General features: G+C 58.1%; 12 protein-coding genes across 22 annotated transcripts; 7 read left to right on the top strand and 5 right to left on the bottom strand.

The window, feature by feature from the left end:
• Positions 1-334: 334 nt before the first annotated feature.
• On the top strand, positions 335-4,463 carry LOC308228855 (CYFIP-related Rac1 interactor A-like; the record flags this gene model as incomplete). Of its 3 annotated transcripts, XM_080632461.1 has the most annotated exons (11): positions 335-423; positions 1,604-1,683; positions 2,177-2,298; positions 2,375-2,480; positions 3,008-3,144; positions 3,287-3,364; positions 3,440-3,556; positions 3,683-3,762; positions 3,857-3,983; positions 4,252-4,322; positions 4,400-4,463. In XM_080632461.1, 10 exons carry the CDS (start codon positions 1,611-1,613, stop codon positions 4,461-4,463), a joined length of 975 nt encoding a protein of 324 aa, XP_080488587.1. The 3 variants fall into 3 exon arrangements, with proteins under 3 accessions (XP_080488587.1, XP_080488586.1, XP_080488585.1); XM_080632460.1 differs by lacking the exon at positions 1,604-1,683 and having other exon boundaries at positions 354-423; XM_080632459.1 differs by lacking the exon at positions 335-423 and having other exon boundaries at positions 1,572-1,683.
• Positions 4,464-8,325: 3,862 nt separating this feature from the next.
• Positions 8,326-23,033, bottom strand: TRIT1 (tRNA isopentenyltransferase 1). Its single transcript, XM_080632414.1, has 11 exons — positions 22,859-23,033; positions 17,517-17,656; positions 16,971-17,070; positions 16,613-16,761; positions 15,624-15,766; positions 15,262-15,373; positions 14,588-14,700; positions 13,039-13,116; positions 11,717-11,826; positions 11,277-11,394; positions 8,326-8,917 (listed from the first exon to the last, which is right to left on the bottom strand). The coding sequence occupies exons 1-11, from the start codon at positions 23,006-23,008 to the stop codon at positions 8,778-8,780; spliced, it is 1,353 nt and encodes a 450-aa protein (XP_080488540.1). The 5' UTR covers positions 23,009-23,033; the 3' UTR covers positions 8,326-8,777.
• Positions 23,034-25,823: 2,790 nt separating this feature from the next.
• Positions 25,824-29,399, bottom strand: MYCL (MYCL proto-oncogene, bHLH transcription factor; the record flags this gene model as incomplete). The annotated part of the gene is made up of 2 exons (XM_080632404.1): positions 25,824-26,762; positions 28,895-29,399. 2 exons carry the CDS (start codon positions 29,397-29,399, stop codon positions 26,203-26,205), a joined length of 1,065 nt encoding a protein of 354 aa, XP_080488530.1. The 3' UTR covers positions 25,824-26,202.
• A 5,529-nt stretch (positions 29,400-34,928) lies between these two features.
• Positions 34,929-43,531, top strand: MFSD2A (MFSD2 lysolipid transporter A, lysophospholipid; the record flags this gene model as incomplete). The annotated part of the gene is made up of 14 exons (XM_080632233.1): positions 34,929-35,238; positions 35,327-35,449; positions 35,941-36,065; positions 38,884-39,007; positions 39,159-39,237; positions 39,475-39,647; positions 39,746-39,836; positions 40,401-40,522; positions 40,705-40,788; positions 42,102-42,185; positions 42,338-42,450; positions 42,634-42,777; positions 42,984-43,160; positions 43,474-43,531. The coding sequence occupies exons 1-14, from the start codon at positions 34,981-34,983 to the stop codon at positions 43,529-43,531; spliced, it is 1,755 nt and encodes a 584-aa protein (XP_080488359.1). The 5' UTR covers positions 34,929-34,980.
• Positions 43,532-48,794: 5,263 nt separating this feature from the next.
• Positions 48,795-62,280, top strand: CAP1 (cyclase associated actin cytoskeleton regulatory protein 1). Of its 4 annotated transcripts, none has more exons than XM_080632449.1 (13): positions 48,795-48,912; positions 53,976-54,088; positions 54,706-54,806; positions 55,259-55,336; positions 57,680-57,823; positions 57,920-58,005; positions 58,284-58,389; positions 58,492-58,669; positions 59,326-59,513; positions 59,634-59,757; positions 59,840-59,922; positions 60,388-60,531; positions 60,907-62,280. In XM_080632449.1, the coding sequence occupies exons 2-13, from the start codon at positions 53,995-53,997 to the stop codon at positions 60,988-60,990; spliced, it is 1,410 nt and encodes a 469-aa protein (XP_080488575.1). In that variant the 5' UTR covers positions 48,795-48,912; positions 53,976-53,994; the 3' UTR covers positions 60,991-62,280. The 4 variants fall into 4 exon arrangements, with proteins under 4 accessions (XP_080488575.1, XP_080488573.1, XP_080488576.1 ...); XM_080632447.1 differs by having other exon boundaries at positions 48,889-48,912; positions 49,485-54,088; XM_080632450.1 differs by lacking the exon at positions 48,795-48,912 and adding an exon at positions 48,925-49,579.
• A 145-nt stretch (positions 62,281-62,425) lies between these two features.
• PPT1 (palmitoyl-protein thioesterase 1) lies at positions 62,426-66,976 on the bottom strand. Its single transcript, XM_080632452.1, has 9 exons — positions 66,688-66,976; positions 66,345-66,454; positions 65,442-65,569; positions 65,070-65,140; positions 64,173-64,275; positions 63,997-64,087; positions 63,795-63,893; positions 63,527-63,598; positions 62,426-63,103 (listed from the first exon to the last, which is right to left on the bottom strand). Exons 1-9 carry the CDS (start codon positions 66,794-66,796, stop codon positions 62,981-62,983), a joined length of 906 nt encoding a protein of 301 aa, XP_080488578.1. The 5' UTR covers positions 66,797-66,976; the 3' UTR covers positions 62,426-62,980.
• A 233-nt stretch (positions 66,977-67,209) lies between these two features.
• Positions 67,210-70,484, top strand: RPL11 (ribosomal protein L11). Of its 2 annotated transcripts, XM_080632454.1 has the most exons (6): positions 67,210-67,330; positions 67,626-67,776; positions 68,127-68,233; positions 68,618-68,749; positions 69,444-69,554; positions 70,410-70,484. In XM_080632454.1, the coding sequence occupies exons 1-6, from the start codon at positions 67,325-67,327 to the stop codon at positions 70,437-70,439; spliced, it is 537 nt and encodes a 178-aa protein (XP_080488580.1). In that variant the 5' UTR covers positions 67,210-67,324; the 3' UTR covers positions 70,440-70,484. The 2 variants fall into 2 exon arrangements, with proteins under 2 accessions (XP_080488580.1, XP_080488579.1); XM_080632453.1 differs by lacking the exon at positions 67,210-67,330 and having other exon boundaries at positions 67,417-67,776.
• A 263-nt stretch (positions 70,485-70,747) lies between these two features.
• On the bottom strand, positions 70,748-77,368 carry LOC308228920 (kelch-like protein 31). The gene is made up of 3 exons (XM_080632550.1): positions 77,225-77,368; positions 73,802-75,013; positions 70,748-72,851 (listed from the first exon to the last, which is right to left on the bottom strand). Exons 2-3 carry the CDS (start codon positions 74,989-74,991, stop codon positions 72,119-72,121), a joined length of 1,923 nt encoding a protein of 640 aa, XP_080488676.1. The 5' UTR covers positions 74,992-75,013; positions 77,225-77,368; the 3' UTR covers positions 70,748-72,118.
• Positions 77,369-77,939: 571 nt separating this feature from the next.
• Positions 77,940-91,944, top strand: ELOA (elongin A). Of its 5 annotated transcripts, none has more exons than XM_080632148.1 (11): positions 77,940-78,077; positions 81,968-82,024; positions 83,212-83,330; positions 84,157-85,369; positions 86,371-86,485; positions 86,856-87,008; positions 87,414-87,511; positions 87,776-87,956; positions 88,476-88,587; positions 88,853-89,004; positions 89,480-91,944. In XM_080632148.1, exons 1-11 carry the CDS (start codon positions 78,006-78,008, stop codon positions 89,539-89,541), a joined length of 2,334 nt encoding a protein of 777 aa, XP_080488274.1. In that variant the 5' UTR covers positions 77,940-78,005; the 3' UTR covers positions 89,542-91,944. The 5 variants fall into 5 exon arrangements, with proteins under 5 accessions (XP_080488274.1, XP_080488273.1, XP_080488276.1 ...); XM_080632147.1 differs by having other exon boundaries at positions 86,853-87,008; XM_080632150.1 differs by lacking the exons at positions 88,476-88,587; positions 88,853-89,004; positions 89,480-91,944 and having other exon boundaries at positions 86,853-87,008; positions 87,414-87,584; positions 87,776-87,912.
• A 209-nt stretch (positions 91,945-92,153) lies between these two features.
• On the top strand, positions 92,154-94,489 carry PITHD1 (PITH domain containing 1). Its single transcript, XM_080632643.1, has 6 exons — positions 92,154-92,362; positions 92,478-92,521; positions 92,638-92,715; positions 93,377-93,481; positions 93,851-93,959; positions 94,172-94,489. Exons 1-6 carry the CDS (start codon positions 92,177-92,179, stop codon positions 94,271-94,273), a joined length of 624 nt encoding a protein of 207 aa, XP_080488769.1. The 5' UTR covers positions 92,154-92,176; the 3' UTR covers positions 94,274-94,489.
• Positions 94,490-94,619: 130 nt separating this feature from the next.
• Positions 94,620-101,823, top strand: LYPLA2 (lysophospholipase 2). The gene is made up of 10 exons (XM_080632641.1): positions 94,620-94,766; positions 96,519-96,624; positions 97,291-97,322; positions 97,907-97,972; positions 98,433-98,480; positions 98,680-98,750; positions 98,885-98,958; positions 99,096-99,197; positions 99,361-99,537; positions 99,723-101,823. The coding sequence occupies exons 2-10, from the start codon at positions 96,547-96,549 to the stop codon at positions 99,771-99,773; spliced, it is 699 nt and encodes a 232-aa protein (XP_080488767.1). The 5' UTR covers positions 94,620-94,766; positions 96,519-96,546; the 3' UTR covers positions 99,774-101,823.
• Positions 101,824-102,722: 899 nt separating this feature from the next.
• On the bottom strand, positions 102,723-105,533 carry GALE (UDP-galactose-4-epimerase). Its single transcript, XM_080632394.1, has 11 exons — positions 105,518-105,533; positions 105,199-105,366; positions 104,977-105,092; positions 104,656-104,769; positions 103,976-104,152; positions 103,723-103,836; positions 103,559-103,625; positions 103,357-103,442; positions 103,170-103,247; positions 102,919-103,033; positions 102,723-102,830 (listed from the first exon to the last, which is right to left on the bottom strand). Exons 2-11 carry the CDS (start codon positions 105,317-105,319, stop codon positions 102,775-102,777), a joined length of 1,044 nt encoding a protein of 347 aa, XP_080488520.1. The 5' UTR covers positions 105,320-105,366; positions 105,518-105,533; the 3' UTR covers positions 102,723-102,774.
• Positions 105,534-106,491: the final 958 nt, after the last annotated feature.

The raw sequence follows: 106,491 nt of genomic DNA, 5'->3' as shown, positions 1-106,491 counted from the left end.
CGGGTGGGATGCTCTAGCGCGGGCTCTAGAGCCCCAAACCGGGTCTGTGGGGCTGAAATCCCAATTGGAGCCTTACCCTGCCCATGGGGGATGCCCAGCCCCGTCAGTGGGGGAATTGACCTGACCCCATGAGGGGAACTGGGGCGCCTTGGGGGGAGCGGTGGGAACGGAGCACCCATTCGCAACCCGCACCCAGCTCCCCCTTCCCTCCACTCCGCTCACACCGGGGCTGGGGACCGCGGGGCCGGGCGCAGTGGGTGCCGCAGTGGCATTGGGGGTTCCGGGGGGGTCAGGCCGGTGGCTGCCGCTGCTGTCGCCCTGAGCTGTGTTTCTCTCGCTCAGGTCCGCTGGCCATGGGCAACCTCATAAAGGTACTGGGCAAAGACTTAGAAAACTGCCCTCATTTTTTCCTGGATTTTGAAAGTAAGTCCCGGGAGCGGGGCGGGAGCTGGGGGGGGGCCGGGGCCACCGGTGCTGCTGCTCTCCGCAACACGGGGATAGGCACCGGTGTGTCCCCGAGCAGCCCCGTGTCCGCAGGCGCCTCGGGGCAGCCCCACAAAGCGCTGAGTGGAGCAGCGGAGCAGGACCCGTCCCTGCTCCATCCCTGAACGTGCGGGGAGACGGCCCTGGCTGAGCCTCTGTGTCCTGGCAGCGGGACCTGGCCCATGAGGACCTCAGCCACACGCGCACCGCTGTTAGCTGATGGCACCGGGTGGCCGTGTGGGACAGGCGGGAGGCCGGGAATGCCGGGGAAGGAGGAGGGAAGGATGCGTGCCCCTGTGCTGCAGGACGGGCGGTGCTGTGGTCGCAGCCTGCATCCGAGGAACACGGGTCAGGGACTCCAGTTCAGCCCAGGGGACCTGCCCCAGCTTCCCACTGGCCTGGGCTAACTGGGACATGGCTCAGACCTCCCCGCTGGACACGGGTGTACGGGAAATGGAGGCCACCACGGCAGAATCGGGACCCGGCGCAGCCCCGGGGCCCCCCCTTTGCTTCCTCTCCCCACCTTCCTCCCGGGGCATAGCTCAGAGCAAGAGCAAGGGGGGATAAAACCAATGCAGCATCAGCCGCTCCCCTCGGCCCTGGCTCGTCACAGCTCCACCGGCACCGGCACGTCCCAAAGCAGCCGGGCTGGGGTCACGCAGCCGCCCCGCTCACACGGTGAGGGACCTTCCTGGCTCCTCCTGCGGCCTTTGAGCCTTCGCCCACCTCCAGCTCCCTCCGCGGCCCCTTCAAAGGAATGGGGCTGGGGGGGCTCCCCACGACCCCCGTGTCAGGGCTGGCTCTGCAGCTGGAGGCGGGGACACTCCTGTAGCCAAGACTTGAGGGACTTGCTCCCCGCATCGCCCGGCGGCTCTCGGCCCTCTCCTCCCTCTGCTCCTTCCTCTCCATCACCCCATCCGCCAGCGCTCATCACCATCGGGGGGGAAGAGGCTGCAGCCGGGGCCGGGAGCAGCCGCGGGGTCACCCCGAGCCCCGGGGAGCCGTTGGTGGGGGGGGACGGGGGCTCTGGCCGCCGCCGGCCGCTTCCCGCAGCCCAGCACCTCTTCCCCGAGCACCACCTCACCATCATGCTTTTTGCCTCTTGTTTCTTCTCTTGCAGGTTTCACATGGGGAACCTTCTAAAAGTGTTGACTTATAACGAACTTGACCAAGGCCCTAATTTTTTCCTTGACTTTGAAAGTGAGATGGGATTTTTATTTCCCTTTTTCGTTCCGTACTGCTCCTGAGTTCCACATCCTCACCATTTTGAGTTCTTGTCCCCATCGCCCATCGCATCGCGCCCATCCCAGACGTCCTCCCCCCACCTTTGCTGTCCAGGGGTCTCCCCGGGGAGGGGGGGGCCGCGGCCGCAGACCCATGGCCGGGGGCTATCGCTCCCCACCTCTTCCCCGGGGCAGTTTGCAGCCCGTTGGGGCTGGGGGCTGCTCGAGGACCCCCCCGTGAGCAGGACCACGGTCGCAGGGCAGCCAGGACTCACCCCCACCCTCCCCAACCTCTGGCTTGGCTCAGGCTTGAGCAAGGAGATGGACGAGGGGGAAGAAACCCGCCAGGAAGGGCTTTGGGCCGGCGGGGGAGCCGTGGGACCGGGGCGCTGCTCCCCACCGCGGCTCTCGCCTCCCGGGGCCCCGCTCAGAGCCCTCCGGGTTTCTCTCCCCGGGGCGCTGCCCTGCAGATGCGCAGCCGACGGCGGCCGAGACGGCGGTGTGGAACCAGGTGAACGCGGTGCTGGAGGAGGCGCAGGCCGTGCTGGCCGAGCTCCAGTCCTACACGGGCGCGGGGCAGGAGATCCGGGAGGTGGGTGCAGCCCCGGCCCCCGCGGCCGCGCTCCCGCCGTGCCCTGGGGCAACCGCGGGTGCTCCCCCCTCCGCAGGCCATCCAGAACCCCACGGACCCGCGGCTGCAGGAGCGCGCCTGGGGCGCCGTCTGCCCGCTCGTCGCGAAGCTGAAGCGCTTCTATGAGTTCTCCCTGCGCCTGGGTGAGGGCCCCCAGCCCCGGCCCCTTCCCCACATCCCCCCGTGGCGTCCCACATCCCTCCATGGTGGAGGGAGCCCACATAGAATCCCAGAGTGGTTTGGGTTGGAAGGGACCTTAAGATCATCCAGTTTCTCACGTTAGATCGTGATGTCCAAGGCTCTGTCCAGCCTGGCCTTGAGCACTGCCAGGGATGGAGCATTCAGCACTTCTCTGGGCATCCTGTGCCAATGCCTCACCACTCTCACAGCCTCTGTGTCTGACCTGAACTCCCCCTGTTCCAGTTTGAACCCATCACCCCTTGTCCTGTCGCTACAGTCCCTAATGAAGAGTCCCTCTCCAGCATCCTTATAGCCCCCTTCAGACACTGGAACATCCCCCCATTGCATCCCGCATCCCTCTGTGGATGCAGGAGCAGGGCAGGGTATGGGCAACCCTGGCCATGGGGTGGATGCCACACTGCCCCGTGCCTCAGTTTCCCCCACTGGGGTTGGGGACATGCAGGGGGGACCAGCGGTGCTTTGTCCCCAGAGAATGCACTGCGGAGCCTGCTGGAGGCCCTCACCAGCCCCCCGTACGCCCCGACCCAGCACCTCGAGCGGGAGCAAGCCTTGGCCAAGCAGTTCGCAGAGATCCTGCACTTCACCCTCAGCTTCGATGAGCTCAAGGTACCTCCCCATGGGACCGGCGCTTGGGATGGCTTCGAGCTCTGCACGCTGGGACCCCCATGAGCCCAAACAGCCTCTTGGGATCCCCGAGGCTCCCCCTGCACTCTGGCCGTGGCCCCTCACACAGGGCTCTCCTCCACAGATGACCAACCCTGCCATCCAGAATGACTTCAGCTACTACAGGAGGACCATCAGCCGAAACCGCATCAACAACCTGCAGGTGAGGGGGGGTCCCAGGGCAGGGGATGGCTGGGGGGGTTCTGCCACCCCAACACTGCCCTCATCTCCCCCGCAGCTTGACGCAGAGAGCGAGGTGAACAACGAGATGGCCAACAGGATGTCCCTTTTCTACGCCGAGGCCACCCCCATGCTCAAAACACTCAGCAATGCCACCACCAAGTTCGTTTCTGAGGTGAGGGGGACCCTCGGGGTGGTGGAAGCCCCTTCCAGCCCCAGCACCACACGGGCATCAGATGGGGCTGGAGGTCCCATGGAGGGCCAGGAGGGGAAACAGCATCCGGGACCTGTTGGGTTTCAGAACAAGACGCTGCCAATCGAGGACACAACCGACTGCCTGAGCACCATGGCCTGTGTCTGCAGGGTGATGCTGGAGACCCCGTGAGTACCCCACAGGGGCTGGGGGGCACATCTGGGTGCTGGGGTCCCTTCTGCCACCCCCTCCCTGGCTCAGTCGACCCCTCTCCTGGCACAGAGAATACCGGAGCCGCTTCACCAACACCGAGACCCTCCTGTTCTGCATGCGGGTGATGGTTGGTGTCATCATCCTCTACGACCACGTCCACCCCGTGGGGGCTTTTGCAAAGACCTCCAAGATCGATGTGAGTGGCAATGGGCTGCACCAGGGGGGTCACTGCCATAGCATCATGGAATGGTTTGGGTTGGAAAGGACCTTAAGATCATCCAGTTCCAACCCCCCTGCAATGGGCATCCCAATGTAGATGTGATGCCAGGGTGATGATCCCTATGGGAATGTCTCTGTCTGACCTGGTCCGGAGGGGAGCTCAGCGAGGAGAAGGATGGGGAGGAAGGGACGAGCCCCTCGCAGCACAGCCGGGCTCTCACAGCCTCTCTCGCTCCCCCCGCCAGATGAAAGGCTGCATTAAAATCTTGAAGGACCAACCCTCAACAAGCACCGAGGGGCTCCTGAACGCTCTGAGGTGAGGCCGGGGATGCAGGGGGGCAGCGGCAGAGCGGGCTGGGGGTGTCGTGGGGTGACTGTGCCCTCTCTGCCCAGGTACACCACGCGGCACCTCAACGACGACACCACTTCCAAACAGATCCGGGCGCTGCTGCAGTGAGCGACCCCGCGCACGTCCCTGTGTCACCGACGCCATGACCATAGCGCTCATCTTGTACAGAGGGGCAAGGGACAACGAGGGATGCACCAAAACGCACAAAGATAAAAGCAGCCCGAGGCCGTGCCCAGGGAACCCCTCCTCCCAAATCAGCACCCGCTGGACACGATGTGCGGGTGGCACCATGGGGACACCGCAATCAGGGGCTGGGGCTGGGCAGTGTCACCCCTAACCCCATCCTCATCCCGAGGAGGAGGAGCAAACACCCCTGCAGACCTGCGCTGAGCGGTGGCAACGGCTCGGTCTCCCCTCGTAGACTTTTAATGAGAGCAATTAAATCTCCACTCACCTTTTCTTTTCGACATGGATTTATTTGGGTGTGAAATAAAACGACATTTACTCTGCCGGTGGCCGGAGCGGGGCCGTCTCTGTCCCAGCACCCTGCGCCACGCTGGATCCCCGTGTCCCATCCATGACACCACTGGGATCACATCCCCCTTCCATGGGACTTATCCCTGCTGGGACAAACCCCATCGCCAGCCGTGTCTCAATCCTACAGTGACGCTGCCAGGAGCTCCTGGAGGGACAAGGAACAGGGGCTGGTCCCAGGGGCTCCCCCCCATGGCTGACCCCAACCCAGCCCATCCAGGGCAGGCACCCTCCTTCCGCAGCGCTCCATCAGCTCCAGACTGGGAGCACTGGGATGCTGCCGCTTGCCTTTGCCGGCAGATGGCCCCGTGACACCGCGACAAAGCAGCCCCGTGCGTTCCCCCCCTCCTTGTGCTAGCTCCATTGTGGGGGGGGACTCGCTCAGCCTGAGCCCCCCACCCGCAGCACAGGGCCCAGTGCCAGCGCTCGGTGGGGCTGTGTCACCGCCATGGGGACACCCATGGGACGCTCTGCCCAGCATCCCTGCGGTCACTGGGGTTGGTGTCCCAGCACCGCACCGTGCTCTGCTTCCTGAGGTCCTTCCCACCGGGAAGCTGCCCGCGCGGCTGCCCCATAGCTCCCTGCACCGCCAGGGTCCGTGAGCACCCCGCGTGTGGCACCCGGACCCCACAGCCCTCATGCACGGTGCCCGTGCCTCAGTTTCCCCACCTGTGCAATGGCTGCAGGGGCAGGGTCCCCCTGAGCGCTGGACACCCCCCTGCATCGCTCAGGGTGCCAACACGGGGACAGCATCGTGCCCATTGCAACCGGGCTCAGCCCCGTGTCCCCCAGCACGGCAGCCCCAGGGGACAACGAGGGGACCAGGAGGTGAGGGGAGACCTGGCGGCCCTCATCCCTCTGGATCCCGGTGTTTTCCAGGCCCAGTGCCAGGATCTTTGCCGCCAAAGCCGCTGAGCTCCCGCGCGGCACCACCTCAGCAAACAGCTCCTTTTATTGCCAGGCTCTTGCAGCACACGTTCCGTGCATCCCGCCTGGAACGCTGCCGAGGCGCTGGGAGATGTGCCACAGGATCCAAAGCGCCCTGCCCTGCTCCCAGCCCTGGCAGCGGGCACAGCACCTCCATGCACCAGCCGTGCCTCAGTTTCCCCACCCATGAGTTACCTTTGCCCTGGTGACCCCGAGGGCTCGCTCCCACTGAGCCCATGCCCAGGGGCTCCGCAGCACCATGATCCCACCTGGGAACCGGGGAGGAGGCCAGGCCACGGCTGGGTTCAGCGGCTGGATCTGATGTGTGTCTGCGGGAGCTGAGCACATCCTGCACCAGCGAGGGGTGAAATTCCCTGTGGGATGAGCAGATCGGAGCATTCCACAGCCAAAGCATGGCAAGGAAAGGGAACCAAAAGGTGAAGGAAACGGAAGCAAGCACAAGTCCTGGAACATCACAGCCAGACGTTGGATCTGGGACTAGCAATAGGGCTTTGAGCGCTTTTTACTCCAGGGATGGTGGCCACAAGTGAGAGCCAGCCCCAACTTCAGTGCGTGATGTGGAGCTGTGGAAGGGGCTGCTGAAGGCTGGAAGCAGTAGGTGATGGGGAGGCGGATGGTGGGATGCTGCCCCTGTATCCCTGGCTCTGGACACAAGGATTCGGACTGCGTGGGCAGCCCTGGTGCCAGTCCATGGGGACAATACCCTGCCACAGGGCTCCTCCAGCCCAAGCTCTCCAGCTGCGGTGCTCGGCCGGGGCAGGACACCAAGGACTTTAACCGATGGAGAGCCAAGCCCTGCCAGGCCTGTGCTGTTTTCCTAATCCCAGTGGAATTAATGACCTTATCTTTGGCCAAAGCCATTTAGATTAAGTGGCTGGTGTGATGGGCTCGGCGGCTCCGGCTGCACAGATGGAAGAGCTGCGTTTGTCTGGGGATTAGCCAGGGCAGATGGAGGGAAGTGCCATTGCCCACCCCTAAAGCTCCCGGCACTGCCAGCAGCCTGAAACCAGAGACCACAACAACTTTCTCAGTGACTCCTGCCTGGGTCTGCAGAGTGATTCGATCGGAGGCCACTGCCTCTCAGAAAGCAAACTCCCCTGCTTCCTGCTGCTGGCAGCACCCGAGCACGACCACCTTCCACGTCCCGGACCACACAGCATGAACAAGCAAGAATGACAGGGTCCCATCCTGCTGGGACACCCAGGAGCTGCTGCCCTCAGACCACGGCACTGCAGCAGTGGCAGAGACCTGGAACACCCTGTCCATGCTGGACTGCAGCACAGCCTCTGTGAGCGGCTCTGGACCACAACAGGCAGGCTAGCTGCTAGGGCGGTAGAGGAATCACATTTATCAGTGGGGATAACAAAGTTCAAATTAAATCGATTAAGGACATTAAATCTGTTTCTAACAGTGCAGTCATCTGACTGCACCCAGGTGACAGCAGATAATCCCACCCCTCATTCACAGAGCTGCCTGAGGATCCCAGCTTGGCCTGGGGACATGACTGAGCACATCCACTCTCAGCACACGGGCAGGGAATGGGGCTTCACACCTGGCCTCACCTCGTCCATCAGAGCCAGCAGAACCCCTTGGCCGCATGCTCCAGCGCTGGGCTGAGCCCACATCCACGTACACTGAGTCACTGTGGATGGCAAACAAGTCTGGGCTGGAGAAGAGGTTCAGCTGCTGCTGCACAGACCCAGGAACACAAACGCGGTGCCTGGCATCTCAGAAGGCTGACGCCCAGCTCTGCCCCAGCGCTGGCAGAGAAAAGCCAATGTGAATTCCCAGCTCTTCCCTGCAGCCTCCCCACACCCCTCTCAAACAGCCCAAAGCTGCTGCCCCAAGCAGTTACAGAAATCACCCCAGTGCTGAAGAGCACAGACTGGAGGTTAATGTGATCCCACCGGAGCAGCACCGCCAGAGCCTGCACCCATACAGCCCTGTGAGATGGTTCTTGCCTCATGGTGTATCACAAGCAGCTGAAGGAAAACTGTGTTCCACCATCCAAAAACCCTCCCAGGAGGAACCAACCGTCTTGACTGCATTTGCCAGGAGAGTCCCAAACGCCCATCAAGGCCCTCCCTGTTCCACCTGGCAGGAATGATGCTGCAGAGACCAACTGCCTGGAGAATGAGGCACAAGGAATTTGCTGCTCAGCAGCTCGGATTCAAATGCAGGGCTGGTTCCCACTACCAAACCACAGCGTAAACCCCCGGGAATTCAGCTCTAACTAGGACAGACTCATCTGCTGCAAACTGGATGAGATCACTTCCAAGTTCCTGTTTAACAGGTGCCAGCTCCTTCTGCACCTGCTCCGTGCACTGGGATCAGACGGCCTCCACAAGCCAGGAACATCTGCTCAGCTCCTTTGGAAGCTGCAGGAAAGGCGGCTGGAAGAAGGGACCAGGCCTGACCATCCTGCCCCATGCCCAGAGCAGGGAACCTGGGCCAGGTGGAAACAGAGTGCAAGAAAACTGCACTTGGCAATGGGGAAAGGAACCCACAATCATCCTGCAACTTTATTTCCATATAAAAGAAGAAAATAATCCTCTCCACAATAAAGGCAGCAAGAGCTCGCTCAGCTCCGGAGCTGCGCTCCTGGCCAAGCTGGAGGAGGGCAGGGTATTCCTGTCTCCAAGCAGGACACGTTCACACGTCAGCTCTACCATTCCAAGGATAATGCTGCGTCTCTGGCAGGAATTAACACTTGGCACGGGAGGATGCTCCCAGCAGCCTTGCCCCAGGGCCCAGCCCTTTCCAGGCAGGGCTGGGGAAGCATGGGAACACGGCACAATGACGCCACATGAAGAGGATCCGATGCAGCCTTTGGCCATCACTTACACACCTGCCTCAGCCCCACAAAACTGACTCAGCTCGCTCAGTCCAAGGCCACCCAGGACCAAGTCGCCTCCTCCCCTTCAGAGGCAGGTTGGAGCCCTACAGTGAAGGCTGGCTGCTGTCCTCATCCGAGGTCGCTGCACCCGCGCTGTCCCCCTCAGCCTCTGCAGCACGGCCGGCGGCCTCCAGCTTCCTTCTCCTCTTCAGATGGTGCAGGTGGGATTTGGATCGTGTGTGAGCTGGAGGGAGAGGCAAACAGAGCCTTTAATTCCGAGGAACACCCAACCCCATCTCCCTGAGCAGAGTGGGGAACCGTCCCTTCCCGTCCTCCCACACAATTCATTCCTGCAGAGAAGTGAATTCCCAAGCCCTGCCCTGGCCATTTCCCAGGAATCTATCGGAGCTCAGAGGGGGTCAACCCTCCCAAGCCTCCTCCTGATCACAGGGAGGATGGCGGAGGGACAAATCCCGGTTTTGTATACACGGAAGTCTCCAGATTGTCAGGACTCACTCAACTCTCCCAGCAAATCTGCTCCCAACCAAGACAACACCGGGAGCCTGGGAGAAAGGGAAGTGTTATCAAAGAGGCAGCACACTGAAAGATGCAGCAAGGTTGTGCAACTCTCCACCACCCCATGGAGCCCTGCCAGGATCATTTATAGGCCCAGATGCCTGCACCACAGCACTGGGATCTCCTGTAAATCTGCAGAGCAGCTCAGGATGGAGCCCGGAGCATAATTAAGCTTTTGCATAACTCCAGGGCAAGGCCCCCAGCCATGAGAGCACTTAGCAGGAGGCAGGGGGAACAGAGGCATAATCCCTGGGGTGCAGCTTGTCCTGACACAGCACGGCAGCAGGAGCTGCACTTGTTTGAAATCACGGAGTTAAGGGCAGTAAAACCTCCTGTATCAGTGGTGTTATCTAAGTAGAAGGTGCTTTGTCTAACCAGAGCCATGAACCATCTTAGCAGGGTGGTTTTGCTATTTCCAAGAGATCAGAGCAGCAATTAAAGCAGCAAACTTTCCAAGCAGGGCCTTCATGAAACGAGGGGATGTGCTCATTGAATCAAGGCCCTCAGGGGTTTTCCAGACATCCTTTCCTGCCAAGGGATGCAGTAACATGCAAAGCTGCTGCTTTATCACAATTGCTGTAGGGTCACCTCAGCCTGAAATCAAGTCTCACCTCTTACAACTTGTCATAAGCAACACCGAAGCTCCCAGTGGCTGGAGGAGGCGCTGCCTGGGAGCAGCAATCCACACAAAATCCACACAAATAGAACTTCTCCATCTCCCAGACCCAGGGGGGTACTGGGAAACAGCTCCCAGCACTGTGTAACTTGCATACAGAAACCAGAGCAGATTGCACATCAGCTCAGCCCCCACTGCTGGCTTCACTTCTCTTTGAGCTTTTCCATTTTGCATTCACAAGTAACACCCAGTTTGGGATCGTTTTTCTCCCACCATCCCAGGGTGTGAGCCAAATTCAGGTGGATGCAGGGAACCACAGCTGGTCTTGGCTGAGGAAGGCGCTGTCATCATCTAGCAGAACTTGGGATGTCATCCCTGGAGGACGTACAGTTGCAGCTGTAGTGTCTGCGGGGGGGTGGTGGTGTGTGGAGTTCCCACCCAGCCACAAAACCTGCTGGACCCTGATAGCTTTCAGAGCCCTCTAGTTCTGGGGGAGGCAGAGCTCCTTCAAAGCACCTCTGAGCTGAGACTGGCTAAAATAACAATGGCACTTCCAAACTGATCTCATTACAATGAGCTTCCTCTTCTGAGACTCCTTCCATCTTTGCTTTCAGCAGTCCCCTGGATCAATAGGAGTAAGTGACTCGTTCAAATCCAATGACCAAGGACCTGCAGAACTTATCTCTGCATTGTGCCTGCACACACTGTGTTTGGGCAACACATGGAGATTTACCAGTTCTGTTCCTGCAGCCAGTTTCTCTGCTACTTTTTGTTCCTGGTTCTCAGCATGAGCCTCGCAGCACAGATAAATTCACAGAGTTAATCTGATTCCAGCTGAGCTCTTTTAAAGTCAGTCTATTGAAAACAGAAAATCCTTTTCTATTACCATTGCAGCTAGCAATACTCTTTTTTAAAAGACTAAACACACAAATAGGCGATACTGGAGCAAACCTGAGCTATTAAAAACCATTCCAAAAGTTTCATTTTACACAATATTTTAGAAGAAACAAATCTGTTCTCTGCTTTATGACAAAGCACCTGAAGTGCTGAAAAGGGCCAGCAGCTCTCACTAAACAGCTCTGAGGCTCGATGGTAGCTATAGATCCCCACGCCTGGCGGGGCAGTGACTGGGTGCAGGGAAGGGGGAAGCCTGACAGATGGCTGCTGTGGCACAGCTCCTGCACCCCCTTGGGCTTGCAAATGGCTCCTTTCATCCTGGGCTGTAAACAACCCCTGAAAGCCCTCGATGATGTGCTGAGATGATGTGCTCAGGGTCATCCGGCCACGCAGCCAGGCAAGGAAAGCTGCTCTGCTTCGGAGAACTGCCTCGCTGCATCCCTCTGTGTGAGTGCACTCACTGGGCCCCCTCCCAGGGCCTGTTTCCCCCTTCCATCCCCACCCCAGGTCTTACCTGCCCACTCCCTGTCCCCAATGATGAGTCTGTCGCAGAGCTCACACACGCGGTGACTCCGCTTGTTCTCATTTACATCGTGCTCCATCTTCACAGGCTCTGCCGGGGGCTCCCGGCCCTGTAGGTTAAATAATATCTCCAGTTGGGTTCTGCTGTGAAATCCGCCTGGCTGTGTTCACTTTGGGATGTGAACCTGCCATCCGCAGACACTAAGGTTAGCAGGACAGACGCTGCCGTTGCACCATGCAAGACAAGTGCAGTACTGGCCATTAGGAGAAATTTTCAGCTTAGACACAGCTCTCTGCCACTGTGAGGGAAGCCCAAGGCTGGACACATAAGCAGACAGCACAGAGACTAAGTGCCAAGTTAATGGGCCTGGAGACTGCCAAGAAGTTGGCTTCTTGGTCATGGCTCACGTGTTAACTCCAGTTAGCCAGTACCTGGATGAAGCTTTCCACAATCTCCAGAGCAGGTTTCAGCACATTCTCTTCCCACTGCAAGAGATCAGACACCTCCAAGCCATACACTGGGGGCACATTGGGCCCGGGACCTACAGAGACACAGGAAGGCAAGTCAGCACACCAGAACACCCCCAGCATCATGTCACAGTGCCCATGGGGCTACACTATGAGCAGTGTCCTGCTTTTTCCTATCTAGTTGTTCTTTAGCATTCAGAAGCAAACAGCACCAGCCTTTCCAGAGCCCAAATTACCAAAGACCTCAGCCTGGGGGGGTACCACCCTCGCAAAGAGCATGAGCACCTAAGAACACAGGCAAGAATCTCCATGGTTGTCTGTTTGGGACAGCATTGTGAAATCTAAGCATGCCAACAGCCCAGCCCAACAACAAAAAATACCACTGCCATGGTACACAGGAGGCCACAGGAGATCAAGAAGCTAGGTCTGGACACAAAGCCATCACACAAAGCTTACAAGGAGATGCAGGCACGGAGTCTGGATGAGGAATATGTGGGTGCAGCTCCTCACCCAGGAGCTGTAATGGCTTGTGTGGCTGCATTGGCCATACAGTGCTCCCAGCTCCCAGCAGCAGACCACAGTGGGAGATGCTTTGTTAATGCCTCAGACAAGGCCCAAGTTTCAAAGCCACCCCACTGGCCTCCCCCAGCCCAACGTGAGGGCACAGGGCACAGGCGGCAGCAATCAGAGCACCCGCTCGGACAAAGCCATCGCAGGCTGCTGTGTGCCAAGCTCCAGCAGCTGCTGCTCCTTAGTGCTGTAACCACAAACAACCTCCTCACAAAGCTGGTCTGCAGCACACCTGCCACCAGAAAGGTGAGCCACAGCCACCGAGCACATGGCTGCGGGACAGCTCTTGCACCTCGTTCAAAGCCCATCTTTTGAGGCCAGTTTCTCCCTGCCTGGGCTTTTTCTCTTTATTTTATTGTTGTTTTGCCCCTACCGAGCACCTTTCAACAAGTGCCCGGCTCCCAGCTGCTGCTGCTGGCCCTGCTCCAAGGCTGGGGCTGGGATGGGGAAGTCCTGCTGGCTCCCGGCCACTGCAGCCAGTACAGCCCTTGCTCAGAGCAGCCAACAGGCTCATGCTCCTAATCTGGAGGGCAGCATCAACTGGGCACCATGTGTGACACCGTGAGGAGAGGGATCATGTTGGGCACCCCCTGCCTGAGCCCCGAAGCAGTGGAGCCTCTCCTGCGCTCTCCTGAGCTAGGAGCAAGGGATGTGCTGAGGAAAGATGAGAGATGAAGAACAGTGGTGGTGAGGTAGGGGAGGAACAGAGGACTCACGTTTCAGGAAGCGGTTTCGGACCCATTTGTTCTGCCTCCGGGCGTATCTCTTGGTCACCTGCTTCAGGGCCTGGATCCCTTTGAAACAGAGGGATTAAAACAAAGGTGAGTGTAAGGCTGCAAGCTGAGCTCAGAGCCCAAAACCTCTGCCCTGAAGCTTTTAGCAGGTAGAACAATCTGTTCAAGGGCCACCCTGCTCTCACAATACCCGCGTCTCAATCTGCACAAATGGAGCTCAGGACTCCTCATCCTCCCCACAGGTGTCCCACAGGATGGTTGACCACTGTACAACCTGTCAATATGCAGTACCAGACTTATCTATCCCTCTGTAATTGTCTCCTGAGCACACATAACAAGCCCCTTCTGTTTTCAAGCCTTTTATCATTGCTGTGGTTTCCTCAGACTCGCATCTCCACTTTGCACTGAACCCTCCCCAGCCCAGATCAACTCTGCCTGGAACCTCTGCTGTGCTGAGGAGCAGAGCAGCTCTGTCATAGAATCATAGAATAGTTAGGGTTGGAAAGGACCTTAAGATCATCCAGTTCCAACCCCCTGCCATGGGCAGGGACACCTCACACTAAACCAGGTCACCCAAGGCTCTCTCCAGCCTGGCCTTGAACACCGCCAAGGATGGAGCATTCACAACTTCCCTGGGCAACCCATTCCAGTGCCTCACCACCCTCTCAGTAAAGAATTTCTTCCTTAGATCCAATCTAAACTTCCCCTGTTTCAGTTTGAACCCATTATCCCTTGTCCTGTCACTACAGTCCCTAATGAAGAGTCCATCCCCAGCATCCTTATAGGCCCCCTTCAGACACTGGAAGCTGCTCTGAGGTCTCCACGCAGCTTCTCTTCTCCAGGCTGAACAGCCCCAACTTTCTCAGCCTCTCTTCATACAGGAGGTGCTCCAGCCCCTGATCATCCTCATGGCCTCCTCTGGACTTGTTCCAACAGTTCCATGTCCTTTTTATGTTGAGGACACCACAACTGCACACAATGCTCCAAGTGAGGTCTCACAAGAGCAGAGGGGCAGGGTCACCTCCTTTGACCTGTCCTCTAACAACAGTCCAGAACTCCAGAACAGAACATGCCATCAAAGAGTGCATCACTATTGACTCATGCTGTGATCTGCTAGATCCCCAGGTTCCTTCCCACCATAATGCTGCTGAACGAGATGCTGAGTTCTGCTTCATTCCCTCTTTCTAGCTCAGCCCCCCACAGCATTCACACCCCAGCTGGGATCTCATCACCCAGGTCACTGGTGGACCAGCTCCAGATCCCAAGACACACTGTGCCCAGTACAACTTGCAGGGAGGCCAGGGGGAAGGGAGGGAGGAATTGCTCTGGCTGTGCTCAGCAATGCTCCAAGCACTGAAAAAGGAGTCCCTGTCCCCCTGAGCTGGCGAATATGGAAAATGCAGAGAGAAAGGTGCAGCTCAACCCCAGCAAGACCTGAGCTAAGGTCTGAGCTTGGTTCAGCCCATCAGGCAGTGTCACCTGGAGCTGCATGGGGCTGAGGGATGTAGGGCATGCAGGGTGCTCCTCCCACCTTTTTGCAGCAGCAGGGCACTGGTTTCTGGTGAGCAATTCCCTTCACTGATGAGGTACTCATGGAACTCCTTGAAGCCAATGGACTGGAAGATGCCGTGCTGGTAATCCTGCCTGGAGAGGAAGACAAGAGGCAGGGGTCAAAGCCGTCTCCTGCAGAACAGTGGGAGACCTCAACCCTCCTGTGAATAGCTGAGGTCTCTGCATCCCATCCTGCAAGAACATCCCCAGATGACACAAGCCCATGGGCTCAGGGGACAAGCCAAATGAAGCACACAGGAAGACAGACCAGTGCCTTCAGTGCCACCCCATGTCAGCTTCCCTGTGTGAATGCTTAGGCAGCACTAAGTCATTTTTACTGAGGGAAAATGGCAGGTATGGTCCAGGCAGAATTAATTCTCAACACTAAGACCCACAGGGACTCTGCTGTTTGACCAAATCTGCTCTAAGGGTTCTGGCAGGAAGGGAAGAAGGCCACGAAGTGCTGGAGGATCCGGCTGGTCCACACCTCTTCGTGATGGTGCCCCTGCAGAGGCAGGAACCCAGAGCAGGCGCTGCCAGGGGAGGGCTGGGAGCAGCAATGCACCAGAGGTACTGCAAGCAGAGTTGTTTTGGGGCCTGCATGGCTCTGGCAGGGGGGAGCAGGAGCAGGAAGGGAGCTGGCTCCTCACCCACCGGTTCTCAGCCACCTTCTGTTGGTTGTAGCGGCGGTGGAAGTCACGCAGCTCCTCCAGCAGCCCCGCAGCCAGCATGTCATCCACCCGCTTCTCCAGCCGCTGGTCCAGAGCTGGGAGGAGGAGAGCAGGACATGCCCTCAGGAGGCCCACAGCTGGACCACGTGCCAGAACATGCCTCAGCACTGCCACCCTCCCCATCCCACTGAGGAAGGCAGAACCCAGCAGGCGAGGGCAACAAGTCCTTTGTCACGCTCACTGATGCCAAAGGAATTGCTGCCTTGTTCAGGGAGGAGGCTGGGGCAGGAGAAGGGAATCAGCCCTCATCTGCATCACCTTACTCAGCCATGAGCTCACTCTCACCTGCCTGGTCTGCATGGAGCCACAAGATGCAGGAATGTGGGTATTTCAGGGGCCCACCTAAGGGCCCCCCACCTTCCTCCTCCTGCTGCTGCTGCAAGATTTCACTATGGGGGATCCCCGTCTCTTCAAACACTTGGAGGCTCCTGCAAGCAGAAACAGACAGAGCTCAGAGGCTGGGTGAGGATGAGCTTTTCCATTTCCCCGGCAGCCCTGGGGGCTCCAGCAAAGGGAACCACAGACACTCACTGAGACCCATCCCTCTCATGTGGGGGGAGGGCAGGTTTCTACCCCTCCCGTGCCCGGCATCCTGAGCACACCCAGGTCCTGGGGGTACAAGGCAGTGCAGAGCACAGTGATGGCACCCAAGGAGCCTAGAGAATAGCCACCCACTCCTGCCTGGCACTGGGACAAGTCCTGCAGGTGACAGGGTTCTGGCTCCAGCCCTGCCCTTTCCAGCCAGGTAGGGCTGCAGGGAAGGGGCCAGCACTGCCGATGCTCAGCCCAGCCCAGGCAGGGAGGTGGAGGAAGCTGCTGGGGGGGCCCAACCCCCTGTCCCCCCGCACCGTGCGAATGGGGTGGGTGGTGTTCTGCTCCCCCCAGGCCAGGGCTCAGCTGGGATGGGCCCGCCAAAGCAGCAAGCCTGGTCTTGCTGCTGTGCTGTTCCCACAGAGCTCAGCTATGTTACTCAGCCAGCACAGCAGCTTGCTCTTTAAATAGCTTCAGATAAACCCTGCTGCTGGGGCACCGCAGTGGGAGCAGCCCCGGTGCACACAAGCCAGGAGCCATGCACCCAAAGGCTGGGGTGCTGCATGGCCAAAGGTCTCTGATCCCAGAATGCTCCCCAACACCAGTGCTCCAAGGTCCCCGAGCGCCTTGCGAAGAGGCTGGGAGCACCCAGCTGGGATGGGAGAGCCTGTCTTGCTGTGTTCCCTGGCACACCATTCCCTCAGGAAGGAGTGCAGGGCACACCAAGCTCACCCCAAGCTCACCTGGCTACTTTGCGCTTGTCATGGGGGTGCAGCTTGGCTGCCATCTCGGGGTCCACCCTGCTCAGGCGGCGATAGAGCTCACCACCATCCAGCTGCTCCAGCTCCACCTTCCTGTCCCTGATTGGCCCCGGGGCTGTGCTGGCCCTCTCCTGCGGGCACAAGGCACCCCTCAATGGAGACACTCATCCACGTGCAAGGCCAGCGCAAGCAAGAACATCCCCCAGACCCACGGGGTGAATGAGGAGCTTTTGGTTCTCCTTGCCCCACTAGCAGGGGGAACACCATGCCCAGTTGGAGAAGGCTGCTCTGAGCATGGGCTCACCCTTTCCCAGTGGGATACGTAGCCCCCCAGATGTACCTTGGTGTTGATGAGGACCTTCCAGAGCAAGGACTCAATGTAGTAGTTGGTTCCTCCCACAACAATCGGGATCTTATCTCGGGCAAAGATATCTTCAATGTGCTATAGTCAAGGAGCATAAGCAGAGATGCACAGCAGAGAGGAAGTGCTGTGGGAGCAGCAGCCTGCTGGCCCAAACCTCATTCTCCCAGCCCCATGGAGCTGGTAAGGCTGTAGGACAGGGTTACAGGCATCCCTCATCTGTCACTATCTTCTGCTGCCTGTGTCAGCTACCATCAAAACTCAGGGACACCCAGAGACTGCCAGGGAAGGCAATATCTGGCTCAGATCTTCCCCAACCAGCCCTGAGGATGGGCTGCCCTCAGCATTAGCTGGGTAAAAGCAGCTCCAAGTTCCCCTCACCAGCAGTATCCCCTGAAACCCAGTGTTATTTGCAATGTGGAGAGCCCAAGTCTGAGGCAAACCCTGATCCCTCTTGCGGGCCTGGCTGTGGAGGGGGAAGTCCATATGTGCTCAGCCAGGCAGGCTGCAGAGTGAAGGGATATGAGAGGCACAGCTTTGTCTCTGAAATCCACCACTGTGTAGTTGGAGACAAGGGGATCCACAAAGCTGATCATGTGGTGCCTGCACAGACGCTGCTCCTGTGGAGAAACCTTGTTTGTGATGATGTCCAAGCCCTTGTACACCTGCGGAAGAGAAGAACCCATCATTTACTTCTATGTCCCATGAGACCCCTCCTGACCACTGCCCCTTTCCCCCACAGCTTGTGACTGCTCTCCTGGCCTGGTGGAACCCTGCAGCTAGGGATGGATCAAGCCACCAGAGCCCGGTCAGTGTAACCAGCCAAGCCCAGCTCTGAAGCACAGAGCTCCACAACGATGAGGACGGCTTTCTCCAAGATGCCATCTCCTCATCTACTGCTTTTGAAGCTAAAAGCTCAGGTCTGCCCCTCTCCAAACACCCCCCTCCAGCACAGCACTGAGTCTTGTTTGAGGACAAGGATCACTGCTTCCCATAATGCACAAATGTCTCTCTGGATGCAACGTGCAACTCCATGGAGCCTCCTGAACATGCAAATAGTCCCAGTTCATGCCTGAGAGACACCAGGGAGTGCAACCAGGAGCATCTCACTTCTTCGAGGTGCGTTTTCAATCCCAAGTTTGGGACATAGAACCTGGGAGCACTGCTGGGAGATGCTCACCCTCAGTTAGACAGCCAAGAGCAGTGCAGAAAGAAAAGCCACCCAAACGAACCCCTTGGGAGCATCCTTGGTGAAGAGCCAAAGCAACCTGCGATCCCAGCAGCACGCACCTGAGCCACAGCCCAAATCCACCCTCCAGGCTGCATAAAGCAGCAGCCAAAGCCTAAGCCCACAGACCCTGCAAGTACCGGAGCTGCCTCAGCCTGGCATCCCTTCCCCGCAGCTCGGCTGGGTCCTGGGGGGAATGAGACCATGTTTCACCCAGAAGAGAGGAAGGCTCCTTGCCCTGCTCCCTGTGACATGCAAACACAACCCCCTTCAGCACAGGGAGCACTGCTGGTCAGTGGGTGCTGCAGACAAGCAGGTATCAGAGTGGGGACCTGCACCCCAAGGGTGCTGGCAGCAGACACATGGTCACAGTGGGCACTTTCTGTCCAGCCTGGCTCTGCACTGTGTGACACAGTGGCTCAGGCTCTGCTTTGTGCCGCTGCTCCTGCTTGGAACTGTCTCCCAGCTTGGAATAAACCAGGGAGAAAGGGCTGGAAATGGCTGTGCCCTTCCTCCCCCACTACCCAGAAACCACCCCAGCCACAGGGCCAGACTTCCAGAAACACATTTCCCCTTAATCCCCTCTGAGAAGCTGCCAAAGCAGCGCAGCCTCCACCCACTGCCTGCCCTCATCAGACACAAGGCCAAGGTGACACGGAGGTGACCTGCGGGCACAGGGCGGCAGCAAGGGACGAACCGAGGTCAGTGGAGCAGGGAAGCCCGGAGCTGCCGGGGCGGCTGAACCGGCTGCGGCTCCGCACACCTTTCCCATCCTGCCAAGCTCTTGGAACTCGCTGCTCAGCGGGCAAGGGCCAGCTCCTGCTCCAGTCCCTCGGTAGGGAAAGGCTGCCTGGGGGCAGGAAGCGAGAGGGGAGCAGGAGGGCAACCAAATGCTCTTCCTTTTAGCCCTGCAGAAACCCAGCTGGCTCCAGGGGATGGGGAGCAGACGGGAGGAGAGGCACAAGAGGCAGCTCTGTGACAACACGCCCCGTGGCTGGCTGCAGCCTATTGATCCCCTTCCATCATCCAGCCCCGGGCTGAGCAGCACTATTCAAGGCAGGTCTCCAGTCGGCACTGAAAGCCTTTGAATGCAGGGAGCGTTGCCTTAGTGCCTCCTCTCCCCCGGCAAGGGCCAGCCCAGCCCTGCAGCTCCTCGACTCCCACTCGTCTGCCTGAGATCACAGTTAATACCGAGGGCTGACGGTGAGGAGGGGGCTTGGAGGCAGCCGGGAGCTCCCAGTGCCCTGCACAGGCACAAACAGGATTTACCATTCAGGCTCCGATCCCCCAAGGTTCTCCTGGAGATTAAACACCGAGAGCCTCCCCGAACATCGAGCAACAAGGGGAGGAATGCGGTGTCAGTGTGTGGGCTGGGAGGAAACAAAGGCAGCCTTTTACATCCAGGCAGCAAAGCCCGGCAAAGGTTTCCACCAGCTGGCTGAGGCACCCAGACGTCCTCCTGACACTCATGGCTATTTTCAGCAAGCAGCTCAGATAAGCCTTTGTTGCTTTCTAAGGCTCCCAAAACAGATTAGCAGCGAGCAGCCTGGAGCAGCAGCCCTCCGACACACCGAGCACAAGCTGGGGACTGAAGATGCTCGGCCTTGGCAGCATCCTCCCACCCTGCACTGAAGGCCCCGCACAGGTCGGCCCCGCAGCTCCCAGCTCTTTGCTGGGAGGACAGGGCCATCTCCCCTCCTAAGTGATCCTCAGGAAACGGTGCCGTGAGGATCCTCAGCCTGGGAAGGGCTCTCCCACACCCTCACTCTGGCACCAGTTTCCTGCACAGCCCCAAACTCCATCCCTTTGTCACCATCTGCACCAGCGGGGTAAAGGCACAGCACACCCGGCTGTGCAGCTCAGGGACCCCAGACACAGCCGAGCCACCTGCAGCTGGGAGAGTGTGAATATTCCACAGCAACCAAGGGATCTCCCAGCTGGAGAGGGGCATGGAGGGCCCGCACCAAGCTAGGATGCAAGGAGAGCACAACTCACTCCCCACTCTGATCCCTGCCATAAGAAGGATGTTAACAAAGGCTCTTAAGATGTCCTGACTTGGGCACACTAAATGGCAAATGTACCCAGTGTGCTACAACGGGCTCCAGAGAAGGATGACATCCAGAAGGGACAGTGAGATGGGGAGTGGATGGGGCTCTCCAGCAAGCTGGGATCAGGAAGAACAAAGAAACAGGACTGGCTTCACCCCATCTGGGTTTCCCAGGAACGACTTACTCCTAAAGGAAAGTCTCTGGGATGACAAACAGCAACAGAAAGGACAAAAAAAACCCCAAGATTAAGAGGCCATCGGATTAAGCAGAGCTCCTGAGCTGCACACAGGCAGCAGCTAAGTCTGTAACATGACCACAGCGACCCACAGCCATGACGAAACGCCCTGCACATAGAGGGGTGCCTGTGTGGGAACAGGTGGGTTTGGGGCTCCCGGCCCCTTCCTGAGCCTGGCTCCAGCTCCAGCAGCTGCCCAGGACACTGCCAGCATTCGTCAGAGCCCACCGGGGCCGCAGCGATGAATGGACACAGGCACTGCCAGCTGCCAGTTGGGAATGAGCAACAAGAGCTTTAAAACCCATGGCAAGGACACCGGAGCCAGTGCTGCGTGGCAGAGGGATCTGCAGCGGGCAGGCAATATCCCATGGGAACAAAGCCAGTGAGCAAGCAAAGAGCTGGCTGCGGCCACCAGAGCAGGGCACAGGGGTTAGTGGGACACGGGCTGCTGGAGGCTGCGCCTTCAGGCGGCCTGAGGCCATGCTCAGAGCACGCTGTGCTGCGGAATAAAGGCAACAGAGCTGCTCTGGTTCCACAGTCATGCTAGAATGGGATTAAAAGGAAAGGAGGACAAGAGCCACTCAAGCTCAGATGCCATTGGGTGCCTGCAGCCAGCATCCTCCCAGCCCCTGCATTTCCATAGTGGGACCTGAAATAACCAGAGCACAAAATACATGCCTCAAATCATCCACCAGCATGAACCGAGAATTCGCAGCGCACCAGTGGGTTTCAGCCACGTCTGCAGAGCTTGGGAGGCAGCAGGAGCCTCCTGTTTGCAGCACTGCTCAAGTCCACAGACACGTTTCCCCACACTAAAGCCTGCTCCATGCTGGGCTGGCAGTCACTGCGAGGTCTGAGAACCTCAGCGTTACCAGCACGCAACCAGGCACAAATGACTGAACAAAAGCTCTGGGTTTGTCTGAATCAGGAAGGTCAGCACCAGTAAAACCCCAGCAGCCAAGATCTGCTCAGAGACACTTCTGGTGCAGACACTAGAGCAGAATAACTCGCCTTGCAAAGGTAACAGCAGCCACCTAAAAGCCACCCCAGCCCAGAAGAGGACTGCAGAGCAAACCAGCTCACAGGCAGTCGCACCCTGTGCTCGAGGAGAGCGGGATGGACACCGAGGTCCTGCATTACAGAGCACACAGTGAGGGCTCAAAGCACTGGCATGGCTGGGCCAGGCAGCCCCAGACAAAGCTCCTGCATCTACATGAATGCTTTGTCCCTGCAGGACTCAATTCAGCTCAGACCTCAAACACTCTTTGCCCAAGAGCTTAAGGAAAACATCCCTCAAAATAAAGCCTCCAATTGCTCCAGATTCAGGAGAGGAAAGTTTAAAGTTTGGCTCTCCAGGACACGAACAGTGACCAGCATCAGCAGGAGGCACACCTGAAAGCAGGAGGTGGCTGCAGGACAGCGCGAGTCCATCTCTGGGCAGCAGGAAGGGTGCTGTTGGCAGCAAACACCTTTAAAACAGCACGATAAATACGTAAGCATTGAAGGCTGGGGAGCTCAGGTGCTACAGAACCAGAGCAGTCAAAGCGGTGATTACGAAGGAAACATTTTGCTAACCAATAACAAGCCCCCCGTGGTGGCTGAAATCCGCATCTGGTGATGAAGCTCCCATAACTGGATGCAATCAGGACCAAAAAAGAGGCTCAGCTCCTCCGGAACCCAACACAGAATCAGAGAAAAGGACCTTAAGATCATCTATATCTGCTATGTTCCACACGGCTAGGAATGGAGCGTGGAAGGAGAGGAAACCACAAACATGGTCAGGACTCCCACCATGTCCTGTGCAGCTCCCACAGGACCGAGCCCGAGCACCACTTACAACCGGTTAACTCCAGCCGCTGCCCTCTCTCACTCAACTGCTCCTCAAACCTCCGCGTACCTTCTGCGGGTCTAAATTAAAGCCCCTCACTCGGGTTTCCTCCCAAAGGGTGCCCTCACCCGGGAGGGGCTGTGGAGCAAACCCAGCTCCGCAGCGCTGCTTGTGCCACCTTGTTCATTGCTGACCGGCGAGCAGGGCACGGCAGGAGGGGCTGCTCCCCACAGACACCGCTCAGGGGGCCCGGGGGAGCCCAGCCCGCACCCCGCGGGGCTCTGCGGGCCCAGAGCAGGGCCCGCCCGGCCCCAGGCCAGGCCGCCTCCCAGCACCCTCCGCCAGGCGCAGGGCCCCGCCGCGGCCTCCCTCAGGCCCAGCCCCGGCTCTCCGTTGCTCGCAGGCCCGGCCGCGGCGTCCCCTGCGCCCGAGGCCTGACTGCGGCCTCCTCAGGCGCAGCTGCGGCCTCCCCCGGTCCTCAGGCCCCGCCGCGCTGTCTCCCCGCACGCAGGCCGTGCCCGGCCGTACCTGCATGGAGTCGGCGTTGACGATCTCCCCGCCGAGGCGCAGCCCCAGCTGCAGCGCCAGCGCCGACTTCCCGGTGCCGGTAGCGCCGAGGATCACCACGAGCGGCCGCGGCGGCGGAGCCCGGCCGAGGCACAGCGCGGCCGCCGCCATGGCCCGGCCCGGCGGCTGCCAGGGGGACGGGAGGCAGGGACGGGGGCGGGACGGGGCCGGGGCCAGCGGCGGGGAGGCCGCGGCCGGGCCCTGTGCCCCGTGGCCCTCATCCCGGCGGGGCTCCGGTCACCGACCCTATCCCTACCGCTGCTCTGGACCCTCTTCGGGACCCCCGGGACCCCCCGGCCTCCCCGGCCCCTTTATCGGTCCCCCCCGGCCCCTCACACCCGGCCATGCCCACGAGTGGGGTCCTGCCCCCTGGTACCCGTTTATTTTTGGGGTGCGGTGGGAAGGATGTTGTTGCCGTAGCAACAGGGCAGGAGGGTGAGGAGCGGGGCTGTTGCCATAGCAACAAGATAGGGGCGCGTTGCCGTGGCAACCGCAGCCTCCACTCAGGCTCGTCCTCCCCATCGCCACGGCAACACGGGAAGATGGGGAGCGGGCGGCTGTCTCCGTGGCAACAGAGAAGGAGGGAAGGCAGGGAGACGGTTGCTATGGAGACAGCGGGAGGAGGGTATCTCCCTGGCAACACACATCCTCTGCCATAGCAACAGGGAGCGGGGAGGCTGCGGGGGATTATCACCGCTTCGGGAAACTGCCCTAAAAATTTGCCAGCCCAGGCGTGAAGGCGGCTCCGCGGCCGAGAACCCCGAGTACAGCGAGCGGGGGGAGGAGAAAAGGTGGTATGGAGGGGGGGTCACAAGGAGCAGGGGGTGAGCAGGGCAATGGCAATAGGACATAACTGTTAGGGCTGGAAATGCTGCATTGGGATGGTCCCAGCCGACACTGGCACATCACAGCACTGAGAAGCCCTGTGTGCTTACTTGGTTCACTTACTGGTGCCGTCAGTCATGGCAATACGAGAGGAGACATCTCCGTTATTAACCAGGGAAGTTCCACGTCTATATATATTTAGGTATGTGGGCTTTCAGCAGGAGAAATCAAAGGTACGTTGTAGTTAAAACCAACCACATTTTCCCCTGGTGATGGCCCCTGCTTGGGCCACGGATCTGCACATCATGTCCAAGAGAGAAAAGTGTTTTAAACATCCTACATGCCGTCAGCATGGAGAATAAAGGCACACCCTGCTAAAAACCTTACCAGGAGGCTCACCTTGAGCTCAAAAGAGGCAGCGGCATGCAAGTGTCAGCAATAAGCAATTGAGGGACTCATGCATCTGGGCTTTGTTCCCTGCACACGGGCAATGTGTCAGATTTAGGTCACCCTGCTCCGTGTTTAAGCTGTGGTTCCTGCAAGCATCTTTTAATGCAGCCCTAAAAGGCTTTAACACAGCATGATGCAACATGCAGGCAGTATGAGATGGTGCCGGAGCTGAAGGGAATGGGAGCACAGGATTCCTGCAGGGAGGAGTTGCTGCTTTTTAAGGCTGCTTCCCCCAGGTGACTGCATCTCCTGCAGCAGCTCTTCTGCCTGCTCAGCAGTAACAGAACCCCGTGTCCCTCTTGCATTTAAAGCAAGACTTTCACTGCCAGCACGAAGGGAACCCAAACACATCGAGTTTGGGGCAGCAGGGAGAGCACACACGTGTATATAATTTCATCCACTTGGCAGATCTGGGGAGATGAAGATCTCCAATGCCCCTTGAAGTGAGAGACTGAATTCCCCCCCTCCCTATAGAGTTACTGCCAACCCCAGCCCCACAGGGCAGCGATCACCCCACACTGACTGCCCTGAGCCCCATTAGGGGGGTTTATAGTTACACGCAAGCCTTCTCAGAGCTCAGCATGGGCTCCCTGCCCCTCCTTGCCAATAAAGCCACTTAAAAGGAGGAAAAATAATCCAGGTGATTTGTTTCCCCAGCCCCACTTCTCTTTCAACCACCAGGAGAAAGTCAGGACAAAGGCCTCGGTCTCGCTGGCAGCCAAGCCCTGGTGCAAATGGATTCATTTCTGTGTCAGGGACACCCCAAAACACAGAACCCCACAGCCACCCGCATGGAAAAAGCCAACCCAGGTTGTTGCAAACGTATTTATTTATGAAGTGTGAGGTAATGAAGAAAGTGCTAAATCCAACCACAGTGTTAACTCTAACAGTTCTCAGCAGGTCAGCAGGGACCCAAGGGTGCTGCCCTGTTGGGCCACCCCTGCCAACACCCCAGGAGGGGACAAGGGACCCTGCCACCACATACCCCACTGCAAGACAGCACAGGCAGGGGGAAGCCTCAAAGGCAGCACAGATGCCCCATGCCCCCAACCTGCCCCCTTCAGCCATGCTCATGCAAAGCCCAAAGCTTCGCAGGGGATGCTCAGTGGCTGTTGGTGAGGGAGCAGTTGCAAGGGTGGGAAAGGAGGACACAAGGATGGGAAAGGGGAAAAACCCCGTTATTGCAAATGGGTGGTTTGGAGGGGGGGAACCAGCCTCAGGAAGGACGCAGGTCAAGGGTCCAGCAGGAGCCAGCCCCTTCCTGATCTCCCTAAAGTGCAGCAGGACTGAGCCCTCCCCGCAGCAGGAACCCCCCTCCCAAACAAGAGGTTTTTATATATATATAAAAAAAGCAAACTCTTTACCAATACTTCTCAAAAAGTGGTACAAAAATACAGTATAAAAACACAGCCTCCAGTATAAGACTTGCAGTTACAGCAGCAGTTTCTAGAACATCAAATCCAAGACAAGCTACTGCATGATGTGGTAAGAAAGTGAGGTACGGTCCAGCCGAGGAAGGGGATTGCCCACAGGGTGCTGTAAACCCCGGCGAGAGACATCCTGCCATCAGCATCTCCATCAGGATGCATCCAGAGATGAGCCCTGGGCTGGGATGTCCGTGTCTGCCTCTGCCTGCTTCCATGAGCCAAAGGTTACTTGGCATTTTCAGAAGCGAGGTGGATGCCCTAAGAACTCCCAGCAACTCTATAGTGACAAACAGCAGAGAGGGGAGCAGGGGCTGCCGGGGAGGGGGAATGGAGCTGAGCCCATGAATGGAAGCAGTCACTTAAGAAAGCTTCACGGGGGACAGGAGAAACCTTGCAACACCCGGTGCCAAGGCAGGCAATGCCACAGAGGGGGACCTCTGGCTGTGGCCCCATTCCCACAGCCAGGAACAGCACCGCATCCACCACCTCACGCTGCAGCCCCCTGGGGCCAACAGTTCAACAACTGAACCAAACAACAACATGAAGAAATGTGCAAATTGTGAGGGATCAGGGGTTCTGGGGAGCCGGGGGTGCAGCCGGGCGCTAGTGCCCCTTGAGGTGAGCAATCCGTTTGAGCAGCTGGGTCTGCCGCAGCCGGAGCTGCCGCTTCTCGGCCACCATCCTCCTCTCCACAGCCAGGAGCGACTGCAGGTACTCGGAGGACTTGCTCAGGATCACCACTTTGGGGGTCTTGGGGCAGCTGGCGAGCCCGGGCACCTGGTCCCGCAGCGCCAGGAAGCGCGAGCGCAGGTCATTGCGCCGCTTGCGCTCCAGGTAGTTGTGGTTTTTCCTCTTGGCCACGTCCTCGCTGTCGGAGCCGGGGCTGCTGCTGGCTTTGGGCAAGCTGGGCTCAGGCAGCGCGGTGGCAGGGGCCGGCTCTGAGGTGCCTGGGGGCTTGTCCTCGTGCTGCTGGGGCGGCTCCGGCAGGGGACACGTATCCGGAGGGGAGCGGGCGGCGTAGTTGTGCTGCTGCTGGTGGACGGAGATGTGGAAGCGTTTCATGCAGGGGTCCAAGGGGTCGGCGCGCAGCGTGATGGTGACCGGCTTCCTCAGGCCGAGCGATTGCCTCTTCTCCACTGTCACCACATCGATCTCTTCACCTTCTATCCAAAATGGACATGGAAAAAGACCTCATCAGCTGGAGGCCCTGGGAACCCCCTCACCCTGCCAGACCTCCCCACAGCCCCGGCACAATGGCCCCACTGCCGTCCCACAAAAGCTTGCTCGCACACTGCAAAGCCACTCTGCAGCCTCAAGAAGAGGTTGTGATTTAAGGGCTCTGCCAGCATCATCCCATGGGAATCCTTCCCTCCACATTCAAGTGCCTGACCTCCCAGAATTGAATGGGGCTTTACTTCTGCCTCACTTCAGCACCAGGAGCAGCATGTGTCCAGGATAAAGGATCATCAGGCAAGAAACACCCAAGCCTACCTACCCAGGGGTGGGGATAGGAGCAGCAGGATGCTGCGGACCTGGGACAGCCTAACTCCAAAGTTCATCCTGGTCAGGTGCTCTCCTGGTCCATTGGAATTGTAAATGAGGGACTGGGGTGGGCAGAGCTGCCTTTTGTTCCCCTCAGCAGCAGCTTCCCACTCCAGTGACTCGTTACTTCTCACAAGTGATAAGCCCCATTCAGCCCAGGCTTCTCAGGGACAGCCCCCCGCAGTGCAGGGGGGCAGGGAGAGGCAATGGGATCCCTCCAACGGACTTGGTGAACCCCGAAGGCAGCCCAAGCCCAGGAGGCAGCGGGTGCGGGTGTGCGTACATCAGAGCTGTGAATGGCAAGACCCAAATAAAGTATAACCGGACCCAAAGCACCCTGCCTGTTGTCATCGAGCTTGCCCCGCTCCAGCAAGGCCCAGAGGCACGAAGCTGGCCCCTGGGGGCAGTGTGATCACCTGGCTCCAGGCACAACTTCAATCACTCTTGTTTTAGGGATGCACTTCCACCTTATTCCTTAGGTTTTTGGGGGGGAAATAGAGCCTCTTGCTAAAGGTGCCCCGAGATGCTCAACATTACGGGCAGAGGATGGCCCCCAGCGCTCTGTGACAGGGCCAGCGGTGGCCACAAGAGCCAGGCCCCGGGGGCACCCTCCTGTTTGTGACCCCCAACCCACACCGCGGTCCCCCACATCCCAATCCGAGGGGGTTCTGCCCAGTAAACCCCGGATACTGGAGGTACTGGGGACACCCTTACGGGTCATCAGTGTCACAACACGGCCGGCCTCAGCCACGTGTGCACACAACATAGCCCCCCCCCATACACCGCCGCTCATTAATAAAAGTCGGGCCCCTAAGCCCCGCCCACCCGAGCCGCTCATTGGCTGTCTGGCGGGGCCGGCCGGCTGCCGCGCGATCCCATTGGCCCTCGCCCCTGCCCGTCAGCGCGGCCGCTCTCATTGTTTGCAATCTGTTGCTTTTTGTTCGGCGCCCACGTGGCGCCACCGGAGCCGGACCGGGACCCCCCCACCGGGCCGGTCCCACCGGTTGGGTTTAAGCCTCTTAACGCTCTCCACCCGCTTACCGACAGCGGGCCCCTAATGGCATTAAGTGCCCGTTTCGCACCATGACTCACCGGCGCGGCACCGGGGGATTTATTAACGGGGTCAAGGCACCGCGGGGCCGCAGCCGAGTGAGCCCGGCTTCAGTGGGTGCGGGGGAAACACGCACGACCCCGGGCGGGTGGGTTTGGGGGGGACCCAAGCGTGTGTTTGTAAACAGGGTGATGAGGGTCCGAGAAGCGAGAAGCGGGTGGCACCACACTGCCCCGGGGTCACAGGCACCCATCTGCTCCACAGCCCGACCCCCGTGTAAACGCCATCGCACCCCACACGGGACACGCTGCAGGGGATGCGCCATGTCCCCGCCCGTTCCGCCGAGCCCCGGGGGGTAACTTTGCTTTTTGTCCCCGGGAAAGCGCGTCCCGGGGCGGGAAAACCGCGGCGGTTACGAGCTGGGACTCCCAAAGCTTCCCCGGTGACCGGGTGTCCCCTCACCAACCTGCCCGCGAGGGTCCCGCGGGGACCGGACGAGCGAGGGGGGCCCCCCGAGCTCCACGCACCCCGTTGCGGAAGGGGGGAAGGGGAGCAGCCGAGCCCGCTTTGTTCGTGGGGCCGGGACCGGGGCCCGCAACAAAGGCGCTGCCCGGCCGGAGACACGCGTGTCCGACCCGAGGGAGCATCACGGACAGAAGGCGGCTGGGCCAGGGGGAACCCACCCCGCGATCCCTTCCTTACCGGAATCGCTTTGACCCTCGGATCCCGAGGACGCCGGGATCTTGCTCTCGGCCAGCGGGCAAAGGAAGACGGCGGCGGGATCCACGCACTCGCTGACGGAGCTGCTGAACCCCAAATCCTGCGCGAAGGAGGGCTTGTGGGGGACGGCCCTCTGCGTGCCCGTGGAAAGTTTCTCGGTCATCGCCTTCTCCAGCCGCTCCCGGGCTGAAAACCCGCTCCACATGCAGTCCTTGAGAATGAAAGCGCTCAGATTCCCGAAGATCTCGCTCGTGCCTATGAGATACTCCGGCTCTTCCCCGGGCCGGTAGTACCGGGACAGCCCGCTCGAGCGCTCCTCCGCCCCGGAGCAGCAGCCTTTCTCCCCGGGGGCACCCAAGGGAGACATGGGGGGAGTGGGGACCAGCTCGAACTTCTTCCAGATGTCCTCGCTGGGCGCCGTAGAGCGGTGGAAATCCTCCTGGGCGTCGTGGTCGTAGAAGTAGTGTTGGTACGAGTCAAACTCCATCTCTGCATGGGGATGGGGGAACAGCAAGAAAAGGAGGCACTCCCCCCGCTCGACCTGCAGCCCCGCTCAGCAAAAGGGCACTCCCAGCCCCATGGATGAGGGGGAAACCCCCACCCCAGTGCACACACCCAGCCCGGCACCAGCCCCCGACCCGGGACGGCGGGGGCATTGTTTCCCCCCAGCTCTTATAGCCTGTGTAGGGCACCGGCCCCGCCTGCCCGCCAATCGCCGGGATAAGATTTGCATAGAGGGCGGGATTCTGCCCTTTTCCCGCCCTCTTGAGGGGGGGCACGGTGTGAGTGATGTCGCGGTTCTCCCCTAACTAACGGTGATGCTAACGGGGACGGTAACGGGGCTGTTAACCAGTGGCCAACCCGTGCGCCGGGCTGGGAGACCCTCGCTGCCCTCTGAGCATCTTTTCAGCCCCTCAGCCCATTGGGAAGGTCACGGTTTGGTGTCCCCCCTCTGTGAGCACTGCAGGAAGAGGAAGGCTTTGGCGGAGGACACCCAGGCCAAGCACAGCGATGCCACCAGCCTGGGACATCCAGCTCAGTGTGACAGCAAAGCAAGCTGGACAAACGGGGACAAGTCACAGGGAGCCATCGTCCATTGCCAGGGGCCACCCCGAGTGCCCTTTCCCATCACTCCCCCCACCAGCCTGGCCAACCCCTACTTCCCATTGGGGTCCCAAGCCCTGACCAAGCCATGGCCACCACCCTTCCCTGCAGCCACTGTCACTGTGTGGCCATTCCCCGCATGGCTCCAGCCCTGGGCAGCAGTGGGGTCCCTTAGTGTTTGTGTCCTGCCCAGGGTGCCACCCTGGGTGCCACCTGGAGCCACATCCTCCTAAAAGCCCTCACAGGCCTGGTTGGGAGCTTTGCCGGGACACCAAGAAACCAGCACTGGAGGATGCGGCATTTTATTCTCCACATGCCCATGAGGAACGTTGTCTGTGTATGGAGAAAGGGCCGGGATGTGATGCTGGCAGCACAGCGGCTGCAGGGTTGTGACCCCACAGGGGTGTCTGGGAGCTGCTGGTGAAGCCAGGGCTGGTCTGAGATGCAGCAGAGCCCATCTCACACGTGCAATTCCTACGTCATTGCTGCCCAAACTCAGCGTTGCCCATGCAGTGCCCAGCACATCCAGCCTCAGCGTCCTGGGGCACCCGGACGAGCCCAGCAGGATGCTCCACGCCAAGGTCCTTCTAGTAAAGCCAACAAATGTTGTGAAAACACAGCGAGGCTTCCCCCGGCCGCCCCACGTTACACACACACACACACACACACACACACACACACACGTGCTGCTACAAAGTCCACCCGGCTCCCCGCAGCGTGCGCTCACCGGCTTCAGCCCCAGCGCCCTCCCTTTGACACCCGCTGCAGTCAGCGCCACGGGATCTGCCCTGCCCGGCGGTGCTGGGACCTGGAGGGGCTGGGGGCAAGCCCAGCCACCAGCACGGCCCAGTGCGGCCCAGTGCAGCTCAGCAAAGCACAGCCCAGCACCACCCAGGGCAGCCCAGCGGGAACCAGCGCATCCCAGCGCTGCCCAGCACGGCCCCGCCCCCGGCTGTCCCCAGCTTCCCCCGTGCCCCCCCGGTCCTTACCGGTTCCCGCCACCGGCGGGCGCAGGGCGCCACCTGCTGGTCCCGGGTGGAACCGAGGGCCCGGGAGGGAGGCACCGTCCAAGGGGCGGCGGGGCCGGGGCTACAGCACCCCACGGGCGCTCCTGGGTTGTCCCGAGCAGCCCTGAGCATCCCAATCCCGCCCTGGAACCCAGGATCATCCGGATCCCCTTCTCATGTCCCTTTTGTGCTCCTGTCTCATCCGAAGCCCGGTTGGGAGCCCTGGGCATGTCCCACGGTGTCCGCAGCCAGGCTGCTCCTGGCCCGGGGCTGCTCCCAGCCCTTTGCTGCGCTGGGAAGCATGGGTGAAGCCGTCACTTTCCTTTAGGAGCCAAATTGCTCTCTCGGCACTAAGGGCAGAGGCTGAGCTGCTGCAGGGGCTCATCCTGCCCCAGCACCTGCAGGGACAAGAGATCAGAGCTGGGGACAGAGCCAGCACTGCCCCTGCCCGCCTGCTCCAACATCAACACGTCCGCAGGCACAGGAGCAAAGGCTCCTACAACCGGTAGCTCTCAGCCACGTCTCCTTCCCCTCGCTGCTGGCCTCAAAGACCTCTCCGGCTTTTCCCAGTGAGAGGCAGGAACTTGTCCCGGCTTCAAGGGGCTCCGGATGCTTTGAAGGTGCAAAAGCAGCACTGGAGAGGGCTGGCGGGGCCGCGCACCCCTTTCATCCGGCCTCTCCAGGCCCTCTGCAAACAGGAACCCAGCGCCTCTTGTGCCAGCGCCAGCTGCACAAACAACGGTGGGCGGTGGGTGGGAGCCCCACGGGCTGGGAGGGCACCCACGGGCCGGGCCAGCCCTTGCCGTGCCCCCCCCAGCCGCAGGGCTTTGGCACGGCTCCACCGCCAGCACCGAGCGTGTGCCCACGGCCCTGGCCCGGCTGCGGCTGGCGTGGCTCCGGCACATGATGCAAGGCAGTTCCCGGGTCCCCCGCGCCCTTTGGATCCCCACTGACAGCAGGGATGGACTTTGAGGCTCCAGTCCCAAGGAGCTTCCCCACGGGGGACACTCACCCTGATGGGTGTCCGGGATGCCCTGAGCTGGGCTTTGTGTCTGTGTCCCCATCCCGCTGCAGCAACAGCCACCTTCGAGCCACCCTGCTGTGCCCATGGCGGTCCCCAGGGACAGCACAGGCTGTAAGCCCTGGTGTTGACACATCCCAGCCCCATGTCGTCCCCCTCATCCTCATGACACGCTCCCCAGGGTCTCACATGGGAGCAATGTGGGCAGTGCAGGGTGTCTGCTGCGTGCTGCCGTGCAATGTGTCCCCTTTGTCCCCATGTAGCTGCTGGGTAACAGCCACAGCTGGTTGGACCCTTGTGAAACACCAGCCTGAGCCCCTGTGGGGTATGGAAGCACCATGAAATCCTGCCCGGCCATATGGGGCAGGGGATGTGCTGCCAGCACTGAGATCGCGCTGGCTGCAGCTCCCTGGAGTGCTCTGGATACAGCAGGCATTGAAATCCAGAGAAGGGGGAGGCGAAAGCATCATCAGCTCCAGTTCTGCTGCCTCCTCACCCCCCCTAGGACCCATTTGCACACCCTGCCTGGTGCTAGGAGATGCTCCAAGCCCTGAAGAAGCTCTGCAGCCCCAAGCTGAGGAGCTTGGCTGCACCTCACAGCCCCTCACCAGCTCCGTGTGTCCCCAGGCTGGTGTTCCCGGTCCTGGCAGGGCTGTCTGGTTTCGGGTGCGCTCACGCTTGCTCAGCTCCGGGCTGTGACGGATCCATGGCAGCAGGAGGTGTGGGTGGGAGGTGGGGTGGCAGAGCCATTATCTTCCGGAGCAGCTCCCATCCCTATCCCTATCCCCAGCTCTCAACCATGTCCCCAGGGGCAAGCGCCTGGGTCCCAGCCCCTAAAGGGTCACCCCAGGACCGTGGTGGTGTTCCCAGTTCTGGGATCACGACAGCATCACTGTCAGAGGGGTGTTTGCGTTCCGGTCCTGCCTGTGAGACCATCACCGTGGTCCTGGGGCCAAGGGTGAGCCTGCGAGTGGTGCAGTCCCACCCACCTGTGGGCTGCTGAGGACACCAAGCTTGGTGGGAGCTGCTGCAGCAGCATCCCCCCTGGGATCAGCCCTTGGCGGTTCATTTATTGCCATGAGGATCTCCCCAAGCATCTGCCTGGGAGGGAGATCAAAAATCCCCCACCGGAAATGGTGCAATACCAGGTTTGTGGGCGAAAATCCTCCTAATCTGAGGAAATCCTGGTCTTCCGATTTCTCCCACTCCACTTGTAAGCCAGGGCTATACCTATCTGCAGTCTCTCAGCACAACCTCTGGCACAAAGCACGGCTCATTGTTCCCCTAAAGCTCCGTTTGCCCAAGAGGCAATTCCTCAGTGTTTCTCTCAAGGACAGGAATGCCAAAAGCTTGGAACAAAGGGAGCAGAGCAATAGCGCTGGGATCAAACACGATGGGGTTTGAAGCCTGATCCCTTCAGGAGGCAAGTGCCACCATAGGCACAAGCCCATCCCCAACACAATGTTCCTTTCTCCTGGGGGACCTGGGGGCTCCCGGCTCACACTGGGTGTCCTGAGGCTGTGGGTGCCTGATGCACTGGAGCCAGCTCAGCACAGAGCAAGGAGCCCAAGGCAGGTCTCTGCTGAACTGGCCAGGCCGGTGGTGTTGCCCACACCTCATCTTGCTTCAGGGTATTTTGTGTCACTGAGCAAATTCAGACATCCTGAAGCCTCCCATGGCCCCATCCCTGGTGGTAGCATGCCTGAGCACTCAGCATGGCCGGGTGCAGGGCTGTGATGAGCCCTGTGAGCAGGGGAACCCCCTGCACGTGTTGGAGGGGCTGGAAACCCTGAGACAACAGTGACACCGCTCAGCTCGGCACCCTGAGGAGTGCAGCTCACACTGGGGAGTGCTCGGAGCTCCATGGCAGCAGCCACTCATCCCGCTCATCCCCAGCGCGAGGTCTGCTGCATCCCAGGTCCCAGCTGCCTGCCCCTGTCCCCAGCTCCGTGCAGCTCCAAGTCCAGCTCCAAGTGGCAGTCAGGCAGTGGCCCCGGTTGCCACGCTGGCCCTGCTGGCTCAGCCCCACGCCGCAGCCCCGTCTCACAGCACATCCCAGGGCGATCTTTGGACCTGGTGGCCTGAGCCGGGCGGAGCTGGTGGCTGTCACTGTGGTAACACAGCGCTGGCACAGGCCTACGTGCACCCGACAGCGGGCAAACAGCACCCGGCACAGCAGAGAGGTGCCAGGATCCATGTCCACGTGGCCGTCTGGCGTGGAGGACACCGCGGTGACCCAGGGCAAAGCGCTGGGGACCAGGAGCCACTATCACCTGCTGAAGCGGTTGTGCAGAGCCAGCGGCCATGTGTGCTGCTGCTGGGGGGGGGCTCCTGCTTCACATCAGCCCCTTCCATGGGCCCACACAGAGCGGGGTTAAGTGTGGGGCTATGCTGGGGCTGGTGCTGAGGGTCTGCAGCCCCCAGCCCTCACTGGTTGGTGCCACAGTGAGTGCAGGGGCAGGAAAATGATGATGCCTCTTCCAGTCCTGTCCCTTTGTGCGCCAGCGCAGCCTCTGCCATCAGTGAGGGTACCTGGGCAGAGGAGGATGAAGGGAATGGGGGCTGTTCAGCCTGGAGAAGAGAAGCTGTGCAGAGACCTCATAGCAGCTTCCAGTGTCTGAAGGGGGCTACAAAGATGCTGGAGAGGGATTCTTCATTAGGGACTGGAGTGATAGGACAAGGGGTGATGGGTTTAAACTGAAACATGGGAAGTTCAGGTTAGATAAAGGCAGAAGTCCTTCTCTGTGAGGGTGCTGAGGCGCTGGCACAGGGTGCGCAGGAAAGTGATAAATACCCCATCCCTGGCAGTGTTCAAGGCCAGGTTGGAGGGGGCTTGGGTGCCATGGTTTAGTGTGAGGAGTCCCTGCCCATGGCAGGGGGCTGGAACTGGATGATCCTGAGGTCCTTCCCAACCCAGACCACTCTGTGACTCTGTGATGAGAAGGGCTGGGATGGAGGGAAGGGATGGAGGGGGGGGGATGAGGATGAGGGTGGGCCGGGGGGTGGAGGAAGGGCCGGGCCGGAGCAGGAGGAGGAGGCGGAGCCGTTCCGGGGCGGGGCGCTGCCGGTACAAGGCCCGCGCGGGCGGCGGCGCGGCCCCATTCATCGCGCACGGCATGGCCGGGGGCGGCGGCGCGGAGCGGGCCCGGGCCGGGGGGCTCCTGCCGCCCGCCTGCCGCCAGCCTCGCCGCAGGGTGAGCACCGGGACCGGGCTGGGGAGGACGGGACGGGACAGGGGGGTTGGGGGGGTCCCGGTCGCGCTAACGCCGATCCCGGTTGCAGGAGAGCCGCGAGCGGCTGTCGGTGTGCAGCAAACTGTGCTACGCCGTCGGGGGGGCCCCTTACCAGATCACGGGCTGTGCGCTCGGCTTCTTCCTCCAGATCTACCTCCTGGACGTGGCGCAGGTACGGCCGGGGGGGCCGGGGCCGGGCTTTGCTGGTTCTCCCGCCCCGCTCGGGTTGGGGGGGATCGGTCACGGTCGCGGTGCTGCGGGTTTCTGCCCCACGCGTGGAGCCGAGCGGCCGCTCCGCGCCTCGGCTTCCCCAGGCGGTAAAACACGGGGTCGTGGTGTGTGTCCCGTGGGACCGGGATCCCTCCCACAAAGCCGCAGCGTTTGGTGTGGAACAGGGAGGGAGAAGCACCCGTGGGGCACCTCGTGGTGGCTGTGGGTGGGTTTGAGGGAGCTCGGCTCTGAGATGTGGGAGTTTGGTGTGGAAGGAGCGTGATTGGGCAATGCTGACAGGGACTGGGTCACCGTGCCTCAAATCCCCCTGGAAGTGAGCAGAGGATGGGGCCGTGGGGTCCCTGTGCAGTTGGGGGGTTCCTGAGGAGCTCAGGGAGGGCAGCCAGGGCCATGGGGTTTTGTGTGTCCTGACACGAGGTCTTCTTCCTGCAGCTGGACCCTTTCTCCGCTTCCATCATCCTGTTTGTGGGGCGAGCCTGGGATGCTGTCACAGACCCCATGGTGGGCTTCTTCATCAGCAAGACATCATGGACCCGCTTTGGCCGCCTGATGCCCTGGTAAGAGCCGCCTGCAGCACCCGCATCCTTGCCTGGTGTGTCATAGCGCTTCCAGTCAGCTTTGGGTGTCCCCTGGCACGAGGCTTGTGGGGCCGGACGTGCTGATGCCCTATTTCACCCAGGTCAGGTGCCAAGTGCCCCAAAATGTCCCAAAGTGCTGCCAACAACTTGGGCTTCCGGTCTGTGCCTGTGACTCTGACTGGTCCCAAGCTGCCCTGTACAGGCTGGGCCCGGCTGTCCCCTGTGTCACTGCACCTGCAGCAGCTCCTGCTGCCCCGAGACCTGCCCTGGTGCCACGTTCTGATGCTGGACTTTGTTCCTGGGGTGGCTGCTGAGCCCTGGCTGGTGCCAGCCGAGCAGATGGCATCGCACGCCTGGGCAGGAGGGCCTGGGGGTGCGTGGCCGATGTGCCGTGGTGGGAATGCCGGCTGACAGTCACGAGGATGCTCTTCAGGCAGGAAAACAGCTGTTGGGGATCGGGAAGTCTGCACACGAGCACTTCTGCCGCCCTTGGGAGCAGGGTGATGCCAAAGGGAGTCAGAGCAGACGGGATGGGGTTTGCAAAGCCCCAGAAGGGTTCGTGTCTGTGCCCAGGGCAGACGTAGGATGTCTGTAAGCACCTGCTCCTGTAGAGGACATGACGTGTTGCAGGGTGCTAATGCCGAAGTGTGGACATGGTGTGTCCTGTGCTAAAATAACCCACGTCCTGGGCGCCTGTGGGATTGCTGAAATACAATGCAGCCAAGAGGGTGGGCATGGGGGGAGTGGAATTAGAGGGACACGGCCCTTTCCCCCACAGATTATACCCTCCGCTTCCAGGCTTTCCTGGAATAGCTCTGGGCAGCGGCACTCGGCTTCATGCGTGGCCTGAAATAGCTCCTCTGCAGCCGCGCGTGCGGCAGGGTCTGGGGTCTGGAGATTAGAGCCGGGCTCTGTAATCTCGTGTCCTCGGGGCCGGGGTGGGGATGGAGCGGCTGCATTCCTCAAACGGCTCCCGCTTCCTTAGACTTAGCCAGAGCTTTGTGCTGCTGCTGGGCCCCTCCGCAGGGCCGGGGCAGCGCCTGCGAGGAGCTCGCTGCTGTTGAACGTGGCTCAAGGGCAACCTCCTGAGTCCGGTCTGGATGGAGCTGAGCTGAGTCCAAACCTCCTGAGCCTGGGGTTTGTCCTGCGGAGCTGCTGCCTCGGTCTCCCCATGGGAAACCGAGCCAGGAGCTGCAGCCTGACCCCATGTAACCCCCCCATGTGTGAGGGTTTATTGCTCTGAAGGGTCTGACCTGTGAGGCCAAGCCCCAGCCGGCGGCTGTAGCTCAAAGCCTGGGGCTCCTCCAGCTCTTTGAATGGGAGAGGAGACCTCCCCCGAGGGCCGCCACCTCTTTCCCTTTCGGTTCTTCCCTTTGGAAAGCCGTTTTGGCGCCGTTTGCCCCGGCCTCGCCTCCGCATCCCCTCGACCTCCGCCGCGCTGCTCCCGACACTGTTCCTTGACGCGGCGGTGACCAAAGAGCCCCGGCTTTGACCTCCCTGCTCCTGCCCCGGCCGCTTGCACACCGTGAACCGCGGGGCTGGGCAGGGGTGTGCGAGCGCGGCACAAAGGAACACACCATCGCGCCGCGGCCAATGAGCGCCTGCCCGCGTCACCGCGGCCTCCATCCCCTCGCCCCGCTCGGGGTAACTCGCAGTCACTGCTCTGCCGCGGGCCCCGGCACTGGGGGGGCCATCGCGGTGCGTGCCGGGCCCTGCAGTGATTCATTCACAACTCCCCCCGCTGCGATGGGCGCGGGACAGGAGTGGCTGGAGCCCAACACGCCTCGTTCCCCCCCCCGCCATCCCCATCCCATCGGGTGACGTGTGCGTGGAGGAATGTGCATGTGTTGGGTGCTCCCCGACTGTAGGGATTCGGGTTCTGCCTCTCCCTTGCTCCTCCTCTTCTTCTTCTTCCTCCTCCTCCCCCCAAACTTGAAGCCGTGCGTCCTGTACGTCAGCCCCGGTGGAAAGATCTCCCTGTCCCCAGGCAGCCGAGGGGAAGCCCTGACTGCGCAGGGCTCTGTCCCGTGTCCGGTTGTGCCGACTTTGTTCCTCATCCCCAGTCTGTAGAGTGTAGGGGGCTTGTAAATCCCCAAGCAAAATCCATCCCTAAACAGACGTGGATGCAACCTCAACGTCTGGCTCGCTTCCCTGTAGGAGGAGGAGGAGTTCCTCCTGTGCCCCACAAGTGATGGGGGGGACCTGGGTGTTTGTGGGTGTCCTGGTGCTGGGTAGAGCTGCAGCAGGGCAAGGGTTATGATGAAGCAAAGAGATGCTCTGGGTGGCTTCCTGCTGCCATCACCCTCATTGGCCAGTGCCGGGACTGTTGCCAAAGCCCAGCCCTTGAGCAATCCCCCCTTTCCGATCCTCTGTTGCACTTCACATCCCGTGTCCCTGTACCCGCAGCTCCGGGAAGCCGGGCAAGGGTGGAAAAGGGAGCCAGGCTGCTGTTGGCTGGTGCCTTGCCCCATCCCTGCCCGAACAGAGGTGACCCCAGGCTTGGGGAGGGCCATGGCAGCAAAGCCAAGCTGGCGAGAGGCATTTGGCTGCCAGGAGCTGGGCTGTGCTGCCTGGCTGCTCCCCAGCCCTTGCTGGGACAAGGGAGGTGATTACACCCCGCTGGACACATGGCAGGGCTGCCTGGGGGAGAGAACGGGGCTGGGGATGGGAGCCATCCTAGAAGCCCCCAAAATCAGATGCCTGAACCCCAGTGGATGTGCTGCAGTGGGGAGAGCTGGGCTGGTGGGGTTACCCGGGTGCTGTGTGCCCATAGGGCTAACACTGTGTCCTCCCAAAGGATCATCTTCTCCACCCCATTCGCTGTCATCTCCTACTTCCTCATCTGGTTTGTGCCGGACATCTCCAGAGGCCAAGTGATGTGGTACCTTGTCTTCTACTGCATCTTCCAGACCCTTGTGACGGTGAGTTGGGCTCTGCACACACCAGGGCCAGTGGGTGAGGGATGGAGAGGACGAATCCTTCACCTTGCAGAGCAGGGGGCAGGTTCCCCCTGCCCCAGGTCCCATTGGCTGTTGCAGCACCTCGGAGCTAATTCTCCTCGTGCTGTTGCAGTGCTTCCACGTGCCTTACTCAGCGCTGACCATGTTCATCAGCAGGGAGCAGAGCGAGCGGGACTCGGCCACTGCCTACCGTAAGTGCTTGCTTCCCTCCTTCTCCGTGCCATGCAGGAGCAGCGTGACCAAGCCTTGGCCTCTCTCCTTGCCTCAGTTTCCCCATCAAACACTCTCCTTCCCTGTGGCTTCATCACTTGGTGATCTGGGGGGAGCTGCAGGAGAGCTGGGCTGGCTCCTTTCTCCTGGGGAAGGGCAGTGAACGGCAGCTCTGGGTGCTCAGGGCTGGGCTGAGTCCTGCTGGCTTCTCCTTCCAGGTATGACAGTGGAAGTGCTGGGCACTGTGCTGGGCACCGCCATCCAGGGCCAGATCGTGGGCAAGGCGGTTACTCCCTGCATCGAGAGCCCCCTCTTCATTGGCAAAGCCAACTCCTCGGTGGCCATGGAGGAGCTGAACATGACCCACGACACCGGCTCACTCACAGACACGGTAATCTGGGGGGGGGGAACCACGCTGCGCTGGCCTTCTCAACCCGTCCTGGCTCCTGGGACATCCCTATCCCTCACGATTCCCTCCTCTCTCCCCAGAGGAACGCCTACATGATCGCTGCGGGGGTCATCGGGGGGCTCTACATCCTCTGCGCCGTGGTGCTGTCGGTGGGCGTGCGGGAGAAGAGAGGTGAGGCTGGAGATGCGCTGCGATGCTCCGCACTGCTGCGAACGCGGTGGCTGCTGCCAGGGGCTCCCCTGGCTCCGCTTGTGGTCCCTCGTTCATGGCTCGAGCCCTGGGGAATTAGGGCAGGAGGAGCTGAGGTCTGGGTATGGGGCCTGGGGAAGGCGCTGCAGGAGCCAGAGCATCCTCAGGGTACGTTACAGCACAGCCATGAGGACTTAGCTCTCTGCTCTGCACCATCAGAGATAAACATTATCATGCACAGCTCTGCCTGGCTAAGGTTTGCCAGTGCCAATTAGGGCATCCCGGGGTGACGCGATAGCCAAAGTCCAGGACCTTCTGTTCTTCCTTTGCTCTGCTTTGCAACCAGCTCCGCTTACCCTGGCTGAATCACCAGGTCATCATCTCCTCCGTGGGGCTGATGGACCCCTGCGTGAGGCATTGCCCTGGGATGCTGGAGGTGGGCAGGGGCTCGTGCAGGGTGCTCAGCAGCAGGCAAGAGGCACTGCAGGCCTTGCACCCAAGGGTCCTGTTTCTGTGGGTCTAACGATGGGCTCATTTGCTCCCCAGAGTCCTCTGAGCTGCAGTCGGACGAGCCTGTCTCCTTCTTCCGGGGGCTGAAGCTGGTGATGAACCACGGTGCCTACATCAAGCTCATTGCCGGCTTCCTCTTCACCTCCCTGGCCTTCATGGTAAGCACAGCCGGGGCAGGGAATGGCAGCAGCACAGCTTGGGGATGGCTGCGGGGACCCGAACTGGATCCGGGTGGGTTGGGAGCTGCCTCGGGCAGAGAGGATGGATGTGGCTTCTTGCCCTCAGATGGGTGGGATGTTGGGGTCCCGTCCCCCCTGACCATCGTCTGCTTCCTCCACAGCTGCTGGAGGGCAACTTTGCCCTCTTCTGCACCTACACCCTGGGCTTCCGCAACGAGTTCCAGAACGTCCTCCTGGCCATCATGGTGTGTATGGCCCCATCCTGGGGCAAGTGCTGTGGGTGCTCATAGGAGCAATGTGGGCTGAGGAGGGGGAGGCCGTGGGGCTGCAATGGGCTGATGTGGGGACAGTGACTGCAGGTCCCCCAGGAGAAGGGGAGAGGGAGAAGTGGCTGCCAAGCGTCCTGCAAGGGCCGGGCGGGTTGGTAGGAACAGGGGAGCCTTTGTTCCCGTGTGAAGGCGGCCAGAGACAGGGCAGAGCAGGAGCCATGGGGGCCTTTTGTGCAAATCCTGCCACTTATCTCCCTTCCCCCCGCCTCCAGAAGAGGATCTCAGTGTTTACTGCCAGGAAGATGGAGCAAAACAACTCCTTGAGAGCCCTTTCCAGCTTCTCATCTGTGGGAGCCCTTCCCATGCTCCCTGCTCAGAGGGGTGGAGAGGTCCACGGTGCCACGGGCCCAGGAGCCTGGCTCTTGGCCATGGGGTGTGCAGGCAGCGGTGACAAGATCAGGTCCCTTCCCAGCGCTGAGGATGGAGCTGGGTCCTCCCTGGTGTAGGCTGGTACCTGCTGAGCCCCGAGGGTTTCTGTGGCAGGAGGTGGCCCCATGCTCCTGCTCCAATTGCAGCTCCCCTTCCTGGGAGTGGAGGCAGGTGAGGAATGGGGTGAGGGCAGGGGCAGGAGCACGGCCGTGTGCCAGCCATGGAGCATGTGGAAAAGCTGGAAATAGACCCCCCCTGTGGTGCTGATCCAGCTCTGGGGCAACGGCACTAGAGGGATGTGGAGCTGCTGGAGCGAGTGCAGAGGAGGCCGCGGAGATGCTGTGAGGGCTGGAGCAGCTCTGCTCTGGAGCCAGGCTGGGAGAGCTGGGCTGGGGCAGCCTGGAGAAGAGAAGGCTCCTGAAGGGGAGACCTGAGAGCAGCTCCAGTGCCTAAAGGGGCTGCAGGAAACCTGGAGAGGGGCTTGGGACAAGGGCCTGTAGGGACAGGACAAGGGGAATGGCTTTAACCTGCCCGAGGGGAGACTGAGATGAGCTCTTAGGCAGAAGCTCTTCCCTGTGAGGGTGCTGAGGCGCTGGCACAGGGTGCCCAGAGAAGCTGTGGCTGCCCCATCCCTGGCAGTGCTCAAGGCCAGGTTGGACACAGGGGCTTGGAGCAAGCTGCTCCAGTGGAAGGGGTCCCTGCCCGTGGCAGGGGTTGGAGCTGGAGGAGCTTTAAGGTCCCTTCAACCCAAACCATCCCATGAGTTTATGTGATGAGGGAGGCTGTGCCCTGGGGCTGCTCCTTGCAGGGAAGAGCTTTTCCCCAGTGAATGACACCATCACCTCCTTCTCTTCCCATAGCTCTCGGCCACCTTGACCATTCCCCTCTGGCAGTGGTTCCTTACCCGCTTTGGGAAGAAGATGGCTGTCTACGTGGGCATCTCGGTGAGTGGATCCCCGTCAGCAATGAGGACGGTGTTTCCCATGTGGGGCGAGCAGAGCTGGGGCCCAGCACTGGACAGGGGCTGCTGCTAACCAGGATTTGGTGCCTGGGTCAGGTACTGCTGCTGCCAACCTGGTTTGTGTCCCCTCTCCAGTCTGCCATCCCCTTCCTCATCATGGTGGTTGTCCTGGACAGTAACCTCATCGTCACTTACATCGTGGCTGTTGCAGCTGGGATTAGCGTCGCAGCCGCCTTCCTCCTGCCTTGGTGAGTGCGAGGTCCTGGTGCTGGGTGAGGGGCTTCCAGGGCTGGCGTGGTTGGAAATCCCTGGAGGCCTTTTCGGGATGTTTTCAGCCCAAGATAAAGCTCATGAAGGGAAATCCTCTCGGCAGGGAGAGGAAACGCTTTGTTGGCTCAGTCCTGGTGTTCACCATCCTGCTGTCTGCACAGGTCCATGCTCCCGGATGTCATAGATGACTTCAAGCTGCAGCATCCTGACTCCCATGGCCATGAAGCCATTTTCTTCTCCTTTTATGTCTTCTTCACCAAGTTTACCTCTGGCGTCTCCCTGGGCATCTCCACGCTCAGCTTAGAGTGAGTTCTTGCATGGGAGCTGAGAGGGCAGGGAGGGTGGGAAGCCAGCCTTGCACCTCTGCATCTGAGCATCCCTGCTTCCCAAGGGCTGGGAGGGAAATGGGGGGGTCTAAATCCCACTGTGGCTCTGCACCTCTGCCTGCAGGGACAAGCTCCTCTCCTACAAACTCAGTTTCCTTTGCCTGAAGGTACCTTTCCGTCCCCAGCTTTGCAGGGTACCAGACCCGGGGCTGCTCCCAGCCCAGTGATGTGAACTTCACGTTGAAGATGCTGGTGTCGGCCGTGCCCGTGGGGCTGATCCTGCTGGGCCTGCTCCTGTTCAAGCTGTACCCCATCGACGAGGAGAAGCGGAGGAAAAACAAGAAAGCCCTGCAGGACCTGAGGTGAGCGTGTGCCCGTGCTATGGAGCGCTGCACGCCAGTGGGGGGTGTGGGAGCAGGATCAGGCCCAGACTGGTTGTGACACACTGTGACTTGCCCAGGAATCCTCCGGGACCTGTGGGTGGTGGGGTGAGGGATGGCCTGGCTGCGTTTCCCAATCCCAGCTTCCAAAGTCATGGCGTGAAGTGCTTGAGATCAATGGGAACCCGCCCCTGTTGCTGTAGGAAACCCATCTGGGGACTGCAGCTCTTGAGCTCGGAGGCAGCTCTTGCTCCAAGGCTCACTCCGTGCCTCCTTCCCATCCCTTTTCCCGCAGGGAGGAGAGCAACAGCAGCTCCGAGTCGGACAACACAGAACTGGCCAGCATCGTGTGAGCCGCGCCAGGGCTCTCCGGGGGACCCTGCCCCGCAGGGCTGGAGCATCCAGGACCTGAGCACGAGATCTGTGCCGGTCTTGTGCCTTCCATGGGATCCACGGCGCGCTGGTAGTGTACATTACACGCATAGACGCTGTGGTACGTGGGTGCCTCCTGAGACAGAAGCCCTGTTCCCTGCTGGGTCCTGGGGAGCAGGAAAAGCCTGGAGCGGGATCCTTGTGCCCGTCGGTGCCTGCGGGACCGGCGGTAATGGTTAGTGTACATTACACTGTCAATGTGACCGCGCCGAGGACGTGAGCTCACCTCTGCTGTCTGTACATAGGACACCAATTTGGAAAGCTGTTCTTTTTTTATAGATCCTAATTAACTTAATGATGTAAATACGAAACCATTTCCTATTTGTATATTTCTGTACAGAGACGGAACTCAAGGGCCTATTAATATTAATTTACATAAAAGCGGGAAGCCAGCAGCGGGGCTCTGGAGCATTTCTTTCTTTGTCAGCAAGCCCAGGGTCCCTTTACACAGCATTGAGGGGCAGGGCTGACTTCTCCCGAGTCAAAGGCACAGGAATGCCATAATCCAGGCAGGCGGCTGTGCCCGGCAGCCCCTTACCCCGTGCGCCTCCTTGCTCAGTGCCTTTGCCGCAGCAGCCCAACAAAGGCTCTATTCTTTTCCTCCTTTCCAAGAGGGAACAGGGGAGGAGGGAGGAATGAAACCCAAGTGCTGCCAGCGGAGCCTGTGAGCCCGGGGCTGGAACCGGGAGAGGCAGCTGTGGAGCAGGGAATGCGGGCTGGGGGGGACACTGGGGCAGGGCGCTGGGTATTTATACCCTGCTCTTGCATTCCTCATCCCGCAGCAGGAATGGGGAGAGCCCCGAGCCCTGCTCCATAGGAGCACTGCACCCCTGCAGCAGCCGGTGCGATGCAGAGGGGAAAGCAAGCAGAGGCAGGGAGGATGCACCAGGGATGCAGCAAACCCGGGGTGAGGGGACTGGGCCAGTTCTGTTCCACCCCATGGGCACGGCGCTGGGGGACGGGGCTGTTGCCTTTTGTGAAGCACATTTGTCACAGCAAGAAATCTACAGGATCAGAGCTTGGAGCTGAGAGCAGGGGCCTGGGGCTCAGCCTTTGTTCCATGTTTGGGTACAAAGGACTAGAATGAGGATGGGGGGTTAAAAATAGCCAGAAAGGATCAGCCCGTCGCTGGGAATGTGGGACCGGGATCCACGCTGCCACCGCGCACGGGTCATGGAGAAAAGCAAAAGGGATGGAGCAGGGCCATGGCCGGGGTGTCCCCTGCTCCCTCCCAGGATGGGGCTTGCAGAAAGGAGCAAGGCACAGCCCAGAGCAAGGGGGACAAGTGAGAGCTGTCAATGGCAGGGCAGGTGGGAGCCGTGCGTGCCTTCTGTGAGAGGAGGAGGAAGGCAGCATCCAGCCAAGCACAGGGCTCGAGATTATTGTGTGTGTTCTGATCCCTGCCCTGAGCTCTTGTCCTGGCCATTGGCTGCCTCTGAGGGCTGTGGGTGAAAGATTGATGCTGCCATTCCCTTTCAGAGGGCTCCAGCAGCGCTCGGGGCCGTCTGATGTGGGGCTCACAAGGAATCTCTGATGGGGCTTTTTCTGCAGCCAGCTCAAGGGACTAGAACCAAACGGAGTTTGAATCAGAGCCCAGACATTCCTTGCTGAGCGCACCTCTTCTATTTGAGGCAGTTAAAAGAGGTGGGGGGGTGTGGAAAAACGGCCCTGGGAGCTGATAGCGCTGAGCCCTGGGCAGATCTCCAGCCTTGAAGCAGAGATTGCGCCTTGCTTCAGTTGTGCTTGCAGAGGGCTTTCACTGCCAGCACCAAGAACGCCTCTGTGGCCAGAACGGAGGGGAGATGCTGCCTGTGCCTCCAGCCAGCCCCAGGAGCAGCTGTGCTGGGGTTCATTCCACACTAACCCTGATGGAGCAAATGCTCCCGAGTGTCCGGCTGCTCCCTGCAGAGCTGCGGTTCCGTGGCTGGAGCTGGTGCACTGTGAAATCCAAGGCAGGAGATGGAAGATGGGGGGGGTCAGCCGGGTGCTGAGCTCGTGCCCTGACGCAAGATGGGCTGGGGCTGTGCTGCCCGTGTGCAGGTGCTGGGAGTCAGCCCCGATTGGCAGCTGATGGGCTTTAAGAGGCTGGATTAGGGTTACCCGTGCGGTGCCAGGGGCTTGGGCAGCCTTCCCCTGGGTCTGGAGCAGTGCTGGGGTTTCTGTTCCCTTTTGTTCACAAGGGAAAGAGCCTTTCCCTGTACAGGGGTGCAGGTGGCAGCCCCCAGGGGAGGGCAGGCTGCTGCAGGCACCCCTGCACTGCCACCAGAGTACATTGGTGCACCCCATGCCCTCCCCAGGGCCTCCCGTTAAGCTGCAGGTCTCACCCTGAGCCCTTGGGGAGCCCGGATGCCAGCTCCCAGTGCACAGAGCTGAGCCTGCACTGGGGGCAGCTCTGCCTCCTGCAGCACAAAGGTCTCAGAGGGGCTTTTCAGGAGGGGGCTGCCCTATACTGTGGCCATGAGCAATGGATGTGCTGGAGGAAGGCAGAAGAGGGGCTGGGAGGTGATGGGGCACAGACACGTTCACCCCAGCCACAGGGCACTTGTGTCCCCTGAAGGATAAAACCAAGCAAATCTCAGTTTTAGGCTCCAAAGGGCAGCACAGGAACCTGCAACACCGACCTTCCATCCTCTGTGTGTCACCAAGGGTGGCTGTGCCAGCAGGCTCAGGCGGCGGCAGGGACAGCCCTGAGCTGAGAGTGGCCACGCTGTGTCTGTTTACCCTATGAGGGATAAATGGCAGCGTGAAAAGCCTCTCCTTGCAGAAGGTGAGGAATAACCCCCTCCTTATCCGCAGGGAAAGGGCACAAAGCCTCGGGTTTATCTCGCAGTAGGAGAGACTGATGGGTGAGGACGGACCCGTGCTCCACGCTGCAGCAGTGCTGGTGTCACAGGCACTTCCAGCTGAACTAAGCACAGGCTCACACATAAAGGGGTTTCTGAGAGTGCAGCCACCCTGCTGTGCTGGTGCGCTCCATCAGGGAACGGATCCAGCTGGAAGTCAGCATGGGAAGCTCTGGGGAGAAGCAGCATTGCCAGAGCCTCGGGCCAGAGGCGCCGGGCAGTGGGTCACAGGTCCATGGTCCTGGCACGCTGCTCCCAGGCCAGCTGCACAGGATGGAGGTGTTCCTGGCTGTCCCCACAGCCACCTTGTCTGTGCCACCTGCAGGAGGTCACTCACCCGCTCGGCAAACACAGACCGAAGGCTGCCGGCCTGTTTGGGTGGGCTTTGGTTAATGGTTTGCAAACCCACCCTTTCCAGGATGGAAGCGGCCGAGGCACCGCAGAACACGAACAGAGACGGATGGAGCAGTGGGGCGGCTTCCTAAAGCCTTTCTGGGGCTAAAACAGAAGCAAATCCCCTCAAGGTGCTTGGAGTAAGGCACCAAAACCACCCATCAGCAGCACAGGGAAGCTGTAAGCTTTCCCCTAGAGCCAGGACAGTGCCGGGCATGGTTCATAGGCACCAGGAACCCCCAGAGCACCGGCGCAGTTTCCAGTCCTTCTGTAAACAGGCAGCAGCTCTGACCCAGCCTTACCAGGAACTTGGTCTTTGTTCCTCCAGGAACCACGTTCAGCAGAAGGGACCCACCCCAGAAGCAAACACACAGGCATGGGGCCGGTGAGCAGAGCTCTTCCTCCCCCTGTGCTCTGCTTTGTTCCAGTTCCTCACGGATGCAGCTGAGAGAACAGCTCCTGCCTGCGCTGCCCAGCGGGATGCCCACGGCCCCTGCACCTGGAGGCAGGATGTGCCTGGTCACTGCTGTGACCGCTGCAGGATGCTATGGAGTCTAAGCCATTGACTGCAGAGAAAAGAGGCAGTTGAATCTTACTTTCTGTTTCGCATCAAGCCAGTTGATCCTAACGTGTGTCTGACGGCTGCAAGAGGCAGATCAAGCGCTGGCAGGGTGGAAAATGAGGCAAGAAACCAGGATATCAGACAAACAGCACCAGAGACTGCAGGGAGCTGCTTGGCTCCTCTATAACTGGGAGGGAGGATGTGAGGACAACGGTGCGGGCTCTGCGCTGTGCCGGGGCTGCACGAAGGGGACACCCAACTCCCTGTGCTGAAGAATCAAACCCTCCGAGGGCTTCGAGCGCTGCTGCAGCTCGCAGGGAGCGCGGCGCCGGAGGAGACGCCTCACTAGAGGTCAGCAGAGCCACGCTCCCGGCCATCCCGCTCCCAGTCCCCGCTCCTGCTGCCCTCGGTTGGGCTCCCGCAGATGGAGCCTGGCTCTCTGCTGGGAGCTCAGCAGCGGCCGGGCCCGCTGCGGCAGGCGTGACCATCTATGGTAGCGGAGCAGCGGGCAGGAAGCGGTGCTGGAGTCAGCCGAGCTCAGAGCGCTTCCTCCTCCTTCCCATCCTGCCAACGTGGCCCGGCCTCAGGAGCTCTGTGCGCACAGACCCGAGGGCAGCTCCAGCCCCCGCGGGGACCCCAGACCACAGCTCCCTGCAGCAGGAGGGAACCGCTGCCCTTCCTCTGACCACGGCACAGGCACCTTTTAAGAGCAAGCTCTGCCCTGATGGTGGAACCAGCCGCGGGGCATTGGGTGGGGGTAACCCCCGCTGGCCCCAGGGACCTCCGCCTGGCTCCCGGTTGTTTTGCCCTTGACCGCCCCGGTCTCGGTCTCTCCGGCAACAAAGCCGCGACAACAACAACATTTATCCACCCTCTGCTGAGCGCTCTGGGACCCGCGGATCAAAGAGGGTCTGAGCACAAAGCGCTCCCTATGCCTGGAAGCACGGGAGCCCTGTAAGAAGGTTTTGATGCTCGGGACGAGCCAGCACACACCAAAAGCAGAAGCATCTCTGCTGCACAGACCTGATCACACAGCGATGGCAGCCACCTCCTGCGCACAGCACCAAGGTCCCAGCACCCCAAACCACCCCCGGCCCCTCTCGGGGGTCCCGGACACGCTGAGGACCCCAACAGCCCCTCCTGCTGCCTGCCCGGGGGTCCCGGCTGCCCGGTCTCAGCCCCTCTGCGGGGCTTGGGGCACTCCGAGGACCCCAGAGCCCCCCCCCAGCCCCTCCCCGTGGCCTCGAGCCCCATCCGGCCCCCCCAAGCCAGCACCCATTGGCCCCGCCCCCAAGCGAGACCCCGCCTCTTAACCACACCCATCGCCCTCTCTGGCCCCGCCCAGCCCCTCCCACCAATCACAAGGCGGTGTCCGGCCGAAGCTCCGCCCCGCGCCGCGCCGTGCGCACTTCCGGCGCGCGGGGCGGGGGCCGGAAGCGGCGGGCGCGGGGGGTGCTGGGCGGCGCCGGGGCGGCGGCGGAGCGGGAGCGCGGCGGGAGCAGAGGTGAGGCCGGGGTCGCGGCGCCCGGAGTGCGGGGTTCGCTCCGCCTCTGCCGGGGTCGCTCTGCGGGCGCAGGGGGGCGGAAGGATCCGGTCCGACTGCGGGGCTCCGGTACCGCCTCGGTTCCGGGTTCATTTGGTGGCGGAGCGGGGAGAGCTCCCCTCCAGGGCCGTTACCGGGCCTTTCTGCGGCTTCCTGTGTGCAGGGGCCGCGGGGCCCGCCCCGGGGGTGCCTGCGCCCTCATCCCGCGGGGGGGTACCGAGCTCTGCGAGGCCGCTTGTCCCCGGTGATGGAGCGGTTACCGGGGGGTTATCGGTCCGGCAGGGAGCCGTGTGTGCTCGGATGAGGTATCCAGCTCTTTGCAAGGGGGTGGGTTTGCCGGAGCCCGGAGCATGGATGTCCCAAACACCAGGTCTCTGTCCTGCTGGCCCGGGGGCAGCTCCTGTCGTCGGCCTGTTGCTGCTTCTCAGCCGTCTTCTGCATTCCGGTTGCGGTTAGGACAGGGAAAACGTGCGATTGCTCTGGATCTTGGGATGGCAAAGTGGGAAAAATCACATGGATATTTCATGCTTCAGGTCCCGGGATTTTGTGTGTCGGGGTCTGCAATTCTCAAGGCCTGGGCTGTCGAGGCACATCACTAAACCCAGGAATCTGTGGCGTCGAGAAGCTGGTGTGTTCCCTTCCTTTTCCTGAGGCCATCCTTGTGTCCCTGCAGTATTCCTGAGCTTTCTGAAAGCAAAAATTCCTCCCGTTATTCATGTGGCAAAGTCCAGCCAAGCCCGAGCAGTGCAGCTCAGGAGGGATGCTCCCGGGGTTCGGATGCCTCTGGATTCCTGACGCGGAGCTTGGTACCGTGTCCACTTTAGCTTAGATCGAGGATTCTCAGTTATTTCCTTGATGGGTTCATTGGGCTGACAGGGAATGCAAATGAGGGGAGTCTGGCGTGTGTAAACCTCCCATTTTGTATCACTGGGATGCAAAAGGAGCCCTTGTGCTTGCTCTGACGATACTTTAACCATCTCCTAATGTTTGAGTAGAAATCCCAAATCCCAGTTTTAATGACTTGGGCAGGATTTGGTATTTGGGGGAGTTAAAGAGGCTCCAGATGGATTGTACTATTTTCTTTAAGGACTTTCGGGTTTGTAGATAAAGCGGCTGTGAAATACCAGAAGCAGGCACCATGGGTCTGGAACAGTGTCCCAAGTGTGCTGCAGGCAGCAGAGATCTGCCCTGGCAGCTGCGGGGATGGCAATAGCTGTCCTGTGCTCCTGCCTGGTCCTCTCAACCGACCAGATTCAGGCATTTGAGTCCTGTCTCGTTGCAAGTAATTCCTTACTTAATGAGCTGAACTGTTTAGAAAGGAATTCTTTGGGCTTTCGGAAGACAGAAATGTTGGAAATCATCCGGTCGCTGATCCCCTGAGATATCCCAGTGTCAGCTCCGAAATAAACTGTGGTATGTTCCCAATTTAGTTGTCCCATCTCTATCCCGTCTTTTGCCTGTCGAAACAGGAAGCAGCTGATGCAGGTTTCGTGCTGCTGACAGCGTGTGCTGGGCTGCACAAAAGCTGAATCTGAACAGGGGCGTAGGTTGGGCTGGCTTCGGCTGTGAAACTGCTATCTGTGCCTTCCAGAATGCCTAAGGGAGGGCTCGGGTTAATGCGCTCTCCCAGGCAACCGGAGGCATTTCATTTCTGCCTGTTTGGTGTGAATTTGCTCACTGCTCTGAGGAGGCTTTGGATGTGCCGGCTCCTTGATGTTCTCCAGACAGGAAACTCCTCTTACTGTGCCGTTGTGCAGGGTCTGCTCTGGGTACCTGGTACCTTCCCTTCATTGCTCTGATCAGTGCGTCAGAGCGCAGTCATGGATAAAACCTGTTTGTGGTACAGGATGTACAAGGATGCTGGGGATGGACTGGGGGGGTGTAGTGACAGGACAAGGGGTAACGGGTTAAAACTGAAACAGGAGAAGTTCAGATTGGATCTAAGGAAGAAATTCTTTACTGTGAGGGTGGTGAGGCACTGGAATGGGTTGCCCAGGGAGGTTGTGAATGCTCCATCCCTGGCGGTGTTCAAGGCCAGGTTGGACAGAGCCTTGGGTGCCATGGTTTAGCATGAGGTGTCCCTGCCCATCGCAGAGGGGTTGGAACTGGATGATCTTAAGGTCCTTTCCAACCCTGACTATTCCATGATTCTATGTTCAAAGCCACATTCCCAAACTGTGACAGAGATAAAGGCGAGGTAATAAATTAACCTAATGTGCTAGGAAAACAAATGGGTTTTCTGGCCCAGGGTGACACGTGTTTGCTGCGAGTCCATAGCTTCCGCTCCACTGGTAATCAAAGTTCAATTGACTTTTAACCAGACCTAGATTAAGTCCTGTGTTACAGTCCCAAAAGGGAGAGCTTCCTCTCGGCCCCGCGGCTGTCTCCTGGCAGCATGGTGAAGCTTGAATGCCTTTCTCTTTCCTCCTGAGCACAGGATGATGTGCAGAGCAAAAATGAGGCTTCAGTGACCTGTGTCTCAGCTTCCTCTTTAAGGAAGGCAAATGGGAACCAGTGATGTGCACTGTACTGAGAGCCCCAAAGGCAGCGCGTCGCTTACTGACCAATTACCTTGCATTCAAAGTGATCAATAGACACAGCACTGTTTAGAGGAGCCCAGGCAGGTCTGCCTTGTGATCTTTCTTTCCCTAGCTAAATGTTAACCTCTCTGGATTGCAAACTCTGGCTGTTGAGCTTAGTTACAACTAAATCTCTTTATTTCACTCCATAGGGGTGTGTAGGTAGCAGAAAGCTGCATCCACAGGGGAAAGGGCATAGCAAGGGTGAGCCAAGGTAGCGTTAGCAAGGAAGAACCAAGATAGAGCTGCCTGCTCAAGGACTTTGTGCTGCTTGCAGTTCTGGATTTGCTGCCAGTTTGCCGAGTGCTTTACCTTGTGAGTTGTCCTAATGCTGCCCATGAAACAGAAAGGAAAAGGAGTTCATCATCTGGCAGATAGCATCAGGTACACAGAGCTGGTGTCAAGCAATGCAAGCTCATGCCTTCTGTCAGGAAAACCCAGGAAGGCCGTGTCAAACAACGAGGAACCTGGATCTCAAGGAGTGCTTTCTTGCAGGACATTAATCCCAACAGCCCATCCGGAAGGGATGCGATACGCTCCCTGCAGCAGCGTGTTCTATTGCTGCGGGTAGGAAGCAGCTTTCCATCTGGACTTTCTGGTTTGTAATCCTGATTTGCAATGCAGTTTGTGACTCGGTAATGGGGCTGATCAGATTAGAGCCTCGTGGGGAATGTGCCGGGGATCAGTGGTGCAGAACAGCAGCCTTGGCTGCCCGGCGCTCCATAAACCTGGTGCCCTTCCTGGACCCCCCTTTGCACCCCTTTCCCTCCCTGCTTTCTCAAAGCATTTCCTGAACAGGTGGCTCTTTGAGGGGGGAAAAACCCACCCTTTTTATGGTGTGCTGGGAGCGGGGGAGGCAGAGCCCTGCTCTTGGCTGCGCTCCCACTTGAAGACGTGAGCCCCATTCTGGATGCATCGTCCTCGGCTGCGGCAGCACCCATGAGCCTGCGGTCAGGAGCACAGGGTTCCGAAGGAAGGAGGTATTCATGGCTGGTGATTACATGGGTGACTGCCCACAAGTTCTGGCCTCTCTGAACTTTTTGTGTGCCTGGAAGCCATCCAGTCGCTTCTGTGCAGCTCCATGCGCAGCGCGTCCTCCAGCTCACTCTGGCGCAGGGGAGGAAACCGCGCTCTTCCTCTTGGAAAGGGGGGTGGCATCTCTCATCTGCCCCCATCCCCCAGCAGTGCTGCTGCTTCTGACGCAAGCGGACGAAAGCAGCGTGGAAGCTGCCTTGTTTGTCTTGTGACATCAGTGACTAACGCTGGATCAGCCCCACATCCTCTGGAAACGGGGTGAGAGCTTCGGAGCAGGGCTGAGAGGGCTCATGAGCAAAAGCAAGACCCTCCCTAGAAGTTCAGCTTGCGTTTCCGAGGGAGATCTTGCATCAGTTTGTGCAGGAAGCTGGGCAAACCCTGCCTCCCTTTTTGGGTACGCTGGGAGGGCCGTTCTCCTCCAGGCAGGGTTTTGGGCTTTTGCAGGCTCTTGCAGTAAGAAGGAAGCTGTGGCCAGGCCTCAATAGTGATTCACGTTGTAAAGGCTTTCAATGAGCGGTGATAAGATAGAAGTGGGATTGGTGACTTGCTGCCTCCCTGCCTGCATTCCCCATGCATGAGTGTGCCTGGAGCTGACTTGCCCTGCTCCTTGGTGCAGAGGCTCTGCAGAGAGCAGGGAATGGCAAGTTTATGACTTCAGACCTCTCCAGATGAGACACTGCGAAGCACTCATGCCCCTCATCCTCCTTCCTGTGCAGCGCCTGCAGAGGAGGTTCTGAGCTTCAGCAATGCCTGCGGAGGGGGAGGAGGAACAGGGGCACATTGTTGCTGCCGCCTTCGCTGGTGCAGCTGCACATGGCAGCGAGTGCCAGGATGGCTCCTTGAGCACGCTGATGGCCTGCACTGAAGGGATGCCAAAGTCAGAGATGTTCCTTGGAGGAATTCAGGGCTCCAGGAGGTCCCTGCAGGTGCATTTGCAGAATGAGCCCCCCCCCCCAGTTCTAACCTGAAGCGTGTGAGCTCCCAGTGAAGCAGTTGTGCTCGATGTGCTCTATGGTCACAGCTGGGCTTTGGCCAAGTGCTGACTGCAGTGAGATGCTGAGCACACCTTTGGTTTATTGAGCGGTGTCGATAACAGGTTAGAAGATGGAAGTTTTGTATCCTTATATGTGCAAGAAGTTCTTTCACTGCCTGGAATAGGAACTGTGTGAGCAGTAAGGAGTGGCTGTGGCAATAAAAAGTAGCTTTGTGGATGGCTTTTGTGTAATCCAAATGTCCTTGCTAATGTGAGGGTACCCTGCTCTCTGTCACTGGGGTGCAGAGCTAGGAAGAAATTACCCTTCTGGAACTGGTAGAGCTTGCACCAGAGCAGCTGATAGAAACCCTCTTCCACATTTGGCATCTGAGCTTCATACTTCAGAGGGTGCGAACAATTGTTCTCTGCCTGTGCAGGTTGTGGACGGTGGTAGATATGGAAAGACTGGTGGAACGGTTGGAGAAGGCTGTGGAGCGCCTGGAGACTGTGTGCCAAGGGCCTGGCATGTGTGAAGATGACTCTTCCAAAGGTAAGGCCCTCAGCACCTCCCCAGCAGCATCACCCCATGGAGTCCTTGTGCTGAAGGGGGCTGCTGGGAGCTGTGGCAGAGCTGAACATCAGCAGTGGCTGTTGCAGTGCTTGTGCAGGGGCTGTCGGATGGGCCGGCTGTGCAGGGGCTGTCGGATGGGCCGGCTGTGCAGGGGCTGTCGGATGGGCCGGCTGTGCAGGGGCTGTCGGATGGGCCGGCTGTGCAGGGGCTGTCGGATGGGCCGGCTGTGCAGGGGCTGTTGGATGGGCCGGCTGTGCAGGGGCTGTTGGATGGGCCGGCTGTGCAGGGGCTGTCGGATGGGCCGGCTGTGCAGGGGCTGTCGGATGGGCCGGCTGTGCAGGGGCTGTCGGATGGGCCGGCTGTGCAGGGGCTGTCGGATGGGCCGGCTGTGCAGAGGGGAACTGAGTTTTGCAGCAGATCCTGCTGCGGTTACGGTGCTGCCAAGATAAGGACTTCCTGTGTCTGCAGCTCCCCTCGCTCCGCTGCGTGCTTCAGCCTGAGCCCTGCCTGTGGGTGATGGGAGCTGGGTGAGGTTCAGCCCAGGAGCCCACTCCATGCCTCTCACTGATACCTGGGCTCTGGTTCCTTCTCTGCAGGAGTGGCTCAGTACGTGCAGGTGTTCGATGCCCTCCTGGCTGGCCCAGTAGCTGAATACATCAAGATCAGCAAAGAAGTTGGTGGGGATGTGCAGAAGCATGTAAGGACTCATGTTCTTCTCTCTCTGCTTTAAATAGGTGCTGCTTGTCCTTCAGGGCTGTTACGGGCCAAATTTGCTGTCAGTGTTTGCTGACAACACTATAAACATTCCTTCAGTGCTGTATCCGAGGATGTTTATCATCCCTGGGGATTCGGAGCAGATGCAGATGCCCAGATAACCTCTAGCAGCTTTCTCCTTACATACACATGACAAATAAAACCTCCTCCTTGCAACCTTTGGTAGTTAGATGCCTAGCTCTCCTTAGAGTCCATGCCTTTAAGAGGCCTGCAAACTACCCAGCCTGAGAGCTGTTGCCCTCTGAGGATGGGTGGCTCCATGAATATATGCTTTGATTTCAGCACGGCTGCTTTCTTACAGACTAGGAGCTGGGGCAGCAGGAGCTTGAATGCTGGATACAAGGGGAGCTCCCTCATGTTTGTCTCTGTTCTTAGGCTGAGATGGTTCATGCGGGTTTGATGAGCGAGAGGGCTTTCCTGGTGATGGCATCTCAGCATCAACAGCCGAAAGAGGTAAGTGTGGGAAATCACTTCTCATAAACCCTGTATGCTCTTACCTCGGAGCTGGGGACGGCTGCAAGCGTAGGGGGAACCTGGGCCGTTACAGCTGCTCCAAAAGAGGAAGTGGAGGAGGGCTGGAGCCACTCGCAGCACGAGGCGGCACTTGCTGAAAGCAGGAACTGTTCCGGCTGCTCACCACTGCTGAGCAGAATTCCCGACGTTCATTCTGGGAGCTGCAGAGCTGGCATTTCCCAGGCGCTGGAGCAACGAGGTTTCTGTAGCTGAGCAGCCTGAGAGTGTCGTCTCGTGGCGCCTGTCTCCAGTGGCACCTGGCACCAGCACTGCGCAATCCCTGTTCCCTGCGATGCAGCCTGCAGACAGACACTTGTCTGGGACAGGAGCCATGGGGGTATCTGTGTAGAGTGTGCTTTTCATTATGTGATCCTGAAGGATAACAGACGCTTGTCTCTATTGAATGGCCTCTGAGTAGCTGGGCTTTTAGAATCGATTTGTCCTTAGCGAGTAATTTAACACTATACCCTGGGCTGCTGCTTCTCAGCAGGATGCGTGGCTGAGAATCTGATCCCAAATGCATTGGCTTTTCCCTGCTGAGAACTGTTTATCCTGAGCAACAGGATCCCACCTTGCTTTTCCTTGCAGTTATGATCTGGCTCAGTGATGGCTTCTCCTGTTACACTGGTAGCTGGGTTTCTGCACTACTTTCTATTCCCTGTGAAACCCATCTGCATCTCTTTCCCCAGACTCAGCATTGGAGGTTGTTACCCTTTCACCAGGCTTGCTGGGGCGCTGCTCTGCATAGCCTCTGGGCTGGGAATCTGCTTACTGACTGCACTGAATGCCACTGACACCTTGTTTAAATCAGGGGTTATGAACCAAGCACGAGCTTAATCTAGTGCAGGGGTTTGTGCAGGTTGGCTTGCAGGAGCCTCGTCAGTTCTGGAGCAGCCAGATTGAATCATAGAATCATGGAATAATTAGGGTTGGAAAGGACCTTAAGATCATCCAGTTCCAACCCCCTGCCATAGGCAGGGACACCTCACACTAAACCATGGCACCCAAGGCTCTGTCCAACCTGGCCTTGAACACCGCCAGGGATGGAGCATTCACAACTTCCCCGGGCAACCCATTCCAGTGCCTCACCACCCTCTCAGTAAAGAATTTCTTCCTTAGATCCAATCTAAACTTCCCCTGTTTCAGTTTGAACCCGTTACCCCTTGTCCTGTCACTGCAGTCCCTGATGAAGAGTCCATCCCCAGCATCCTTGTAGGCCCCTTCAGACACTGGAAGCTGCTCTGAGGTCTCCACGCAGCCTTCTCTTCTCCAGGCTGAACAGCCCCAACTTTCTCAGCCTGTCTCCATACAGGAGCTGCTCCAGCCCCTGATCATCCTCGTGGCCTCCTCTGGACTTGTTCCAACAGTTCCATGTCCTTTTTATGTTGAGGACACCAGAACTGCACACAATGCTCCAAGTGAGGTCAAATGCAAAATGTATGAACTGGCATTGTTTGTGGTGCAGAATTGGCCCATCCTGTTGTTTGACAGTGGTGCTGGGCTGGAGCTTCTGGAAGTGGAGCCTGGCCACTGATGCTCAGAACCTCACTTTGCATGGGAACAGTGGAAGAGGACAGCAAAAGCAAAAGCCAAGGCTTTGAAAAGCAAGTTTTGCCCAAACTGGTCCCTCCCTGCTGCCACCAGCAGGAGACTTCCTGATCTTAAAGGAAAGAAGAGATGCCCAAGAGGCATCTCTGGAAATCTGTCACTGGCTGCTCTGCCCTCAGGCTTCCAGCACACCCAGTCGATATCCAGGTGAACGCCACACAGACACAGTTCTTATCATCCAGATATTAAAGGCTTGGATTGGCTTAAGGAGCATTGGCTTCAATCCTGAAGCCCAGCTTGATGGGGTGACTTGAGAAATGGCGTGACTCCCATTGTCGTGCAGGCTGTAGATCCCAAAAGGCAAGATCCTGCCTTGGACCTCTGTGTCTGAGGACTTCTAAAGGAGAGGAAAACTTTGCCAAACTGTCTTGGAACAAAAGAACCCAGGAAAGGCAAATGCTATTTCTGGCCTCGTTGCTAACAGGCTTTGTCAGTGTCTCTTGGATTGAACATGAGTCACGGTTCTTGGCGTACTCCCATTGTACCAATCCAATTGGGAGCTATGACTTCAGCCCTGGAGGAGCGAGGCTGTGGGGCTGAGCTCGGCTCATGGGGAGGGCTGAGCCTGGACAGGAGCTGTAGCAGCCAGAGTCTTCCTCTGGGTAACCATCATCTGAGCAGAGCAACCCATTCCAGAGCAGTGTTAATGTTCTCACTGCCCCTCCTGTCCTGCAGAGTGCGTTCTCATCGCTTCTGAAACCGATTTCGGAGCACATCCAGGTGGTGCAGAACTTCAGGGAGAAGAACCGTGGTAGCAAACTCTTCAACCACTTATCAGCCGTCAGCGAGAGCATCCCTGCCCTGGGCTGGGTGGCCATGGTGAGAATTCCAGCGGGAAGGGCTTTGCTTGGGCTGGCGGGAGAAGTCCGGCTCCTGGGTCGGCTGTTCCATGCCAATGTGTTCTTTCTCCTCTAGGCTCCAAAGCCTGTTCCTTATGTGAAGGAAATGACCGATGCTGCCATGTTTTATACCAACCGGATCCTCAAGGAGTACAAGGATGTGTAAGTTCACCTGCTTCCTTAAAGATGCCATTGAACACAACTAACTGGGTATGTAGGGGCTGCTCCAGCATCCAACCACAGCTGCCTTGGTCCTGGATTCATTCTTCTTTCTAAAGGCAGGGTATACTTACAGGGCCTCACTTAGCTGTTCTTTCCTGATCCTTAGGGACAAGATTCCTTGCATTCATGTTGTAATGGATGTAAAGGCCCATTTGTAGTCCTTGGGTTTTAATGGCAAACGCACCTGGTCGCTCCTCACGATCTCCTTGTGTCCTCAGAGATAAAAAGCAAGTGGACTGGGTGAAAGCTTATCTGAGTATCTGGACAGAGCTGCAGGCTTACATCAAAGAGTTTCACACCACGGGGCTGACCTGGAGCAAAACGGTGAGTGCTGCATCCGCAGGAGCCTCCACGAGGAGGATTGCAGGGTTACTGCCGCGGGCACAGAACTTGTGCAATTGCCTTTCCTCTTCTGGCCTCTTGCAGGGTCCGGTAGCCACAGAAGGGACCAAGTCACCGTCTGCTCCCCCCGCGGGGGCTGCGCCTCCCCCCCCGGGTCCTCCTCCACCTCCTGCTCCTGCCCCCAGCAGCTCCGGCGCTGACGACGCTGCCTCCCGCTCCGCGTTGTTTGCTCAGATCAACCGAGGGGAAGGCATCACCTCTGGTAGGTGACGTAGGGACCCAAGGGAAGGCATCCACGAGCCAGGGGGCCTGTGCTGTGAGGCCTTGTTTTGCTGCTCTCCCTCAGTACACCTGCTCAAAACAAGGGACCATGTGCTCAGAGCAGAGGCTGGGAGCCCCTGAAGCAGCTCATAGGGACAGAGGGAGCACATCTGGGAACTCTCAGCCTCATCTGTCGCATGTGGCAAGAGATTAATCCCTGGCTGGAATGGAAAGAGTTTCCTGCACGTTGCCATGCAGAAGGTGCAGTTCTGCACCGATTCACATCAGCACAGAGCTTGTTCCTTTTTGTGTTAGCGGGGGGACAGTCACAAACTGCAGTGAGCTGCCTGGCTTAGGGGGTTTTCCTGCAGAAGTGGAAGAGCTGGTGCCTTCTGTTGTGTTCTCATCAATACTGCAGCGGTTTTCTTGCTCCCTCTTTCACTGCTGCCACTCGCACTTGGCCTCAACCTAGGCCCAGTCTCAATAACCATAAAATCACAGAATGGCTTGGGTTGGAAAGGACCTTAAGATCATCCAGTTCCAGTTGCATTTTGACAATGAAATTGTGGGGATTGCTGTGATCACCCATGTCTGGTGTGTGTGAAACTGCACCCTTGGTTGGAGGAGACTGGACCTCAGGTGTGATTTCTCTTGCAGGCTTAAGACATGTCTCAGATGACATGAAAACCCACAAGAATCCAGCCCTGAAGAACCAAGGGGGTCCTGTGAGAAGTGGACCCAAACCTTTCACTGTTCCCAAACCAGCCTGTAATGCTAATCCCGCCCCCAAAACCTCTCCAAAGGCACCGGCATTGCTAGAATTAGAGGGCAAAAAGTGGAGAGTGGTGAGTGCATGAGCGGGTGGCAGGGATGGGAGCTGTGCAGCAGGGGAGGAAGAGGGTCTCCTGAGGGGCCTGCAGTTGGGCTGCATTCAGGAGATACAGTGTGTTTCCCTGCCTCTTCAGGAAAACCAGGAGAATGCCACTAACCTGGTAATCAGCGACACAGAGCTGAAGCAGGTAGCGTATGTTTTCAAGTGCACAAATAGCACGCTCCAAATCAAAGGCAAGATCAACTCCATCACCCTCGGTAAGTGGAGAAGCCCCTGAAAGGAGCTGCTGCTGTGAGCTTCCATAACCTTCTTATGGCTTCCTCTGTGTTGCCTTTGCAGATAACTGTAAGAAGCTAGGGCTGGTCTTTGATGACGTGGTGGGCATTGTAGAGATCATAAACAGCAGGGACATCAAAGTTCAGGTGAGTGCCTGCGACCTGTTCTCTGCCTGCAGTGTGAGCCTTGTGCTGTCAAACCGGTGCCTGTAGCATCTGCCTCCTTGAGTAGCTTTATTTCCAGAACAGGAACATTCTGGTGCTTGCCCAGCCCTTAGGAAAGGGCTGAAATGTGCCTCGCTGAGCTGCTTCAGGGCTCTGGTTAGAGGCTGAGTCTCTGTGAGGCGTTCAGCACAGCAGGGCTGCCAAAGCAGGAGGCCAGCAGGGAGAGTCTGTTCTGATCCCGCTTTGGGTGTCTGGTTTGGGATGTGCTCAGTGTTCCCTGTAGTTTGTTCTAAAGAGACCAAACTAAGCAGTAACTCAGAGGTGCATCCAGGGTTGACCCAGGGTTGGGCTCAAACCTCTTGCCTTGAAGGCAAGGGCAAAGGAAGAACATTGGGGTCGCCTGGGGGCAGGTAAGGCTCCTCTAACTGCTGCTTTGATCACCCGCAGGTAATGGGTAAAGTGCCAACGATTTCCATCAACAAGACAGACGGTTGCCACGTGTACCTGAGCAAGGACTCCCTAGACTGCGAGATCGTCAGTGCCAAGTCATCCGAGATGAATGTCCTTATTCCCACCGAGGGTGGCGACTTTGTAAGTGTCGGGATTGAGATGGCTCCGGGGCCCTGGGGTCACGCAGGGCAGGATTAGTGTTCTGAGCCCCCTTTGAGACCTCCTACAGCCAGGTCTGGAAGGACAATTCCAGGCTGTGGATTGTGGAGGTTGTGGATCTGATGTTAAACCCAGCAAATCAAGTTGGTTGCTCTTAAGATACTTGCTCAAGATACTTGCTGTTAATGGGAGCTGCTGCTTCCTCCGGCTCTCCTTGGGGCAGAACAGGCAGCATTTGTGGTACAGGAGAGGGGACAGCGTGTATCCGAGGGAAGAAATGCCTGAAGCAGTGGGAGGAGTTCCTGGTCTCCTTCGTAAACCGGTTTCTAACAACAGGTTTCTATTTTTACCCTGCAGACTGAATTCCCTGTCCCAGAACAGTTCAAGACAGTGTGGAACGGTCAGAAGTTGGTTACCACGGTGACGGAAATCGCTGGCTAAGCACAAAAGCCCCAAGGCTCACGCCCTCCCCTGGCCCTGCTGTGGGACAAATCTGCTTTCAGATGATTCTTTTAGGTTTCTTGTACCTTTCTGCTCTCAAACTGCTTCTCCTCTACCCGAGAGACACAGCTGCCTGCCGGCACTGCGATGCCTCTGCCTGGGGCTTGGTGTAGGTGCTGGATCAGTTACTGTCCACATCTATTAGCAGGAAGGTGAATTGTCTTTTCTTCCCCCCCTTGTCTGGTCTCACTGCACCAATTGATGGAGTCAGGTTGATGGTGAGGTTCACAGCCAGTCCTGCCAGTTGCCTTTCGGAGGTGGTGTTTGGGGTTTTTTACATTGCTTTTAAGGAAACTTCATGTGAGAGAGGAACCTTGTCCCCTTTTTAACAAATACCGGTGTCTGTCAGGGTCCAGAGGACCCGCTTGCTATGGTGGATGTCTTGAGAAGGTCCTTGGAAGCTGCTAATTCCAGCTCTAGGTACTAGTTGGTGGCATTATGGGAATGGGTTTGTGGGACCAAAGGCTGAGGAGCTGGGCTGTAGCATTCCACCCCCAATTCTCTTCCATCATTCCTATCAGCTCAGTGCATTTCCAGTTGTGCCATGTCAGGAGGCTTTCTATTAACCAGTGCCACAGGACCAGCACAGCGGCTGCGGTTCCCCCCCGGCTCTCTGGCTGGTATCTTGGAGCTGAGCACCTACTATTCCATGAGCTCTTCACTCTCCCAGGGGAATCTTTACTCCAGGGCTTCCTTCTCGGAGCAGCTGAACTCAGGTTCAGTCTTCCAGGGCAGTTCTTCGAGCCTGTCCCTTTGCAGCCCAGGGTCAGTCGTGCAGTGTTGTAAGTACATGAGCTGATCCCATCGGTTCATCACTCTCTTCCTCATCTGCAGTCAGTCCCCATACAGCGAATCCTCTCACCCTCCCCCTGTTACTGGGCTCTTTGGTGGAAGCTCATAGCCCCTGTTCCAGGGCCCTGGAGCAGCACTGGAGCCAAGGCACAGTACTGTACTGCCCACAAAGGGAGCTGCACGTGCTTTGACCTTCATTTTTCCAACGCCTCGGGTGGCATAAGCATATCTTAAATGCATTTCCTCTGTAAAGTGTCAATGTTCTTTTTCTCTAGTACAAAACTTACAAAAAAACCCACAAAAATATGCAATTTTTTTTATTTTGAGACTGTCCTGTGACTTGTACTCGTCTTCTCCTGAGGCTTGTGGAAAAAACCTTTCTTATGTACTTAAGATTATACAGAAGATAGAATAAAGTTAATGCCAACTTGCTCATTACGGTGGCTCTTGTCTGCTCTTTGGGGGCCCACAGGATGAGCTGCCCAACGTGCTTTCCCCATGGGCAGGTACAGGCTTTCCTGACCCCCCCCACTGCATCACACAGTGCTTGCTAAATCTCACCTGGTTTTAGTTGGTTAAGGTTTTTATTGGTTCCGATTGCTGTACAAAAGTGGCATTAGTTGCAAACTTCAAGCTGTTAATACCTGCTTAATTCAAACCCCTCCTTTTTCCCCAGAAACACCTCAACTTGCCCCTTTTCCCCCTGCCCCGGTCCTGAAGGATGGGTTCTAATGTCTTTCCTCTGCATACAGACATGAGCCTACCTGCTGATCCTGCCGAGATGCTCAATTCTTGCACTAGCGCGGTCAGTTAATACTGCCATTGTGTCCTGCCAGAACAGGCAAGGGGAGAGGAAACCTCTGGAGCAGACTTAGCCAGGCCCACGCAGGACAGAGCGCTTCAGAGCCAGGACAAGGCTCAGGGCACCAAGGTGGGAGTGCAATTCCACCCAGAGAAATCCTGGTCTCTTAAGAGCTGCCACCGTGCCCCTTGGAGCTTCTGAGCTAAGGGCCCTCTTCCTCCCCTTCCCCAGATCCTTGCAGGCTCTACACAGAAAGTGCCATTACCCCATAGCAGCTGCTTTAACTACAGTGGTGGAACCCCCCCCCAGTGCTCTCACAGGGCCCTCCCCTTCGCTTCACTGGAGGAAGGGGAGGATGGAGGTGTAGAACCACTCTTCGGAGAAGTGGAGGTGATCCCCCTTCACCCCCAGGAACACCAACTTCCCTGCTTTGTCCATCTCCTGCAGCCCCAGGCGATCCTGTGGAGGGAAGCAGGACCATGAGTGCCTTCCTATGGGGAACCCGGCACAGAGGAAGGCACTGGTGGGCAGGGAGTGTTGTGGCAGCAGCAGTGGCTGCCAGGCTCAGGTGGGTCCCATCTCTGCTCTTCAAAGCTCCTCCTCATCGAGGAGGAAAAAGGCATTTTGGATGATATACAGCAAGGCTTTAGAAAGGAGCAGTGTGTGTTAAACACATGCTGAAGGGGGTCCTGAACCAGGCACAAGCGTGAGACCACCACTGTAATTCCCACTCGCCTGGACAGAAATGCCTTCCCAAACAGCTACTGGCAAGAGGAGGCAATGCCCCAGGACAGCAGAGCTGAGGGGGTCAGAGCCCCTCAAGGCCCCCGGGATGCTGTCAGATATTAAGAGCAGCGAGCCCTCAGCCCCAGCAGCACACACCTCTGTGTACAGCGAGGTCTCCTTCAGCGGGATGGTCTCCTTGGCTTGGCCACTTCTGTAAAACCCAAACCACTGTTGGAATTAAAACAAGCACTCGGTTACTGAAGGGCTTCCAGGAGATGAGGGGGCTCTCACCAGCTCCTGCTGGAGACCCTGCAGTATCAGGCCTATGGTTGGGCTCAGCCTCAGCAACCTCAGGTTCTGCCATCAAAGAACAAACCAGAACCAAGCACTGAAGCAGCACCCAGAAGCATCCTCCCTGCCTCACCTCGGAGATCGGGGGATCAACCATGGTATCATTGAGAAACTTCACCATCACGAACTTCTTCAGAGCCATCAGGTTTTTCTTGTACGTCTCATTGATGCCCTGGATGAAAGCAGCAGCAGATCCAAGTCACTGGAAGGCTGGAAAGCTCAGACAGGTCAGGGAAACGACCTTTGCACCTGCAAAGGAAACCCCAGGTCCTCACCCTCTCCTGGTTTATGTCAGCCAAAAAGATGCTGTTTTTCCTGTAGTCCTCCTCCTTCAGCGGATCATGCCAATACTCTGCTTGTACCAAGCTGGAAAAGAGTGAAACCAAAGATCAGTCAGAAACCCAGAGCTTCTAATGTGGCCCTGCTACTGCAGCCTGAGCAATATACTCACTGCTCCTGAACGGCTTGCGTGTAGGCGCCCAGATCCAGCGTCTTTCGGATCCAGTCACAGATATGGGAGCTCTCCCCAGGACAGCGTGGAAAGCCGTACACGCCTGGGGAACGGAGCCATGTAACTGAAATCCCTTAATCCCTCTGGCTGGTAAAGAACCACCTCTTACAGAGCAGTGGCAAGAATTACCCAGGGGATCAGGTAGCCTTTAATCCTGCAATCTCATTAAGCAGCCTTCCTGCCCTGGCACTTACAGAGGTAATGGAGGGGGTTCTTGAGCTGAAGGTATTGCCCTGGAGAACAGAGGCAGGAACAGCAGCCAGCCCAGCGGGTGTGTTCCCAGGAGGTCTGGGATGGTTCCCTAACAGTCTTCCCACTACACTCCAAAGAAACAGACTAAAGCTCTGGAAATTCTCAGGGGAGAGAACCTGAGATTCATTGCCAGCCCCTCTTAACTGCAGGGCTCTTCAATGCCATTTCATATCGCCTTTCTTCCGCTGCAAAAAGCACCTCCCTTTCCTCGGAGCTTTAACCTTCCAGATGCTGATCGTAAAATACCCTTGTGACCCAGAAGGTTTAGTTTCACAAAGGCTTTGCTCCCTACTTAGTAGTTTCTTCTGCCTAACCCCAACTAATCCCAAGTGCTTCCAAAGTATAGAATTCCATGCAGATAATAAATTATCTACTTACAAAGGTCCCTTCTCATTGCCAATCAAACAAGACACAAGATACCAAAGTTTGCTAACCACTGGGCCCAAGCAGACCATGGGGTTCAGAGAACAAAGGGACAGGTTAATCCGTAAGAAAATGGTCAGATTTTAGGAAGAGGTAAAAAACCAAGACCCCCCCCCGCCCCCTAGGTGGTTTAGGAGGTGTGAGTGCTTCAGAGAACACTACCTTGGTGCTGTCCCCCAATGGAGATCAGATTGAGCATGGGAGGAGAAGGACACCTCTGGGCCACCGCCCGCCTGTGTGGAAAGAGGAAGGTGCTGAGCTGGCTCCACGTGCCGGGCTGCCGGGGCTGGTTCACAGCTTCCCACAGCTCTCAGCTTGCCACTGGCTTGGGCACTTGGGGAAGGTTTGCAAAGAGAATTAACCCTTCCTGGTGGAGGAGGGCCCCAGGCAAACACGTTCTTGCCTCTTTGGAGCACTCCTGCCTTTAGAAAGGGATTTGTCTGCTTCCATCTGCGTTGTTCTTCATAAGAGTTTTAAACCAGAACCCCAAACCCCACAGAACCCACTGGAAACAGATCAGAAAGGTAAACTCACAGGAACTGGCCTCCTTGGGAGAAGCCCATCGAATTGTAGCCTCCTTTCAGGTGAGGGTCCTTTGCCAGCTGGCTGCACACCTCTTTTACCTGGTCATTTGCATTCATAAAGAAGCTGTTCTCCATATCCTGAGGGATTGGATAGATTAGAACATGGAACTTGTACTTTTACACTGGCTCATAGAGCGCTTTCGATTCTGTTTCTAAAAGAGGACCTGAACTTCCCCACTATGACAGAAGTGAAATGCTCATTTTGACACCTCCCTTCATGTCTGCTTCCTACTCTGCCTGCCAAAACTGCCCTACACAGAACAGTGACGTTTCCCCAGGCTTCTTGGCAATTCAAGTCCCTTCAGATTTTGTGTCTGTACATACATAGAGATAAACCCACACAAATCAGACTTCACCCATCTCCTCCAGATCCCAGAAAATAACACACAGTGCACTGGAATCCTGAGAGACTAAAGAAATCCCATAAGGCTACAGAAAACTGCCAAAACCCTGCAAAGGCACAGAATAAATCTTCATTATACTAAAGATATGTAGTGAATAAATGCTTGTAAATGAAAAAGGGGTAAGAGATAAAGTTCTGCTCTAGCACAGTATCTTATCACATGCCTTCATATTACCTAAGGTGGTCAGAGTGCTAATGAGGGGGTTGTATATTAATCTAATTTAGACTTGGGATTTGGTTGCCCCCAGTTCTTTTCTGCAGGCAGGATCTAGACTTCATTAGTTTCTACCTGTCAAAGCTGTTTGCTTCACAAAGAAGAAGTGTAGCAGGGAAAGCACAACAGGAATCCTCATGGCATCACGTGAATATCAGAGGCAGGCATTGCACCTTCAGACCTGCACACCAGCCACACCCAGCCCCGCAGAACCACGAGCAGCAGCACTTCATTACCTGTATCAGGTTGCTTCCAATCTTCAGAGACACAACATAAATCCCTGGTATTTTACTCTCCACTATTTTTTTAATGTAGCCCATGCTTAGTGGATTGCAGCAAGTGTCTCCTGTGGAAGGGAACACCCCCACACACCATCACCGCACTGCCCAGGCCCCCCTCCCGCGCCTCCACAAACATCGCAGCCCCACCGAGGCCTGGGGGATCAGGGTCAGCACCTCCCGGCCTCCCCAGAGCCGGAGAAGAAGGACACAGCAGCGACCGCGAGCTCCCCACGGGCGCGCTCGTGTCCCCGCCCGGCCCCGGTTCCCGAGGCTCGCCCCGCGGCCGGTCCCGGCTCACCCATCCCGTGCCAGATAACGAGGGGGACGGTGGCAGCCGCGCAGCACAGGTGTAACCCCAGCACCGCCAACACCGCTGCTCTGAGCGCCGCCATCTTGGCTGAGCACATGACTGGCGGCCGGAGCGGGTCACGCGGCGGAGGCGAGGTCTGTCCCAGCTCCTGGCGCCCTCCCGTGGCTGAGGCCGGCACCGGCTGCGGTTCGGGTTGTCCCGGCCCTTCTGACGCCCGCCCTTTAGAGGCAAAGCGGCAAAACACAAGCGAGGGCACCTACAGAGCCCAACCGGGCAGCCCCGAGCACGGCCCCGGAGGTGGGGAAGGGGAGAAGCAGGGGTAGCCTTGGGCTGGTGCCATCCGGACGGACGAGAGCCTCGCTGCAGGCATTCAGCTCAGCGTGTGGCCACTGGGAGAGGTGCTTGGATCCAAACCGGGGCGTTCGGCTTGTCCCTTCCCAGGGAGGAGCTCCAGCCCCTCCGGGGCTCCGGCAGGGCTCACGGCGGTGAGCGCCGGTCCCGCTGCAGGGGGGAGCCCGCCGCCACCCCGCCCTCCGGTCGCTAGGGGGCGCTGCCGCCGCGCTAGCCCGCGCCGTCCCATAAGACCCCGCGGCGGCACCCAGCTGGTCTTTTCCCCGCCTCCATCATGGCGGTGAGTGGAGGGGTTTGCTATGGGCTGCGCTGTCTCTATCCGCCGCCATCCCCTCCCGGCGGGGCTCGGCTGGGCCGCCGCCTGTGCGGGAAGGAGCGGGGGAGGCCGGGAGAGAGCGCTGCGGGGCCGGGATGGGTAGGGAAGAGCCGGTGGGCAGCCCTGGGGAAGTGGCTGCCATGACAGGCCGCGGCCTGGCGGCGGTAGCGGCCGGATGAGGTTTCCCCAGGCCTATGGGGCGAGCAGGCGGCCGTGCCCCGGGCATCCCCCCGTTACCCTCCGTGTCGTTTGTCCGCAGCAAGACCAGGGTGAGAAGGAGAACCCCATGCGGGAGCTGCGCATCCGCAAGCTGTGCCTCAATATCTGCGTCGGTGAGAGTGGGGACAGGCTCACCCGGGCGGCCAAGGTGCTGGAGCAGCTGACGGGCCAGACCCCCGTCTTCTCCAAAGGTGAGGCTGCGTGTGCCGAGGCTGCAGGGGAGCGGCTGCTGCCCGCCTCCAGCCGTGGTGGCTCTCCCTGAGCATGCAGAGGGGCTCCAGGGCGGGGAGGTCTGGCTGGGGTGAACCTGGCTGTGGGAGTTGGGAGCCTGAAATGTACCGGGGCTGGTGGTCATTTCCTTTCAGTCGGTTCTGCCTCCAGACTGGGGCTGCTCCCCCCCGCCCCGAGAGGGAACCTGCGGTTACTTTGGTGCTTTTTTCTTTCTTTTAAATCGATTTCTTTGCTGGTCTTAAGCTGTTTATGTATTCCCTGAGTGGGAATCCTCTGAATAGCTTCTAAGCGTAGTTATTGCTGCCTACAGCACGATACACTGTGCGATCCTTTGGAATCAGAAGAAATGAGAAGATCGCAGTTCATTGCACGGTTCGTGGGGCCAAAGCAGAGGAGATTCTGGAGAAGGGCTTGAAGGTAAGAATTTGGCTGGTCTGGATCTTTGATTTGGGAAAGAACAAAACTGAACGTGTCCCAGCTGAAGAGATGTGTGCTTTGAAATGATGTAGCTGACCTAGCGACAGGTCAGTCACAGATACACCCTGATACAGACCTGTGTGTTTGCACCATTCCTCTGCTTGCTCTTCCATCCATTTTTAAGAGTGAGTTGGTGTGGTTTCTTCTTTCTTTTGGAGTTCTGTCTCTGCTGCATTGATTTATGAGCAGACTTTGGGAGTAAAACCTTAGGGCTAAAGATGAAGTGGCATGTAAGTTAGTTGGGGTGGTGGCAGTTGGTAGACCACGCAGGACTGCTGCCTCTGCAGTCAGTGATGAAGTAGTGACTGACAGTCGCTGTTTCAGGTGCGAGAATATGAGCTGAGAAAAAACAACTTCTCAGACACCGGGAACTTTGGCTTTGGAATCCAGGAGCACATCGACCTGGGGATTAAATACGATCCCAGCATTGGGATCTACGGCTTGGACTTTTACGTGGTGCGTATTCCCCGCTTCTTGCAGCCACTGGGCTTGTGTGAAAGCTCTAGAAGGAGCCTAGAACAGTAACTGCCTTGTGAGCCTCCTGCTCAGCTCTGGGTGGTAGAAAATGCCCCCAAAATTCCAGTGTAAACTGAGAGGGGCTGCTGTAAAATTCCAGGTTTGTGATGTGGCACACAAAGCCTCTTCAGAAGGAAGTGCTGCTGCTTGTACTGGTACTCCTGAAGTAGCACTGAAGAGGCTGTGCTGGGTTTGGGGGTGGAAGGTGCAGCAGGGGCTTTGGGAATGCAGGCAGAAGGATGGCTGTTGCTGGAAGGCTCTCTGCTGTGTGAGGGCTCATGGGTCTCATTCGTTCCATTGTGCTATGCCTCATGTTCTATGTCTGAAGCAGAGGGAAGCTGTTCCACTCGTGTTAGCAGTGCTGGCCAGTGGATCTGTTCTCTAGAGCCTGAGTATGGATCTTCCACACTTCTTTTAGTTTCTCCAAGTCAGTATAGGTGCTGAGTTGCACAACCTAGGGTCTCTCCTTGTAGTCTTATATTTACATTGAGGATAACGGTTTGGGTCTTGAATGTGACTCGGACAATGAGATGTTATTGATGTGGAAATTCCAGCCTTCCATCCTAAAAAACTGTGAAGTGTAAGAAAATCACTGGCAGAATAAAGCAGTGCTGTGGGTCTGCTCTCGGGACAGGTGCTGGGCAGGCCTGGTTTCAGCATCGCTGACAAGAAGCGCAGGACTGGCAACATTGGAGCCAAGCACAGAATTGGGAAGGAAGAAGCCATGCGCTGGTTCCAGCAAAAGGTAAAGTCCAGCTTTATTTTGTATCCCAGGAGTTTCCGAGCAAAGAGCAAGTCGCTGGGCAGGAGGAGATGGAGATCACTGTTTAATGTTCATTATTGCTGCTCTGCAGCAGTGAGGCTGTGTTTGGGTGCGAGTGCTGGTCATGCCTCTCCTTGTGTGTGCTGAACTGAAAGAGCAGTTGCAGCAGCATAGCTGGGGGAGTGTCAGCTCCTGTGTAAATCTCTCAGGTGGTGTTTGAAGGTGTTTAATGTGTGCAGATCAGGAATGGTGAGGCAGGGTTAGGATTTGTCTGACAGCTGCTGGACTTGGAGGATGGAGTAGTCCAAATGAAATGAGTTTGGCTGGGTTTATCTGTGCTCTGAGCCAGGCTGGGCAGTGAATGGAAGATGCTGAGTGCTTGGCTGGATATGCTCAGATGGGAATTGTTGGAGCTTTTTCAAAGGTGGAAGGGGTTGGATGGTCTGTCTGGAGGCTCTGCCTACACCTACATTATTGTACCCTGTGCAGGGAGGGTGCCAGCCTGCTCCTGCAGTGGTTCTGCTTGCTGTGGTGTAGCTTCCTTCAGGACCCCATATCTTTGGACTGTAAAAGGGATGAGTGTAGTTTGGTCAGATCTGCCTGCGAAGGGTGGGTGGGCTGCTTGTTTCACTGGGCTGCTGAGCAGAGGTTAGTGCTTGTCCCCTCCTTGGAAGTCACCAGCACAGCAGCAAAGCAGCTGGCTGCAGAGAGCTGGTGTTTCATGTCTCTGTTGCCTGGCCTGGGGTGAATATGGCAACTCGGTTTCCTGCACAGCAGCACTGCACCTCTACCTGGTGGTACATTCTCACTTGCTCCTGTCTTTTGTTTCCCTCACAGTACGATGGCATCATCCTTCCTGGTAAATGAGCAGTTCCTGTTACTAAAAGCAAATAAATTTTTCTAAGCTCTGTCTCCTGTTGTGAATTTTGTGGGGGCTCCTCCTGACCTGGGAGGCTGCTGGGAGCAAGAGGCACTCACTCCAAAGGAAGCAGAAGGATGTGGACATGAGGAGAACACACTATTCTCAGGAGCGAGCAAGGGTTGGATGTATGTGGTGCTGTCTCTACTTTGCATCCAGCTGCACAGATGGTGTGTAGAACTTTGGAGTCTGCAAGTGGGTGCAGAAAGAAGAAAACAAATACATACTTTTTGACTACTGGAGTTGTTGAGTGGGAGTTTTGGGGGGTTGAACATCTGAGGGGAGTGCAGTCAGTCAGTGCTGGTTCTGGTCCTCAACAGACCAACCTGCAGTGTTGAGGGTTCCTGGTGAATGAGGGAGTCCAAGTCAGTGGGAGAAACTTGGCTGCTCTGGAACTATTTGGTTTCCCAAGGAAATGGCATGTGCACCCTCTTAGTAAAGCAGAGCTATAAAGCCGAAGTGTGGTTGAGGGCTCTTTATGAAAGGGAATGAGTTGAGGCCCGTGGTGTCTCTAAACTGGGTTTCAAACCCTGTGCCCTGGAGGGGCAGCTGGGATCAGCCAGCAGAACGCTGGAGCCAAGCTGCTGCCCTGGGTGCTGTGAGACCCAAGTGCCTGTACCTGCAGCTGGTGTTGTTTCTGCCTCACGGATTGTGGTGCTCTTAATGAGTGCTAGAAATCCTGAAGCAATTAAAATCCTGAAGAGATTAGCTTCTGTGTTAAAATGCTTCACGTGTGAATTTAATACTGCTGTAATTACCCAGCCAGACAGTTCTCCCCTGCAAAGGAATGGTCTTTATTGTTTAAAGAGAAAATTCCCTGCAGGACAGGGCAGCTCACACAAGTGGGGTTCAGGAACACCCTTTGCTTCTGCCTCTGGTGCTTGGTTTTCTCCTGCACCTTACAATAAAAAGCTACAGTAAAAAAAATAAGGGGTCAACTCACTTCCATGCCAGTCTGCCCACACTCCCCCAGTCACTGTGCAGTGTTAAAGACCAGACCCTTCCTTTCTCAAGCCTATTTGCGGTTGTAAAGCAGGGAAGTTTGACATCACTGCTCAGGATGGAGCCCACTCCAAGATACGCAGACAGGGCAGTGTGTGCAGTGCATGCTGAAACACACAGAGGGAAGTGGAATTTGAACAGGAATGATGTTCTGCTGTGGTGTAGCTCCATGCTTGAGATGAGCTCTAGAGAGAGATTGGGAATTCTCAGGGGAAGATCAGCTCCTGCATGAGAACTTAACTGTGGTGAGCAGTGAAAAGCAGCCTGCTTTGCTGAAGCTTTTGTCTTGACATCTTCATGGCACATTGGGGTTCCCTTCAGCAGCGTGTTGGCTTCCTGGATATTATTCCACTGTGTTGTGCGAAGACCGGAACAAAACCAAGTGTTTGCCCTGATGCTCAGCAGCCCTGCTTGAGTAATCCCTGCTTCAGCTACAGGATGGGGTGCAGGTAGCTCAGAAGACACTTTTCTAGAGTGTTCCAAACTTGCCGTGATGGAACAAGAGTGGCTGAGGCTTTGCAGAGACTCCAGACATCAGTGTGCCTCCCCATCCAGCTACCCCACACCTCTGAGCTCTGTCTCCTCCCCTAGCTGCTGGCATAAGCCATGTGGCACCTAGGGCTCTTTACGTGCTGGCTGCTGCTGAGCCCACAGAGCTGGCCCGAGACCCGGAGCTCAGGGGGCGTGGAAGGGTGATGGTGCAGCATGAGACACCCACAGTGGCCTCAGGGAGGTCCTTGTCCTCAGCCCACTCATTGAGGTTGGGGTTGTAGCACTGAACACACTTCTGATACCTTTTCCCACTCTCATTCCAGCCACCCACCAGGCACAAGCGCCCCTCCAGCAGAGCCAGCCCGGCCGTGCTGACCCCCGTGGGCAGTGGTGCCATGTAGCTCCACTGCCCCGTGACTGAGCTGTAGCACTCCACAGGCATCACGTCCACCCGCTCGCCCTGGGGACCCACCTGGCTCCCACCCAGTACATAGGCTCGGTCAGCCACGGTGGCCGCGCAATGCCAGCCCCGGGGGGTGCTGAGCCTTGCCTGCTCCTTCCAGGAGTCGGTGCTGGGATCGTAGCAGAGCACGGTTCGGGAATAGGCATGGCTGATGTAGCCACCAGTGACCAGGAGCTTGCCGTTGATGACGGTGGTAGCATGGCAGCAGCGTGGTGTCTCCAGGCTCACCTTGCTCTGCCAGCTGTTGGTAGTGGGGATGTAGCACTCCATGGATACCAAAGGGCCCTCGGCGTTGCGCCCTCCCACAGCATAGAGAAGCCCATCGCAGGCGCTGAGGCTGAAGTGTGACCTCCTGTGCTGCATGCTGGCCAGGTGCAGCCATGTGTTGAAGCGAGGGTCGTACCTGGGGACAAAGGGAGATCTGTCTGTCCAGGACTGGCATCAGAGCCACAGGGAGAGGTGGGGCCTGCCAGACATCTGCCTTTGGAGGAGGCAGTTTGTGCTCTGAAGAACCTCTCTGCTTCTCCAGCAGTGTGAAACCCTCCTGATAGGCAGTGTGGACGGAGATGCACAGGACTAGATCCTGGCTGTGACTGCTGGCATTGCTGCTGTAACTCTTGGGATGGCCTAGCAGTGCTCCTTCCACCACAGCTCTAAGCATGGCTTAGAAATGGAGAGCGCTACAGATCTGAGGTGTTTCAGGTACTATCACTGTCCCCTCTATTGGGTCTTGGTGGGTAGAAGATGACCTAGGGACAAGCCAAAGCCAAGCACATAACAAGAAGCCAGTTCCTGCATGCCCATGCGACAGATAAGGGAACTGGAACTGCCAGGTCCCCAGAGCAATGGAGAAGGTGGATAAGCTTCTACTGGCCAGAAACAGGAAGTCAGTGAGTCCCTTCAACCACCCTTGGTGCAGGAGAAAGAGCCCAGGGCAGCTCCTAGCTGAAGTGGGGTGATCAGCAGCTGCACAGGGCTGGCCTCGAACAGTGCTGACACGGTCATTGTGTGTGGAGTCTCAGGTGGCTGAGCCAAGCCACAGCAGAGCCACTGGGGAGGTCAGGTTTATGTTGCAAACCAAATACTGCATGTCAGGTTGCCATGGTTACTCCTTTTTTTTTTGGAGTAGTAATCCCTTGGGGATCCAGTGACAGGCTTATGGGGATTTAGGAAACAAACCTGGTCATTTAAATGAGGAAGAGAGACATGGAGGTGAAGAAAAGAAAGCCTGAAGGGTAACAGGAATCTTACAGGCAGTAAATAGACCTTAAAATGAACCCAGGCAAACCAGAGAGCAGGTCAAGGCTGGCCCTAGATTGAATCCTCTGCATGGCCACATGGGGCCTGTCTTACCTGCTCAGGCTGCTGACAGCATGCTTGGCCTGGTTCCTGGCATCGTTCTGGTCTTCCCCACCAGCAATGTAGATGAATCCATCCATCACCACCACACACTTGTTAAAACTCTTTGCTGGCATCTCCGTCAGCTTATGCCAGTTTCCCTCTGCATCCCTGTAGCTGATCTCCCTGCTCAGAGCCTTCTCAGTCAACGCTGGACAACCCCCAACTGTGACAAGCACTCTCTGGCCTCCCCGTATCCTGGTTCTCCGAGACTGAAGGCTGTTCTGCTGGTGGGGGAGCAGGTGGTAATTCATAGCATCGACGAGGAGCTTGTGGCATTGTGGATCTTGCATCATGTGTGGCACAGGCTGCACATGGTTGACCAAGTCTGGAGCTGACATTGTGCCAAAGCGGATGTTGCTCAGGAGGTCAGCAGCATACCGGACCCGTTGCGGGTCAAACTCCAGCCACTTGACAGCAATCTGGAAGGCAGCAACCTCGCTGGGTATCTGCAGGCCATCGTCCATCAGCAGCTCATTGATCTGATCAAAGGGGAGCTTCATGAACTGGTCAGTCTTGGAGAACTCCAGGAAGTTTTCCCGGATGAATTTCCGTGTGGCATCTTTCACCTGGTTGAGGCCGAAGTTGGCGGAGATGTTGGCGATGTAGACGCAGTTCTCCACAGCCAACTCCCACATGAGGAAGTCGCTGCACATCTTCAGCAGCACCGGTACCTGCAGCTGCGTGGCCGCGGCGATGGTGCTGCCGATGGTGTAGAGTGAGAGGCTCAGCTTGCCTGTGTAGGCGTAGGTGATGGTGGTGGCGAGGCCCAGTGGGGACACATCGTGGAGCTCCACGTGGTGCAGCTGAGGGTCTCTCTGCAGCAGGCGGTGGAAGTACTCACTGCAGGAAGCCAGGACGAGTTTATGCACCTCGAAGGACTTTGTTTTGGTGGCGATGGTGAGGTCGCAGAGGAACCGCTTCTGGCGCATCTGGTTCATCCCCTCCAAAAGGCTGGCTCCATGCTCCGGGGCTTCGACCTCCGTGGCTGTGCAGTGGAAGCCGTTGGAGCCGCTGTCGTACAGACTATTCCAGTGATTGAGGTGTTGGACACCTAGCAAAGCATCTTCCATCGTCAGCGGGGGGATGGATGCAGCCTCTTTATCCACCTTGGGCTTCTTGGGGGGCTTCTTTTTGGGTGCCATCTTGGTAGAACCAGAACGGGACCTGGGGAGAAAGGAGAGGTGAGGAGCCCTGGAGCAGGGGTGCAGGCATCCTGCTGCTCTTTGACATTCGGTGAATCAAAGGGAAACCTCCCACTGACTCAACACTCTTTGGGTCAGGCCAAAGGAAGGATGGAAACTGCCTCCCAAGCCCTGTGTGAAAGGCATTGAGGGCCATGACTCCAAGAGGGGATCCTCAACTCTCAACCAGTCCCAGCACTGTGATAAAAGAGGACTGGGATTCTGGGGGGAACTGGGAGCACCCACTGGTTTCCTGGGGTGCGGGGCCATGCTTGCTTTGCTGGCAGGGCTGGCACAGACTCCAGACAGAGCGAGCCAGTGATCACAGGGTGTGTTTCTCCTGACTCAAGCCCACGTCAGCTGGGGGTGAATCAAGTCCCAGCAGCTCTGATAGAGGTTTCTACACAGCAAGAAGCTGAGATGAACCCCAGCACTGCAGGAGAAGGGGGTGCATGTCCCCCTCAGCCCCTTGGGCACAGTGAGGCATCTGGCTGACCACTTGGGCTCTTTGGGGTCAGGGTGCAAGTGAAGGGGGGAAGAAAAACGAACAACAATAATGCAGGTTTTGAATGTTCCCAGATTCCAGTCTGGAACTTGGCAGTGATGACTTGAGCTCCTCTGACGGAGCCCAGAGCAGCCAGTGTATGAGGGAAGAGATCTGCCGGCCAGAAATAGCTGTTACTGCGCTCACATGTCTGGGGACTGTTTATTGCACTTGGCCATAAAGATCGGGTTGCTCGGAACTGAGTCATCGGCTCGCATTTAGCACAGGGCAAGGGGGGAATGATGAGACTTCAGCAGAAAAATACGGAGGAGGGAAAAGTTTGGTCCAAGTCCCTGCTGGGAAAGAGGATTCAGGGCTGAGCCCGAGCGGGAGCAGCGGGGCCGGCCCTGCCGCAGGGAGCAGGGAGCCAAGGGAACTCAGGAGCAAAGCCCCAGGCACTCGAGCCATCCCTGGCATTGCGGTGTTCCATGGGGATACCTCACTTTACATCATGGAGAGCTCATCTGTCACAGTGTCACATCCTGGAGCAGGAGCCAGGCCTTCTGGACCTCAGGCACAAATCCTGTTCTCTCTGTGTGTGTTTGATTACGAGATGGCTTCTGACACACAGCTCCCAGTTGGGAAAAGGAACCGGGATTTACCCTATCCCAGGAACACCACTCGGGTGCTCCCAACCACACCGGTTGGTCAGACTATCCATTCCCCAGGAAAATTTGCAGGTTCAGCTTTTCAACTGAAATACAGGTGAAATATTGGAATTTCCCAGGAAATTCCAATGTTTCTCCACGTCTTCTCCCCAGATCCCTCAGACCTGTGTCCTGACGTACAGTGCTGCCAGAGCATCCCAACTAACCCAAAGGGAAGCAGGACTTGTCCCATCCCCAAAAGCCTTCTTAACTCCTCCAGGAAAGCCCAGCGATGCAGCTGGTTTCCCCATCCCCTGTCCACCCCATTCAGGAGACAAGGGGGAAGTTGTTCTGGGATACAGCGGAGATCTTCTAACTGCATCCCACACAAGCACAGCAGAGCCATGGGAAGCTTTGGGCTCAGATTGATGTCCATGGCTTCCTGCCTGTCCCTGTGGACACCTTTGACAGGCTCCCATAGGGAACACGTGCTTGTGTTCTTCCAGCCGGTGCCTGCAGGAGGGCAGAGCGACCTTTACTACCTGCACTTGAGTTAAAACGGGACATTGTGACTGCTTCTGGCTGCAACACCACTGCAGCCACCTGAAAGGGGTATTTGTCCTACAGCTTAATCCTGGCTGCTGGATTAATCCAGGGAGCAGGAATGGTTTTAAGGAGGCCCCAGACAGAAAGAAGACGGCTTCCTTCTGGCTGTTTAAACTCCTCTTAAAAGACAGTTGTTGTCCTCGCATCCTTTCAGTGCTGCTGCTCTCAGCCCCGCACCGTAGTCCTGAGCGCACAGCACAGCAGGACCCACGCTGCGCGATGCCGCAGGCTCAGGAAGCTCCAATGGGCTGATTTCCTTCGGCATCCCACCAAACAGAGCTCCTGTCCTTCACCGGCCCCCAGCCCTGGGTTCAGGCAGGGGCTGAATGCTGCAGCTCTGGGCACTGTTCTGTTGCCAGCCCTGCGTTAGGAAGCAGCAGCTCTCCCAGTGCCATTGCTTCCATTCCCATGCCCCACACAAGCCTTGCAGGTCCTGCCAGCTGGGGCTGCTCCTTACCTTGCTGTTAAGCCCGGTTGGTCCAAGGGGAAGCTCTGGGCAGCGCAGGGCTCTGCGGGTTGGGGCACAGAGACCCTCCGCTTGCCCCACGGGACATCCTCCTCCCTGCTCTCCCCACCAGCTGGCTGCTCTTATCACTTCTACGTCTGCAGCCGGCTTTTGGGGTGAGGTGAGGACAGCTTCCCCCAGCCATGGCAAGGGCTGGGCTCAGGTAGCGCTGCTCCAGCCAAGGGCATGGCTGCAGCCGGCCCCAGCAGTGGCCAGGGTTACCTGGGCGCTGCCAAGGGCACAGGGAGGCAGCCAAAGGCCCGGCTCCACTGCTGAGGAGCTCCGCAGGGATGATGTGGGGAGACATTGCCCTGCTGCTGCTCCCCTCCTGCCTGAGGAGCCCCAGGCCTGGAATAACGCAGCCTTTGGCCATGAACGAATCTAACCTCCTGCTTTCCACGCACTCCAGCAGCTGTGATGGAGCCATGTGCCGTTGAGAGGCAAAGAGACCGGGCATGAAGCGGCTTTTGTGCTGTCCTGACCACAGCGGCTCCGATGCCTCAGCAGTGCCCTGCCCGCACTCAAGATGGCGCTGCCCCGCCGCCCCTGCCAGGCCCCAACATGGCACCCGCAGAGCTCTGCCCTCACCCGTCATGGCCGCCACCGGCCAGGGCAGCGTTGCGCCGCTTCCGCTTCCTGCCCTTAGCCAAGATGGCGGCGGCGGCGGGCAGATGCCGTGCGGGCAGCGGGCGGTGAAGCCGCTTCCGCCGCCGCGGCCTCGCCAGCAATAAAAATGGCGGCGTCGGTGCTGGAAGTTGTGGGCAAGCTGCAGTCGCGGCTGGCGGGCAGCTCCGAGCCCAAGAAGGTGACGGGGGGCGGTGGCGCGGCCGGGGTTCCCCCTCCGCGGCAGGGCCGGCGCGGCGGGGCTGGAGGTCGGGAGGGCCTGGGCCGTCCCGCGGGGGGCACGGGCAGCGGGGCCGGGCCTGCTCTCCTTTCCCGTCCCCTCTGCTCCGGAGCGTCCTGCCCGGCCGGACCCGCGGGCCGTGGGGCGAGGCGGGCGGCTGTGCCTGCGGGGCAGAGCGCGGGGCTGCCCCGAGTGGGATCCCCCCCGGTGCTACCGGCCGGGACTGGCCGCGCAGGCCCTGCCTGCCACGCTGGAGGCCCGCCGCGGCGGGCGGGGGTCCCCGGGGGTCCCGCCGGGGCTCAGCGCTGGTGCAAGCGGGCAGCGGGAGACCTTGCCGGAAGAGTCCTGCCCTGGTGACGTGTGCGTGCTCCAGAGCCGCGGTGCCCACACGGGGGGACGGGAGGCACGGCCCGGGGCAGTGGCAGGGCTGCTTCGATGGCTGGGGTCAGGGCACGGAGCCGCTGAGCGCTGACTCTGCGCCGGTCCCTGCGCTGGGCTGGGGGAAGCTGCTCGCTGCCCCTCGCCCGTCTCCACGAGGGAACGTGTCCGCTGGCAGAACCTGTTGCCCGCAGCAGCTGTCTTGGAGCGGCTGCCGTGTGCTCCAGCCCGCCCGGTGACACGGGGCTGTGGCTGACAGCAGCTCCTGCGGAGCGCTGGGCTGAGCTGCCTTGTTCTGGGGCTGCGATCCGGAGCCGTGGTGGAGCTCAGGTGCGGGCCCAGCACATGCTGCCCTCCCTGCTCTCACATGTTAAGGGAGGAGCAGCTGGTGTGACAGTTTCCAGGTGTCCGGTTTGTGGTTTGCTTAGTGCAGGTGCAAGAGGAGGCAGATGGGGCCGTGGGGCTGCTCTGCGCTCGGCTGACTTCAACCAAGGCACACGGCTCGCTTCCCAGGACCTGCCCATGAGGAAGGATGGACACCGAGCTGCTCAATTGCCAGCCCCTTAAAACAGAGGCCCCTGTACCCAGCTCCAGCCATCCCAGGAGTGAAGCCATGAGAGGCTCAGGTTCCTTTTCTCACCCTCTCAGCCAAGACCAGAGCAGGGTTTAACTGGTAGGGCGCTGAGGGACTGCTGAGGACTTGGTTCCAGGCGGTTTTGGGCTCTGTGGTGCTGAAAGCACCTTCAGGACTTCAAATATTGGCTCAGCGCGTTGTGCACAGAGAATTGCTGCTCCCATGTCCTGACCCTTGCGTCAGCTCGGGGCAGTAACTGCCTGCCTGTGCTGCTCGGGCATTGTAAGTCTCTGGGTGCTATTTGCACAGGCTGACTCTTTCTCCAGTGACCCTATGGTGGTGTCGTTTCTCTGTTGATCCTAGGAAGTTTTGCAAAGGGAGGCAGAGGTGCTGAGCATTTTCAGGCTGCTGTTAGCAGGATTATGATTGTTTCCTTCCCCAGCAGAAAGAGCTGCACTCCTTGTATGTCTGGTACCTTTCCAACTGTATCCTTGGAAGTGTGATTCTAGGCTTGAATCTAGTTGCCATTGCATTGTCCTTACAGGTTGTGCCTCTTCTGAGCACCTTCCTGTGTTAGAAAGTAACAGGTTCCTCAACAGTCCTGTAGCAGATACGGCTTTACCTGGGAGCAGGACAGATCCACAGCACCCCTGGCGCTACCCACCCATTGCACTGTTTCCAGTCTTTGGTTTTCTTGCTTTGTCCTTTGGAGTTATTTTATCAGTAATGCCACAGGATGAGTTTTAATGGCTTGTGTCTTGTGGGGGTTGAAACTGCCCTACACTGGGCTGTTTGAGAAGAGCTTTCTCGTATGTATTTCATCTGGCAGGACTCAAGCTGTGTGTTTTCTGTCTTCTACCTGGCCCCCTTTTCTCATAGGATCTTGGTTAGTTCTGAGCTGAGCTGCCAGGTTGGAGTCTGCTTGGCTGGGTTCTGTGGGATGTACACCACCAGCTTGTTTCCATAGGAAATACGAATCAACACAAGCTCTCCCCCCTCGCTGCATTGGAGCTGCCTCCCTTGGCACATCTTATGTGCACGGACTTGTGGTCCACAGAAGCTCCCAGCAGAGAGGTTTTACTGTGCTGTATGAACACAGCTCCCAAACGTGGCCTTGCTGGGGTGTTCCCAGGCTGCGTGCCGCTTGGACGGCATCAAGGAACGCAGGTTTTGAGAGCTCAGATTGCCAGATAAGTGCATTACCGATGACGCAGGTAACAGAAATGCCCCGTTTCCTGGCGGCATCGTTTGGAGGGTTTTATTGCTTGGCCGGGGAGTCTGCTGTGCTCGGATTGCGTGAGCATCCCTCATGAGCGTGCAGGTGTAAGAGCCTGCTGAAGGGACACGTAGGCAGCGTGTGGCCTCTCGGAACATCAGCTCTTGCCTTCTGGTTTCGTTAAGATGTGAGGGGGGTTTCCAACCACTGCCTGTGGTGAGAACTGGAATGAACCAGTTCCCCATGAGATGTGTTGTGGATTACATGTGTAGTCGTCTGGTCTCAAACCACACTTCCTATATGAAATCCAGAGATGAGCCCCATTGAGAACAGTGCTTTTCTGTTTGGAATTCAGCCCTGAATGCAGCAAATAACTAAAGAGCAAAAAGAGCTGTGGAAGATGATACGGTGGTGTGTAGCTAGAAAATAATTGGGAAGCTTTAAGCACACCATAAGGAGTTTTCCCTCATCAGTTGAGGCAGGCGGTGGAGCACATTACGTGCCTCAGGTCTTGTGAATCCTGAAAGTTAAATAGCTTTAACTAATAGCTAAAAGGGGGGAGACTCTGTGCTACCCCAAGCTGCAGGGTCAGAGTTTGAAGACCCAGGTTACAGCACAGCAAGGGCTGCTGCACCCCGATCAGCTCACAGGTGCTGGAACATGGTTACTGGTGGTGTCACTGTCTTGCTCTTGTAAAACAAACACGAAAACCTAAACCTTTGGTCATGGTAATGAAGCCCTAAATATAATGGAGTGGTTGCTGGTGAACAGAAACCGTCCTGTGGTTCTGCTTCAGCTGCATGAGCCCTTATCTCTGTCTCGAGGAGTTATTTTCTCTCTGAAAGTAATCGACCCTTCAAGTCGGCTAAAAGAACTTCCTTCCTTCAAAAGGAAGGCAAGCTCTAAACCTCTCTGATCCTTGCACGGTGCAAGAGGAGGCGATTGGAATAGCTTAGGTCAATGGTGCTAATTTGAGCATGAGCAGAGTGCTTTAGAGAGAAGATCTGGATCAGGGACAGCCCTTTGTATGGGATACAGCACGGCAGTGCTGAACAAAGCCTGGGCTGTATAGGGGCTATAATAATGCTGATGGGGCTGGTCTGTGGCTATAGCTGAGCTGTGGGAAATAACATGAGTAGCAGCAGTGCTGTGAGTTTTGCAGCTAAAACATCAGTGAAGTGATGCCCCAAACCTCCCGGGTGGCAGAGGTACAAGTGCATCCCCTTCAGCTGCATCTAGCAGTCTGCCTTCCCCCAGTGGCTCGTCTGTGAAACTTTAGGGAAGGACTTTTCCCCCTGCCCCTCTCAACAAGGAATGTCGTTCTCAGCACCACCTTCCGACAGTCACAAGCTTCCAAGTCCTTCCACTTACTGTGCAAGAGTTGTGGCTGTCTGTTCCTGATGCTTTAAGCCAAAGTTGCTTAAAGTCCTGTGTGAAGAAAGCACTAACAGAGTGTGTTGTAAGTCTCTTAAGATGGGCCCTCGTAGGCAAAGAGATGATAATTCCTTTACAGTTGCCCCTCATGTTCAGCTCTCGGGAGCTTCATTTGGAGTGAGAGCAGCTGTCTGCCACTTGGATCTTTCTGCCAGGCTCTCACACAGTGCTGGGTTCTCTTCCTTTCTGGTGGTGGTGGTGTGTGGTTCAGGATGACAAGTGTGAACACTTTCCTCCTTGTCTCCACAGCTGCTGAAGAGTCTGAAGAGGCTGTCTGAGCTGCCCATCACGGTTGACATTCTTGTGGTAAGAGCTGTGAAATCTCTCAGGCTTCCATCGTGTCTGTTGAGGCACCAGGATAACTGTTTGCTGTGGGGGGGGGTGTGTTGCCTTGGCCACCTGTGACAGTGCCACGTCACAGGCACGGTTGGGATGAGGTTCTAGATGCCAGGCACGGAGACTCAGAGCAAGTGTAAAGCCACAGGGGATGGTTTGTCATCCTCAGCTCTTCCAAAAGCTTAACACTTGACTGAGACGTGAGAGTCGGGGTGGATCCTAACAGTAACTGAATCAGCATGGAGTTAGGAAACGCTAATCCTCAGAATTATTAGTGACTTCTGTCTTCAAACTTACCAGTGGCCATGGTAAATATTAGCTTGGCTTATTAACACAATTAATTAGTGTTTGACAAGGGTAAAGTTGTCTTTGATTTGCTGAATGCTAATAAATGATATCCATATCCTGGGCTGCATCAAAACGAGTGTGACCAGCAGGTTCAAGGAGGTGACCCTGCCCCTCTGCTCTTGTGAGACCTCACTTGGAGCATTGTGTGCAGTTGTGGTGTCCTCAACATAAAAAGGACATGGAACTGTTGGAACAAGTCCAGAGGAGGCCACGAGGATGATCAGGGGCTGGAGCACCTCCTGTATGGAGACAGGCTGAGAAAGTTGGGGCTGTTCAGCCTGGAGAAGAGAAGGCTGCGTGGAGACCTCAGAGCAGCCTTCCAGTATCTGAAGGGGTCCTATAAGGATGCTGGGGAGGGACTCTTCATTAGAGACTGTAGTGATAGGACAAGGGGTAACGGGTTCAAACTGAAACAGGGGAAGTTTAGATTGGATCTAAGGAAGAAATTCTTTACTGAGAGGGTGCTGAGGCACTGGAATGGGTTGCCCGGGGAAGTTGTGAATGCTCCATCCCTGGTGGTGTTCAAGGCCAGGTTGGATGAGGCCTTGGGTGCCATGGTTTAGTGTGAGGTGTCCCTGCCCATGGCAGGGGGGTTGGAACTGGATGATCTTAAGGTCCTTTCCAACCCTGACTATTCTATGATATCTGCTGAAAACGTGATGTATGTGACATCCTTGCCCTTTGATCAAGAAGTTTTACTTCTACCTACAGCACTGGGTAGCATGTTAACTTTAGTCACTTGGAGTTTAGCAGAGGTGGGAATGCTGACTGGTTTGCTGATGAATTCATGTCTTGGCTCTCTCATGAAGGAGACGGGTGTTGGGAAGACCGTGAACAGCCTAAGGAAACATGAGTTTGTAGGAGACTTTGCCAAGAACCTTGTAGCCAGGTGGAAGAAGCTGGTGCCGGTGTCCCAGGAGGCAGACAGGTACGTGACCCTCTTCACTTGGCTTTGTTATATTCTTGCAGTGGAGAACATAAACTTTTCTGGCCAAGGAAACACAGTGGGGGCTCTGGAAAAACTGGTAACACAAATGTGCTAAACCTGCATGGGGTTTTGCCTGGTTTTGGCATTAACTTCCTGCCTCTGGTAGCCGCAGTGCATTGGGCTGCTGACGCTGCAGTTTGCAGTGAAAGAAGGGGCCAATTTTCAAGAACTTGCAGTTTGATGAAGAGATTAACAGTAGATGGCAGGAAAATGCCCTTAATGAAGTAAGAGATGCAATCTGCTTGCTTCCCATTTTACAGTGCTCAAGAGAGGAAGTTGTAGGCCCAAGGGAAGAAAGCAGCTTGCTTTGCAAGGCTTTGATGTGCAAGCATCCTATGGAAAGGGCAGGCTGATGCTAGCAAGCATGCTGCAGTAACCAAGCTGTGTACAACTCAGCAGTGAGATGGTTTAGATTGTCAGGTTTTCATGATAATTTCAAGGGCTGTGGTATCCCAGCATGTGAACAGGCACCGGTGCAGCCAGGAGTGTGCAGGCATGGAGGAGTCTCTGCATGCCTCTGTCTCTGCTTCCCAGTGTACTGTGAAGTCTCAGTCCTAACCAAACTGCTTAACCAATTCCTGCACTAGAAATGCAGTTTCTAAATCCCTGAATGCTGCTGTGCCTGAGAGAATTCGTGCTTTTCTTGCCACAAAACTACCGGATACAACAGGAGTCTTGTGTAAGACAGGTTCCCATCCACATGGTCCATGGGGAGTAGTGCTCGTATTTTGATGGTTTAATCTATTTTGTTTTCTTATCCCTTTAGAAATAACGTAGACTCTGAAGACCGTGACTATGAGAGGAGCAGTTCAAGCAAAAGACATCAGGAACCCTCCCTCAGAGAGGATGAGGAACCTGACCAGGAGTACTCAGAACCCTTCCAGCCATCTTGCAGCCAGTCCTATAGCCCAGATCATAGGGAAAAGAAGTCCAAAAGGTATCCTAGGCCTGAGAGAGTCCATGAGACTTACGGCTCTAGCAGCCACGAGGGGAAGGGTTGGGGCAGATCTTCCCCAGTGCTCTCTTCAGATCAGGAATATTCGGACTGTGGACAGGCTGGGTCACCTGAGCCAAGTGAGAGCCCTCAGGACATGTACACAGACCCTTACGCCTCTGAGGAGCAGGAAGAACCAACAGTATTTCATCGGAAAGCCAGTAAAGGCCACAGCTTTCAGGAGAAGCTGGAGGGAGGCCGGGAAAGGAACCCCGGTGAGTTCCATGACAAAGGGAACATGAGTCGAAGCAAAGAGCATAAGTCTCACAAGAAGCAGCGACTTGATGGCAGAGAGGAGGACAGGAGCTCTGCCTTCAGCCCAGAAAGATTGCACAAGACCTCTTTTAAAGAGCAGCTCCTAGAGGCCCCTGTGGCAGGGGGCAGCAAGGAGAAGCAGAGGACATCAGATGGCGTCAAGAAGGAGAAGAACCGAGAGAGCGGTGCTTCCAGGAAGGAGAAGCTGCACATGGTGCCGCCCTCGGGGGAGGCTTTGGACAACCACGTTAAGAAGCAGAAACATCGGGACTCTGAAAAAGGCAAATTGGAAAAGCCCAAGTTGAGCTTGGAGACGTCGAACTCTGAGCGGGAGAAACGGAAAGCTGAGAGTGACTCCTCAAATAGGGTTAAAGAGAAGGGGGTTTCTGGGAGCTTAAAATCCTCAGAGGGGAAGCGCAAAGCCTCTGACACAGACAAGAAGTCTGGGGGCTTTTCCTCCAGCTTTGGGGAGGGGGAAGTGGAGGATGAGTTTGAACAACCAACGATGTCCTTTGAGTCGTACCTCAGCTACGACCAGCCCCAGAAGAAGAAGAAGAAAGTGGTCAAACCTTCTGGGCCAGCTGGGGAGAAAGACCGAGGGCACAGCAAACAGAACGGATCCAAAGCCAGTACCAACAGCTCGAGCTCGAGTCGGAAAAGTCCAAGCCACAAGCGAACAAGTGAGAAAAAAGCAGAGAAGAAAGTACCAGAGTCTCCAAAACCAAAGAGGGTAAGGCTGTGAGGGCTTTGAAGCACCTGAATGTGAACAAAGGAGGTGGGAGCAGCTGCTCCTGGTCCTGCAGGCATTGCTGTGTGCTGTTGGAGTGGGACTCTGCTGGAAAAGCAGGTGAAGAGGGAGGGGAGAAGAGAAAAGCAATAGGCAAAATGCATTTATACAAAACCAGGGAGAGTAAAAGAGAACAAGGATGCTGGAGAGGGACTTCGTTAGGGACTGTAGTGATAGGACAAGGGGTAACGGGTTCAAACTTAAACAGGGGAAGTTCAGATTGGATCTAAGGAAGAAATTCTTTACTGTAAGGGTGCTGAGGCACTGGAATGGGTTGCCCAGGGAAGTTGTGAATGCTCCATCCCTGGCAGTGTTCAAGGCCAGGTTGGACAGAGCCTTGGGTGCCATGGTTTAGTGTGAGGTGTCCCTGCCCACGGCAGGGGGTTGGAACTGGATGATCTTAAGGTCCTTTCCGACCCTGACTATTCTATAATTCTATGATAACTTCAGCTAAATACTTTGCCATTCATTCGAGTAAGTGCAGGTTTCCTTCACTTCATGAGGTTCCTCTCTACCACCACTGCAGAGTCTGTTTGCAGGAGGTGGGAAGGAGAAGAGACGGAACAGGTAAATGAGTGTTTGAGATCAAGGAACTGTTTCTGCCAGCCTTCTCTTCCATGTTTTCTCTAGTTCTTTGCACTGTTAATCTGACTTGGGTTCTTGCCAGGGGCCTTCAGCACTGAGCTGAGTAGGTTAAAGATATTCATGGCTCTTACTGGAGGGAGCTGAGTGATTCAGGTCCCAAATTTTGGCTGCTTTTGTAGATGGAGCCACAGCGATGTGGCAGAAGTGCAGCCCCCCCCCGAGGCTGTTTCCTGATGCAAGCAGTGTTGAGTGGTTTATACAAAACAACCCAAATGCAGCTCAGTGCTCTTTGTACACCAGGAGGATGTAACATTCTCATGCACTCTTGGCTTACTTGCCTGTACCTCCTCTCCTTTCAGATACTTTTAGATGTAGTACCAACGTTACCAGAGATCCCACTGCCTCCAATCCAGGCCAATTACCGCCCTCTTCCTTCAATCGAGTCCATTACCTGCTCCCAGACGAAAAGGAAAGGTATGTTGGCCAGGAAAGGAGGTTTGAAACAAGCTGCAGCCATCCTTTGTGGGAGGGAGTGGGAGCAGCCGCTACCTGGCTTCAAGTCTTCCTGTTGGGGTCTGGTGTCTTGCCTCTGGTGCCCAGAGCTTTCCGCAGGTGGTTGTTTTCCCATGTGTTCTTCCATGAGGAAGATCCTTTGCTGACCCTTCTTGTGGCTTGGGCTTTGGAGTTGCCTTTCCTGAAACTAGTTTGCAGGTCTCTTGGAGAAGCCTTAGCCCTTTAGGTTGCCTGTGGGTGACTCCCAGTTTGTGTCTGCTGTGCCATTCATAAGGGTGAGTTCTTCTTTTCCCTGTTTCCTCCTTACTCCAAGTCTTTCCCTTCGCAGCAGTGTCCTCGCCGGTTGAAGAGAGCGAAGCAGGTTTCACAGGGCGCCGGTTGAATTCAAAGATGCAAGTGTATTCAGGCTCTAAAACTGCCTACCTCCCCAAGATGATGTCTCTGTATCAGCAGTGCATCAGAGTCCTCAGTAACAACATTGACTGTGAGTACCTTTCCTCATCTGTGTGGCTCACGCTGCCCTGCGGGTACACTGAAGTCTTGGTGACTTGTTTGTACATATCCCAGCAGTTGCATGTGAAGTTCTGCTTGTCGCAAGGCATCCTAACTGATGTGGGACAGAGCTCTCTGAAAGCTCAGGTGCTGCAGGAAGCAGCAGCCCATGTGCTTGAGGGAGTGCTGAAGCACTGGAAGTAGTGGCCAACAGAGCCATTTGGAGTTCCTGGGGCCTGATGACTTGTTAGGGCTATTGCACTCATAGTGCCTTTCTCCTTCCCCTCGTACTGTGTCGTTTCGTGCAGCGCTGCAGTTTCCTCTGCTGCATTTCAAGGTGTCAAAACCAGCAAGGAAGGAGCAGGGTAAATACTTTGTGCATCTTGCTTCTCTCTAGCAATCTATGAAGTGGGTGGTGTCCCTTTCTCGGTGCTGGAGCCAGTATTGGAGAGGTGCACCCCAGAGCAGCTGTACCGCATTGAGGAATGTAACCATGTGAGTGCCTTGGCCTGGGGAGGTGACGGTGACATGCGGGAGTGGTTCTGTCCTCATCTGCAATAGCAGAACGGTAAAGAACAATGCTCTGTTCAGCAAGAGGTGGCTTTTGCTGTCCTGACCTCCTGGATTTGCCATCTGCCCATCTCTTGCTGCAGGCAGGCCCCTCTGTGGCATTCCAGTGGCTTGGCACTACCTGATGCTGAGGGAGAGGGGAGCGAAGGTGTCAGGAGGGATCCCAGCTCACGTGTGGGTTTGCTTCAGGTCCTCATCGAGGATACGGATCAACTGTGGCACAATCACTGTCTGCGAGACTTCAAGAACGAGAAGCCGGAGGAGTTTGAGTCCTGGCGGGAGATGTACCTTCGGCTGCACGACGCGCGAGAGCAGCGGCTGCTCATGTTAGCGCGGAACATCGGCTCCGCGCATGCCAACAAACCCAAAGGTAAAGGAGGGCTGAAGGAGCAGAGAGGGGGCTGGGAAAGCTGCCCAGGAGATGTCTCTGTATGTGGAAGGTCTTTTGGACTGACTGGTGTGGATCTAGTCCAATGGAGGAGTTGCTTGGCTCTCTGGTCTTATGTGGTGCCTTTGCTTAGTGGTGTAGCAGACCCTTGACTTCATCCGTTGAGGTGGTGATGCAGACCAGAGTGTGTTCTACAGCAAGAATGTGCAGGGCTGCAGAGGCACCTCCTCTTCTCGAGTGGCTTCCCTGTGCTGGGGCTGAAGAAAACCACAGTGGGAGAAAGCATTCCTGCTCTTTGATCATTGGTGATCATTGTGAGAACTGCTGACATGATCAGTCTGATTTCTCACAGCCCGTGTTGTGACAGTAAGAGGTTCAGACCTTAGGGAGGAGGCTGTTGCCACAGCTTTGGAATGGATGGACTGGGGAGAGCAGGCTGGAGTTTGCTGTGGGAAGACAGTAAGTTGGATGTGAGCAGTGTTTCCCTCTGGCCTCCTACAGGTAGAGTGGCCAAAATGGCATTTGTGAACTCTGCAGCAAAGCCCCCTCGGGATGTACGAAGGAGACAAGAGAAGTTTGGAACTGGAGGACCTCTGCTGCCAGAGAAGACCAAGTGAGTGTCGCTCAGGAGCACTTGCTGCTCAGCGCCTCTTTTCCTGGCAGCTCCTGCCAGCTGCCCCTCTGCAGCTCTGCATCCTGGCAGGGAAGGATTCTGTGTGTCTGGGAGGTCCTTGTAACTTGTAATAGCCTCTTCCTTGCTGGGAATTGTGGAAATTCTGGCACTGCTGGTTCCATGTGGTATCATGGCTTGTGTCTGACGAATTGCATCAAACCACAGTGAGTCCTTTTCTGAAATGTCTGTCCCATCTCTGTTCCAGAATAAAGCCAGTCCTGTACACATCTAGCAAAAGCCACACTCGTGTGAGTGAGGAGCAGTCCTATGATGGGCCCAGCACCAGCAGTGCCCATTCTGTCCCGTCTTCAGGTAGCACCTTCTCCTCCTACGACCCCAAGAAACCACCAGTGAAGAGTAAGTACAAACTGCACAACATCCCTGTGGTCTCTTAGATCTCTTCCTTTACAAACACACAAATCTATTGCTTCTGCTATAGGGAAATCAGGCTATGTGGGAGGGTTGGTGGTGGTGGCCTCTCTCCCCTCCCTAAGGAGAGGGTGATGAAGTCTGTTCAAATGTCTTGCACAGGGGAACATCTCATTCACCTTCCTGCTCAGTGCTGGCTGCATCAGCCTGCCTTGATGGTACCGGTGCAGCAGAAACCCTGCCTTAACCCTCTGTGTCTGTCCAGCTGTTTGGAACACTGCACTGTAGTGCAGCTCCCTTTGGGAAGGAAGCAGGGAGAGTTGAAATGGAATGGAATGGAATTCTGTCTTCTTGCCATGCAGAAAGCAGCTTTGAACTGCTCTCTGCTCTCCCAGCCTGTGACTGCTGTTTTCATGTGGGGTTTTCGTGTTTGATTTGGGTTTTTTTCCTTCCTCTGTTGCAGAAATTGCACCCATGATGGCAAAGACTATCAAAGCTTTCAAAAACAGGTTCTCTCGGAGATAAGCTTGCAGTGCAGATCTGGGACTTGCCCTCTGCTGGGGAGTGGCACTGAAGGGGGAGAAGGTACTCACAGCCCTTTTCCTTGAACTCTTTGGAGGCTGCAGCTGCTGGGAGAAGTTTTGATCTGCACAAGACAACAGCACAGTATTTTATCTTCTATTCTGGTCCCTTTCTCAGTGTCAAGCCCCCTCTTTTCCACCTGCCCTTAACATCCTGTTTCTGGCTTTGTCGTCCGTCAAAAGAAGGGTGTACAAAACCTCCCGGCACAAGAAAATGTGAAGTCTTGGCACCTGCTGAGAGTGGACGATCAGAGACTATTTACTATTTAACCTCTTCATAAATTATAAAATGGTTTTAATTAATATGTTGCCCCCATCTCACTGGTATTTATATTGCTCCCAGTAGTCTTCCCCCTCCTGATGCAGTGCGAGGGTCAGCCTCTCGGTGGCTCCATCTGGCCGAGTGGACACTGGGTGTCCTTCCTTGTGATCTGGTACCTCCTGGGCTCCCTGGGACAGGCAGCACCCATCTGCTCACTGGTCTTTTGGCAAGTGTGTCAAGTCCCGAGGCTTTGCTCTCTGCTTGTGTCTATTAATCTTCACTCTCGACCTTCTCTCTGCTGTTACTGTAGGTCTTGTACGGATGCTTACGTTGTTGTGCAGGGATGCCAAGAGCCACTGGGGACTTTTTCTCTGCTGCTGCTGTTGTCTTCTGCTGGCTACTGGGAATAAAACTACAAAGGGCTTGGGGAGAAATTTTTCTGTGCACCAAGTTGGATTTTAACATCTTTTTCCTTTGTTTTTGCTTTTAATTGAGAAGGTTACAGGGGACTTGGCCTCTGGAATTGAAAGCAGTTTTTAAAGATCAATGAAGGCATCAATTTGCCTCTTTTAGTAGGAAGAAGGAATACTTTTATCGTGTTTCCTGGGTGCAGTGGGGAAGGATTTATTTCCATTTTAAATCCTGGCTATTCCCTGTATGTCTGCCCTCACTTTGGAAAAAGCAAGGATTTTAGTCTTGGAACCTAAACCCACTTGCCTAGTGTTGGAGGGAAGTGAATAACGGACCGTGGTTTGTGTTTAACGTGTGCATGGGTGGTAGCAGGAGTTGAGGAATGGGTTGTACCTGGTGTCTGAGGGGATGGAGCTCTGCAGCTCCTATGTGTGGGTTCACTGAGCAGGCGCTCGCTGTCAACCATCGAGCCTGATTGTGGTGAACGCTTCCACTTGTGGGTTCCAAAAATGACCTCACCAGAGGTGGTGTGAGCAGGAGATGGAGCTGGGCAGACCCAGGTTGTGCAGGGGCAGGCGGCAGCGCTGTCAGGGCTCAGAGGTCCAGCTGGGTCAGAAAGGAGAGAGGTTCTCCTGTTCCAAGCCATATTTGCTGCCTTGGGATTGTGCTGTCGAGGTGGAAAAGGTGTCGGTGGATGCTGTTGCTGCTGGCTTTGTGTGGCTGCCAAATGCTGAACGCGTGGAGCTGTTTGTGCACTGACTGGGGCACCTTGCTGTGCTGCCCATAGGGCTCTAGAAAAATCCCTGTATGCTTCTGGTTTCTGTTGGATCCTGTCTTTGTTTTCCTCCTTTTTTGTCTTTCTTTAAACCCATTCTGCACACTTGCCTCTTTATTTGGGCTTTTCTTTCCTTTATTTTGAAGGTCTTGGAAAAATGTTCTCAGACTCTCACGTGCTGTAAGTTGGTTACAGTCCCAGATGCTTTAACGTTCCCGTGCAGCATTTCAGTGTGTGTTGTGCTGTAAAATAATGGCTCCTTACTCTTGCATTTTTGCTGTATTTAATTTTGCTGTATTTTTAATTAGATAACAATATATTATCTTCTGCTGACCGTTGTGCTACCATTTATTTCTCCTCTGTACTTTGGGCTAGGGGCAGAGGGGGAGGGAAGTGGAGTCTGGCATCATGGCCAGGCCCTAAGGGAGCCTTGAGCAGAGGAGCTGGGCATTGCTAAACTGCCCCTTGATGAACACTACAGCAGCCACTTGGATGGGATACTGCCCAAAGCATTGCTGGTACAGGGTGATGCCCCTTCCCTCTCAGCACAGCCTCTTTTCCCTGGGCTTTGCTGCCTGTGTCTGTGTTGCAGCTTGGCTGGATGGCAGGGAGGGGGCCAGAACTGAGGTCGGTGCCCGGGGTGTTACTTGTGCAATTCTCATGTGCTCCACACACACACACACACACACACGAAGGACCGGAGCAGAGCTGCCTCTTCCCCCTTCGCCACGCCGCGGGCAGGAGGGGTTGACTTTGACTTGCATTTGTATTTTGGTCCCTAACTGTGTACATACACTTTTCTATGTTCCTTTTTTTTGTGGTAACTAAGATGAATATTTTAATTAGATAAGTTATATGAAAAGCCGAAAATCATGTCTCAATAAAAGCCAAACACTGGACCCTGCCTGCTTGTTCTCTTCTGTCTCTGAGCGGTGTTAAGTACCGTCGACTCCCGCTGTTCCCCTCCCGAGTGCAGCGAGCCTCAGCACTGAGACCCTGCCGCTGTTGGGAGGCGGCTTCGCTGCGGGTCCGGCTGCGCCGCTTCCCGTAACCCGGTTCACCGGGACCGAGCACCTCCCGGCCGCGGGGCGGCGCTGTGCGGTGCGCAGGCGCGGTGCGCGCGGGGCGGTGATGGCGCACGGGCACGGCCGCTGCCGCTGCTGCGGGGAGGAGGCGGCGGGCGGCGGGGAGCGCGGCGCGGCCTGGGGGCTCTACCTGCGCATCGACCGGCAGCGGCTGCAGTGCCTCAACGAGCGCCGCGAGGGCAGCGGCGCCCTCGTCTTCCGAGCTTGGGAGGAGCGCGGAGACCGCGCCAAGGTGGGGCTGTACCGGGGCCGGAGGGCGGCGGGGAGGGAAGGAGCGGTCCTGGGGCCCGTTCTTGCCCCCGCGTACCTGGGCGGGCCGGGCCTGACCCGCTCCTCTCTCCCTGCAGTTCGTGGAGAGCGACGATGACGAGGAGCTGCTGTTCAACGTCCCGTAAGTGCCCTCCCCGCGGTGCCAGTCCCTCGGCCGGCAGTGTCTGCGTGCGCCCGTAAGCGGGGCCGATCCGAGGGGAGCAGAGATGGAACCGGCGCTTCCGCATCTCCCGGCAGGTTTACGGGCACCGTGAAATTAAAAGGAGTGATTGTGATGGGAGAAGACGACGGGAGCCACCCAGCAGAGATGAGGCTGTGAGTGAAACCAGCCTGAGCTTTGCCGGAGCCTGAGCTGAGCTGATCACCTCGTAGCTAATGAGAGCTGCGAGGGTGTGCAGTGCAGGGGGACCAGGCTGTGCTGAGCCCCGGGGCCTGGCTCCTGAAGGGAGTAAAATCCTTCTTAATACTGTCCCTTTCTCAAGAGAAACAAGAGTATTGGGTGCTCTGCAGCTCTTGCTTGGGGGGGGTGGAAATATGCCTTTATGAAGGCAAGAGTGTCCTCTGTGCTCCACAAACATGGATGTGAAACACTGTAAGGGATCACCTTGTGCATGGAAATTCCTGAGCAAAAGTGCCGACGCTGAATCTGGCTGTAGCTGTAATTACAGCTTTCTACTGGGGCAGTTGTCCTGGTTTCCTTTGGTCTCCATGTGTCTTGGTTGCTCTGTGTACCCAAGCGTGCTGAGATCTGCATCTCCCCAGCTTTTTTCCTCGCTCTTCCCTGTTGTTTCTTCAGGGTGTTGGGTATTCTGGAATGATGCTTTGTGGTGGCGTTGGTATTTTCCCCCATAGAAGATAAAGCAAATCCAGTTTCTTATTACTGAGAAGAATCCAGGTAGTGCTAATGGATGGGGAGGAAGGCAATTGGCTGACCTGTATGTTAATAACTTCCTGGGTTTCCTCCCTCTCTTCCCAGCTTCAGGAACATTCCTCACATGTCCTTTGATGACGCAGCCAGAGAACCAGAGCAAACGTTCAGCCTGAACCGGGACCCGGCAGGCGAGCTGGAGTATCCCACCAAGTACGACACTGGGCTGGGGGGGGTCTGTCTGGCCCATGGGTGCACCACCAGGCTTTAGGGACATGTGAGATGGGGGCAGATCCTTCCCTTGCATCCCAGCACTGCTCACAGTGCAGTTTGCCATCTGTCCTTGTCAAGTGAGAGGCAGCAGCAGCCTGTGCTGGCAGGACTCTGCGGGATGTGGAATCATCCCAGTGTTGTGTCCCTGCTCCTGGGCCCTGTGACAGCTCCTCGCTGCCCCCTTCCCTGCAGCAGGAGGGGAGCTGCTCCTGCACCCTGGGGTCCACGCTCCCAGGCTTTAGGCGCACTCGGTGCCTTGGTGCCGCAGGATCCTGCCCGCGCAGCTCCAGTTTCAGTGTTTTCTTTCAGAATTGCCCGTTTCTCCAATGTTCACCACCTCTCCATCCACTTCCCAAAGAACTTCGGAGCAGAGACAACGAAGATCTTTTACATAGGCCTGAAAGGAGAGTGGATGGAGGTAAGCAAGAGCAGAGGTGGAACAACCCTGCTAAGAGTGTAAAACCAGCTTTAAATTACAGCTGAGGCTGGGCTGTAGTGGTGAGGAAGAAGTGGGGGGGCTGTGGTGGACGGTGCATGACAGGACCCAGCTCAGCTCTCGCCAGCCGGGTGTTTTAGAAAGGACTTGAATTCCGCCGTCCTTTGGCCTAACAACGTTTAACGTTAACTCAGGCCCATCGCCACGAAGTCACCATCTGCAACTACGAAGCCTCAGCAAACCCAGCGGATCACCAGTTGGAACAGTTCACTCCACAGACTCACTTCATCTCCTGACAGCGCTGCCGGGAGCCTCCCCAGTGCAGAGACGCGGCTGGGGCGGAACCACCCTCCTGCAATCCCTCAGTGTGGGATCAGCTCCGTGCGTTGGCCTTTGCCTGAGGCCGAGGCTGCGTGGTGCCGGTGCAGGCAGAGGCTGCGGCTCCCGGCCCTTCGCTCCGCTTTGGTTCTGGTACTTCTCTGACTGACAATAAACCATGGGCGGAGCCTGCCCGCGCTGTGGGTCACAGCCTGTGTGTGTGAGGGGGGGGCAGCGGCGGTGCTCGGGGCCCCGCCGGCGGCAGGCACGGGACGTGCGGCCGCGCTGAGGGCGGGGGGAAGAGGAACCGCTCCCCGGTGCTCGGAGCTACCTCGGGGCGCCACCGCCATCATGGCCACCCCCGGCGGGCCGGCCGGTGCGTCACTTCCGCCGCGACCCGGCGGGCGGAACTTCCGGTGGGAGCGCGTCGGGGGAGCCGGGAGGAGAGCGCGCGCCGGGCCCGCGGGAGAGGTGCGGGGCGCGGGGGGGGGGGGGGAACCGGGAGGTACCACTGGGGGGGGGCGAGGGGGGGTCACCGGGGGTGCAGCTGCGAGGGCTCCGCGTTCCCCCCCACCGGCTGTGGTTCCGGCTCCAGTCGGTCCCGGGTGGGTCCCGGCGCCCTCCGGCCTCGTGGTGGGCGCGGCGGGGGAGCGCTGCCGGGAACGGGGCCGCGCTCGCAGCCGGGGGTCGGAGCGAGCCCTCCCGGCCCTAAGGGGATCACCCCAAACCCCGGCTTTCTCCTCGCAGGGGAGGCCGAGCCCCGGCCCGCTTCAGGCGGGCTTTGAGGGTTTCCGGCTCCCCGGGCCTGCGGGAGAGGCCGGGGCACTTCAGTAACGAGTCAGGGCCGTGAGGCTCCCGCCTGCGGCCCCCGCTGTCGGTGTGGGGCTGGGCTCGGGGTCCCCGGCTCTGTGCGGGTGCAGCCCTGTTTGGGGGGGGGGGGGGGGGCTTTATCCTTCCTGTGTGACGGTTTGGCCTCGGGGCTGCCTCTGCTCTGTTGTGTGGCGGCGAATCCCTTGGGAATGGGGCAGAGCCCCTGGAGCCGGGGCTGCTGGCGGGGGCTGTTCGCCGCCGGTTGTTTTGACCCGGGAGTACACACGAGCACGTGGGCTGCGAGCGCCGCCAGGCCCGAGGAGCTCCTTGGTCCCCGTGGTTCGATGCGAGCCAGGGAAGAAGCAGGCACTGGAAGGGGTCGGGCAGGGCTGGGGCCGGGCTGCTGGAGGAGGCGGCTGTTGCGTTGGGTGAGGCTGGCTGCGGGGTGCCGGCACCTCGGGAGGGTTCCGGTGGTCCCGTCCCATCCGAAACCCGTTGGGGATTGGTGCTTGCTGGGAGGTGTGGAGGCTGTAGCGGACCCTGGGGGGTGGTCGTGCTCCATGGGGCGATGACAGCGCTGTCAGCGCGCTCTGGTCTCAGCAGTGCTGGGCGGTAAGCGGCGGTCCGGGGCTGCCGTGTGGGGAGCCGCTGATGCAGGGGTTTGGGCCGGACGGGGAGCAAACGCTGCCGGGTTTTGTGTCCAAAGGTGGTGTCGTGGGGACTTCAGCTCTGCCAGAGCTGCCTGCCCCGTGGGTGACCGTGATCTGGGAGGTGACAGCCAGCCCTTGGTGGTGATGGGGACAGCAGCAGTGGCCTGCCTGGCTGAGCAGCAGGGGGGACAGGGATGTCATCACTGAGGGCGGGGGGCACAGGCTCTGGGTGTCGGCACAGGGCTGGGTCTCAGGCCAGCGTCTGACTGCTCTGGTTTATCCCTAAACGCTCCATAAAAGCGGGCTGGCCCTTCCATTAGTGCTGTAAAGCCCGCGATGCTGCTTCCTGCTTCCCGGGGCGAGCAGATGTGGGTCAGGCTCCTCCTCGGCTCCGGGCGCAGCGGGGAGGGGATGCTGAGGCTGCGCGCGGCCCGGCCACCCTCTGCCCACGCCGTTACCGTCGCAGGAACAACTTTGGCTTTGAGGTGTAACAGCAAGAGCTAATTTTAACGCTCCCCACGCGCAGCCCCGCTCGCACGCATCTGGTGCTGCGGCAGGGGAAGTGTTTGCTGCTTCCTGGCTCTCCAGCCTTGCTGGGCCCGGAACAGAGCCGGGCTGCCCCAAGGGCTTTAAACATCAAAGCCCTCCTGTAGTCTTTAATCTTCCCCTCAATACCTGGTCCCTCTGGAGCAAAAAGCTGCCGGAGGGAGAGAAGGGAGAGGAGTTTCTCTTCCTGCCTTACCCTTGTCGCTCTGTCCTGCAGGTGCCAGTGTCTGAGTCCCTCTCGGTGTATGTGTGGTAACAACATGTCTGTCCCCCTCCTCGCTGACGCAGTGACTGTCTCAGGGGCAGAGCGGGAGACGGCCGCGGTAAGGACCAAGCCCCTCGCGTTGGCTTCTTCCCTTGTAGCAGCCTTGAGGAGCAGGAGCTGCTTCCGCAGGGCTCAGAGGAGCCGGGAGCGGAGCCTGCGATCCCTCAGCATTATGGATGTGCAGCAGAGGGGATGCAGGACCAGCACGGTCTTGTCTTGCTGGGGGAAAGGAACTACTCTTTGGGCTGGGCTGTTTGCTTCTGGTGCTTGCTCCGGCGTGGGCTTAGCCTGCAGGGAAGGCAGTGAGAGCCAGGTCTCATTTGGCTGTTTAAGCTCTCAAAGGCAAATCCCCAGAAAGAAAATCCTCTGCTCCCCGTGCCTTAGAGGTTGCCCTAACCCTGATGGGGCCCATGGGGATGGGTTGTGTGAGTCCTTGGCAAGCTCCACTCTCCGTGGTGCCATGCAGCGTGCGGGATGCTCCATTGCTCCTTGGCCTGTGCCACCCCCGGCGCTGGCTGTGCCAGCAGGCTCTGTGGCACATAGATGTGCCTGTTCCACCCATCCATCACGCTCAAAGGTGCCAAGACATGTCATCAGCATCAGGTATTGTCTGCCTGTTGGAGTCTCTTCGCGTTAGTGACTAAGTGGCCTTTTGCCTCTGCCCGTGAGCCCAGCCCTGCCTCTCCCCCAGCTAATGCCTTTGTTTTTCTGCTTAATTTAACAGGTCATTTTCTTACATGGCCTTGGAGACACGGGGTGAGTATCCCTGGAGCCCGCCTCAGCTCTCACACAGGGGTTGCTGGCTGCAAGCACCAGTGCTGCTGTGCCCAAGGGCAGCTCCGAGGGTCAGCCAGGGCTTTGAGCTTGTGCTCCAGAGCTCTGTGCATTGAGTATGTGTGATCCCAGCAGCCTGGCAGCCCCCCCCGGGTCTGATGTTCTGCTTTCAGGCGGGCAGATGCATGCTGTGGTTCTCCAGTCCTTGCGAGGGCTGGCAGCTGGGCAGTGTCTGTGCAAGTGCATCTCTCTGATGGGCAAGGACAGTGGGAGATAACAGCAGTAGCACAGGACGTCCTCGCTCCCCTCCTGCTCATGGCAGCTCCTCTGCCAGAGCTGCAGGGCTCTGTGTGCTGCCTCTGCCCTGCTGCAGGGGAGGAGCGTGCCGGGGTCCACAGTGGGATTCAGGCTGCTGGGGTGGGCAAGAGCTGCTGCAATAACATCCAAGCAGGGGCAGGGGAGCAGCAGCCTTGGAGAAAACCTGTCCTTGGGGAGCCCCTCCCCTTCACCAGCGTCCTCCAGAGTGCTGAGGCAGGCGTGGACTCCCTGCTCTGCTCTCTCCACAGGCACAGCTGGGCTGATGCGCTCTCCTCCATCCGCCTGCCCTACGTGAAATACATTTGCCCCCATGCGTAAGTGCTGCCCTTGCTTTGGGAAGGGGTCTGGGTGGGCTCTGGCACCCGTTCAGGCTGCCAGGGTTGTTTGGGGATGGGTGGCCTGTGCCCTGACCTGCTCGCGGGGCTGTGCAGTGAGGTTTGCTCTCCTGCTGTGGCCAGTTTACGCAGGGCCCCATTCTCTGGCATCCTCTGCCTGCAGGCAGAGTGGTCCCCACAGAGCTGATGAGCACAGGAGCTGCTGCTCCGAGGTTCTTTTCTCCGTCCTCCTGTCCTCCACCTCTCCCTGGTGGCTGCAGTGAAAGCCAAAAGCACCGGAGCTCCTTCTCCATCCCCTTGGGCTGGGCTGGCTCCGGTGGCACTGATCTGGTGCTGGCCCTTGGGAGAGGTGTCCTGCAGCAGGGTCACCCCGCTCCCCTCGGCTCCGCGTTGCTTCTCTCGCACTTGAACTAAACCACCCGAACTGTTCCCTCTGCAGGCCCCGCATCCCCGTGACCCTCAACATGAAGATGGTGATGCCCTCCTGGTCAGTGCTTTGGGTGGCAGGGGTGGGTGGGACCCTTTTTGGGGGTGTGTTTTGGAGGGTGAGAGGGATGGGGGGCACTGAAGAGCCGAAATGCACTGCCCTGTGGGAGTCAGGGGCAGGGCAGAGCGCACCCGGCTCCTTCCTCCCCACGCTCTGTGTGTTGGGATAAGTTTGGGGCTGACCCTGCTTCTTCTCCCAGGTTTGACCTCATGGGGTTGACTCCGGATGCACCTGAGGATGAAGCTGGAATCAAGAAAGCTGCAGAAAACAGTAAGAAGCTTTGGGGAAGGGAAAGCACTGAGTTCCTGGGTGCCTCTCCCTCACTGGGATGGAAGCGGGTGCCTTCCTTCCACCTCTCCTTCCTTCCTGTTCTCCTGTGATCCCAACCCGCTGTCTTCTTCCAGTTAAAGCAATTATCGAGCACGAGATGAAGAACGGGATCCCACCGAACCGCATCATCCTGGGGGGCTTCTCACAGGTGAGTGGGGCTGATGTGCAGCGGGCTGAGGGCTGGGGCCCTCCAAGAGGAGATGGGTGGCAAGGAGATGGGTGGATGCAGGGCAGGCTGGGGCTGCGAATCCTGGCTGGATCCCTGATGGAGCTTCCCCCCCGCAGGGTGGTGCCTTGTCGCTGTACACGGCTCTCACTTGCCAGCACCAGCTGGCCGGCATCGTGGCGCTCAGCTGCTGGCTCCCGCTGCACAAAGCCTTCCCGCAGGTACCTCGCGCTGCCGCCGCCACGCGTGTCCATAGGGAGGGCTCGGGAGGGGGGGATTTTCCCATCTGGAGCTCGCTGCGGTTTGCCCAGGGATGCAGACAAAGCGCTGGCCCCATTCCCTGCTGTGTATTCTCTCTCCTGAGCACTTCCTTCCTCGCTGCAGGCAGCAAATAACGGCGTGAACAAGGACATTGCCATCCTGCAATGCCACGGGGAGATGGACCCCATGATCCCCGTGCGCTTTGGGGCCCTCACCGCTGAGAAGCTGAAATCTGTCGTCACCCCCACCAAGGTCCAGTTCAAAACCTACCCCGGGGTGATGCACAGTTCCTGTCCTCAGGTCAGTGCCTCGGGCAGAGAGAGGGGTTGGGACCTTTGGGACCGATCCCTGCATGGTGGGTGATGCAGGCCAGGGACAACGCAGAGTCCAGGAGATGTGGGATGTGTTTGCTCCTGGATTCACTCGGGGAGGCTGCGCAGCCCTCGTGGACCTGTGCTCGCAGTGATGGGCTCTGCTCTCTGCAGGAGATGATGGCAGTGAAGGAGTTCATCGAGAAGCTGCTGCCCCGGATCTAAGCGGAGCCAATCCAGACTGTGGCAGGGAAGGACGCTGAGGCTGCAGCCACGGATCCTTCCCCCGCGACCCGCCCGTTGCACACGGAAGCCATGGCCCCCTCCGCACCTCCCGCCTCTCCCCATCTCCTCGCACCGCATCCTCTCCAGCCGGGGGCGCCCGTCTCTCCCTGCTGCTCTCGGAGCTGAGATTGGAGCTAAGGCGAGTCTTTGAGCGGCCTTTTCTCTCCTTCTCTTGCTCTGAGCGGTTTCTGGGGGGGTCTCCCCATCCCTTGGCTCCCCCGGGTCAGGCTCCGCGGTGCGCGGGTCCGGCACGGTGCGGGTGAGCTTTTCCTCTTGGGTTTGGTTTATTTTGTACCAGTATTAGGGGTGGGACGTGCCCCCTGTGCGGCGGGAGGAGCGGGGCAGCTGCAGGGCAGGACTGGGGCACCCTCTGCTCCCGCTCTGCCCTCAGCCCATCCCCTCTGCGGCTGCTCCCGGCCTCCGCTCGGGCGAGTCGCGGGCTCAGGAACCCGGGACCCTCCCGTGGGGACCCCTCGAGGCTCTGCTCTGGGCTGGTACCACTGAGGGCTCCCCCATGTCCTGGGGCTGCAGCCAGGTCCGCGCAGCTCCTGCACCTCCTCTCATGGGGCCCGGCCCCTGCCCTGTCGCACACGCACACTCCCCAGCAGCCTCAGCCATCGGCTCGGGGCAGCTCTGCCCTCCTGGAGATAATCACCTCCTCCTCTTGTTGCTTTTACAATCTCCTCCTCAGCCCCGTGCGGGTCCTGGAGCCGTCCCTGCTGCCCTCAACCCAGCTCTGTGCCCTCAGAGCGCTGCCCTTCGCAGCCAGCATCCGAGTGGCTTTGCCATGGAGCCCGCCTGGGGCCAGCCCAGTCCTTCAGTCTCTCTTGCTGCTACTTCTCCTTCCCTTTGGGCTTGGGCTGGCACAGGGATGTGGGAGGTGAGGAGAGGCCACGGGTCCCCAGGGACGGCTCCTGGCGCAGCTGGAGGAAGCAGGTTTGCTCCCAGCCATCATCTCACCAGCATCTAATGCCGGGGTGCTGCTGTACCCCATCCTGGGGGCAGTGGAGGGGGCTCTGTTGGCCTTCCCGTGTACAATCACAGGTTTCCTGGCTTCCCTTGCCCAGCCAGCTGGAGGCTGCAGCCCAGCCTTGGCCTCTGTCATGGGGGCCTGGCTGGGACCATCCCCACCAGCCCCCTGGGCCCTGAATGTCCCCTCCGCGGGTGGGCTCCTGCCATCCCCTCCCATCCCGCAGGGCTGAGGGCTCTTGCTGTTGAGCAGCGCTGCCCCTCTCCTCTCCTCGCCTCCCCCATGGGCTGAGCCCACGGCACTGCTGTACCCACCACACCAGAACACAGCACCCAACCTGCCCCAGCCCCAGGGCCCTGCTCTCTCCTGCTGCTGGGGGGTCCAGCCCCATCCAGCTGCTGCAGGAGGCAGGGGGGCTCCGTTCCAGCCGTGCCCTCCCGCCTGGGATGCACAAAGCAATAACCGGCTCCGCGGAGCATCGGCTCTGTCAGACCCAGCCTTGGTTGGTTTCCGGGGTTGTTTTGGGTTGGGGTGGGTTTTTCTTTCCTTCCCCCTTTAGGAAGTCTTAAACCAGCAAACGTGCTGCTGGTGGCGGGGGGAGCTCAGCTCTTCCCTTGCTTGGGGTCCGGTCCTGCTGCTGCTTCTACTTTGGGTTAACGCTGCTGTGTCCTCCCCTCCTGTGCTGGGAGGGTGCGAGGGTCTGGGACGGGGCCGCAGCTCCCCGCAGGGTACCCGAGGGCTGGCGGAGGGCTGGACTGACCAATGTGACTGTGAACTGGAGCCGTGCCCTGGGCACGGTGCGGTGGCCACGCTGGCCCCTGGGCAGAGCATTCCTGCTGGCTCCCCTCCCATGCTGAGGCCCCGGGAGGGAGAACAGCTCCTCGCCATTCCTCAATACAGCTCTTTTCTTTTCTTCTTCTTCTTCTCTCTTTTTTGTCTTCCTCGTCCATGTTTGGGGGTTTTTGTGTGTGTTCCACAGAGTCACGAACAAGGTGAAATAAATGGTGAACCTCTCCCAGAGCTGCGCTGGTGTCGTTCATGGCAGGGAAGGACGCGCGGGTGGCACCTCCGGCGCCAGGCTCCCTCCTGCTGGTTCTGCCACGTCGGGAAGGAGGGAAGTTTATTTCCACCGACTCAAAAAGCTCCATTCATAACTTAGGAACATAAATTACGGAGCCAAGGGGCAGCAGCGCCGCGGCTCCCGCTGCGGGTGGAGGCCCCCGGGATAAATAGGAGCAGTGTTGGGGAGCGGAGCAGAGCCTGTTCCCGGGCACCCTTTGGCAATGGGGTTTTATGGAAGTGCCTGCCCCAGGCAACGTGGAAGCAAAGCCAGGCCCCAGCCCGACCTCATGGCACCAGGGGGGGTGTGTGCAGCACAGCTGGGCCCAGGGCTTATGGCTGGGGCTCCTCTGGAGCATGCTGGAGGGGAGAGTTTGTCCCCAAAACCACACTGGGGGCAGAGAAAGAGGCACGGGGCTGGGGGGGTGCCCCTGGCAGCCATCAGGGCCTTGCCCCTGGGGAGCTGGGTTTGGAACATGCTTGGTCCCTGTAGATGTTGGGGATCGGGGGCGGGGTCCTGGTGTCTAAGGCCATGAGGTAGGTGCTCAGTACCCAGGGCAGGGGGCAGTGGCAGCCCTAGTCTCCCCCCTGAAGCCAGGAACAGCCCCTGCTCCCTGTGCTGGGTGGGTTGGGTGCAGCAGAGAAGGGGTGGTTCAGGTCCCTGCTGGGGTGGGCACCAGCCCCTGTGCAGTCCCCACAAGGGGCTTCTGTGCCCTGGGTGCCAAAGCAGGGCCCTGGCTGTGTTCTCCCTTGTGTTTCTGCTCTGAGATGCAAAGGACCTGGGGGAGTGAGGAGGATGAGGAGTGGAGAGGCTGGGGCTGCCCCATGCCAGAGGCAGGAGGGGAGCTGGAACTGCACCCAGGGTGATCACAGCCTCGCTGGGGAGCAGCCCCAGAGCCCTGGGGCAACAGCTCAGTTCTTGCTGAAGCCTGTGGGATTCTGCAGCTGCCACCGCCACAGGTCCTCACCTGCAACAGGGAGAGACAAGGTCGGGGGGGGGGGCAGGAGAGGAGCAGGCGCTGGCACAGGGCAGGAAGGGGCTGGGGATGCTCTTACACATCTTGTCCAGGCCAAAGGCAGCTTTCCAGCCCAGCTCGCGCTCGGCCAGCGTGGGGTCAGCGTAGCAGGAGGCCACGTCCCCCTCGCGCCGGGCCGTGATCTTGTACCTGATCTGCAGCGCGAGCGGCGCCAAGGGGCTCAGTGGAGGGGATGGATCCGAGCCCCAGGAGCTGAGGGAGCGGTGCCAGGGGCTGCCGTGGCACGGAGGGCTTGTGCCCGTGGCCCTGCAGGCGCAGGTCAGACCTTACCTCCCTCCCTGAGGCTCTCTCCATGGCCTGGACCATCTGCAGGACGGAGTAGCCGGTGCCTGTGCCCAGATTGTAGATCTGGAAGGAGGAGAAGACATGGGTCTGCTGCTTGAGCAAGGGGCAAGGGCCAGGCCCCACTTTAGCATCCCCAAGGCCCAGCCCCACAGCCCTGACCGCCCCCTGGTACCTTGCAGCCGCAGTTCTCCTTGAGCTTCTTCAAAGCAGCGATATGGCCCTTGGCCAAGTCCACGACGTGGATGTAATCCCTGACGCCTGCGGGGATGCAGAGGCTGAGGGCAAAGCTCTCCTGTCCAAAGGGGTGCAGCCAGGCTGGGCAGGGAGCTGCAGGGGCTGCCCCAGGGCCTGGGGTCTCTCTGCTCCATCCATACCGGTTCCATCACTTGTCTTGTAGTCATTCCCAAACACGCTCAGGAATTCCCGGCGCCCCACAGCCACCTGCACAGAGGGACAAGACCACAAGAGCCCCGTCAGCCTGTGCCCCACACAGGCACCATGAGCCAGGGGGTCCTTGACAGCTGCAGTGGGGCAGGACCTGCGCCACGTAGGGCATGAGGTTGTTGGGGATCCCCTGAGGATCTTCTCCAATCAGGCCCGACTCGTGCGCACCGATGGGGTTGAAATAGCGCAGGAGGACGGCGTTCCAGTCCTGGGGAGACAGATACACAGGAGAGAGACATCAGCTCCTGGGGAGACACATCCATCCCGTGGTGCCTGGTCACCCCAGCGTACTCCAGTGGGAAAAGAGCTCAGCTCCCAGCCCCGCGCACCCTGGGGCAGCTCCGCACCTTCTCTGCTTTGCAGAGGTCTCGAATCATCTCCTCGATGAAGTACTTGGATTTGCCATAGGGGTTGGTGCAGCCTCCAGCTGGGTGCTCCTCATCCAGGGGCAGGTACTTGGGGTCTCCGTAGACGGTGGCAGAGCTGCTGAACACCAGGTTCCTCACGCCGTGGGCTTTCATGGCCTGAGGAGCAGGGAGCAGCCACCGCTGAACCAGCGAGCTCCGTACCCCGGCTCCACCCCTCTGCTCCTCCCGAGCAGGATTGCACCCAGCACCATATAGGCTCATAGAATGGTTTGGGTTGGAAAGGACCTTAAGATCATCCAGTTCTAACCCCCTGCCACAGGCAGGGACACCTCACACTAAACCATGGCACCCAAGGCTCTGTCCAATCTGGCCTTGAACACCGCCAGGGATGGAGCATTCACAACCTCCCTGGGCAACCCATTCCAGTGCCTCACCACCCTTACAGTAAAGAATTTCTTCCTTAGATCCAATCTGAACTTCCCCTGTTTCAGTTTGAACCCGTTACCCCTTGTCCTGTCACTGCAGTCCCTGATGAAGAGTCCCTCTCCAGCATCCTTGTAGCCCCCTTCAGACACTGAAAGCTGCCCTGAGGTCTCCACGCAGCTTCTCTTCTCCAGGCTGAACAGCCCCAATCTCTCTGCCTCCCCAGCTCCGCTCACCTCCAGCAGCCGGATGGTCCCGGTCAGGTTCACCCTGTAGTACTCCAGGGGCTTCTGCACGGACTCTCCCACTGCCTTCAGCCCCGCAAAGTGCATCACAGCTGAGAAGTGGTGCTGCCGAGGGACAAAGAGCTTGGTGTTAGGAGGCAGGGGCTCCAGGCAGAAAGCAGCCACAAGCCTCCCCAGCCCTTGTCATCTCCATGGCCAGGAGGAACCTTTGCTGCTCACGGCATCTCCTCAGCACTCTCTTCCCTGCCCAGCTCCTGGCTCCCAGCCCCAGCACAAACCCCCCCAAGCCCTCCTTGGGGCTCTTGCTCTCACCTTGCTGAAGAGCTCCTGCAGCGCTGCCCCATCGGTGATGTCCACCTCCTGGAACAGGATGGGCTGGCGCAGGAGCTGCTGCACCCGCCGCAGGCTCTCGGGGAGTGCGTCCGCCCCTGGGCACAGGGAAGGGAGCGAGGCGCTGGGGTAGCTTTAAGACCCCCAGCACAGGCTGCGAGGGGCCGAGCCCCTCGCACGGGAAGGGAGGAAGGCGCTCGGTACCTCGGATGGCGTTGTGGAAGTTGTCTATGACCACGGGGACGTAGCCAGCCTGCACCAGCTCCAGCACGCAGTGGCTGCCGATGTAGCCAGCGCCGCCGGTCACCAGGATCTTCTCTGCCATGGTTCCCTGCGGAGGGAGGGCCCTTCAGTGGGGCGGGCACGAAGAACCTGAGAGGGGAAGGGACGGGCAGGACGTGGGCAGCGTCGCATCAAGCCCTGCCTGCACCAGGACATCCGGACAGGGCAGGGCAGGAGCGCACCCTGCGGCACCGCTCACACCTCCGGCACAGGCAGGGTGCAGCTGACACGTGTCACGTACCGGGAAAACCCTCGTTCTTCCTTGTTAATTCCGGCCAGGATCCTGCTGTCACCCGCGTCCTGCAGCACAAACCCCTCGGGATTCATCCCAAGGCGCAATGGGAAGGACCCGTCCGACAGCACCGATGGCGGTGCCGTGCTCGGGGCTGCCAGCTCTGCCCCTTCCCACTCAAATCCCCCTTTCCCACCGGCCTCTCCAGCCTCCCCTCCCAGCGCCGGCTCCATCCCACCACAGGCTCCCAGGACGGCGGCACCGGGTCCCTGCAGACCACGGACAAGGCGTGCGCAGGGTAGGAACCGGGACGCCAGGCCGCAGGCAAGAAGCGAGCCCCTGGAGCAGAGCAGCAGCGCCGTGGGGAGGGGGCAGAACCCCCGTTATCACCCGGGGATGGCTCCGATCACTGCCGGAACCGCACCGCGCACCGAAACCCAAACGCGCCCCACGGCGCTGCCCTGCCCTTGCCTGCGGCCGGCCCGCGGGGCCGGGGGTTACCCGAGGGGCCGGGCATTGCCTGGGGGCGCTGGAGCCGGGCCCAGCGTTACCTGAGGGGCCGGGTCCGCAGCTCGGGGGCTGGACTCACCTCAGGGGTCCGGGGTCTCGGGTCCCTGCTGCAGGAGAGCCGGGCCCGGCAGCGCGTTCCCGCCGCCGCTCCGGTTCTGCCCCCGCGCCCGGTGCGGCCCCTTTAAGGCCCGGCCGCGCGCCCCGCCCCGCCGGTGCCACGCGCGCCGCTCTCCCATGGAAACGTGTCATCGGCGCTACGGGGCGGCAAAGGGGACAGGAGGGACACGGAGCGCGCATGCGCGGGGGGCGGTGTAGTGAGGGTGTGGTGATTGGCTCAGAGGAGGTAGGGGGCGGGGCCAGCAGAGCACGGAACACACGTGCGTGTACAGAACGTGTGTGTGCACAGAACACGTGTGTGCACAGAACCCGCGTGTGTACAGAACACGTGTGTGCACAGAACACGTGTGTGTACA

This window comes from Psittacula echo, assembly GCF_963264785.1.
Source record: "Psittacula echo genome assembly, chromosome: 21".
NCBI classification, from domain to species: Eukaryota; Metazoa; Chordata; class Aves; order Psittaciformes; family Psittacidae; genus Psittacula; species Psittacula echo.
Note: the sequence above shows the minus strand (reverse complement) of the source record. Positions and strands in the feature narration are given on the sequence as shown.

What these genes read in the sequence shown, in the direction of transcription:
- TRIT1 (XM_080632414.1), bottom strand. Translation starts at nt 23,008, where the DNA reads ATGGCGGCGGCCGCGCTGTGCCTCGGCCGGGCTCCGCCGCCGCGGCCG. An exon ending in AGAGACAAAGCTGTGCCTCT is followed by an intron (nt 17,071 to 17,516) that starts CATATCCCTTCA and finishes TTGACTATAGCA; the next exon opens with CATTGAAGATATCTTTGCCC. An exon ending in CAGAAGGTGGCTGAGAACCG is followed by an intron (nt 14,701 to 15,261) that starts GTGGGTGAGGAG and finishes CTTCCTCTCCAG; the next exon opens with GCAGGATTACCAGCACGGCA.
- CAP1 (XM_080632449.1), top strand. Translation starts at nt 53,995, where the DNA reads ATGGAAAGACTGGTGGAACGGTTGGAGAAGGCTGTGGAGCGCCTGGAG. An exon ending in GATCAACTCCATCACCCTCG is followed by an intron (nt 59,758 to 59,839) that starts GTAAGTGGAGAA and finishes TTGCCTTTGCAG; the next exon opens with ATAACTGTAAGAAGCTAGGG. An exon ending in CCACCGAGGGTGGCGACTTT is followed by an intron (nt 60,532 to 60,906) that starts GTAAGTGTCGGG and finishes TTTACCCTGCAG; the next exon opens with ACTGAATTCCCTGTCCCAGA.
- PPT1 (XM_080632452.1), bottom strand. Translation starts at nt 66,796, where the DNA reads ATGTGCTCAGCCAAGATGGCGGCGCTCAGAGCAGCGGTGTTGGCGGTG. An exon ending in ACGCAAGCCGTTCAGGAGCA is followed by an intron (nt 64,088 to 64,172) that starts GTGAGTATATTG and finishes ACTCTTTTCCAG; the next exon opens with CTTGGTACAAGCAGAGTATT. An exon ending in AGACCTCGCTGTACACAGAG is followed by an intron (nt 63,104 to 63,526) that starts GTGTGTGCTGCT and finishes TTCCCTCCACAG; the next exon opens with GATCGCCTGGGGCTGCAGGA.
- RPL11 (XM_080632453.1), top strand. Translation starts at nt 67,542, where the DNA reads ATGAGGTTTCCCCAGGCCTATGGGGCGAGCAGGCGGCCGTGCCCCGGG. An exon ending in GACCCCCGTCTTCTCCAAAG is followed by an intron (nt 67,777 to 68,126) that starts GTGAGGCTGCGT and finishes TGCTGCCTACAG; the next exon opens with CACGATACACTGTGCGATCC. An exon ending in TGCGCTGGTTCCAGCAAAAG is followed by an intron (nt 69,555 to 70,409) that starts GTAAAGTCCAGC and finishes TTTCCCTCACAG; the next exon opens with TACGATGGCATCATCCTTCC.
- LOC308228920 (XM_080632550.1), bottom strand. Translation starts at nt 74,991, where the DNA reads ATGGCACCCAAAAAGAAGCCCCCCAAGAAGCCCAAGGTGGATAAAGAG. An exon ending in GCTGTCAGCAGCCTGAGCAG is followed by an intron (nt 72,852 to 73,801) that starts GTAAGACAGGCC and finishes CTTTGTCCCCAG; the next exon opens with GTACGACCCTCGCTTCAACA.
- ELOA (XM_080632147.1), top strand. Translation starts at nt 78,006, where the DNA reads ATGGCGGCGTCGGTGCTGGAAGTTGTGGGCAAGCTGCAGTCGCGGCTG. An exon ending in AGTCTCCAAAACCAAAGAGG is followed by an intron (nt 85,370 to 86,370) that starts GTAAGGCTGTGA and finishes CTCTCCTTTCAG; the next exon opens with ATACTTTTAGATGTAGTACC. An exon ending in GCATGCCAACAAACCCAAAG is followed by an intron (nt 87,957 to 88,475) that starts GTAAAGGAGGGC and finishes GGCCTCCTACAG; the next exon opens with GTAGAGTGGCCAAAATGGCA.
- PITHD1 (XM_080632643.1), top strand. Translation starts at nt 92,177, where the DNA reads ATGGCGCACGGGCACGGCCGCTGCCGCTGCTGCGGGGAGGAGGCGGCG. An exon ending in GAGCTGCTGTTCAACGTCCC is followed by an intron (nt 92,522 to 92,637) that starts GTAAGTGCCCTC and finishes ATCTCCCGGCAG; the next exon opens with GTTTACGGGCACCGTGAAAT. An exon ending in TGAAAGGAGAGTGGATGGAG is followed by an intron (nt 93,960 to 94,171) that starts GTAAGCAAGAGC and finishes ACGTTAACTCAG; the next exon opens with GCCCATCGCCACGAAGTCAC.
- LYPLA2 (XM_080632641.1), top strand. Translation starts at nt 96,547, where the DNA reads ATGTGTGGTAACAACATGTCTGTCCCCCTCCTCGCTGACGCAGTGACT. An exon ending in CATGGCCTTGGAGACACGGG is followed by an intron (nt 97,323 to 97,906) that starts GTGAGTATCCCT and finishes CTCTCTCCACAG; the next exon opens with GCACAGCTGGGCTGATGCGC. An exon ending in TGCACAGTTCCTGTCCTCAG is followed by an intron (nt 99,538 to 99,722) that starts GTCAGTGCCTCG and finishes TGCTCTCTGCAG; the next exon opens with GAGATGATGGCAGTGAAGGA.
- GALE (XM_080632394.1), bottom strand. Translation starts at nt 105,319, where the DNA reads ATGGCAGAGAAGATCCTGGTGACCGGCGGCGCTGGCTACATCGGCAGC. An exon ending in CAAGACAAGTGATGGAACCG is followed by an intron (nt 103,443 to 103,558) that starts GTATGGATGGAG and finishes GCATCCCCGCAG; the next exon opens with GCGTCAGGGATTACATCCAC. An exon ending in AGGAGAACTGCGGCTGCAAG is followed by an intron (nt 103,248 to 103,356) that starts GTACCAGGGGGC and finishes TCCTCCTTCCAG; the next exon opens with ATCTACAATCTGGGCACAGG.